Source organism: Lampris incognitus, chromosome 21, assembly GCF_029633865.1.
Source record: "Lampris incognitus isolate fLamInc1 chromosome 21, fLamInc1.hap2, whole genome shotgun sequence".
NCBI lineage: Eukaryota > Metazoa > Chordata > Actinopteri > Lampriformes > Lampridae > Lampris > Lampris incognitus.
The window spans coordinates 13,953,494-14,068,493 of NC_079231.1; the positions used below are offsets into that span (position 1 = coordinate 13,953,494).

General features: G+C 46.3%; 5 protein-coding genes across 6 annotated transcripts; 4 read left to right on the forward strand and 1 right to left on the reverse strand.

Annotated features, from left to right (window-relative positions):
* The first annotated feature begins 8,828 nt into the window (after positions 1 to 8,828).
* Positions 8,829 to 25,872, forward strand: LOC130131514 (calcipressin-1-like). Of its 2 annotated transcripts, XM_056301214.1 has the most exons (5): positions 8,829 to 9,272; positions 9,981 to 10,123; positions 23,799 to 23,972; positions 24,394 to 24,553; positions 24,641 to 25,872. In XM_056301214.1, the coding sequence occupies exons 2-5, from the start codon at positions 10,004 to 10,006 to the stop codon at positions 24,823 to 24,825; spliced, it is 639 nt and encodes a 212-aa protein (XP_056157189.1). In that variant the 5' UTR covers positions 8,829 to 9,272; positions 9,981 to 10,003; the 3' UTR covers positions 24,826 to 25,872. The 2 variants fall into 2 exon arrangements, with proteins under 2 accessions (XP_056157189.1, XP_056157190.1); XM_056301215.1 differs by lacking the exons at positions 8,829 to 9,272; positions 9,981 to 10,123 and adding an exon at positions 20,614 to 21,377.
* A 6,812-nt stretch (positions 25,873 to 32,684) lies between these two features.
* Positions 32,685 to 35,362, reverse strand: LOC130131684 (small integral membrane protein 11-like). Its single transcript, XM_056301464.1, has 3 exons — positions 35,316 to 35,362; positions 34,313 to 34,541; positions 32,685 to 33,299 (listed from the first exon to the last, which is right to left on the reverse strand). The coding sequence occupies exons 1-2, from the start codon at positions 35,328 to 35,330 to the stop codon at positions 34,353 to 34,355; spliced, it is 204 nt and encodes a 67-aa protein (XP_056157439.1). The 5' UTR covers positions 35,331 to 35,362; the 3' UTR covers positions 32,685 to 33,299; positions 34,313 to 34,352.
* A 1,198-nt stretch (positions 35,363 to 36,560) lies between these two features.
* On the forward strand, positions 36,561 to 40,205 carry cnot9 (CCR4-NOT transcription complex subunit 9). The gene is made up of 8 exons (XM_056301426.1): positions 36,561 to 36,706; positions 37,565 to 37,744; positions 38,036 to 38,151; positions 38,382 to 38,491; positions 38,856 to 38,965; positions 39,065 to 39,163; positions 39,245 to 39,336; positions 39,759 to 40,205. The coding sequence occupies exons 1-8, from the start codon at positions 36,689 to 36,691 to the stop codon at positions 39,925 to 39,927; spliced, it is 894 nt and encodes a 297-aa protein (XP_056157401.1). The 5' UTR covers positions 36,561 to 36,688; the 3' UTR covers positions 39,928 to 40,205.
* A 3,085-nt stretch (positions 40,206 to 43,290) lies between these two features.
* plcd4a (phospholipase C, delta 4a) lies at positions 43,291 to 69,180 on the forward strand. The gene is made up of 15 exons (XM_056301074.1): positions 43,291 to 43,315; positions 43,501 to 43,659; positions 44,779 to 45,007; positions 46,588 to 46,717; positions 49,801 to 50,032; positions 50,615 to 50,816; positions 51,543 to 51,687; positions 52,997 to 53,149; positions 55,551 to 55,718; positions 66,126 to 66,282; positions 67,612 to 67,728; positions 67,878 to 68,056; positions 68,185 to 68,317; positions 68,611 to 68,760; positions 69,083 to 69,180. The coding sequence occupies exons 1-15, from the start codon at positions 43,291 to 43,293 to the stop codon at positions 69,178 to 69,180; spliced, it is 2,277 nt and encodes a 758-aa protein (XP_056157049.1).
* Positions 69,181 to 72,817: 3,637 nt separating this feature from the next.
* On the forward strand, positions 72,818 to 92,935 carry slx9 (SLX9 ribosome biogenesis factor). The gene is made up of 6 exons (XM_056301462.1): positions 72,818 to 73,113; positions 73,231 to 73,345; positions 83,837 to 83,905; positions 85,963 to 86,137; positions 91,849 to 91,917; positions 92,435 to 92,935. Exons 1-6 carry the CDS (start codon positions 72,922 to 72,924, stop codon positions 92,565 to 92,567), a joined length of 753 nt encoding a protein of 250 aa, XP_056157437.1. The 5' UTR covers positions 72,818 to 72,921; the 3' UTR covers positions 92,568 to 92,935.
* The last annotated feature ends 22,065 nt before the right edge of the window (positions 92,936 to 115,000 follow it).

Consider the following 115,000-nt stretch of genomic DNA (forward strand, 5'->3'; position numbering starts at 1 on the left):
GCCCTTAAAATGACAAATGAAAGTGCATGTGCTTTAGCAGACTATACTTGTCCAGTCAGAGAAGTATTTAGGATGCAGATTGCTGCAGGGTAAGTGCTGCTGTGGAAGCGAGATGTTCTGGTCCTAATACTGCGAAGTCTTTTACCCAATGGGAGATGATTGAATAGGGGGTTGGCTGGCAGCGAGGAGTACTTTAACAATTTAAAACCTTTCCGCTGAATGCGGCTATGGTATAATTCAGAAATAGTGGGGAGTTTGCAGACAATTATTTTTGCAGCTGTGCGTACGACTCTGTCCAACAGTGTTTTCTTGTGGACTGTAGAATTGCCATACCATACAGTTATTGAGAAAGTGAGCACACTTTCTATTACGGCTCTGCAGAAGTTGTAACTTTGTAACCCCTAAGCTGCCTTATCCAGACAGCATCCGGATATGGGCCACTTCAGGCAATGATGCGGCACTGATGGCCTTCTTCTGGCCCTGACAAAATGGATATGAGCCTGCCTTGAAGTGGCCCACCTGCGTAATAGCAAATATGCCCAAATATGCCAAATCAAATGTGGGCCTTTTTTTGGCAAAGATGCGGTGCTCTCAGCAACATGTAATCTGGATGTGACTCTGAAGTGGCCCGTGTGATAAATGGTGAATATGGCCCAAATATCACTAAACAAATACGGGCCACCTTTGGCAAATACGTGGCATGTGCGGCATTGCTATGGCTTGGTTCTGGCCCAGATGTGGCAAACAGGAGCGGACCACCTAAGTGACATCATTCCACGCAGTATGTGGGCCAGATGAACATGTCGGTGTGGGACGGGTCCGGGCCACAGCAATTTTGCTATCTGGGAGAGACCCTGCTTAACATGCCCCATACCAACATGTACCTTTATTCTGCTGCATGACAGAAGCTAAGCAGGTTTGAGCTTGGCTAGTACTTGGATGAGAGACTTCCCGGCAAATGGTGTTGGTGGGCCAGTAGGGGGCAGTCTTCCCTCTGGCCCTAATAAACAACAAAAATCCCAGTGCAGTGACCAGGACACTGTGCTGTAGGAGATACAAACTGAGGGTCCGACTCACTGTGGTCATTAAAGATCCCATGGCACTTACCACAAAGAGCAATTGGCTCAGTGATTCTTCCCTCTCCACCTCACACTGATGTGTGGTGAGCGTCCTGGCACAAAATGGCTGCCATGCATCACCCTACACCTTGGTGGCGGTGGAGGTGAGTCCCCCCCCCTTCCCTGTGAACTTTGGGTCTAGATAGAGTGCCATATAAATATAATCTGTGATTATTATTATTAAAAACCCAATTAACCCAGCTGTATGAGTATGAGTGGTTGCACTGGACTATAACACAGGGATTATTACGACTGTTGTGTCTGCAAACACAACATCGCATGCCATTGGTGTGACTACTGACCAGTCTCAGTATTTATTCCCAGACGGATAAAGTGAAAGTCTCGCTACAGAAAAATAACGTCTCATTGGCATGCAGTAAGAAACACCTAGTTTACAATTTCCATTGTGTGACTAAGCTGTTGTCGGTCGGACAAACAACAGCTCTCTGAGAAAAATTCACAGAAATTATGTCACGGGGGACATTTCTAACAGCGTTATTGTGTCAGTTGACTTTTTAAAAACTTTTTTATTGTTCAAAACCTATTAAAAATGTTTAAACTGCTGCAATCTCAGTCTTTTATTACTGACATTTTCACTGACCAGGTTCACGAGAGGTGGAAGTGACATTAATCAAACAGATGTGACGGAAATGAATGAAAAATAATGGAGATTGACAGATTTTCAAGTGACTTGACGAATATATATATATATATACACACACACACACACACACACACACACAATGTAATGTAACACACATTTTTTTTTCTTGAGTGATTTCCGATCATTTGTCCACTAATGGTACTTTTAATCATCATTGTCGGCTATACTGTACCAAGGTTTAGTTTACAGAACACACTAAAGGGAGATAAAATAACTTTTTCCATTTACAATTTGGTCCTGTGGACACAAAAGGACTTTTGCACCCTGCCGTGTTTTGTTTTACCTCAGTCGGTATTACCAGCAGAGTCTAACACAAAGGAGGCCCTTGTTTGAATCGTTTCCCACAGAGAACCACCTTGTGTGTGTGTGTGTGTGTGTGTGTGTGTATGTGTGATATTAATGCGTTTTTCCTGGGTCTTAAACCCCCTCAGCTGGCCCTCTGTGTGTGGTGCTCTCATTATTTTCCTTCTCAGAGGAATGTGGTCTTGAACCAGAGGGAAATTGACTTTTGAAGGCTTGTTTTGCTGATTGTGTCCAAACTGGACCCACTCACAATTATTGAAAAAAACAAAACAAAAACAAAAAAGAACGTTTAAACCATTTAACCATGAGGCTCCAATAAAGGTTTATATGCACATGGAGTGTGTAGGTATAAGCATAAGTGCATGTGTGTATATTCGATGTGTGTGTGTGTGTGTAATGTCTTTGTTCAGGGAAATGATTCATCTAGTTGTGGGGAACTTGACACGCTCGCGCCGTTGCATTGACGGAGCAATGTAGGCCACCATGATTGTTGGATTAGGATATCACTGTCTTAAGAGGATGAGGTAAGCAGATCAAGATGGCATCATGCACGCACATGTGCACACACGCACACACACACATATGAATTGACGACAGCCTGCACAGAACTGTGTGCAAAAATTAAAAGTGCACTTGTCGTCCTTCAACATGTTCTTTTTTTACGATGTATTTGTTTGGACCACCGTGGTTAGTGCAAACAAGGGTCAAATGATCTCAGCTTGCATAACAGACTAGCGAGGACCAGGACTCCCACAACAGACCAGTCATTAGGACAATTTATGGAAGCCAATTTCTGCCAGAAAAAAAAAGAAGCTCACGGTAAATCAAAATTATGAGATAAAAGTCATAATTATTGTCCAATTTTTATCTCATATGACTTTCTATCTCATAATTTCGACTTTTATCTCATAATTTTGACTTTTTATCTCATAATTTTGACTTTATCTCATAATTTCGACTTTCTATCTCATAATTTTGACTTTTTGTGAGCAATTTTTTATGCTTGTTTTTTACTGGCGGGAATGTGCTTCAATAACAATTAGCCCGCTGAGAAGCACAAAGAAAAACTAAACTAGCAACCGAGTCAAGTAAATGCTAACTATAGCCTGCTAGGCAACATAGCCGACTGTATTTCTGCAGTCACGTGGTGCGGCTAGCAGTATGGCAGCATAGCCTCCCCTGTGCCCTTTAAACTCGGAAAACGGCTAACGCGTTAAATGAAACAGATAATGAGCCATGAATGCTTCAAAGTTGCCTATGTGTTTCCAACAATGTGCCCAGAGGCCCTGAGGACAAAAGGGATGTAAGTGGAAATCAGCTTGGCCAGGCTGTAGTAAGGCGAAGCTATCTCCTTTGAGGCAGTGGCGGAGTGATTTTTTGACTGTTCAGCCCTCTTATGTATGGTGTGCAGGGTTTGAGTCAAAATTGGCGCATAAATGGAAGACATTCAATAGTGGGATTCAGGGTGAAATGGTGTACAGAACAAATCCTCCAATCATGGGTTTTATTCAATGTCGTAAATCTGTGGCATTCAAAACACTGTTGACATCTCCCTGCCAATAAGGGTAATCTCATTTAATGGATTACAGTGCAGAGAGAGAGCGAGAGAGAGAGAGAGAGAGAGAGAGAGAGAGAGAGAGAGAGAGAGAGAGAAAGCAGTAGAGAGCGAGGATTAGAAGCATGTGTGTGTGTGTGTGTGTGTGTGTGTGTGTGTGTGTGTGTGTGTGTGTGTGTGTGTGTGTGTGTGTGTTGCTCTGTAACTTGAAGAGTTCAAGCCAATGTGCTCAGGCAGGCCTTATGTTACATTTAAAGACCTCGCCGCCCAACCAGACGTCCACATCAATTACAGCTGCTAAAATTGCAACACAAAGTGCCCTGTTAGCAACACTATCTATGTAAACCAGTGTTCACATTCAAGGGTACATGTAGCGTCCTCTTGAAATTGACTTGGGGAAATTTAGGAGTTGACGCGGTGCAATTCATTTGCGATGGATGCAAATGTTGTCCAAACTTATTAGGGAAAATTGAATTTCTCTTGCAACCTCACTGCCCTGCCACAGATCTTATAGAAGAAGAAACCAGAGGGTGTGTGTGTGTGTGTGTGTGTGTGTTTGTGTGTGACTGTTACTTTGACGTAGAGCGAGATCTCGTACTCCTGGTCCTCGAGGCTTGCGCTGCTGCTCCTCCGGGGCGGTGCAGGACTCTCCACCTTCCTGTGGGAGAGCAGTTTCACCTCCTCCCTGCCATCTTCCTCCTTCAGTTCCTCCCTCTGCGGGAAGTACGACCGGCCGTCCTCGAGCAGCACCACTCGTTTCTTCTTCACCTGATCGCTCCGCTTCCTCGGCTGGGACTCATCTCTTATGACCGACTTCAGTTCTTTGATCCAGTCCTCCTCCTTCACTGGACTACTCTCCACCGTCGGTGCCTCTCTCTTCGGCTCCTTCCTCTCTCCCTCGGCGTCTCGGGAGTTCTTTCTGATACTCCTCACCTTCGTCATCCAGTCTGTCTTCTCCGGGGTGCTTTCTTCTCCGGGTTTGTCTCTCTTTATCCAGTCTGTCTTCTCCAGAGTGCTTTCTTCCCCGGGTTTGTCTCTCTTTATCCAGTCTGTCTTCTCTGGGGTTCTTTCTTCCCCGGGTTTGTCTCTCTTTATCCAGTCTGTCTTCTCTGGGGTTCTTTCTTCCCCGGGTTTGTCTCTCTTTATCCAGTCTGTCTTCTCTGGGGTTCTTTCTTCCCCGGGTTTGTCTCTCTTTATCCAGTCATTGTCTTTTCTCCTGTGGGACGTCACCCTCGCCGCCGCCCATCTCTCTTTCCTATAGGGGGAAAATGGCTGCCGGTCGAGACCCAGGATTCCATTCTCCATCACCTCTCTCAGTCCTTTGACCTTGCTGTTTGGTTCCTTCTCTTCCTCCATCTTTTCTTGAATATGTTCCCCATCCTTCTTTGGAGTCCCTTCAACCAGGCTTTGGTTTTCAACAGCAGCTGGGGTGACATCAGCTGTTGGCCATTCCAGTTCTTTGCTCTCCACCTCGATCTCGTCGTCTAAAACAGTTACTGGCTCCTCTGCCATCTCCACATCTCCTTCATCTGGCTCTTCATCAGCACCTCCTCCAACTGTCTCATCCACATCAGCCTTTTCCAGCTGTTGGTCTTCCAGTTCATTGTTGACTTCTGTTAATACTCCTTGAAGCAACTGAGGAGACTGATCTTGTAATTCACTTCTGTCCTCTGTTGTGGATTCGGTCTCGTTTAAAGTCACATCCTCCTCCGGTTCTCCGGGTTCAGCATCACCTCCTTCCTCCATCTCAATGGCTTCTTCCACCTGGCCCAAATCCATGGTGCCATCGCGTTGTGCATTGATTGTTAAGTCATCTAAACTCAGATCTACTGATGGCGGGGGACTGACTCTGGCTGTGTTTTCAATTAGGTCTTCCTCAATGAAGGTTTCAGGTTTAGCAGACTTCTCTTCCTCCATTTCTATGACTCCCATTCGTTGTTCGTCCTCATCTTTGGCCTCTCTTACGACATTATCCCCTTCGACTCTCCTGCTTTCTTCCCCTTCCAGCACGGTAAGGGTATTAACCCCAACCTGTTGCTGTCGCTCCTCCCCCCCCTCTTCCTCCATCTGTCTGGCCCCTACCGCTCCTCCTCCTGCTCCTTTTGCCATTTGTGGCTGCTCCTGGCCGCTCTTCTCTTCTGTGGTACAACCATTGATCGACTCATCCTCTTCATTTTTTGTCCGAGTCACTTCTGTAGTTTCCCTGACCGCCTCTTCTGGTACAACAGGTGCTGAGACCAAATCGTCCGGCTCTGTCTCTCGGCACGTTTCACCGCCTATGTCTGTGATGTAATCAGGAATGGACGAGGAATTTCTTTCTGTATCATCCACTACATTTTCTTCACCATCATGTTCCACTTGCTTTGTGATTTCGTTGTTCATTGACTCGAATTGGTAGTTTAGCGGAGAGTTGTCCTTCTTTTCATCTTCCACACCCCCTTCTTTCCTATTGGTTGATTGGCTGTCGGGATTGGCCACCGCCTCTTCCTGCGCAGTACTTGTATTATCTTCACTCATGAAGGCAATTTGGCAAGGATCATCTTGAATTTTGGCCTCTTCTATTGTGCTGATGGTAACAGGGGTTAACAATGTTAACGTTGCTTCAGTCTCCATTCTTTCAGTGCTTCCAGTGTCTGTTTTGCTAATGTTTTCAATGGGCAAATTGATGCACTCCGTCTTTTCTGCCTCATCCTGCCTCCTCTCATCATCATTACTGGTTGAATCTACCTGATACGGATTTGACACTTCATCTTCCCTCTCTGCCTCCACCTCGCTTGTCTCTTCTCCCACCTCCTTTTCAGCACTTACCATCGCTGGCTCTGGCATATATTCTCCTTTTCCACAATCATCTTCACTAACTGTATCTCTATGTGATAATGACTGATCAGCCTGCTCCACTTCTGGTGATACTGGTGAACCAGACTCTTGATTCTGAATCGTTTTGGGCATTTCCTCTGATTCTCCCTCTCCCTCCCCAGTGCTCGCTCTGTCATTTGGTTCCTCCTCTCCCACCTCTCCATTTTCTAACGGGACCACTCGGATACTCCCCTCTGCCTCTGTCCCTCCACTCTCTCCTTCCCTCTCTATCTCTGCTACTCCCTCTTCTTCCTCGCCCATCATCGAAGCATCCTCCCCTACCTCTTCAGCCAGTTCCACCTCCTCATTCTCCTCTTGTCCTCCATCCATATCTTCTATCTCTCTTTGCATGACAAGCTCCAAACAAGGACCCATGGGGCTGTGGATTACTGAGCCATTTGACAGGTCCAGGGTGGGCCGGGAGTCCGACTGAGCCATTCAGGGAGTTTTGAGAAGTGTCGGGACTTACAGGGAAAAAGAAAGGATGTCCTAGAGTCCAGAACTGAATTGAGAGAAAGGTATTCCAGACTCGGCCCAATGTTTCACAGGGAGAATACGAATCGGGAATGGATCCGGGTACGATTTCACAATGGGTCCAAAAAGTGCTCCCGAGTTTCCAGAATATGAGGCCTGAGATTGTGAAATGGTGCCAAGATTCGCAAAACCCCCCCCCAAAAAACAAAGATTTCAAATCCTTTACTGTAGTCGGAGATTTAAAGAAGCGGAGGAGAATCTTGAACCCAACCGATATGAGGTCCAAAGGTCCAAGGAGAACGTATATTGTCCAGTGGTTGAGGCTTAGAGTCTGTACGAAACTTGGAGAGAGCGTGAATACACATCCACACGCTACTGTTAGCCTTGCTGGCGGAAATAAGCGTCCCTGTATATGTACTGTACCTTAAGCACAGTTGGTCAACAGTAAGTAAGTACAATCTACCTCTGTTTATTGCTTTCTTACCCCCACCTCCTCTCTCTCGCTCTCTCTCGTTCTCTTTCCCTCTCTCTCTCTAGAGGATTAGATGGAGGCTGATCCCCACATGACCAGGAGCTTAAACCCCTCTGCCACCCAGGGACCAGCACCACAAGAGTCAAAGTTCCTTATACACACACACACACACGCACGCACGCACATATTCGTGCACTCGACTATGTTTGTGTGAAAATGTTTTATACTTATAAAAATTTTCAATTTACACCTCCCGCTGTTTTTTGTTGATGATGACATAATAGAATATAATTTTATCCATTCATCTTGAATATATGCTTCAGAAAATAATGTTTTTGCTTGTTTTGCATGTGTGTGTGCGTGTGCGCACGCACGTGTCAGCCATAAAGCATATAGCGCAGGCTGTTGCACTGACACGTTCATATTCTAATAGATGTAACAATAAAAACCGTCAATCAAATTGTTAAAAGGTAATTTATGTAATATTTTGTCTTTTCAAAAACATAATATAACCAGTAAATATCGGCAGGGGATGTTCAGCAGCACTGTCTGAAACAGAATGCCCCCTCCCACCCCGCGCCCCCCCCCACCAAAAAAAAAGCCTTGGCTTGCACTCATAGTCCTCAATCCTCAACTATGAAGTGACACAGTGAATAATATCTCCCGAAGGCGAGTAATATCAGCCAGTGCATTGTATATCTTCTCCCTTTCTATTTGAATTTGCTTGCCTTGTTTTCTCGGATTTGTTGTTGATATTCACATACATCGTCACATGCATCAGTAGTGTTAAGGTTCTTGCTGTTTATTGTCTGTTCCAATGAACGATTAAAAACCTCGGGACACATCTGTGGATGTCATTATGTGAATATGGACTTTTGAATAAAGTGGTTCTTTTCTTTTATATGCATCCGTGTAATGCAAATGAATTTCCCAATAACCCATCGTAGCTGCATGTAAAACACATCTGACAAGCACTGTGACATAGGAACCTGCCACAAGAGGACAGCGCAAGATTGAATAAAAAACAAGAGTCCACTTGCGACACCTTTCTGACTACAGCTTGTTTCCCCCTGGTTTACTCTTTTGGTTTTACACGAATTGCCATCGATCAAGGATTTCTACTTATCCCCAGGAGATCGTTTCAAATGAGCGGATGAAATGGGTGCCGTTTCTCATAAATCAAATAGGACACGTCGGTTAAAATGGAGAGGGGGCTGACATTTATCGCGTCCATTTTTTTATTTTTTTGACGGAGTGGATGGACCCGCTCAGCTTTCAATCAACGTGCGTAACTAGTGACATGTTTTATTCATCCGCGAAAATGTGCTGAACCGGAACCTCCCATCAGCTGTTGGGCTGACGTCATCTCCGCCTTCCTCCGGGCCCTGGCTGATAACGTTATATCCGTTTGTTCGGCTTCTGTGTTTTTTTGTTTTGTTTTGTGACTCTTTATTTTGGGACATCGTCCGATCCGAACGAGGAGAGCGTCTCCCTCCGAAGCGATGGGCTTCAACCGTGACGGGTGCAGCGGCAACATTTGCGGGACACCGTTCGTTTCGTTGGTTCGCGGCAGCGTTTGAGATCCCAGATTAGCATAATTTGCTAGGCGTCCCAGGTGAGGCTGGGCTAGCGGTGTAGCGGCGCCTCTGACAGGGTGTTTTATAAGAAAGCAGGTTTGACCGGTGAAACCCCTTAACTTGGACCTTGTAATGAATTAACGTTTACCGCCTTCGCCGAATTGAAGCTACCGGTATGAGTGATGGCAAAATAACGCTGAAGATCAACGCTGCTAGATACACCCATCAGCCGACACATTAAACCCACTGACAGGTGAAGTGAATAACGTTGGTTATATCGTTACGGTGGCAAGGGGTGAGACAGGTTAGGCAGCAAGGGGTGAGACAGGCTAGGCAGCAAGGGGTGAGACAGGTCAGGCAGCAAGGGGTGAGACAGGCTAGGCAGCAAGGGGTGAGACAGGTTAGGCAGCAAGGGGTGAGACAGGTTAGGCAGCAAGGGAACAGTCAGTTCTTGAAACTGATGTGTTCGAAGCAGAAAAAACGTGCAAGCGTTAAGACTCTGAGCGACTTTGACGAGGGGGCCAGATTGTGATGGCTAGACAACTGGGTTCATACGGTCGTGTTAAAACATAGAAACATAGAAAATGCAAGTAACAGGCTCTGGAAAAGTTGTGGAAAATTGTAATTCCTAAGAAGAAAGAAGAAATTTGGAACAGTCATGGAAATCTGACTAAATGTACATCCATTCTGTTAAGGATTGACTGGCCAATTAAAAAAAAAGAAAGAAAAAGGAACAGCAGGAGTAAGAGTTGTGCCAATGGTTTAGAATTTCTTGTGTGTGTACATGCAATAGTTTATCTCGCTGTGCTTACATGTGTTGACTATATACCAGGCAATTGCAGTGTCAACAGTCTGGTTTCAAATGGAAGTGCAAAATGTGGCTTGCAAAAAATGAGAGTAAACTGGTATGTATGTACTTTTTAAATTTTTTTTAAATGTAGTCTTATTCTCCTGTTTGCAGAAAACAACCGGATCTTAGTGGTGATGCAGCAGTCTGAGAATAGCGGTGAGGAGGCGACGGTAGACGTCCAGTTTACCGATCTACCCAACGCCTTAATCGCTTGCAAAGTCCCAGAGGATCTGTTCAATGTCAGCAGCTTGAAGGTAAGGATTAAGTCGCACATGTATGTGCAATGCAGCTGTCAGCCAAAAAAAAAAAGTGCTTTTGTTTATGCACATACCTATCTGTTGTTTCTAAATAGAACATGCCATAGCACAGCTGACAAAAGTGAAACTCAGGCTTGGTCAGTAATGCCATCACCCCTCTCTCTCACTCACTCACACCTTCCTCGTTCCTCACTCATTCCTGACTTAATTTTTAAACATATCCAAGATCATCTCTAGGAAAGCTGACTGGCAGCAGTTTCATTTAACTGCCCATTGAATCTGGTCCAGGAATGACATTAGACTTTGGGCTGCACCAAGAGAGACTGTCAAAGCCCATGTACTAACCTTTTAGTTAACTGTTGAGGACACCAACCCCATTTATTATTGTTACAAAGCAATAAGCGGACTTTACATTCAAGTCATTGGATGAAAATAGTTTCAGCTCGTCTTTTTTTTTTTTCCTCCTTGAGGGATCTAAATTCTCTCTGTGTAAGAACTAGGAAATCTAGTCACGGTTTTTATCTTCTCATTTGTTACAACCGGCTTTTGGGATTATATGTTTGCTGTGAACAATCAGTATTCATACATTAATAAAGCATGCTATTAATGTACTATCTGTAGGGCTGGGCAACAATTCAGTATTGTCGTTTATCATCTTTTGTTGGTTTCATATCGGGATGAAATTTGGATATAGTCATATTGTGATACACAATTTATCCTCTCAGGGGAGCAAGAGTTTATTTTCTCAAATTTCTCTCAAAATAAGGTGTGTAATATTTGAAGTATTATTTCAAAGCTAGTTTTGGTTTAATATCATGCTTGACCAAACAGTTCCACATGATGAACCTTTGATGGAATCTTGAATATATGGTACTTTTGCACATCTAAGCAAATATTGTGATGGATTTGGTGCAAAGTTCACTATGGTTAGCCGATCATGATAATAGTTTCCATATCGCCCAGCACTAACTACCCAATACGTATGAGAATCGGTGTTCGTAAACAATAGCGAGGAAACGGTCAGATCAGTCGCTTGGAGCAGTTTGTGCAGTTGGTTACAAAGGTTATTTCCAAGTCACTTTTCCCCAGACTCATTATAGTCCTCAACATGATTCAGCAGCCTTGACTGACCCTGTTTGGAACAGCTGTCAGTGATCATGAAATACATAAAACATTTTCAATTTGCCTGACAAAAAGTGTTAGCTGGTGTTGAACCAGCGCTTATATGATGCTATTTTTATATTTAAAAGAATCCGAGTGTCAAGTGTTTTAGTTATACAGCCTGTACTCTGTCCAATAGTGGAACCAAAACATTTACAGTCGTGAAACTAAATCCAAAATTACTCCCAGCTGTCACTGGTACCAAATGTTGTGGAAATGCTACTGGAAGGGCAGGGTAGCGACTTGTTCTCATAAGGGCTTGAACCTGGATCCTCTGGTAGGAGGGTGGTCTCATCACCATCACTTGGTATGCCACCCCACACGGTCTCCTGTGATCGCGCATGTACCGGGGTGGTCTGTGTGGATGTGTAGTTAACAAAATTACACGCTGCACCCTTTCGTGCCCTAATAAATTCTATTACTGTGACCAGAGTTCCAGTAGGATTCCCACGCAATGTGCTGAAGTTGAGTCACTATCCCCCCAAGCTAGAAGCTGTGTCAGAGTTGGAATGATGTTTGAGCAATGATGGAAGTGTCATGAATGTGTGTGGTTGTGGTGATGGCCCTGGCAGGTGTCTGGGGCAGTTGTCTGTCTCAAGAAAACAGGCGGTGGATAGACACTTGGAATACGTCTACTGGGGTGGCGCCTCTGTAACCAAAGGGTTACAGCGCATGCCATGTGTTTGTTGCATGTGATATCTAGGGATGGGTATCATTAAGATTTTAACAGTAATACTGCTCTTATACTGCTTGTCGATCAGGTACTTTTTTTTTCTCCCCAATTGTGTCTGGCCAATTACCCCACTCTTCCGGTCACTGCGCCACCCCCTCTGCCGATCCAGGGAGGGCTGCAGAGTACCACATGCCTCCTTCGATACATGTGGAGTCGCCAGCCGCTTTTCACCTGACAGTGAGGCGTTTCACCAGGGGGACGTAGCGCATGGGAGGATCACACTATTCCCCCCAGTTCCCCGTGCATCCTGAACAGGCACCCCGACCGACCAGAGGAGGCGCTAAGTGCAGCGACCAGGACACATACCCACATCCGGCTTCCCACCTGCAGACAAGACCAATTGTGTCTGTAGGGACGCCCAACCAAGCTAGAGGTAACACAGGGACTTGAACCGGCGATCCCTGTGTTACCAGGCAACGGAATAGACCGTCATGCCACCTGGACGCCCCTCGATCAGATACTTTAACGGTACTCTTATCGGTTCTTTTTGAGGTTTTTTTTTTGTTTGTTTTTTTAAGAGATAAAAATCAAAAACAAATTGAGAACAGAATTAACATTGCTTTATTTTCTCATGTCTGGACAGAGCGTTAGTTTTAATCATCAACCCATATTTGTGTAGTTTAGTTAACTCGGAGTGGGCTCTGGGCTGCTAGCGTTACATAACATAACTGAGGTGGCTGGGGGAACGAGAGATGAACTATGAGCTAGGCAGTCAAACTGCATTCCTCCGCCTGTGTTTGATGCACTTTCACTTGATGTTTCGAAAGATCACTTGTGTTTCCGCCCTTACATGCAAAGGACTTGTTGCACTTGTGGCAACTAGCATTGTCAGCATCGACTCTAGTGAAGTATAACCAGACTTGTGTGTGTGTATTTGTGTCGCTGTGTGTGTCTCTGGGAGAGAGGCAGAGAGCTGGCCTCGCCCTTTGGCTCTAATATATGACAGGCTCTGTGAGAGATCTCCTGGATTGGGAATTGTGAAAATACATGATAGCAAACTTCTTAATCTTATTACAAAATTTGAAACGGAGTTGGTGAGATAAAAGGTGCAAGGCAACGTTTTTGTAGCCTAAATATAGGACATTTATTTTCCTAATTTCTCCAGTACCAGTAGCAGAACCGTTAACATTGGAGCTTCTCTTTAATAATTTAGCACCGGTGCCTGTTTAATACCGGGTTTTGGTACCCACCCCTAGTCAAACCCCTTTTTCACGCTCCCATTTCCTGTCTGTTTTTCACTGTCGCTGTCTAATAAAGGTAAAAAGTAAACTTTATAAAAAGAAAAAACGGCCACTGGTATTGAGGCTGACTTCACGTCTCAGGGTAATGTGGTTCATCTGGGGTAAACTTGATGTTTGACACCTTATGTGTGATTTTGATATGTCTGCTCTGTTATGTGACGGGCATACATTTTTCTCACCACAGAACACAACCACTGATTTTGAGTGATTTGGCCACTTCACAGTTTAAGCCACCATCTCTTCAGACCAATCAAGCCCTGTGTTGTGGTAAAGACAAGTGCACTGTTTTTTGTTAAGTGCACCTATTTTGATCAGTTTGAACAGACATGCAATTGCCTAGCAAGACTTTGCATAATAATGCTTGAAGAAATATTTATACACCACTAATAAGGCTACCTGTTTCTATGGAGTTCGAGTTCAGCTTGGTCTGAGTGCTCCTTTTTGTCCTGCTTCAGTAATGACTGACATGTTGATTTTTGAGAAATACTGCCATTAGGCCATAACTTCTGCTTCCGGTGTGGGAAGATAATAATAAATATTATTACATTTATATAGTGCTGTTCTAGACACCCAAAGTGCTTCACATTTGAAGGGGGTAACTCACATCAACCACCACCAATGTGTAGCACCCACCTGGGTGATGCACGGCAGCCATTTTGCGCCAGAACGCTCACCACACATCAGCTTAAGGTGGAGAAGATGGCAGCGTGAACTCAGTTTGCAGCGGCCTCACACAGTACGGTCCATGCAGTGTCTTTGTCCACGTCTGTATATAAGTTTGTGTCTTCGTTTGATGGCTGGGAGAGCTGGCGCTGGATTGACTGGGAGAGCTTGGTCTGCTGCATCCTGTGGGCCCGGGGGCCACAGCATTGCTTGGAGCTGTGCCCGAGGAGGAAACACCGAGGGCGGTCTGACAGGACGCGGAAGCGGGGCAGGCTAAGCTAACTGCTAGCCCATGCAGACTGGCAGTTCCGATAACACTGTGGGTGGTCTAGTGGTGGCCTTGCCTAGCGTTGCCTGTTGTCGTGTGGCGTGCGGGGAGGTGTGTCGAAGGTGTCTGGCTGGGAGAGCTGGCGTTGGATCAGCTGGGGGAGCCTGGTCTGCTGCATCCGGTGGGCCCAGGGACCACGGCCCTGCCAGAACTGCAGCCGAGGAGGAAACACCAAGGGCGGTCTGACGGGACATGGAACCAGGGCTGGCTATGCTAATTGCTAGCCCATGCAGACTGGCAGTTCCGACTGTCATCCTGGCTGGCGTTCGTTCTCTTGGACAGTTGTTTTTTTTTTTTTTTAGTTGTTTAGTTTGGATATATGTGTTCTTAATTTGGACATATGTGTTAGTTTGGATATACTATGTGTTCTTAGTTTGGGTATGTGTTCTTAGTTTGGACATATGTGTTAGTTTGGATATATGTGTTCTTAGTTTGGATATATGTGTTAGTTTGGACATATGTGTTAGTTTGGACATACGTGTTAGTTTGGATATGTGTTCTTAGTTTGGGTATGTGTTCTTAGTTTGGACATATGTGTTAGTTTGGATATATATATATATATATATATAAGATGATGCTGGTCGCATGGCTTGGGTCCTGGACTGCTCCGTTGGCATGTGGACACTGCTTGGCATCCTGTGCATCACGTTCTTCATATATTTTATGTCCATTATAAATCTGTTATCCTCTTTCAATGTTGTATTATGTAAATTGCATGAACACAACATCCATTGCACGCTGTCCGTCTTGGGAGAGAGATCCCTCCGCTGTTGCTCTCCCTGAGGTTTCTTCCTATTTTTTCTCCCTGTTAAAGGTCTTTTTTTAGGGAGTTGTTCCTTATCCGATGAGAAGGTCTAAGGACAGGATGTTGTGTTGCTGTTAAGCCCACTGAGGCAAATTTGTAATTTGTGATATTGGGCTATACAAATAAAATTGATTTGATTTTGATTTGATATATGTGTTCTAAGTTTGGATATATATGTTCTTAGTTTGGACACGTGTTAGTTTGGATATATGTGTTAGTTTGGATATATGTGTTCTTAGTTGGGATATATGTGTTCTTAGTTGGGTTATGTGGGTTGGGCAAAACTAAATTTCGTCTCTTTTGTGTACACAAGTACATGAATGAGATGACAATAAATTGTTCCTGATTCCTGGTTGTAGTTCTTAGATATGTGTTTTTATCTTTGTGTTGTGCTGCTGTGGGCTTGGAGGGGAAAAGATCATTTGGTTTCATTTCATGTACATGAAGTGAAATGACGAAGTGTTCCTGATTCCTGACTTTTTGCCTTGCAGCATTTAAATGCTGCCAGAGGAAGCGACTTGGCTGTGATGTGATGTCAGTCATGCGTGGCAACATGGCAAGAATACTTGCACCACCGGTGCATCATTCCATTGCATTGCTGAGTGATTGGTCAGCTTCGCTAACTCTCCTTACATGGTTGTAAATCACATTCAGGACATAACACCTGTTCATCCTCGGGTCGGCTTGTCTGACGGAAATGAAAAATGACCTCAGATGCCCCAAAAAATTCCTAAAGCCATTGGAAAAAAAAAAAAGAAGCCGCATAAATCTCTTCCTTGCCAGCTTGTGTCACGTTTTCTGCTCAAATAACTGCATGTTTAATACTATCATACCAGGGAAAACGAAGGTCACTGTGCCTGTTTTTGCCACCTCATCATGCTCAATTGTTGTGTTAGTCAGCATTGAAAGTGTTGAAATTCAGGTATCTTTCCATTCGTGGCGTTATTTCTCATTACAATATTTGGTCTCTTGAGCCATTGGTAAGATGGGAGCCAGGCTTTAGGACGGAGGAGGAGAAACTATGAAACACTGGGGTGGGTGGAGGCCTTGACAGCATGTGCTCTTTAGCCATCAAAATTCAAAACCCTAAAACAACACACATATGACTAAACAGAAACAAATGATCAGGCCTGGCAAAATCGCCGCAAATGCACGCACAAGACATCAAATTGAGTAATACAAAGGAAGTTTGGGGGGGAAAACCCTGTTAACACACACACAAACGCATAATTGTATAAACTGACTCGGCCATTCATTTGGAAATCCATAGTGTCTTGCTGACATTGTTGGAAAAAGGAAAATCTGAAGCGGTTGAAGGCTGGATGGCACACAATAAAAAGGCAACTCGTGTTTTTCCACTGGTTCAGAGGAAACCTGGGTCAGCTGATGGATCGTATGACAGAATCTTCCACTGTGGCGAGTGTGTGTGTTCTCACACTTGGGGTCCTTGTGAAAATGTACTTGTTTCTGGTTCTGGTACCGGGCCGGTGAAGGAGCGAATGTGGGTCAATAGTACGTCCTCGGTGTGGTAACACAAACTGAATGAAGGTCCACATTATCGTCCCCTGTAAGGTGTTTGGCGTTTTGATAATGTGGCTCTTGGGTCAGGATCCGCATCATGGTGACACGTGCCCATTTAATCTTGTACAATTCGTATGCAGTTAATTCTGTTTAATTGTGTGTTGTAACTTTATGTTCCGCAGTCAACAAATGTCGAATCTGGCCAAAACGAAATATGTTTGTACTTATTACTCTGAAGAATTGATACTTTAAACCAACATTATGGCTGTTTTCAAACATGTATAAAAAAAAGTTAACTTTGAAAAGATGAGATTTAGGACGTTATGACAAGGCCATTGGCCCAACACCAACATGTTTTTTTTGGGGGGGGGGGGTTCCCTCCTTTTTCTACCTAATTGTACTTGGCCAATTACCCCACTCTTCCGAGCCCCCTCTGCTGATCCGGGGAGGCCTGCAGACTACCACATGCCTCCTCCGATACATGTGGAGTCGCCAGCCGCTTCTTTTCACCTGACAGTGAGGAGTTTCGCCAGGGGGACGTAGCGCGTGGGAGGATCACGCTATTCCCCCCCAGTTCTCCCTACCCCCCGAACAGGCGCCCTGACCGACCAGAGGAGGCGCTACTGCAGTGACCAGGACACATATCCACATCCGGCTTCCCACCTGCATACACGGCCAGTTGTGTCTGTAGGGACGCCCGACCAAGCCGGAGGTAACACGGGGATTCGAACCGGCGATCCCCGTGTTGGTAGGCAACGGAATAGACCGCTATGCTACCCAGATGCTTTAAACTGACATTTTGACCATTTAAAGGTCAACTTTAGTTGAAAAGGACTTTGAAAAGATGAGATTTAGGCCATTATGTCAAGGCCGTCAACCCAACACCAACTTGTTAAACTGATGCTGATGAGGAAACTGTCTGTCACTGTACCCACTGACTCAGAACTGACCCATTTGACGGCGTTGATATCCTGACATTGTCCATTAAAAGTTAGCTGTTCACAGGGAAAACGGCTTCCTGGAACAGACCTGAACGCTTTGCATGGAAAACAGAGGGATATAATGCACCGGGACCACGGCGTGGTTGCCAAGTTCATACCAAGGCTCGGAAAGAAGAGCCTGCTGCAATAAACTCTAAGTGGCAATAAAAGCAGTTTGGTTTAAGACGAGCGGTCGCACAACACAAATCCGTGGCGTCTGTTTGTTATGCAAGCCAAACCAAACCGTTAATGAAGAGCCAAGACGGAGCTGAAAACATTTTCCCCTGCTACTTCGTTATGTACTTCAAGTTTGTCCCTAAGGTGCCGGGCTGTTAAGGTGTGTGTACGTGTTTTTTTTTTGGGGGGGGGCAGTCTAGTGAGGGAATGGAAAAAATGGGAAGATGAAACCAAAACATAGTGATGGAAAAAATGCAAGGCTGAGTGCTCTCTCTCTCTCTCCCTCTCCATCTGTCTCTCTCTCTCTCACTCACACACAGACCGCAGTAGGGTGAAACTGAAGCCTGGAGATGATTAGCACCTACATACACACATTCACACGGTAATGTTTAACATCAACAAACAACACTTAGATGAGAGCATCGGCTTCACCGTAGGGAGGGTCGCTGCTATTACAGCGCTCGGTTTTCCATACACGCGCGTTCATTTTCCACCCGACACACACACACACACACACACGCACACACATGACATGATACCATTACTCATTCCGCTGTGCAGAAACACCTGCGTTCTCCGTGCCGCAGAAATCATGGATGCCCATATGTTGGGCTAATAGTTAAGACGGGCATGTTTCGAATGGGTCCTGGTTGCAGCCAGCTGCCGGGGCTGACGGTGCCAAGAGACATGTCTGACATTTGGTCGCTAAGTAAAGTGCATATGCCACCCCAAGGCCCTCGCTATGACGCGAAACGGAGTTGGCTAGCATGGGTTGAGTGTCGGAGTTGGCTGTTCTGTGTGTGTGTGTGTGTGTGTGTGTGTGTGTCAGTTTTTCCCTTGAATAGGTGACATGGGCCACTCTTCCTCGAAGAGGGAGTCAAGACGTTTATATATATATATATTATTTATTTTATTTTACTACTTTATTAATCCCCGCAGGGAAGTTCTTTCTCGGCATTTAACCCATCCTACCTGTGTGGCTAGTAGCAGTGGGCAGCCGCCGTGCAGCGCCTGGGGATCAACTCCAGTTCGTCTCACCATGCCTTGCTCAAGGGCACAGACAGGAGTATTAAACCCTAACATGCATGTCTTTTTGATGGTGGGGGGGGAAACCGGATCGCCCAGAGAAAACCCACTGCAGACACAGGTAGAACATGCAAACACCACACAGACGATGACCTCCTGGGATGACCCCCCCCCCCCCAGGTTGGACAACCCGGGGTTCGAACCCAGGACCTTCTTGCTGCAACGGTGCGACCCACTGGGCCACCATGCCGCCCATAAGTGTCGGCGTAAAGTTAAGTTTAACGAGCTTTAAAGCAGCCCAAGGGGTGGGGAGTCGGATGTTATCTCTCATAAGATGGCGTAGGCTGAATGATATGACACAGTCCTGTGCGAATGCTTAGCACGTGTCTTTTTCAGCAACGTGAAACGAGGGGTGTCACACTGCCATTACAGACTGCGGTTTTATCAGGAAACTTCTGCAACCACGGTGACCTTATCAACGAACCACAATACATGACTGTGACTTACAATGGCGACGCAATGACTGTTTCCAACTAAAAGGCAGCTTAAGTTTTGCAGGCGTGCAGGCCAATGGTTTCCAATCCCGGTCCTCGGGGGCGCCCTGAACCGAGGACCAGGCCCAGAGGATCGTGATTGGAAACCGTTGATGTATAGACAAGATACAAAAATGACATTTGTCTCGCTGGTCCACAGCCTGGTCTTTAAATAGAGCATGCAGACAGCAGTACAGACAATGGAACATTGTTTCTGTCAGTGTCTCAGCGTGATTACCGGCTGCCGGCTATAAATGAAAACCCCGTGTCGCTACCCCCCTCTCAGGAAGACTGTCGATGCAGGAACCTGGCTGTGGGTTAACGCAGTAAAAAGTAGACGGATGCAAAGGGTGTCTGTTTGTGCGCTCGATTCTCAATTGTTCGTGCAGCCAGGCATGTGTGCACACACCTGTCACATGCACACACACACACACACACACACACACACACACACGGGTGTCATTAAGTGTTTGGGAATTGGCCGTACAGTCTGGTCTTGTTTTTCCCAACTGTAGACACCACACACACTCACACACACACACACACACACACCCACTCACACACACACACAGTCTCACACACACTCTTTGCTCCCTGCACTCGGCTATTAATACCTCATAAAAGCCTGTTATCAAACTGCATACTTTCCATGAGCACCACATCTCGCTCTCACCTCTCTCCCATTCCATCCTTTTCTCCCTCCTCTCTTTCTGTCTGTCCTTGGTCTAACTCTCCCCGCGTCTCTCCGCCTCTCAGTATTTCCATCTCCTGCCTAGTCCTTGGTTCTCAGCGCCTCTCTTTTCTCTCTCTATCTGTGTATCCCCTCTCTGCATGGCTCAGAATGACGTGTGTTCCCCAAGACTTGTTCCGTACTCTTGATGGTCAAGTGTCCTGATAAACCTGCTCACTCTGTGTGTGTGTGTGTGTTTAATCAAGGGCAAGAGGCTTATTGCCACATATTTTCCATTTGGAAAAGAAAATAGCAGAGATGGTTGTGGTCACAGTGTTTAAATGAGTGAAACAAAGGGAGGGTAGATTAACGCGTCCGTTTGCTTGGCAGTGATGTCATTTTTTTCCAATCTCAACCCCCCCCCCCCCCCGTGATTAGTCAGCAGTGGAGTGGAGCAGGCAATGAGAGAGAGAGACAGTGAGAGAGGGAAGTGCTTGCTGGACGGGAGAGGAATAGAAAGGAGGAGGAGGGGGGAAAAATCCCCACATGATCCCGCCCCCTTTTGTGGCCGATTGGCTGCGAGTGAATGAACCGATGAATGAGACGAGGAAGAGAAGGACGGCAAGGGAGGAGACGGGGGTAATGCGTCAGTAGCTGGCACAAGCTCATATAATAAGCGGTTGTAGGGCAGGAGAAAGAGAGAGGGGACTAGAGAACCGGCTCAGCTCTTACGCACACACCCAAATCTCTGGAAAATTCTGTCATTTTGCAGAGCTTAGCAGAACACAGTGCACAAGCCTTAAAAAAGGGAAGGGAAGGAACGAATACCGCCTGGAGAAAAACACAGTCAGTCTGTCTCAGAAGAGACACGAGAAGAGAATTTGGACAGCAGATATTGAAGACTGGCAGTCGATTGCATCGGTCCTGTCATCTGAAGGCTGCTGAGCCAAGCTAACGCCAGCTAGCCAGGCAAACCTTGGGATCTATGCTTTGAAGGCTTGAGGTCTATTTAAGTAACTTAAACAGAGCGAGAGAGACTTAAGGGAGCTTGACTGAGATTGAGAAACCAGGAAAAGGAGTGGAAGTAAATTGACCTGGAAACCGGGGTGCTAAAACACCAGGTATCCTATTTGGAAGCAGCCATTATCCCCCCGGTTCTCTGTCACCCTGGGGAAGGCAACACCACTCCGATCCCCCCGATTCCCCCCTTCCTCTTCATCATCACTAACGCCGTCCTCGCCTTTGAACTCCGTCTCAACCCCCCTTCGCCCTTTGACCTCGCACACCGTCGGGTGGAAAAAGCTTCACCTCCCTGGATTACCCATCATGCACATCAAGACCACTAAATGTAATCACTACTGTCTGGTCGCCTCTGTGACCAGCCAGGAAGTGTTTGACCACCTGGAGCCACGGGTAAGCAGAGATACAGGCTTCTTATGTCACCTGTCAACCGCATTGAGGTGTTGTAGAGTAATGCTGGCTGGCTTGAGAAATGAATGATTAAACAATTTGAACAAAATTAATTCATTGACAAACTCGTTGTATTCCATTCATATTTTGGGTCTTAGGATGACACGCTCCTTTTTCAAGGTTTAGACAAAAAACTGGTTGAGCGTGCGGGCCGAGCCTCAATTGTCCACTGTGTGTGTTTTTTTCGGCTGGTGTGTAGCTATGTGGACACACCTGTAATTTCAGAAACTCGTATTTTCAGGTCTGGAAAAACTGCCAGTTTAGTGTGCTGTTTATGACATTGTGGGTGGGGATGTGGGTCATGGGGTGTGCGTGTGTGTGTGTGTGTGTGTGTGTGTGTGTGTGTGTGTGTGTGCAGGCATGCCCTTACTTGTGTTAACAGCTGTAGAGTTGCAACCACATTTCTGAGCATTTTTCACCAGCGTGTCTCTAGTATGACTACAATTTATCTGTCAACACGTTTTACTTTTCAAACGCAAAGCACTAAATCCCACAAAAGTCAACTATCAGCAACTAAATCATAACAGGGAAGGAAAAAAATGGTGGTTACATAATGTAGTAGTTGAGAAAAACTTATTCTGTTGGGAGAGATTTTTTTGCCCAAGTGGAGAAAAATGTCTGCAGTGCCCCCAGGTGGTCGGGGATTGTGTTGCACCCAGTAGAGTCGTACCGCAGACATCCACTGTCAGCTTGGTGGAAGGAAGTCATGACAAAGTATGTCATTTCCTGTAATGAGTGGAGGCCTGCCTTCAGACCTCTGTAGACTCGTTAATGTGACAATTGAAGACACGTCCTTGTTGTGTCTTAACAGAAATTCTGCCCCCCCCCCCCCACTAAGCCACCTGGACGCCCATTTTAGAAACGATTTTGCGCAAACAAATCATTCTTATATATTCTGTCATTGGCTTTCAAAAGGTAGGACCTCCTAATTTCACAAATTTTGAAGATGAGGAGGTGGTGACCAGGGTCATTTTTCCTTACTCTTGACTTTCCCGTGGATAATCGCTCCAAGCCCAGTGGATGCCTGCTGCAGTTTCATTTGGACACATTCAAAAGGCGTCACAGACGAGCTATTCAGCAATGTGACTGGTCGTGATCACAGTGTCCTGTCCTTGTTTTACTCCTTTACTATTGTGCATCTGGGAGAAAAGCTGGCCTGCAGAAGACTTTGTTGCCATAGTGATCCACTGGAACCAAGCGCCATTTTCTGTGGGTTTTAGTAGCTGTTGTGGCGTGATTGCATGTATGCACAGGTGCCAGTCTGCTTATTTCCAAAGGCTTTTTCTGCCATCTTTGTGTGTATGTGTATGTGTGTGTGTACTGGGGGATGGCAGGGGGAGGGGGTCGGCAGCCGTCTGGATCATTTTCATCTCCTAATTGGGTTCTCAAATAATAATTAGTCGTCTTAAATTAAGGCCATTGCTCTCCCTCTTTGACAAAAGCAAAACACACACACACACACACACACAGGCAGCAGATTCTTTTTAGGTGAGCAGTGGGACAGATATAGTGTCTGGTAATGGGTGCTATTTTTATTAATTTTATTCATGGCACCTCCAAGCTCATAACTTTATTCATAGCAGCCCCCGGCTCACAGGTCTTAGTATTTTTAGCTAAGAAGAAGTGACAACAGACTAATGGGGTCAAATGGTGTGCGACTGAAGAAATTCTGTCAAGATATCACTTCAGATGGTCAACAGTCAAAGTCGCAAATAGCAGAACGGCGAGCTAAAGCAGGTCTTTTCTTCCCCGTGTGTTATCTCGTCGTCAAACAAGACGGCGATTAAAGTCCTGAATTCAAACAAGTCTGAAACACCCCGACTCAGACTCGAACCAGGCTGCCTGACTGGTTGTTTACCTTACTGATCTTTTCACAAATGAAATATCAGACCACTAACGCACTTGAGATGAGCCATCAGGTGACATTTACAATCACATTCTGTCCAATTAAGTCGTGTAAATTGAGGCTGTTGACTACATATTTGAATTTAGGGAAATAGAAGTGTTTTGTTTTTAATATTAAAAAGTAAAATGGTAGGCCTGCATATTGGCTGCTGCTACTCTGATGAAGCACTCTCAAGACCAAGGGTAACAACACGTTTGTGACCTTTCTTACTGTTCTTGGTGACAAAATGTTCCATACTAATCCAGACAAGTGATTGATTCACAGTGTGCCAAATCCTTAGTATGCTTAATTTTCTCTTCTTCTTTTCTCTCAACACCGTCCTTCATCTCTCCCCTCTCCTACGGCCCTCCTCTCCTTCGATACCCTTTTTCAATCTCTCTCCCTTCCCATCTTCTTCTCTTGTCTCCATCTTTTCCCTCATCTCTTCCTACGTTGCATCCCCCCCTCCCCCTTTCCAGGCCAGCTTTGAGGCGCTGTTCCGGTCCTTTGACCCGGAGGTCCAGTTCCAGTACTTCAAGTCGTTCCGCCGGGTCAGGATCAGTTTCCATGATGCTCTGGCGGCGGCCGAGGCAAGGCTCCGACTGCACAAGAGTGACTTCAACGGCAAAGAGATGAGACTCTATTTTGCCCAGGTCCGCTTTTATTTCCTGTTGGTTTCTCCTTTCTTTTCGTTTTGTATTTTTCTTCCCAGAATAGGCATTAGTCATAAGATGGATAGGTTGTCTGGAATTGATGAATTATCCTTTTCCACTCAGCTATTACACCGTGTTACCAAATCTGGTGTTGGTATGGCAAAACAAAAAAAACACACTTTTATGTCAGCACAGGTTACTCATCTGGCTGAAGCACAGAAGATAACAGTCCAAAGCTATTTTGGTCTACTGAATGCTGGCAAAACTGAATAAATTGATCTTAACTCATGACTGCGACCAGTAGACTACCAACTGTCGTTTTCATTATGGCAATAGGGGGGAAAAAAAAGGCTTTTTGAGCCAGCGAATATGAGTCCCAAAACTCATGTGCTCTGTTCTATTCCTTCCCTTTCCCATGCAGTCCGTCCACATTGGAAGTCCCCGACTGGAGCCTCCCAAGCCTGACAAACAGTTCCTAATCTCCCCACCTGCCTCTCCTCCAGTCGGGTGGGAGCAGTCTCAAGACGCGACTCCTGTTATCAACTACGACCTTCTCTGTGCCATCTCCAAACTGGGACCAGGTAAAGCCCCTGCACCCACACTGACACAAACTTCTATTACAATATCTGAGGACATTCTGGTGATTTGCTTGTATGTGTCCTTTCCAGGTGACAAGTACGAGCTTCACACAGCCACCCCGACAACCCCTAGTGTGGTTGTACACGTGTGCGAGGATGAGCAGGGCGACAGCTCGGGTCCCGACGATAGCGACCACGATGATAAGCCCCGCCCACCGCGCCCAAAAATCATCCAGACACGACGCCCGGACTACACTCCCAGCGTCAAGCAGTGAGCGGTAGCAGGCGGGCGCGATTTAAACGGCTTTAACATTCATTCTGAAGTGATTCATCAAGAGCAAAATTCTCTTGGAGCTTGGAAGGTGGTTCGGGACTTGTAATGCACTCTCCCAAACATTAAGGGGAGATGTGTTGTCCCGTACTTTCGTAAAAGAGAACAGGACGGAGAGTGTGTGTGAGAGAGAGAGAGAGAACATAGCATCCCATTATGTCCAGTCATGTTTGTTTTCCTCTCATCTACGGGTTTGGACTCAACTGAAAGACTCGGTTATTTAGAAAGAAGGAAAACCAGATCAGAGTTAAGAGGGAAGATATTTTGTTGAACGGATTTGTTCTGGTGGCTTTTTTTTTTCTTCTTCACTGTTTTTCTCGGAATCTCACCGGTTTTGCTGGTGGCTATTTAAATAGTGACTGTTTATAGAGGCTTCTGTAATGAATTTAAGTGAAACGTAAGACGGGGGGGGGGTGTAGGTTGTTTTGTTTTTCCCATCAGAACTGCAGGCATTGTACACACAACACCTTTTTCACCTGTTGAAAAGAGTCCTTAACAGGACCTTCTGTCACAGCTTCCTGCAAGTCAGCGTTTTTTTAAAAAAATTTTTATTTGATGCCACAGTGCTGCCCCCTGCAGCCGTTCTGTGGAGGCCATTTGGGGTCCCACTTATTACGACGTCTGAAGTTAACCCCTGTCCAGGTTTTGGTAGGCAGTTCCTTGTTATGTACTGCTTAGAAGGCGACAGCGCTACTCCTGTAACGGTTGGTACAAGTCTGGGGTCATTTTGGTTGGAGTTTTCATATCTTGATCCCAGTTGTGATTGCAAAACAGGTCGTTGTTCTTGAACGTATCTCGATAATTTACTTTATTATGTAATTTGAGCTATGTCATATTCTTTTTTTTGTTGCTGCTGTTGTTCTTTATCAAGCAGTGTTTGTACTGTTTTGAATGTGGGACCCTCCCTAGCCCTAGGCAACATGAGGGATTATGGGTTTAATTTGGTAATTAAGAAAATAAATTTGGTTTACACTTTGAACGATGGTAAAAAGACATGGTAAAGTCTATTCTTAAAGCCATGACAGATGTTTAGTCCCTCAGCAGACATAAGGCTTAATTCTTGTAATAGAAGTTATTCCTAGTACGTGGGTGTGTTGTGGGTGGAGGGCTTGAAGCATTATGCTCGTACTATACCCTTGTTTTGACTGGGATTAGTTATACACGGGAGAACCTGTTCTTTTTACAAACACCAGCTGCAATTTTCATTTATTGAGAACAAATCTACCAGTCTGTCTAGACTGTTGGAGGGGGAAAAAAAATTCCATAGCTAGTTAACCACAAACTCAGTGCTTGTCTGCTGATGGCAACCTAGATCTGTGTAATCTCTGTAATGTAACAGTTGGAGGTAGTAATAATAATAATGAATACATAACGCATAGTATTTTTTGGCAGCCAGCAAATTGCCATAACTCATAATGTGAGCTTCTGGATCAGATAGCAGTAATGGAGGTTGTAGACAATGGAGTCAAATACTTCTTCTTTCGGCTGCTCCCGTTAGGAGTCACCACAGCGGATCATCCATTTCCATCTCTTCCGGTCCTCTGCTAGTCCTCTGTCACGCCAGCCACCCACATGTCCTCCCTCACCATATCCATAAACCTCCTCTTTGGCCTTCCTCTTTTCCTCTTGACTGGCAGCTCCATATTCAGCATCCTTCTCCCAATATACCCAGCATCTCTCCTCCACACACGTCCAAACCATCTCAGTCTCGCCTCTCTTGTGACCAAGCCGGTATGGAAATCTGATTTATGATCCGCATATTTGATCTGGCAAAGGTTTTAAGCTGGATGCCCTTCCTGATGCAACCCTCCCCATTTATCTGGGCTTGGGACTGGCACTAAGAATACACTGGCGTGCGCATCCTCAGTGGCTGAATTCCATAAACTTTATTAGTGCATTTATATGAAAATATAATAAAATAATATAAGATAAAGATTATAACATAGAATATTGTATAGTCAATTTTAAAATAAATTAGTTTATCTGTTGCAGGGTAGCAATTCTACAGCTGTTGACCTTGCTGGCAAAGAGAGAAAGAAGAAAAGGCCACTTTATTTTGACATTGTATTCTCACAATGAAGTTGTTCTCTGCATTTAACCCATCCTATTGTATAGGGGCAGTGGGCAGCTGCAGCGCCCAGGGACCGACTCCAGTAATTCTTTCCATTGCCTTGCTCAGGGGAGGGGGCAGGAGTATGAACCCTAACGGAGTAAATGATAAATACTTTGAGAGCAAATCTTGCAAGATGACACAAGTGTTCTCTGTTATTTCATGAAGCTTGTTTAACTCCAGCCAAGCTCAACTTCAAGCACAACAGCCAATGCAGCATCTAGTCCTTCAAAGGAAAAAAATTTTTTTGGACATAGTAAAAAAAAAAAGAAGAAGAAGCCTGTTTTACTAACCGGCGCCCATAATGTAGAATGGATCAAAAATGTCTGTCAACTGTGCCCAAAATGTAAATTACTGGAGAGCCTCCAGTAATCTAGTTCAAATAGCACACAAAACTCGGGAGGCAAAATTTGATCACTTACCTTTTTGTGGTGGCTTCCTGTGTGATAAATACTACCAGTATGTTTGAAGGAAAACTACGTTCTAGGACACAACTTAGGTCATCGGTTTTGATTGTGAAAAATGAAGTAAATATAAAGGAGGGGAAGGCCTTGAAGTAAATGAGGGAGGATTTTGCCTGTGGCTTTTCTGTTCAGATAACTGTATATTGTCTGTATTTATACTGGGCGTTGGTGTACGACCACTATGTGTAGAGAAACATGCGCTATTACTGTGCATAGTGTGTGTGTGTGCGCATCTTTGTATGCATGCTGTTCGTATTGATGTTCAGACAGGTTTGTCAAATGGTGTATTACGCCGGGTGTGCCACCTTGAACCAGTTTCACTAGCCATGCTTTCGAACTGAATGTTACATGATCTAAGTGCTATACCGCCTACTACAATTTCTTGGGGAAACAGTGGTGTAAACAGATATAGTATGTATATGTTGTTACTGCGTTCAATGTATTTCTGCCATTACTGTGTTGGGTAGTCTACATGTTCCACCAATGTACTGCTCTGTCATTAGCTCTGAGCTAAATGCTAACTCTATGTACTGCTCTGTCATTAGCTCCGAGCTAAATGCTAGCTCAATGTACTGCTCTGTCATTAGCTCTGAGTTAAATGCTAACTCGATGTACTGCTCTGTCATTAGCTCCGAGCTAAACGCTAACTCAATGTACTGCTCTGTCATTAGCTCCAAGCTAAACGCTAACTCAAAGTGGCTGGTTGTCACGCAGAGTGCTAACCGAAGACCTGGCCTAGCCAAATTCTCACTTCATCTCACAACTCATCCGAGCAAAGCTAGCTAGCTTCTTTCAAAATGTAACTCTCCCCTTAATCAAATGACAATGTAAATTGAATGTAAAAAATATCAGGACCACCTTTTTGGATAGCATAACATTGTGTTGCGCTCATTTGGTGACAATCCTCTTCTCGCTTGCCTTAGCGCTTACAACGTATGTCTGCTCCCCATCAACTGCACGCTTGCTCTGTTGGCTAAATGGATTACATTGGTGGAATCAATATGGCGTCGTTACTATCGCACGTCACCTGGTAAATCTATTTCATGAAGAAGCACAGGTGGTCCTCATGTTTTATATAGTCAATAGAACAAGCCTAGCTATCTAGCTGACCTCCACTCCATCACCAGTAGACCCAAATTTCCACTGTGAATAGCAAAAACAGAACTCACATTTTGCATGTCAATTTACAATCACTCTCTGCCTCTTCTCCTCTTTGGCCATTTATTGTGTTTACTTGAAAAACTACAATATTGACCAGTTTGGGCACTCACCGGGACTACTGTTGTGGTCCTGATGCTTGAAGAAAAGTCCAGTCATAACTGTGATTTTTTTTTTTTTTTTTTTGGTCTCCTTGGGGAATCTTGTTCCGGGTGTGTTAATTGTGAAGGCTTTAGAGAAGGGTGGCAGACTCCTCAGCATGAGAGCTTGTGTCAGCAGCACTGTGAAATGCATGCACCGCCAGCACATGAAAAACAGCTCATCAGTCCCAGAAAAGAGGATTTGGTTGCATTAGGCTTAGTCAATTTAGCTACTTTTTTACTACTGTCATTCTAGGTTCATATATCTTTGAATAGCAATTAACTTTTTTTTTTGATTTGCCATTGAATAAAGACTTGACCATCTACTAAATCACGTGTCACCTTGTGAATTGTTTCAAGTAAAGAACAAAGACTAGAACCAAGACATTGCTGTAATGCCCCAAACAGTGTTTATGTTCACCAAGACTAACTGGGTAAATTGCCATGACTCAGACCTCATGGAAATAGATGGAAACATGGAACAGCATGATGGAAATGAACACCTCTGGGAGAATAACAGCAAAGTTGTTTTCTTACATATTTTATTTCTGACCTGGTTAGATGTGTGATTTAGGCTCTATTTGTAGACCAACACTTTTTTTAAGTCTTCATGGTTTCCTTCAAACCCCCGAGGCCGCATATGAATATTTCCATTACATGTGTTCTGTCCCGATTACATAAGTGTACATCTAGAAAGTGTAGTTTGTTTTACTGTCCTATGCTACCTGTGTGCTTTATGGCAGAATTGGATTCCTTTTATTATTTTTTCATGCATCACAAAATGTGGTTTTATAACACACAATCCACTTCATTACGAAACGATTAAATGCATCCCCCTTTTGTAACACCAGGTTTTACTGCAAAATGTAACAGCTGAGTTTATCTTTACTTGCTTACGTACTCCCATTCACAACCACTGCATTAAAGCCTTACCACACGAGGCCTGAAGTTTGGTAACTGTCGTCCTTGGAGGTAGTTCACTTGTGAGGGGGTATAACAAGCATTTTGCCCTGTAGAAACCTAAGCACCAAAAAGCCACTTCCCCATCTTTACATGCATCTTAACCTACATATAGTTAGAATAATGCCAAACAATGTTTCTCTGATTAGTTTGGCTTGGAGCCAAATATGAGAACAAGTGTCTTCAGTCTAAGGCTCACATCTTTATAACCATTCAACATTATACAAATCCCTTTTATAATACATAGTGTGAGTACCTGTGAACGACACGTGGGGCCCAATTAATCCCAATTCCCCCCACTTGGCCCTACCCCTAATTTTAGAGTGCCCTCAGTTGGGTAGTGACCCTTCAGAACGGAGCAATAAGGGGCAGGGTTTGAAGTATCTACAGAGGGAAATGTGACGTCACTCGTTACGCCATCGCCACCGTCTCTACGTCTGATGCCCAGAACTTTATTGGTTGCCTGGTTTGCTCGGGACATGGTCAAACATTATATATAGTACTCAGTAGCGGGCCGTGCATGTCAGACCTAGGCCTTCGGTGAGACGTCACCTCCTCATAATTACCCAAAGACAGCCGTCATATCGCCATGCTACAATGTTTTAGTCGCAAAAGTGGTTATCGTCACAATCGTCGTTATTTGACATTTTTCACTTTCACAACGGCGACATCGTGTGGCGACATGGTGTAACGTACAGCCTTACTGGGAGTAATCCCGCTGGGCATATAAATATGCTATCAAGAAACTCAACAAACACATCCCAGCCGGGTCGCTGGGCATAAAAAAAAAATAAAAATTAAGCAAATCAACTAGCTGTACAACCCCCCCCCAAAAAAAACATTTGACTCACCAGTGTCGTCTATTTGAAGACAAAATCCATTCTCCTTTCTTTCTGGGTGAAAAGGTGGCTCACACGGCCATAGAGCACCCCTTTGGCTTTTAAATAAGACAAGCCAGGTTTTGGAAGCCTGTGTAGTTACACGAGCCCTTCTCTGACGAGAAAAGCAAGCCCGCCCAGCAGTAAAGGTTCCCGCTTTGCTCGGATCCAGTGAGCCGCGGGTACCTTTCGTGGGCGCTTCCCTGGAAATGCCGGTTGGGTCAGAGCCGCTAACTGTGGGGTTCGTCAGCCCATCTACACCATCTTTTGCTTTTCCCCAAACGATCGTCTTGAAAATGGTGTGACTAATGAATCTGCCACCGTCACTCGCGGGTTCTCCTTGAGACATTATGCTCATTCACGGCTAGCTAGCTTAGCTAACTACATCGAAAACACAAACGCTAGCTAACATTAGCCACCAACTACCACGACGCGCCGCGGAACGGTTTCGACGACAGACCAAGGCGCTGCTGCTGATTGGCTGAACAATCGGTCACGTAGGCTGTATGCAGCGAAGGCCCTATGACGCTGTGCAAATATAAAAGAATACGCCCATCCGCTACACATCAAAAATCTGATTGGTTGAGTAATCTACCAATCCGGTATTAACGCCTAACTTGTTTAGATAGCTGAGACCGAAGGCGCTGGCAGGAGAAGTCTTCTCACACGGTTACAAGAGGGAAAAAACTGATTGGGTGATTTTTTTTTGGCCGAGAGACTGAAAGCAGAGCCTCCAGAATTCGTAAGTGTAGTCGAAATCGAAATGTAATGCGATATTAACAGATTGATTAGAAGACTGTATTCCTGTGGGAGTCTTAGGCCAAGGCCCTGACGGTTCGCCGCAAATAGTACTGTAAACTACTAATAAGACACGTTAGCCCCTAGCTAATTGGTCTGACCATTTAGTCGAGCGGTTAGTGACGTCGCCTTATGGTGCAGTACACACCGTATCGCATCCCGCACCGGGCAAGAAAATAACCGGTTTCAGTATTACACATTTGATATTAAGGCCCATTGCTTGCTACCACTATCAACTATTAAAATGGCAAACCGGACGAAATGTACAGGACAAAACAAGACAGATTAATTTATTGACAATAGCCAGGGAGCATGTTTACACATCGGCTACACCAGTGGTCTTGCCCAATCTTTATGAATGTTATGACTGTTGTCATTAAGTGTCATTCGGTCAACTGTGTACATTTAATGCAAAGTTGACATTGTCTGAGATGTCTTTGTTGTAGCAACCCGAGTGGGACCGAGCCACTCGATTTGATATATTTCGTGCGTCTGTAGCTCGAAAACAGACATCTCAAAAAATGTAAACTTTGCATTAAAAACGACATCACTGATGACAGGTAGCGACAACAGCCATAAACATTCACAAAGACTCCTTCATGTTCATTACAGGTTTCATGTCATGATTATGAGGGTGTCATGTTGGTCTTATGCACACTCCCATTCAAATAAAGTGTTACCCTGCCATGCACTATTTTTGTATGCATGCATTTTATTTTTTTTTTTTTACTGGCGTAAATGGGCTTCCATAACTATCAGATGAGGAAGTGCACAAAATTTGGGGCTGGATCATTTTTCAAGCTTCATACACGGGGCTATACTGTCGCTCACAAATCAAATCGTTTACACGAAGGTGTAGACATCATGAATAGCGATTTTTCCCCCCTGAAATGCTTGTTAGAAAGATCCTATTACAGATTCCTTTGCATCTACATATGCCAACGGATTTTAACTTTTTTTTGGTACGATTACTTGCAAAGATATACACATTTATATGCTTCTTTCCCTGCACCGGTAGCCATGTTGCCTATTACAATGCCTGTTCGCAAAGCATTCTGGGAATTTCCTTCTACCACTCCGTCTCGACTTCGCGTCTTCACGACCCTTGTTGCCTTAGGGGGCCCTCTGCTGACGAAAATCACAATGACCGAGTCAACGTTTCTGCTCCTCTCAAGGGGACTTCTCCCTTGATGTGGGAACTGTTGACAATATTGACATTATAGAGGCTCATGACCAGAGCCCTTAACTGTACATATTAATAGACCAATAGTGACCGAGATTATATTAACAAATCTTTATTCTTTTCCTATATTTACAAACATACGAAGTCATCTTCAGCATCTTAAGTTAAAATGTATGAAAAAATTAAATGTGAAACATCAGAAAAGCGATTTACATCACTGAGTGGACGTGAGCCTTGATTTCCTGATTTTGGAAACAAAGACTTTGTGTGCATCGCACTGGATGAGCATCGGCTAAATGTCTATGATGTGAAACAAAAGCAGGGCATGAGATGTTTTGCAAATAATGCCCAGCCCAGCCATTGACCTGTTTTGCATGGTGGATGAGGAATAATTTAGGCAAGCCTGACTGAGAGACTGCTGATTATTTGGCACTGGAAATAACAACTGTTCGTCTCTATAGCAAAAAGGATCACCCCCCCCCCCCAGCAGTCACCTCAGCTCGCTTGCCAGATTGATTTGGGTGCTTATAGGTAGAAGCACTTAAAACATTTTATAAAAACACATTTTGCCTACAACTATACATCCAAAACTGTGTCAACTAGCCGCCCCGATAGGTAGCAGTCATCAAAGTGGAGCTTCCAACTTCCTCCCAAGATGGCCAGCGAAGCACTCCGGTTCATCTTTATGGGGTTTTGGCTTTATGTTCAGCTCAGAAACCATGGCACCCTAGAGAGAGGAGAGCATCAGATCAGACTATATACGTAGATGACATCAGTCGAAAGGTTACAGAGATGGTTTGCTGCTGTTGCAGGTAGAAACCACAGGAAATCATTCAATCTTGATATACCTCTTAGTAGCTGTTTGTTATCTTTATTAGTTAAAAACAATTTGTGCATGACAGGAAATTGTCCTAGAACATCTGACATTTGCAGAAGCCCTCTGCTTCTTAACATGAAAGTCGTACCATGTTCAAGCAATGATCACAATATGATCACCCGCAAACAAAACTTTTTAATTGTCACTGACAGACTCAGACATTCAGAATAATTCTGAATCTTCGGATGTCTCAAAACTAAGGTCTGGTTTTCTAGTACCTAATAGATCTTTGTTTACCTGCCAAGTAATCATAAATAAGCCAAACTATTCAAAATAAACTGACCTCTTATCAATGCTTAAATGAGCCTACAGTAATCTTGCTATATGTACATCCATCCAATATCCAAACCGCTGATCCCTCTCAGGGTCGCAGGGATGCTGGAGCCTATCCCAGCGGTCATTGGGCAGCAGGCGGGGAGACACCCTGGACAGGCCGCCGGTCCATCACAGGGCCCACACACACAAACACACACACACCTAGGGACAATTTAGTACAGCCAATTCACCTGACCTACATCTCTTTGGACTGTGGGACAAAACTGGAGCACCCAGAGGAAACCCGCGCAGACACGGGGAGAACATGCAAACTCCACACAGAGGACGACCCGGGACGACCCCCAAGGTTGGCTGGCTATATATATGCACATGCCACCTCATTTTCTGTTAACAGGACTCATTTTCATTGTAAGATGGCTTCGTATGAGCAGTTTTTCTGACAAGCATAATGTGAGAAGCCCAAACAATTTATCCAAAGTAAAACTGACCGTGATCATCAACATCGTTACCATTAACTACCTCATGTTCAAATCAAACTCTGTTGACAGTTGTTCAGAGCAAATCCTTTGCAGCTCGCAGACTCTCACCTCCTGCCTCCTCTGCTCCTCCAGAGGCGTGAGCTCCTTCTCAGTCCTCCTTCTTGCCGTCTATGAGCTCCTGCGCCTGCTGGGCCAGTCTTCTCTTTTCGGCCTGTTGTCTCTTCAGTGCTTCCTCCTGTTTTTTGGTCTGGTAGATCTTCACCCCGGCAAAAGCGAGACACAGCAGCAGCGTCTTCAGGGCCAGGATATACAAGAGCACCGGGACGTTGTCCAAAGCCTTGAGACGGACAGAGCACAAGCACACAACAAATGATGGTGTGTGTGTGTGTGTGTGTGTGTGTGTGTGGTTAAATTAGTGTAACTTGGATTTAAGAGCAAATAACTTAGTTGAATTCATGTACAAGAGGAGGGAGTCAATTCAGTGACAGACCCCCCCCCCCCCCACTCACCCCACCTCACACACGTGTCTGTGACAGCTGCGTAGACAGTGAGAGGTGGGAGTTAATTTTGTACATACGAGAAAGAACCAGAAAGGGAGAGAGAGAGAGAGAGAGAGAGAGAGAGAGAGAGAGAGAGAGAGAGAGAGAGAGAGAGAGAGAGAGAGCGAGAGAGAGAAGCAGCTGCAAGCCATGCGTATCCGAGTCTAGTTCCTGTGTCATGCACACACAGAATAAAAGTTTTTCACTCTTTATTTAACACGCCAACCTGAATCCAGAATGAAAATGTGGATTTTTAAAGCAACATTAATGTGACAACCGTCTTGGGTCACTATAGCTGACTACTGGTACAGCCTTCCGTCTTTCATAGTCTTGACAGTACCGACGAGAAACTAAGCAACAGGACTAACAGACATTTTAATAATAGTTCTTATTTGTCAAACGATGGAACACAGGTTAGTTAGCGGCTTCATGTGCATGCAAATAGTATCTTCCTCAGACGCCTTGCCGGCGAACAAAAACTAGACGCGACAGAGAAAACCTACGAAAAGTCCATTACGTATAAATGAGAAAATATGGGATAGCGGATTTAACTTTTATTTTAGCTCAGCTACCTTCCAGTTGACCATCGCTGCAGTGTGGGGACGTCTTCAGCTCCTCGCAGAGCGACTAAAGACAGTAAGAGCGACACGGTTCTCAAAGAGGCGGGACTTGTCAGAGCCGCGACCAATAGAGACGCACGCTTTTGTTAACGACTTAAAGTGTAGCCAACCAGAAGCAGCATAGGGGGGGTGGGTCTTGGAAGGGGGAAAAAAACGAGTTTGGTGAAGCCACGAACGGAAGTGAAATGTAGAGGGCCGTAATTCCTGTTTCTCCCAAATGTAAAAATGTTTTCTTAAAACATACCTGATCATCAGCATATTAAACTTAGATGTAAATTAGCCCATTAAAGTGTCATAACTGTACATATCAAATTATGAGCCTAATGCTGTTAAGCCATGCTCAGCAAAAAAACAAAATCAAACAAAAAACATTTTGATTAACCAACAGTTAATCAAAAATAGTAATGAGATTATGTTGGTACAAAAAATAAACTTTTAAGCGTTTGCCGAACATGCTAACTTTTTGTGGCACAACAAAAAATGAAAAATATATACTGGCAACTGTAGGTGAGAGATGTGGGTCAGATTTGTGTAATATACAGACTGAGGCAAATAAATCAATTGCAAACTGTATAGATGTGATATATAAAATGTGACAGATTTTATCAAGGTAACCTTTGCCCACTAAAGAGGAAAAGCATGCATACATTAAGCATCACTAATCCTTTCAATCTCTTATAATATACATGTCAAGGTTTTTTTTTAATTGTGTATCTTTTATTCCTTCGCTTTTTTGCTAGTTTATCCTGATTCCTGTCTAATCTCGCATGTTTAGCCCTCCTTTTAGCTATTTTGTGATCTTTGGTCACTTTGGACATTTATAAAAGCACTTTGTGAACTTGTTTTGACAAGTCCCAAACAAATAAAGGGGTGTTATTATTTATTATCGTGGAAGTGATTCTAAAATAAAGATGTAAAACAAGTGGTGTCCAACCCTGCTCCTGGAGAGCTAGCTACCCTCCAGCTGGTTTTCACTCCAACCCTGATTTCACACATCTAATTCAATTAATGAAGGTTTTGGTCAGCAGGTAATTTGGAGAACCGGGTGTGTTAAATTGGGGTTGGGGTGAAAAACGGTGGGACGGTCGCTCCCCGGGAGCAGCGTTGGGCACCCCTGATGTAAAACCACGATCCGTGAGTACGCAGTCCTCCTGTCCGCTGGGAGGCGCTCCAATCTTTCACGAATCAAAAGTGTAAAAACTGTGTTCGCTATCGACTCTGGTGCATCACTGGGTAGCCCGTCTTTTCTCAAAAGCCGCCCTGAATTTTATATTTTAAGAGAATAAAGAGAGCAAGGTGGGGAGTGTATCGCAGCGTTTCAGAGGATGTTGGCTACCGGAGCAGTAAGTGGACGAGCTTGTTAACCTTTACCGCAACATTTTCTTGCAGGTAGTAACTATAGCGTAGCTAGTAAGCTAATAGCGTTAGCCATTGCGACGCTAATAACAGCCTTAAGTTGCGGTGTTATGTGAGACGGTAAACCGTTTTCAGTTCCGCCCATTGAGGTAACTTAACTTTTGTTTTGTAGTCACAGGATAATTTCTTATGTGGTGGTGAAATTGATTGAAGCCAACGCTGCAAGGCTAACTTTATGCTAAACATACGACCCGAATTCGCTACAATACTAAACGTAAATGGAATTATTTACGATAACGCTTCACCAAGGCCGGAAACTTATCTCCGTAATTCATCTAGGCAGTTCCCACAGTCGGAATTTCCTTTTTGTTTTATGAGCAACCGTATTCTGTATGATGGGTGTGTGTGTGTCTGTCTGTCTTGTGACTGACTGATTCATTGTGCTGCTTGCTGTAACACGGGTGTTTATGGGATGCATTTTGTCGGGTGCTATGCTGAACTGTGTCTCCATCTGTTGCTATGTCTGGAATTATTGGTGGATAGGTACATACAAATTGTGCATACCGCATTGCTGTGACTGTTTCCTGTGGTATGCTGCCTGGAGACTGCCACTTTTCAAACCCCCTGAGGGTTTTTAGGCAATTACCTATCGCATTCTGTTGCCCATTATATTGTATCTTTTTTTTTTAATTTTTCATATGTAAATAATCAATCAATCATAGGAAAAGCCTGCCCTCTTCCCTGACTAACGGTGATCATTGCAAAAGCTGCAGCATGAGACACATCAACACAAACGTGAGATGTTGATTATATGATTTGAGATCACATATTTCCATTGTTTTTAGGCTGTAACAACGGCGCTGGCACAAGTCGACAGGGAAAAGATCTACCAGTGGATCAATGAGCTGTCCAGTCCCGAAACAAGGGAGAATGCCCTCTTGGAGCTCAGCAAGAAACGGGAGTCAGTACCAGACCTGGCCCCTATGCTCTGGCACTCCTGTGGCACCATAGCTGCCCTCCTGCAGGTAAGCAGTAGAATTTGATAGCAAAAGTGTGTGAATGCAACAGAACAAGTAATCTTAAAGTCGTCTATTTTTGCAGCCACGAGAAGGGGGTAACAAGGGAGTTTTGGGTTGAACCTATGTGCAACTGCGAGACTCTGCTGAACCAGTTGGTTTAACAATCGAAAAATCCAGCACCAGCCACTAATATGTAGCTGTCATATGAATGTGTCAAATTAAAGGGAGCAAATGAAAAAGACAGCGTGATGATGTTGATTGCACTGACTCACTGGCTTGCCGCTCTTTCAAAACCAGGAAATCGTCAACATCTACCCATCGATCAACCCTCCCACCCTGACTGCTCACCAGTCCAACAGAGTATGCAATGCACTTGCCCTACTCCAGTGTGTGGCCTCCCATCCAGAGACCAGGTAGCCAAACCACAACCACAGTCATGCACATCCTGTTATGTCTTGGGTCAGTCATGTGGGAATTTACAACCTGGGGCTTTAAGGTCATCAAGGAAATGCATTAGGACACTGGCAAATATTGATCACAGAAATTTCACTCGCACAGAAATCACAAAGTCTTTATTTCTCATGAACACCAGTGTTTTGGAACCATGGTTATATTTCTGACATTGCACTGTTCCATCATTTAGATCTGCTTTCCTGGCTGCACACATCCCACTCTTCTTGTATCCCTTCTTGCATACTGTGAGCAAAACGCGGCCCTTTGAATACCTCCGACTCACCAGTTTAGGAGTCATAGGTAAGGAAAGCCAACTCCATGGTTCATTTTTAACAGTAGATAAGAGTAAAAATGTAGCTTGCACACTGATTCTGGTTGTGCTGCCGCTATTTTTATTTATTTTGCCTTGAATGCTGTTAACCACCGTTTGGTCCGCCTCTACTGTATGCTATTTGCGACCTGGCGCAACCTTTCACTGTTAAGCTTTGTATGTGTACAATCATTGGAGGCCTGCCCATTAGCAATCAGCCTTAATACCCCACTAAATTTACTTTTTTCTTCATTGTTGCAATTTATATCACAGAAATTAAGCATCAAGTACACAGCCCCAAGTATTTTAATGATTTTGTTTATGTTCTGATTGATTTTGTGTGTATACATGTAGGTGCTTTGGTGAAAACGGATGAGCAAGAAGTGATCAACTTCCTGTTGACAACAGAGATAATTCCCCTGTGCCTTCGCATCATGGAGTCTGGCAGTGAACTCTCTAAAACGGTACAGTCCCATGTTTATTCCTCATCACAAAAGATGATAAATGGAGGAATGTTTTGAAAGGGTTTGTGATGAGAAATTTTGTTTTTTTTTCTTTTCCAGGTTGCAACTTTCATTTTGCAGAAAATTCTGCTTGACGATACAGGGCTGGCATACATCTGCCAGACCTATGAACGCTTCTCTCATGTTGCCATGATTCTTGTAAGTCCTTAACTTAATGCAAATGTAGTGGCTTTACATCTATTTCTTTCATCCCGGTCTCACACGTTTCCCCTGTTGCAGGGAAAAATGGTTCTTCAGCTCTCCAAAGAGCCTTCGGCCCGCCTGCTGAAGCACGTTGTGCGCTGTTATCTGCGCCTGTCAGACAACTCTAGGTATTCTAACACATTTAACTTTCAGCTATCCCCGTTGATTTCATATCACTGTAAATGCAAATGTAGGAATAAATGTATAGGACATGTTTTATGCATGCTTCAATAGTCCAGGTAAGAAAATCACAGTTGAATCAGTTCATCTGGACACATTTATTGAGAGAAATGTTTCATCACTCATCTAAGTGACCTCTTCAGTCTCAAATGACTGCAGGTATCATTCAGTTTATAAAGATGGGGGGTACCTGCAGTCAGTTGAAACTGAGGAGGTCACTTAGATGAGTGATGAAACATTTTTCTCTCAATAAATGTTGTCCAGATGAACTGATTCAACTTGCTGTGATATAGGAAAATGTATCGAATTGCATTTTGTCCAAAGCAGTGAGATGTCACTGATGTCGCCTTTTTCTCTCATGCCGGCTCAGAGCCAGAGAAGCCCTCCGCCAGTGCCTCCCAGACCAATTGAAAGACACCACCTTTGCCCAGGTTCTGAAGGATGACACCACCACCAAACGCTGGCTGGCCCAGCTGGTGAAGAACCTGCAGGAGGGGCAGGTGACGGACCCCCGTGGCATCCCCCTCCCCCCTCAGTGACCACTCCTGATAGCTCAATGGGCGACACAGGCAAAGACCTGCTGAGCAGATCTCTGCTCATATGTTTAATCATGAGCACCCACAAAAGACTTGTTTTTGAAAGGATTTTTTTTTTGAAGGAAATTTTTTGCTTTGTTCTGTTCACGTTCACAGGTAAAATGTTTTGGGATTAGCCATTCACAAAGTTTTGTCCTAAGGACATTTGCTGCTTGGCCTCACTGTTTGTTCTGCAATTTTCCAAGAATGTTAAGTTGTGTTAAATAAATTGTTCTACAACATCTAGCAAAATCAGGATACTCATTTTGTTGCTGCAACACTTAATTTTACATTGGCTAATAGACTGGTAGTGTATCATGCCATTTTAAGAAACTTGATATAAAGGGGTGTTCCATTGAAAACCAATGTATTTACATTAGTAACACAAAAAAAAGCAAACATGAATGGAATTTCTCTTAACCCCCATAGGTGAGCATAGATGAACTGACTTTGAGCCATGCATTGTGGAGGCTGCTGATGGGTACTGTAGTAGATTTCACAGCGGAGGCCATTGGAAAGACCCCCCCCCCTACATTTTACTTATTGCTCCGTCTGTGAAATCTGAGCCAGTTAACTGAGCCGCTGCCGTGGATTATTAATGCCTGAGAACACGAGCAGGGAACACACACTTAAGCACAAAAAGGAATATTAATGTTCGAAAACTGCACACGAGCTCATCCTCTGTCTCTCTCTGCAAAGCTCTCGAGACTAATTTATTTCAATAATGGCTGTAGTCATAAGCTGTGACCATTTTCTTTTAATTAATTTGATAGCCAAGCCCTCACCTGGACCTGTTTTCAAACCCTGCAGCAGGCAGCTAAACTGGCCCGATTAAAGTTTCATGATCACGGCTTAGTAACGTAAGACGGGAACAGTCTTCAGGCGAGCAGGGCAGCCTGCTGTGGTGTCCCTTCACTGCGACTTTGACCAGAGGTTTTAGGCCTATGCTGATCCTCGGCCAGGCATTGGGCGAACAAGCTGCTCTTACCCACAGCCATTAACTGCGCATTTTGTGCACATTTTGAGCATGCATTCGAGCACACGGGTTGTATTTGACCAAAACCGTGGCTGTACTCAGTTGTTGATATATCACATCATCTCAGATTCTAGCCGCACCACTTGGTTTTGATCACAACAGGTTTAGTTGTCATTTGTATGCGTCTCTGATGTGTATTCTTTTGTGCATGGTACAAGAGAAACCTCACTCCTGTCCAACATAGTGTACCGCTTCATGATCCAACTGACACAGAAGAAAAAAAGTGGTGAAATGAAGTACCAGAAGTAGCTGTACCACAGTCATACCATTAAAGTTTTTCTTCCGAAGGTAAAATTTACCTGTTAACTACTGCTACCTTTGAGAGCTATTCCAGGGCATTTACCCAAGCAACAATTACACTTATCTTACTGCAATACTTAGGATTTCTTCATTAGTGTCAGGATGCTAAAACAGCCGGAGGGGCGAACGAGCAGTCAGACAAACTAGAGAGAGGGAGGGAGGGATCAGGAGGGAGGGGCAGATCAGTGTCGGTGTGTTGACTCTGGGTCACTCTTACCACTGCAGCAGGACATATAGAGGGCCAGCGGTTCATTGAGACAGACAGGAGCGGATCCGCGGGTGTGCAGACGGCTTAAGGGGGACTCGAGGATGGTTCTGCAACAGGTAGGAGACGGAAAGCATTGATTTTTGTTTTCCTCCGCCTTCCGCGAACCGCTAATTTCCAAGAGATGCTTTGGGATTAACCAAGGGATCTCAGTGTTTTACTTCAGGTTTTTGAAAATGACATTTTTGGTTATGTCCTTCCCATAGGCCAGTTTAATCTTGCATGTGATGTTCATAAGAATTTCAATTCAAAACATGATCATTTCAAAGTGAAGCTGTTATAAAAGGCGAGTTAGTTTGATATTCAGTGTTTTGTGGTGTGTGTTTGTGGACAGCTTGACCATGCACATGCATGGAGAAAGGGTTTCACAAAAAGGCGGAATTCAGTTTGTTCCTGCAAAACTATCAGATCACAATGATTTTATCCAGAGGTTAGCAAGGCAAATGACTCCGCTCAACATAGGGTGAGCTTTCTCGAAGGGCTATCGTGATGCTTGTTCAGTGTTATAGCTATCTTGTCCTTAAAATGGTCTCATTCATATTGCAGGTGATAGAATATGGAAATGTTGTGGAGAAAAGCTTTATTGTTGGCTTAGCACGCAGAAAAACACATCCCCTTCTAGCACACAGTATACTGCAAACTGTAGAGTTTTGACTGCTCCACGCTGTATATTTTAACAAAAAGAAAAAAAACATTATTTAAGTATTTATTTGAAGGGTGTCAAGGTTCCAGTGACTTTGCAGCATTGTGTTTCATCAAACTGTACAATGCAAAGGTTATTATTTTGCATTGCACGGTTTATTGTTGAAAAGTGGTTTCTAAAAACTGCTAGTTCCACAGTTTCTCTGTTAGGCTGCAGTTTCATTACCTTTTCCAAGGCTAGCTGATGACAGCAAGAGAAACACATGCAGACACAACATGGTTTTGTGTCATAATTTACAATCCAGGTTCTCCACACAGGAACCCCGCCGAGGGTATCGGCACCGTGATCAGAATCGCTCATTCCAACATGAATCGGGTCAAGCACGCTTCGGCGAGTGGGTTTGGGTTATATGAATGAAAGGAATGTGGGGCCATCGCAGAGATTTGCAGAGCTTAGTCGGCTTAAGTGCGTTCAACATCGGCACACATCACAACAACAGACGGACGGAGCAGAAAAAATAATAATAATGCAGTGAAAACACCGTGTCCTGCACAGGAGCATCCAGACGGCCTCTATATCCCACACGGCTCCACCGTGAACAGGAAAAGGAGGATGAAGGCTGAACAAAAAGACTGCTGATGCCTCGTGGAGCAGTCGTCAGCATAGATAGATGCATGATAAGCGTACCGGTAGTGTGTGCGACTTCTTCATGTTCGGGGTTTTCCATATCTATCGAAGATGCAATGGATGAGGCCTCTTTCTTTGAGTAAACTGAGAGCAGAGTTCAACTGCCTGACCTCTTATTGTGTATTCAACACCTCGCTGAAGGCATAAGCCAGTACATATACTGTACTGGGCCCTGGTAATATATCCTCCAGGTCACAAGGAGACATTTGTGGTAATTTTTAAATTTTTTGCCCATGCAACTGCCATAATAATGTCTTTACTCATTCTTTAAGCTTTACCCGAATGCTTGAAAACTGCAACTTTCATGGTGAAACGGGCGACCTATTGAAACTGTTCCACGAGTGACCGCCCCTGTTGCTATTCTTTGCAGATGGCAGAAGCCTGAGTAAACCCCAAATGGCTTCCACAGGGAGTGGCCTCCGTAAGTTAATTGTTGTCTGCTGCAGTGGGATTGTGGGTCGTTTTAATCAAACAAATAATCATACTTTGGGACATGCAGTACACGTTTTCTGTTGATACCAAAATCCTCCATGCCTGCTAATGGCTGGTTCAATCTAGACCAGCTGATAGCCATCTCTCTCTCTCGCTCCCCCCCCCCTCTCAAAGGTGTCCAGGGGGATGATAACCTCCAGTCCATGCTGGTGGGGGCGGTGATGAGGAAAATCAAGTCACGCACATGGAAAAAGCAACGTTACTTCAAACTGCAGGAAGACTGCATGACCATCTGGTACAAGTCCAAGAAGGCCGGGAACACCCACTCCACATGTGAGTAAATGGACATCATATACCGAGCCCCGGGTGCCCAGTCAAACTCAAAATACCACGCATACAGATAATGAAAGGGAAACGGAGGTCGAGGGACCGAGACTGACATTCAAGGAGGGACTCTGATCGAGACCCTGAGAAAATATTTCTGGGGAATTTGCTTCAGAATGTCACCGTGGTGAATGTGGTCTACTTGGGTAGATGTGGAGCTATTTTGAGAATTCGGTTATTATCATCAGCTTAGTCGAGCCCCCATTAAAATGATCCTGATTCATGTTGTCATACGACCAAATTAACTGCCTCATTAGACTGAGTGAGATGGCTGACTACTCTGCATGCTGGAGGAATACTGAAGAAGAAGAAGTGTATTCATATTTGTATGGAGTATTTCATGGCTGAAGTAAGGAGCGGGTAGGGAGAGCATTTCCCTATGTGTATGGCAGTAGGATAAACAATGGGGGGGGGGGGGGCGTCCAGGTGGCATGGTGGTCTATTCCATTGCCTACCAACACGGGGATTGTTACCTCTGGCTTGGTCGGGCGTCCCTACAGACACAATTTGCCGTGTCTGCAGGTGGGAAGCCGGATGTGGGTATGTGTCCTTGTCGCTGCACTAGCGCCTCCTCTGGTTGGTCGAGGCACCTGTTCAGGGGGGAGGGGGAACTTGGGGGCATACATAGCGTGATCCTTCCACGTGCTACATCCTCCTGGTGTAACTCCTCACTGTCAGGTGAAAAGGAGCGGCTGGCGATGCCACATGTATCAGAGGAGGCATGTGGTAGTCTGCAGCCCTCCCCGGATCAGCAGAGGGGGTGGGGCAGCGACTAGGATGGCTCAGAAGAGTGGGGTAATTGGTCAAGTACCATTGGGGATGAAAAAAAAAGGGGGGATCCAAAAAAAGAAAAGAAAAAAGAAACAACCAGCCAATCAGTAAAAATGTTGTTTACGTCGCACATTTCATCCATTGAAACACAATGCAATGTGAACAAAAAGAGAACATCTGGCTAGAGCGGATATAAACCAGATGTTCTCAGGAGGTAGACGTCTCACTAATCTATGCTTTTAAGATCACTGTCTACTGCGGGGCCACTCTGAACATCGTCTCTGTCTCGGCATCCAGTTTCAGTGAGCGACGTGGAGGCGGTGAGGGAGGGCCACCAGTCGGAGATCCTGCTCAGTATCGCTGATGAGTTCCCACCGAACCGCTGCTTCACGCTGGTGTTCCGCGGGCGCCGCGGCAACCTGGACCTGGTGGCCGAGTCTGCTGACGAGGCCCAGTCCTGGATCCAGGGAATGAGGAAGCTGATCGAGAACCTGGAGAACATGGGCGAGAGGGAGAAACTGGACCAGTATCCCTTAGACAATGACCTTTGGGGTGTAGACGGGTGGGTTAAGGTTAGAAAGGATGCTGATCCGCTGTAGTGTTACTCCACCTTCCCCAGTCAATTCAACCCTTTGGTTTTATGATGTGATTAAAGGGCCATACCAGTGTTTTTTGCATGTTTTAGTAGGAGCTGTGTGTACTTTGTCGTAGGTTTTGGGATTTTTGAATGTGTTTTTTCTGTCTTGCAGGCAACCATCGGTTTCCATTCATTTCAGTATGTCATGAAAAATTAACTTGCAGAGACTTGAACTTAGATAATCCATCCAAGTGAACATATTTTGCTATCTTTGTTTTTCGTCAGTTACGTTGCGGTTGCTGGATGATAAAGTTGAGAACGTTGACTGTTTTGAGAAATTCAAACTTCAGTGACTTCTTCATGGTGTCAGAAATGGTAGCTGGAGAATCAGAACATCGTAAGGTGGCTTTATCACCTCAATGTTTGAAATCAAAGAAAACTGGGAAGGCCGGAACTTATTCAACAAGCTAAAAAAAACTATGGTATGCTTTGGAAAATGGTCAGGAGCAATGTAATATGTAGTAAATGGGCTAAAACAAGCAAAAAACAGCGGTATGGTCCTTTAAAGGCTTTATTGATATGCAAGGGAAAGGGGCGACTGTGGTAAAGTGAGTTAATGTGCAGGGTGATTGCTGTACATTTGGAGCTGGGCAATAATTCATCTTCTAATGGTATTTGAATGAGATGCTGTGGCATCCAGGTAGCGTGGCGGTCTATTTCGTTGCCTACGAACACGGGGGTCGGCGGTTCGAATCCCCGTGTTACCTCCGGCTTGGTCAGGTGTCCCTACAGACACAATTGGCCGTGTCTGCGGGTGGGAAGCCGGATGTGGGTATGTGTCCTGGTCGCTGCACTAGCGCCTCCTCTGGTCGTTCGGGGCACCAGTTAAAGGGAGGAGGGGGGATTGTGGGAATAGCGTGATCCTTCCACTACGTCCCCCTGGTGAAATTCCTCACTGTCAGGTGAAAAGAAGTGGCTGGCGACATGTATCGGAGGAGGCACGTGGTAGTCTACAGCCCTCCCCGGATCGGCAGAGGGGGTGGAACAGCCACCAGGGCAGCTCAGAAGAGTGGGGATGATTGGCTGGATGAAGTTGGGGAGAGAAAAAAAAAGAAAAGAAAGAAGAAAAAAAAGGGGGGGGGGGGTCAAAAAGAAAAAAGAATGAGATGCTGATGTTGTCATCATATAGTCATACACAATTTTGTCATCGGAATTAATGACAAAGAGAATCTGTTACCTAAAATTTCTCATAAAATGAAGTATTTAAGTATTTGAGGGAGTATTGTTTGAAAACTAGAATTGGTTTGATATTATATTTTACATTACCAAACGGTTCAATGAGAAATCTTTACATATGTAAGCAGATATTGTGATATACGTATATAGATCAATAATTGTGTAAAATTCCCTAAAATTATCATGACGATATTTTCCATATTGCCCAGCAGGCTACACATGAGAAGTCAGCCTGTTGCTCTTCACGGAGTCTTTTTGTCCTTGCATGGTAGTCTCCTTAATAGGGCTCCCAGATGGATCGGTGACTGGTTCAAGAAGGCGGATAAGAACAATGATGGCCGGATGAACTTCAAAGAAGTGCAGGACCTGCTCAAGATGATGAACGTGGACATGAACGAACACCATGCTCACCGTCTCTTCACGGTGAGAGCCTGAGCGCTGAAGGGCCACAGCCAGCCCCAAGTGAAATGAAAGGACCGTGGAAATATCCTAGTTCATGTTTTATATGTTGTATAAATTAAGTAAATCAGGGCTGGGCAAGAATTAAATATTATTGTTTATGTCATTGTTCAGTGGTATTATCTTAAGGTGAAATTCAGATGCAGTCATGTGATGCTGTCATATGACCGCGTCACATGATGAAGTCAGAATCATGTTTATTGGCCATGTAGATTTGCACATACATGGAATTTGACTCCGGTTTCGTGGCTCTCTCAGTGTACTTAACATAGAATAACACCACTACAACACAACAATCTTCAGATATATACACAAGGATTGACTATACACAGGCAAAATAAGAGGCAATAAAGTGCAATGGTGCAGAGAATATATCAGAGATGCTGAAATAGATGTTAGCAGGTTACTTACATACATGCCTGAGGTAGATGACATGACAGAGTGTACCAGTATACGTACAATGTACAGTGCAGTATATACAAAATTGTCGGATTTATTTGACAGTGTTAAGCATTCATTAGAAAGACAGCCCGTGGAAAGAAACTGATTTTATATCTGGTTGTTTTGGGGTGCAATGCTCTGTAGCACCTACCAGAGAGGAGGAGTTGGAACAGGTTGTGACCAGGGTGTGATGGGTCTGCAGTGACGTTGCCTGCCCGTTTCTTGAGTCTGGAGATGTATAAGTCCTGAATGGAGGGCAGGTCGGCAACCATGATTTTCTCTGCAGACTTAACTGTCAGTTGTAGTCTGTCCCTGTCCTATTTGGTGGCAGATCCAAACCAGACAGTGATGGATGTGCAGAGGACAGACTGGATTATTGCAGTGTAGAACTGAATCACCAGTTCCTGAGGCAGGTTGAACTTCCTGAGCCGGTGGAGAAAGCACATCTTCTGCTGGGCTTTTTTGATGATTGTATCTATGTTGGATGCCTACCTTAGGTCCTGGGAGATTGTGGAACCCAGAAATCTGTAGGTTTTCACCGCAGACACCATGCTGTTGAGTATGGTGGGGGGGGGGGGCTCCTCCTGAGGTCCACTGTCATCTCTACTGTTTTGAGCATGTTCAGGTCCAGCTTGTTATGGCCACACCAGAGGGCCAGCTGTTCGACATCCCATCTATATGCAGACTCGTCACCATCCTGGATAAGGCCAATGATGGTTGCGTCATCCGCAAACTTCAGGAGTTTAACAGACGGGTCACCTGAGGTGCAGTCATTTGTGTAGAGGCAGAATAGTAGAGGGGAGAGCACACATCCCTGGGGGGTGCCAGTGCTGATTGTCCAGGTTCTGGATGTGATTTTCCCCAGCTGCCTCCTGCCTGTCAGGGAGTTTTTAATCCACTGGCAGATGGGCGCTGATACAGTGAGCCGGGTGAGTTTGGATTGGAGGATATCTGGGACAATGGCGTTGAACACCGAGCTGAAGTCCACAAACAGGACCCTTGTGTATGTCCCTGGGGAGTCGAGGTATTGGAAGATGTAGTGCAATCCCATGTTGACTGCATCATCCACTGACCTGTTTGCTCGGTAGGCAAACTGCAGGGGGTCGAGCAGGGGGCCTGTGAGCTCCTTCGGGTGGGCCAACAGCAGTTTCTTGAAGGATTTCATGACCACAGACATTAGAGCAATGGGTCTGTAGTAATTTAATCCTGCTATATGGGGTTTCTTGGGGACAGGGATGATAGTGGAGCTCTTGAAGCAGGAGGGGACTTCACACAGCTCCAGTGATCTGTTGAAGATCAGTGTGAAAATAGGGGCCAGCTGGTCAGCACAAACTTTCAGACAGGAGAGTGACACACCATCCGGGCCCGGTGCCTTCCTGGTCTTCTGTCTCTGGAAGAGCTGGTGCATGTCCTCAACACATCCTGAGTGTGGGTGGGGGTTCGGTGGGGAAGGGAGAGTGGCTAGCAGGGAGTGTAGTTGGTTGTGTGTTGTGGCTGGAGAGGGTGAGCGGTGTGAAAGTTTGCTTTTCAAACCTGCAGTAAAACCCATTTAGCTTGTCAGCCAGTTGATGGTTCCCTGCAGTGTGGGGGGTGGTCTCCTGTAGTTGGTAATGTCTTTCAAACCTCTCCAGACCGACGATGTGTCATTGACAGAAAACCTGTTTTTCAACTTGTCAGAGTTGTACCTTTATGCCACTCTGGTCTCCTTTGTGAGGGTATTTCTGGCTTTGTTATACCGCATCTGATCTCCACACCTGTAGGCTTCCTTTGGCCTGATGAAGCTGCCTGAGTTTTGCTGTGAACCAGGGCTTATTGTTGTTGAAGATACAGAAAGTTTTGGTAGGCACACACGTCCTCACAAAAGCTGATGTAAGATGTCACAGTGTCAGTAAGTTCATCCAGGTCTGTAGATGCAGCCTCAAAAACACTCCAGTCAGTGCAGTCGATGCAGGCCTGGAGCTCCAGTTTTGACACATTGGTCCATTTCCTCACAGTTTTAACTACAGGCTTTGCAGATTTTAGTTTCTGCCTGTAGGTTGGGATAAGATGAATCAGAGAGTCCCAGGGCTGCACGGGGGACAGCGCGATAGGCATCCTTTCAAATCCACTATAAAATTTCTCACAAAATGAGGTCTGCAATATTGGAGGGAGTATTACTTGAAAACTAGTCTTGATTTCATTTTATACTTTACATTACCAAACAGCTCAATGGCATCAACCTTGGTTGGATGCTTATGGTATGTTTGGATTTGTATATTTGTATATTGATATCATATAAAATTCCCTATGATTAATATGATAGTATTTTCCATAATGCCCAGCACTAGGGAAAATGCATGTAAGGTCTTGCCTTCTCCAAAGAAGGCGATAGACTGCTGTTTTCCCTCATATAATCTGTGTCCATTTTCCTCAGTACCCAAACGAAGAAAATCTAACTGAACTGCACTAAACTAACCTGGACACTTATTTAATAGATATGATAGACTATTTTACATTTGCATCAATGAATGAAAATAAGGCCCAGCATTCCCACCTCGCTCTGAGGAGCCTTGGAATTTCATTCCAACCGTCCATCAACCCGCATTCCTCTCTCTTTCTTTTCCAAGATGGCCGACAAGTCACAGTCGGGGACGCTGGAGGATGATGAGTTTGTGCTGTTCTACAAGATGCTGACCCAGCGGGAAGATGTGCTGAGGGTCTTCCAGGACTACTCTGGCGACGGCCAAAAGCTCTCCCAGAGCAACCTGGAGGAATTCCTGAGAGAGGAGCAGCTGGAAGGAGGCAATGTTCAGCAGTATGCCGAACGGCTCATTGATCTCTACGAGCCCTCTGACACAGGTGCATGATGGGTATTAATGTCGCATTCAAGCTAATGATACCAGCTATGATACCTCAAGTTAAATACTGTTTCAATCATGCTTTTTGGGTACCTTTGGTGAAAACAAAGTTATTTCCAGCACCTTGTTGAATAAATGCCAAATAATTTACATACAAGATACATGCACACTTTTGATTTCCAGACCATGTTAACTTCTTCATCTTGAAAACATAAGATTACATAGTAATAATTCAACTAGAATACAAAGTGTCTCAGTACAATTATTTGCCATTTGAAATCTTCAGTTATATTGATCCCTAACAGTGGCACTGGACACACAGTATTCACTTTTTTGTTACAGTTTGCAGTAACTTGACTAGATGCTGAATTCATCATTGCTCATGATCTTTGTAAGTCCCCCTCCCCCATTGACCCACAGGTCAGATGTCAAAATGATCCCAGATCTGATTCATAATTAATACAAAACATGACAAAAATCTTGTTCAGCCAGATTTTGGTAATGTAAAGACAATGTAGGGAAAAAAAAATCAGTATTGGGGTGGGCTCTGACCTTTTGCTTTCTTTATTTTTTTTTTCTTTAGCCAAGATGATGAACGCTATGACATTTGATGGCTTCCTGATGTACCTGGGCTCGGCTGAAGGCTCCATCTTCAACCCCCGGCAGCGGGGCATCTTCCAGGACATGAGCCAGCCGCTGTGCCATTATATTATATCCTCTTCCCACAACACTTATCTGATGGAAGACCAGCTCCGAGGACAAAGCAGCGTGGAGGGGTACATCAGGTAGCAGGACACTGTCTTTCTATCCAACACTGATTGGCCCAACAGCCAAACCTCAGATAGTCTTTTTCACTTACTTGGGCCTGGTCTATTAGAAATGGATCGAATAGCTCTGATGTTCCAGTGTAAACAAATGGGATGCTAGTGACACTGCTTTGGGTCTTTAAACACAGTCTATGATGATTATTATTATTTAATCATCATTATTATCTATTATTTATAATTACCATTGCATTTAAAATGTTATTTGACACAGTTATAGGTACTGCAAAATTGGTGCAGTATCGCTATCGCTAACAGAAATATTAATTTTTCCAGTACTTTATTGCTGTGGTTTTCAATACAGTATCTGAGAATGTGGGGCTCCTTGATGCTCGATGGATTTTTGGGCTGAACAGTATTAAAAAAAACAAAAAAACAAAACAACTTTACATAATATTGCACCCTTGGCAATGTGGCTATTGCATATATGTATATTGCGGTCGTTCAGCCCTCATGGATATCAAACATTCAAAGTCGTGCTGCACTTCTGTCTAATGGTTGGTCCAACATGGTCCATTGAGCAGGACCAACACAGGTTAACATCACATTAACTGAGTCTTTATGACTTTGCATGAGTTAAAACTAATTAAATCCATTTCATTTGGTCATTACCGCATGGTTAAATGTGCTAAACTATAGCATTAGCGACAGACAGAGTCCTCCTATGAACTTATGTTTGCTGCTCAGGGCTCTGAAGCGCGGCTGCCGCTGTGTGGAGGTGGACTGCTGGGATGGTGCCAACGGAGAGCCCATCGTCTACCACGGACACACCTTCACCTCCAAGATCCTCTTCAAAGATGTGGTCAACGTGCTCAACAACTACGCCTTCAAGGTACAGCGTCGGCCATCTTGTAAATGCACCGCTGATTTTTACAAAAACCACACCACACCTGAGGGGGTTCCGTTCCTTAACAAGACATATATCATTTTAAAATACTCCATGAGTGTGGCTGACAGTATGAGATGGAAGGAATATCTGGTGCAATTTAGAGGATATTAGGTGGCTAATGGACAATATAATAACAGTTAAATTTAATTTTTCCTCAAAAATGGGTATGTTGGGGGCATCCGGGTAGTGTAGTGGTCTATTCCATTGCCTACCAACACGGGGACCGCCGGTTCGAATCCCCGTGTTACCTCCAGCTTGGTTGGGCGTCCCTACAGACACAATTGACTATCTGCGGGTGGGAAGCCGGATGTGGGTATGTGTCCTGGTCGCTGCACTAGTGCCTCCTCTGGTCGGTTGGTCGGTCAGTCGGGGCGCCTGTTCAGGGTTGGGGGGGGGGGGATAGCGTGATCCTCCCATGTGCTATGCATCCCCCCCCTCAGGGAAACTCCTCACTGTCAGGTGAAAAGAAGCGGCTGGCAACTCCTCGTGTATTGGAGGAAGCATGTGGTAGTCTGCAGCCCTCCCCGGATCGGCCGGGGGGGGTGGGGCAGGGACCGGGACGGCTCAGAGAGTGGGGTGATTGGCCAAATACAATTGGGCAGAAAAAGGGGGAAAAATCCCCTCCCCCCCAAAAAAGGGTATGTGGTGTTTTGAAACTCAGTGCTTTCAACTTGTGGTCTGTGAGGCCGAAGTGGTCAACTCACACAGGGTTGATGATCAAACCGATCTCGGCAGAGGCTTTTGAAATGACAGCTCACGCAGACTAAGAACCTTTTGTGAACCTGTCATGTTAGCATCGCCATCCATTCTGCTTTCATTGTTGTGCTGTAATGCTGTATCAACAAACAGCTCAGCACTTCATTGGATATTCATGAGTGGGACTACAACCCTGTCACGATATCCAAAGGCATATCTGAGAACGTAACCACGTGAAGCGAACTCGCCAGGCATCTGCCACAGAGGACAAGTCCCGTGTCAAGCTGCCAGGTTCGCTGATGTACCTGTCAAAGGTTTGTCGGTGTGTATGAGCGTCTGTCCACAACTGAAATTTGTGGCCTCGCTCACGAACCCTTGTCCAGGCGCCAGTCGGGCTATCAGGCCTGTTGATCCCAGCTATGCAGAACCTATAGGTGAAGGGCAGCGGGAGTATTAGCTTCCCCCCCCCCATGATAATGAGCAGCGGTGTTAGGTTACACCCTCCCTCCTGCACTTACCCTACCCCCATCCCTCCCTCTTCCCCTGTCCCATCCAGGTATCAGAGTACCCGGTCATCCTGTCCATGGAGAACCACTGCAGCGTTGAGCAGCAGAGAGTCATGGCCCAACACCTGAACAGCATCCTCGGCAACAAGCTGCTGAAGAACACGCTGGACGGCAAGGTCCCCATCAGCCTGCCGTCTCCTCAGGTGAGGGTTGGCGGTCTCACCTGCCGTCCAGACTGTCTCTCATATTCAATGAGAAACTTGCTTTGACAATGTTAAGGTTTGTACAGCTGTTTTGTGCTCTCTGCACTAGGGGTGAACAATATAACATTTCATAATCAACATTGCAGTGTATGGAATTAGAGGAGCCGCACTGCAAAGCAATGTAGGGCACATTCGGCAAATTAGGCTAATCATAAGACCAGGCATATTATGACATTTACTCGTCATATCATGGTATTTACGCCTCAGGAAGGCTGAAATAGGCTGACTACACACAGCACCTTTCATGACATACCAGACCTGTTTTATGAAGTCTCTGTGAGACTGACAACCCGACAGGTTCCTTACAAGATTTCTGCACAAAATGGTTACCTTAAGTCAAGGCAAGTTAAAACTGATTAACCAGGGGACTATTTTAGAGTATGCCAATTTCATTTCAGCCCATTTACAAAAAAAAAGTTGCACCACAACCGCTGTCATCGATGCTAAGAAAAGTCAATATCAATATATCAGTTTTTGCTTCTTTTTTTATGTTGTTATTCATCGCAGATCTGCTTCTTCAATGGGTAGTGAAGTAACGCGAGTCGTTGTCTTTACCGTAATAGGTAATGGTACCGGTATCATTATGCCGTTATCACTATATGTGACGGTAGCGGTATCGTTGTGCTGTTAATGGAGGCTATCCCCTGCTTGGCTGGGCAGTCTGATCCCTGAATAGACAGACAGAATATAGGACGCTGAGCTAGAGTGCACCCTCACTTTCTCCACCAGCCCACGCAGCCATATGATCTGTGTGCACATGCCGCGGCTGCACTCTGAATTATTAAAAGCCACAATATTGTTCCTCTTTCCTCCTGTGGGACAGAATATAACGGGCATTTTTTTGTGTGTGATATGCGTCGTCTGAGCCCAATACTGGGTTTGCTGGCACATTTTCACCTGTACTCAACAGCAATAAATAAATAAATAAATAAATAAATATCAGCGTAACGTAATGACGTTGGACGCAATCTGCTTCTCTTTTACGTCGGTCGACGCGTCTGACTCCACTCGTCGTTTCCTCTAGTCGTCTGTCTTTCATCATAAGAGAAAGGAAATTTGATAATAAATGGCAATTTTGGGGCGTCATGATAGCGTAGCGGTCAATTCTGTTGCCTCCCCACACGGGGACCGCCGGTTCGAATCCCCGTGTTACCTCAGGCTTGGTCGGGCGTCGCTACAGACACAATGGGCCGTGTCTGCGGGTGGGAAGCTTGATGTGGGTACGTGTTACGGACTACTCGGGTCTAGGGGTTAAGGGTTAAACACGCAATACTAATCCTAACCTGGATTGCGTAGAAAAGATGGAAACGGAGGGGAAAAAACAAGAAGGAGGACTGATTTCCAAGACGAGAGAAATAGCGGAGGTGGGCTAGCTTACCGTGGTAGCAGGCTAGCAGTTAGCAGTTCCCTCCGACAAGGCCTCGGCCGCGGGGGTCTCGGCTTCCGTAAGCAGCGGACACTGTCTTGGTAGTTTTAGTTCAGTTTAGGTTGATGGTGGATGGAGCCTCGAAAATAAAATAAACTCGGTCTTCTTCAAAGTCATTCAAAGCTGGAATGGCGTGAACCTGTACCGCGTTTTCCAAGCGGCGTATCCTGAGGCGTTTATGCAACCTCCCGCCATTAACAGACTCCAGGAGACGCACCCGCGCCTCACAGTGGCGTCCTGTTATAAAACCTGCTTAACCACGCCTCCAATCCCTTCTCAGGGAAAACCAGCCCAAGTAAGTAAGGAAAGACAAGGGAAAAAGGCAGCTATAACCACTATCACTTCTGACAGTATGTGTCCTGGTCGCTGCACTAGTGCCTCCTCTGGTCGGTCGGGGCGTCTGTTTAGGGGGGAGGGGGAAGTGGGGGGGGATAGCGTGATCCTCCCACGTGCTACGTCCCCCTGGTGAAGCTCCTCATTGTCAGGTGAAAAGAAGCGGCTGGTGACTCCCATAGTCTGCAGCCCTCCCCAGATTGGCAGAATGGGTGGAGCAGAGATCAGGATGGCTTGGAAGAGGGGGGTAATTGGCTGAATACAATTGGGGAGAAAGGGGGGGGGGAAATCCTCCCCAAAAAGAAATTTTTTTGAAATTTTTAAAAAAAAAAAAAAAAACTGTCTCAATGCTGGACACACAACCTTACATATTTGTTTCCAGTTCCAGCATTAAATCAGCAGTGCAGGTATCCACTATAAGGAATAGGAGCCACTTTTGTTTTCCTTCTGGTGCTGTGGAGAAAACATTAATGCGTTGCATCGGTTTTGGTTTAATAAAATTCATTTAAAACCAAAATTCATTTCAGATGAAGCTGTTAATCGAAGGTGACGCTGATAAAATTTCCTCCACCTTCCTGTCAGGATCTAAAGGGCAAGATTCTGCTGAAGGCAAAGAAGATCGGAGGCCTTGAGGAGAGTCTCAACGAAGTGTCAGAGGACTCCCTCACTGCGGAGGTCAGCGACGAAGAGGACGTGGCTGACATCGACGAGGACAACCTCCACCGCGAAAGCATACGCCGCAAGGCAAAGGTGGGCTAGTTGGTTAGTTGGCAAGTGAACAGGTACACCGGAAGGCCTTGTTTACCCGGGCCCCAGACAACTTGTTATAAATGGTCTGGTGCGCCGGACTAAAATTGGGCGCAGGATCCAGATTGTGGATCAGTTCCACTCTATTTGAATTATCTCTAGCCCGCTGATATGTCCTCAACACCGAGCCATTACAGGAAGTGGATTTGAATTTGTGGTTGAAACGCCTCTTAGAATAAGCTGATTGACGGCGTGGCTGGAAATGAATGTGCTCTTCCGCAGCCCTGAAATGAATGGCACTCCGTTTAATTAAAGGCAAACGATTTGAAACTTAATTTGCTGAATTAGTGTTTTCTAGTTCAAAATCCTCACTGACTGTCTGGCCCAGGTGACTCCTGTGCATGTTCCACTGTTTCAACAGCCAAAAGGTGGATGGGTATTAAGGACAGCACAGCATAGTAGTGGGTTACAAAAAGCTGCTATGAGGACTTTTTCCAGTTTATTTATCAGTCTCAATTTAATTTTTGTGCCTCTATATGACCAACATATGCAAATGAGCTCATCAGTGAGACAATTAGATATCACTATACCTATAATGACTCCAAATGCTGGTGACTCCAAATGTTTGTCTCCGGGTGGGATTCCCTGCAAAATCTGACAAAACGATTTACGGCACACAGGCGGTGTACATCTTCACAGTATATCTTGCAAACAGCTGTGTTTTTAAAACACAAGCACATCTCTCGTTCTTCTCTTAGAAGCAAATAGGTGAGCTACAAGAGGGTGAATGGAGATCTTTGCGACATCGATGCCGTTCTTCGGTGAAACACGACCGCTTTTGTCCACAGGGGCACCTCCATCCATCCATTATCCAAACTGTTTATCCGGCTCTCAGGGCCCTATCCCAGCAGTCATTGGGTGGCAAGCGGAGAAGCACCCTGGACAGGCTGCCAGGCCATAAAACACCACACACACACACACACACACACACACACACACACACACACACACACACACACACACACACACACTCACACTCACACTCACACACTCACACACCTAGGGACAATTCGGTATGGCTGATTCACCTGACCTACATGTCTTTGGACTGTGGGAGGAAACCGGAGCACCCACAGGAAACCCACGCAGACACGGGGAGAACATGCAAACTCCACACAGAGGACGACCCCCAAGGTTGGACTACCCCGGGGCTCAAACCCAGAACTTTCTTGCTGTGAGGCGACCACACTAACCCCTGTGCCACCGTGCAGCTGCACATCCATGCATCAATCCATCCATCCATTATCCAAACCGCTTATCCTGCTCTCAGGGTCTAAGGGATGCTGGAGCATTCCTAACAGTCATTGGTTGGCAGGCAGGGAGACATCCTGGACAGGCCACCAAACCATCACAGAGCCGACACACACACACACACACACACATATTCACACATATTCACACCTAGGCACAATTTAGTACGGCTGATTCACCTGACCTACATGTCTTTGGACTGCGGGAGGAAACTGGAGCACCTTGAGGAAACCCATGCAGACACGGGGAGAACATGCAAACTCCACACAGAGGACAAACTGGGATGACCTCCAAGGTTGGACTACCCCAGGGCTGGAACCCAGGACCTTCTTGCCGTGAGGTGACCGCGCTAATCGCTGCGCCACAGTGCGGCCCACAGGGGCACAAAGCCCACAAAAATACAAAACACCTCATAGCAGCTTTAAATCCAGAAGCAACAGCTACCTCAGCTACTGGCAGTTATTGTTTTTTGTTTTGTTTTTTTATTTCCATCCCAATTCCTATTTTTGCCTTTCATTTCAAAATACATATCTTAACGTAAAACATACTGAACCATAACGAAGTGCAACAAAACCTATTTTCTTCACTGAAAAGAGAGTGCTGCCATGACTCTTAATCCCACTGAATCAGTTTTAAAGATTAACTAAACCCCCAGACCATTTTAGTAAGTTTAGTGACATCTACAGGTTAAAAACTATGTAAAGGTTAAAAGCTAGAGGTCTTTAAGCCCATTGGGGCCTGACAGGTCCTGGCATGCTGAGTCGATTCGGGGTTGGCCCTGGCCTCTTTTTTTTTTCTTTTTTTTTATAGATCAGGCTTGGGTTGGACTCTGGCTCATTTAACCTCCCATATGTATATGTGCAGAGCACACTGTATGAAATATTGATGTATTGATTATATTATAATGTATGCGTGCATTACACGTGACAGTTGACCATGCCGTGTGTGTGTGTTTGCATGTATCAGAGAGAGCTTAAATTCATATTGGTGCTGGTGTCGAGCTGAAAAATGGCAGGCTTTGTTGGGCTGGGGCTCGGCTAGGGCTTGGACACCACAAGCCAGGCCGGGCTGGCCAGGCCTGGAGTTTTTGTCCCATGCAGGACTCTTATTAAAAACATGGCAGGCTAGTCTTGGTACTGCGTGATGTTAGCATTGCAGGATAAACACAGCTGCAGATAAGAACACTAATAATGGCTCTGATGGATGAACCAGCACTGACAGTACTATTGAAAATTGTTAGTGCTGGCTCTGTCGGTCTGTCTGTCAATGCTGATAGATCTGCAGCTATGTTTATCCTGCTATGCTAACATCACAGAGTACCAAGACCAGCTGCCATGTTTTTAACCTTTACATGTAGATGTCAGCAGAATCCCTAAAATGGTCCAGGGTTTTAGTTACTCCTTAACCTCTGAGGTGTTGTATTATCCTAATGTATGTCATGTAAGAGCGGGTTTCTGTGCTGCACTTTCTCCATTTCTCTCCATTTTGCTCTTCCCAGCTGTCATCTTTCTCCCCCCGTCTTTCATATAATGCCTCCCAGTCTGCCGCACTCTGTACTCTATAATCTCTAATGCTTTCCGTGGAAAATTCCACCACGGCTGAGGTACGTCTTTTTTTAATCTTAATCCCCGGCTGCCTTTTGAACGCACGATAAAAGGCAACCCTTCAGGAGCCAGACAATGAAGCTTTATTTAGAATTATTCACATGACAAAAAAATTGTTCTCTGCAACATTGCATAGGAAAATGACACTTGAATTATAAAGCCACAACACAGCGTTGTAGTTTGGATATTTCAGTGCCATCTCTGCATTTCCTCTCCTCAGTACCAAAAAAACCAAAGGTTTTCTAGTGTAATTGCTTGTTAGGTTTTCTTTTTTTAAAATATGAACCCCTTGCTGCCTTTTGAACGCACGATAAAACACAACCCCTCAGGCACCTGACAACGTAACTTTATTCAAAATTATTCACTCGACGAAAAATGGTTCTCTGTGTAGGACCTGCAAAATATTGAAATGTCACATTATATACTATTACTATGCAGTGCATGCTATTCACCTGCAGCACTACTGCATTCATTCATTTTTTCTTTAACTAAATTTACATGCAGTTGGCCAGTGGGGGCAGTCAGGCGCACTTGAATGAAGAATAATATTAGTAGTAGAGATGAAATTTGTGATAAGTGCTAAGTGATAAGTCATACATCTCTGATTGAGAAATTTCAGTACAAAAATAGCCTCCTTCTTGTAAAAGAACAGCGTCAAAGTAGTGAACTGTATGTTGACCTGAAGACTGCTGCCCCACTGATCAATCAAGAGTGAGACGTTTCAGCTTGTGGTGAAGTTCACGCATGTCTGAACCTTACATAAGAATAAAGCAATGAACTCTTTCCGCACCGGTGTCCTTGTCAAGTCAAGTCAAGTCAACTTTATTTGTATAGCCCAATATCACAAATCACAAATCTGCCTCAGAGAGCTTTACAGCGACACAACATCTTGCCATTAGACCCTCGCATCAGATAAGGAACAACTCCCTAAAAAATAACCTTTAACAGGGAGAAAAAAATGGGACGAACCCTCTGGGAGAACATCAGAGGAGGGATCTCACTCCCAAGACGGACAGATGTGCAATGGATGTTGTGTGTTCAGGATAAAACACAATTTACAGAATACAACATTGAAAGAGGACAACAGAATGATGATGGAATTATAAGATGGGCTACAGAATGGATGACAAAGAAATTGCAGTCGTGCAAGTATTAAAAAACAAGACACCTAAAAATGTCAAGGAATTGAGGAAACTCCTAGGCTTCCTGGGATACTTCAGGGGCAATGAGCGTGACTTCTCTCGCCATGCAAGATGCCTGTATGACCAACCTGCTGACTGAGGAGTCAGTCCCAAATCATGAGGGCAAGGATGTCAGGGAAAACAACAACAAAAAGAGCAGGATAAGCACCACCACATCAAAAGGTCAATTGGAAACCTGTCCACCATCGTGCTTTAGAGTAAGTATCTCACCAGGGTACTTACTAACCCCCCTGTAATGGATTACCAGACTTCGAGGACCCATTCATTCTGCACATTGATGCTCCAGAGGAGGGATGAGGAGCTGTGCAGTATCGAAGGCAGGAAGGGATATGGTTCACGTACATTGACACTTGCAGAGAAAAATTACAGGCAGCATTCAGGAAAGCTCGAGTCTCTAGCCCAGGAGTGGGCAGTTACAGAACGTTTCAGGGACTACCTGTTTCATGCACCTGCAGTAGCTATTTACAGTGACATTAATCCACTTATGTGATGATGACAGTCAAGCTGAATGCAACTGGGCATCGGTGGGTTTCGGAGCTGACAGACTTCAACATCATTTTGCAGTACCAGCCTGGAAACTTCAACATTGACCCAGACTTCCTGTCTCGTACACCTCTGAACATAGAAGACTACATGGGTTAATGTACTGAACAAGCCGCTACCTTGAACTCTGCAGTCCAGGGTGTAGCTGGGGAGGGAGAACACGGAACAGATGTGTGTATGTGTGTGAATGAATTGTTACAAGCTCGGCTGCGAGATCCAGTCATAGCTAGGGTATTGCAACTGAAAAAGGGGGGTGCAAAACAAGACAGTAAAACAATGAGTCAAGAGCCAGTGAAAGTCAGACAGCTGTTGCACGCATGGAAAAAGCTTATTGTGTCCAAAGAAGGCCTATTAAAATGAAACACAGAAACTCGTACTCTAATAGTACTTCCAGAACATTACGAAGAACTAGTTTACAAGCATCTGCATGCTGAGACGGGTCACTTAGGGGTAGAGAGAGTTGTGAATCTGGCTAGAAATAGATTCTGTTGGCCTGGGGTGCAAGATGACATTGAACATTTCATAACTAAAGTCTGCAAATGAAGAAACCAAACACTGTTGGCAGAGATCCCATGTGTCATGTGTCTGCAGCAGCGCCATTTGAAATGGTTTCAATTGATTACCTTAATCTTGAAAAGCACGGGGGGGAGGATGTATATTTTAGTGATTATTGACAATTTCATCAAGTTTGCACAGGCCTACCCACCACACCACAAATCTGGCAAGACCGCTGCTGACAAAATCCTCAATGATTTCATTCAGAGATTTGTCTTCCCTGCAAAAATACATCATGGTCAAGGTAAAGAATTTGAAAACCAGTGGTTCGGAAAGCTGCAAATGTACACTGGCATCATAAATTCAAAAAGTACACCATACCACTCTCAGGGAAACCTGGCCCAAAGATTTACTCAAACACTGTTGCCCATGTTAAGAACCCTGGATGAGGAAAAGGAAGCAAAACTGGGCTCAGTATTTGAATAAAGTCATTCATGCCCACGGCTGCACGACAAGTGAGGCTACCGGTTATTCTCCTTCTCATTTGCTATTTGGGAGAACACCTCGCTTACCAGTTGATCTCATTGGTATGCACCGAACTGGCAGCGGCAGATGAAGGAGGCAGATGACATCGCATCCAGGACGATCCAGAAAACTGCAGGAAGAGGTAAAGCATATTGCGCCGTACTTGTGGCTGCAGACAGGGTCCTTGTTAGGAATATGCCAGATCGGGCAGGGCCTGGAAATTGTGAGCGTATTGGCAGGATCAGGTATACATCACCCAAAAGGGAAAAGATAGTCCAGTGCTTTACCACTGGGAGATCCAGTCCCAAATGCAGTACAAAAACAGAAACACTGTGGTCAGAGAAAACTGATTGGAGAACTGGAATCAGTAGAGACATCTGAGGATTCGGAGAGCTCGGATGAGGAGAAGTACTACGGGGTCCACAGACACAGGCATCAGAACAGGGACCTGAACCAGTTGTCTGCCCTGAAACTGTGAGACAGCCTGCACTTAATCCTGATGTAGTGGAATTCAGACCTGAGCGTCCAGCAGAGGAGCTTGCCATTGAGGAGAGGGCAGAAGATCCAGAGACTGTGTATCAAACAGGGACAGCAGGTTTGAGTGACCAGCATGACAGCCAAGGGTCACCCTGGCCTGAAACACGGGGATGGAGGTCACAAAGAGAGAGGCGACCCATAGAGATTCTAACGTGTGACAGCTTGGGTTAACCCAGTCATCGCTTTGTTTTTTTAAAATTTTTTTTATTTTTCCCCCCTTTTCCCCCCTATTGTACTTGGCCAATTACCCCTTTCTTCTGAGCCGTCCCGATTTCTGCTCCACCCCCTCTGCCGAGCCGGGGAGGGTTGCAGACTACCACATGCCTCCTCTGATACATCGCCAGCCACTTCTTTTCACCTGACAGTGAGGAGTTTCGCCAGAGGAACATAGCGCGTGGGAGGATCACTCTATTCCCCCCAGTTCCCCCTCCCCCCCGAACAGGCGCCCCGACCGACCAGAGGAGGCGCTAGTGCAGCGACCAGGACACATACCCACATCTGACTTCCCATCTGCAGACACAGCCAATTGTGTCTGTAGGGACGCCCGACCAAGCCGGAGATAATTTGGGGCTTCAAACCGGTGATCTGTAGGCAACAGAATAGACCACCACGCCACTCGGACGCCCCAGTCGTTGCTTTGTTGAACTTCACAACAACCCAGTGTATGTAAATACGCTGAGTACATTGAATGAACAGTACAGAGGACCATGGCTATCTTCATTCTGTCAGGGACCGACAGTGATGTACTCAAGTCATGCATCAGCTGGATGTTACTGATGGACTGCTTGAACTGTTCTGACAATATGGACTCCATGGACTGTGAACTTTGAACTGTTGACTGTTGTCAATGACCTTTGACTTTGGAAAAAAAAAGCTTTGTGAATTTAGCTTGTGATAGTGATGGTTGAGTGTTTAAGAAAGAAATGTTTCAGTTAAGCTAACGTAAAGGTTGAAGCATGCAGGTATCCACAAATGGACAAAGGAAAGGGTCTCCAGAGAAGTGCTGTGTAAGGGTTGTATAGTAGGTGTTTTCAGTGAAATACATTATGCACACAATACAATAGTCAGAATGGATCAGAGGTTGTGATGATGACGAGAGGGATGATGAAATCAGACCGTGTGTAGAATAATGTGAACTGATAACCTGTGGAGAAGCTGATCTAGTTAGATGACCCAAAATGGTCTCAAAATTGCCAAACCGGTGTCCTTGTCAAATGGATGCCGTGTGTAATATCTGCAACATTGCATGGGTGTAAATCCACAACACAGCCTTGTAGTCTGGATATTTTAATGCTGTCTCTGCATTTCCTCTCCTCAGTACCAAAAAACACAAAGGTTTTCTTGCAGGAATGGATTTCGTCAGGGTTTCGTTGCTTGTTTGAAATGAAGCCACCCAAAGTGGGCGGAATAGCGCTAACTTGTTATCCAGTGGAAAAGGATTGCATTAACCCTTCTCATCGCCCATCAAAGATACATGGGACTAAAGGCCATGCTGGGTGATCTACTTACAGCATCATGCTGAGCGAGAGAGAAAGAGAGAGAGAGCGAGATAGACGGGCATGTGTGCAGAGAGGTAGATGGGTACAGATGAACATTTCAAGAGAGAAAGATGAAGAAAGATGGAAGGAAAGAAAGAACGGCAAGCAGAAAGATGGAAAAAGATAAGAGGAAACAGAGATAAGAGACAGATGTTGTATGAACACAGCCTTTAAGAGACAATCTGCAATTAGATGAGAGGGGAATGCGTGAGATAGATAGATAGATAGATAGATAGATAGATAGATAGATAGATAGATAGATAGATAGATAGATAGATAGATAGATAGATAGATAGATAGATAGATAGATAGATAGATAGATAGAAATTGGGGAAACGAGGGCAACGAGAGAGAGAGAGCAGTAGAGGACAGTAGGCATCACCGCGTCTTGTCTTCCAGCAGTGTGACAGGCCGGGCTAGGTGATGTGAAGGTTGTGGGGCACAGTTTCTTCTAAAACAGGACACTTGATCTTCTAAACAGGGTTAACTGTGGTCATGAGTCACTTGTGTTCGCTAAACAGTGTAGCGCCTCTTACTCTGTCTTTGTCTTCCTAATAGCAGAGGTCCCCGTGGACATGGGAAGGGCAGGACTGATAATATCAGTGGTGACATGGATTTGGGTTACATATCTCTTTACTGTATGGTGTTGCCACATGGCAGCAATTTACTCAGAACCTCCCCGGGGGGGAAAAATTGGTTTAAATGTTCTCTTTAAATTACTACATTAAGTGAGAATACCTTTCGATATTTTTCCCATGCATAAATCATAATTCATTGAGGGCAAGGATATCTATGAATATCTCACAGGTATGAGTCCATTACTAGGCAGTGAAAACATCCAAAGTGGTAGGACCAAAGTTGCTGTGTAAACGAGTCAGTTGGCGGTCACGGCCATGTTTATTGATAAGCATCTGAGAAGCATGAAATGCCACACTGGGACCTCAGTCAAACACGGTCATCGAGGTGAGGTGGCTGTCGGCCCAAGCAGTGATGTGAGCTCCGGTGGCGCCCTCGACGCAGGCTTATCTGACTTCAGAGATAGGCCGTCTGGTGGACGCGGGACCTGCGAGGAGCAGCCGGATCGCGTTTCACGGCGACTCAGGCAGGCGTGCATTGGAGAAACCCCGGAGGGCCTCGGTACCGTCCTGGTGTTTTACCCCACACACACCTCTTCAAACTCAGGAGTGACGGAAGCCAACCTGGCAGCAGAGCTGTTCTCGGCTGGCATGGAGGACGAGTATCGCTTACACCATCCACGGGGTGTCTCAGACTGTCTGTGTACTCAGCGCTTTCATCCATGGAGGGATACCTTTGCATCAGCTGGGTTTGCCCCAGCAGGTGTCAGATATTGGGCCAATCGCCTCAAGTACCTCAAGGTCAGCGATTTGAAGCTAAAGTAGGGGACAAGAATGGCTGACATTGTGTATAAGGTTTGAGACTAATGAAACAGCTCCTGTGGATTCACACAGATACAGAATTTCACAAGTGAATTTGATTTCTTAGCAGACAGTTTTTGGAAAAGGATATAGTGAATCAACATTACTGGTGAAAATGGCTAAAAGTGATAGACCGACCGTTCCCAGTAAGGAATTACCAGTACTCGGCTAGTGCCGAGTGTTTTGCATGAAATGAGACGTCATGTGAAATTTCTCAAAGTAGGATCACTGCATCGGCCTCTCATTGGACCTCTCGCCATCCGAAAGGTTGAATGGATTTTAGATAGAGATGGGTAATGAGTACCGATACTTTTAAGGTTACCGGTATCAAAGTTGGAAGCACCGACCGGACCGATAAGGTCTGTACTAACGATGCTTGCTACCTGTTAGCAATTTTCAATAGCGGGTTTTGCAATCAGCAAAGAAACAGCGTATCTGCCCTCTCTGGTGGAGAGGGCAGATACGCTGATTTTTCTACAGAAAATCTGTTTAAAGGTGACGAGAACTGATACACTCTTGAGTCTTGCAGCTACCAATGCAGCATAGTTGCTGCTTTCTTTCATAGAATTCAGAGCTACCACCAAAGTCAGAGAATAATTACACAATAAGAAGAACATCCGTTAGCATTTAGCGTGAAATGACAATAAATAAGGCCCTGTGATGGCCTGGCAGCCTGTCCAGGGTGTCTCCCTGCCTGCCACCCAATGACTGCTGGGATAGGCTCCAGCATCTCTCATGACTCTGAGAGCAGGATAAGTGGTTTGGTTAATGGATGGATGGAGTACTGATACATTTAAGGTACCAATATCAAAATTGGAAGTACTGACCGGACTGATAAGGTCTGTACTAACAATGCTTGCTAAATGTTAGCAATGTTCCACAGCGGGTTGTGCAGTCAGCCAAGAAACATCACACAGTCCACCAGAGAGGGTCAATATATTGCTTTTTCTACAGAAAATGTGTTTGAAGTCTGTGTCTCAACTAGTATTGCAACCAGTAATGCAGCAAAGCTTTTAGTATCTGTGCATGTTCCAGTGCATTATTCGGTATGCTGCTGTTATACATATGTTGATGTCTAGTTGTTACAAGCGAGCCCCGGTATCGATAAGAGGTACCAGAATCAGCATCAATATCGCTAAATTTCCAACGATACCCAACACTAATGTTAGATCTGTTCTGCTTTTTTTTTTGTCGTCCACCCCCCCACACCCCCCTTTAGAAATCCAAGCAGCGTCTGTCTAAGGAGCTCTCAGACTGTGTGGTGTACTGCAAGAGTGTCCGCTTCAACAGTTTCAAGCACTCCCGCATCCACTCCAAGTTTTATGAGGTCTCCTCTTTCACCGAATCCAAAGCTCGCAAACACTTGAGAGACGCCGGTGGGTCACTTACATTAAAAAGTCATCCATCCACTATCAATTTTTTTCTATTCCCTTCTCGGGTAATCCTCATGAAATATGTATTTTATAGTTAATGTAGCAAATTCTGTAATGCTCACCGACTCAGACCAGGTAAGAACCCACAGGCGCGACACAGAAACGATCAGGTAAGAAATCAAAGATCACAAGGTTTCTTCCAATGAACAGGTAAGGGTCAGGACCAGGAGAGCCATCAGAGAGGGCAAACTTTTTTTTGGAGGGGGGGATTCCCCCCCTTTTTTCCCACCTTAATTGTATCCGGCCAATTACCCCACTCCTCCGAGCCGTCCCGGTCTCTGCTCCACCCTCTCTGCTGATCCGAGGAGGGATGCAGACTACCACATACCTCCTCCGATACATGTGGAGTTACCAGTCGCTTCTTTTCACCTGACCGTGAGGAATTTCACCAGGGGGACGTAGCGTGTGGGAGGATCACGCTATTCCCCCCAGTTCCTCCTCCCCCCCCCCGAACAGGTGCCCCGACTGACCAGAGGAGGCGCTAGTGCAGCGACCAGGACACATACCCACATCCAGCTTCACACCCACAAACACAGCAAATTGTTTCTGTAGGGATGCCTGACCAAGCTGGAGGTAACACAGGGATTCGAACTGGTGATCCCCATGTTAGTTAGGCAACAGAATAAACCGCCATGCCACCCGGACACTCCAGAGAAGGCAAACTTAACCGGCAGGGATCAGGCAGAGAATCGGAGTCCAGGGAATCAGGCTGAAATTCAGACGGGACGTTCAGGAATCGGCTAGTCAGTGCTGGAAGGCTTAGCGTAATGCAAAAGACTATCCGGCGAGGAGCTAGTGGAGATGGACCGGTATATATATACTGAGGGGCTATTGAGGGAATGAGCTGCAGGTGGGGAAAACCAGATGAAGGGAAGGAGGTGATGGTATGGCATGCGGGAATGGCAGGATCTGAAATGACAGGAGAATTAGTAACCATGCAAACAAATGAACGAAGTAGGAATAGAGGGAGATCAGGAAGGATTCACGACAAGTTCAGTTCAGCGGCCCTCGTCTCATGGGGTTCCAGCTTAGTCACACACTGATGGATTAGCACTGATTTTAAATCCCTCATAATACATGCCTAATGTATTTCACTTGTAATTAATTCAAATGAGATGTTTGTTCATCCCCAGAGGGATAGGAGGATATCCTTGTTTGTGCAGAGATACGTTAGACTTATACACCGTCAGTCATCGTCTGACGATATTGATGCATAACAAAGTATCTCTGACATATTTTCTTTAACTGACTTTGTTTGCTGTGATCTTCCAGGCACAGAATTTGTGCATCACAATTCCCGGCAGCTGACAAGGGTGTATCCCAGCGGCTTCAGGACGGATTCCTCCAACTTTAACCCTCAGGAAATGTGGAACGCTGGGTGCCAATTTGGTGGGTGCACGTCCGAGGTGCTGAAAGTCATGCAACTGTGTCTGAAGCGAGCGTCGGCACATGCACCCTTGCATTGCACAGAGGATTGCATGAACAACAGTATTTCCTTGGGGTTAAAATAAATGTCGTTTCTTCTTCTTTGTGCTCAGTTGCATTGAATTTCCAAACTGCTGGGGAAGGAATGGATCTCAACGATGGTCTGTTCAGTCAAAATGGCCACTGTGGCTACATCTTAAAACCCGACTTTATGAGACAGGGCGAGAGAAGATTTGACCCCGAGGCACCCCAAGACCGGGACAACTACCAACCTCTGAGTCTCACCATTCAGGTAAAAAAAAAAAAGAAGAAAAGGAATACTATTGGAAAAAAGAAAAGGAAAACATCCACCAAGTCGTTTATCTACCTTCCAGTCCATCCGTTGTGACACTGCTTGTGGTTGTTTTATGTGTTGTCAAGGTTATCAGCGGCCAGCAGCTGCCCAAAGTGAACATCAAAGAGGGCTCCATAGTGGACCCGCTGGTTAGGGTGGAGATCCATGGTGTTCCCCTGGACCAAGCCAAGCAGGAGACCAGATACATTGAGAACAATGGTAATGTCACCTCCCATGTAGTTACAGTCACATGAATGAATGAATGAAGTAATGAACTAATGAATGAATGGAGAGTTGAGCATATGCAAAATCTGATAGATGGTTGTATGTATGGATGGATGTATGTCTGCATGGATGGATGGATTAGTTATTTCATATCTAGTGTGGTTTCCACATAAAACTAGGACACAATACTCGTCACCATTTATGCATATTTTGCAACAATTCAGCATTTGGGGGGGGGTCACATAAGTGCTCACATTGTGTACAAGACATATTTGTCATATTAACAGGGTTTAACCCTGTGTGGTATGACACCCTGCGTTTCACCATCCACACCCCTGAACTGGCCTTGGTGCGCTTTGTGGTGGAGGACTATGACAAGACATCCAAAAACGACTTTATTGGGCAGTATACACTGCCTTTCAGCTGTATTCAGCAAGGTAAGGTTGAGAAAGCTGAACTAATCTGACCGAATGTGACATATGAGGCCTGTTCTTTGTCTGACTGTATAAAAACCACTTGTGTGTTTTGATTTGATTTGATTTGATTTGATTTGATTGAGATAGTACACATCCCAAAGCCTAGAGAAGTGTATTAGGAGCTCTGTGAGGACTTCTGAAGTACTGCATAAATTTAGCGGCCTACTCGTGTGTCTGGGTGTGTGCACTGAGATATGTATGCAGAAAGACAGAGTTCATCTACCTTGTTAAAATTGGACAGCATTTTTTTTCATGATCATTACTTTTCTTCTCTTTTCGTCAGGTTTTCGTCACATTCACCTTTTGTCCAAAGATGGAACCAGCATCCATCCTTCCTCTTTATTTGTGCACATCAAAATCACCGAGCTGGACGGAAGTTAACCTTTCAACCCGTGTCGGCATTGAAGGAACATGAGTTACCGCTTAGCATTTAGTGACATCAACTTCGAGTAGTAAAAGAGCTAGAAGAAAAAAAAGGAATACACATAGTTTCTCAGAGTAGTATTAAATGTTCTCATTTGATGTGAAGAAATACTAAGCCAAATGTTTTTTGTAGGATATAGGCATTAGTAGTGTATGGATACCGAGTGATTTCAATTATGTTCACCATAGAGTGTGTTCAACCTGTTCCCATGCTTATATACTGCTGGTGAACTTGCGTGATTAACATTACTTGAATTTTGCTGCTCATGTTTGATGTACTTTCAATATGTAGAAGAAATGGTTTTTTTTCTGCTGTCGTGCAACTGTGTTGTTTAGTGGAGAAGAACGTGCCACCAACATATTTAATTCAGGCATTATGCCCAATCAGTATTTGTCATAAACAGGGCATAGCAATTCACAGATAATCCTCAGAAGACATTATCTGGCCATTGTATAGATTTATCTTCGGGCTATACACACATACATCCTCAGTTGTCAGCTCATGGATTTCGTTTTTTGAAACGTTGTTTTTTTTCTCAGGGCGGCATGGCTCAGGAGGTAGAGCGGGTCGTCTAGTAATCGGAAGGTCGCTGGTTCGATCCCCGGCTCCTCCAGAGAGCGTGTCGAAGTGTTCTTGAGCAAGACACTGATTCCCCTAACTGCTCCTGATGAGCAGGTTGGTGCCCTGCAAGGCAGCCTCCACCATCAGTGGATGAATGTGTGTTGTGAATGTGAGGCAAACACTGTAAAGTGCTTTGAGTGGTCGGTAGACTAGAAAATTATTATATAAATGCAGTCCCCTTACAATTCATGCAGATATAGTTGCTCAGGTGTGCTCCCCCCCCCCCCCAGTAAAACTGTGCTACACATGCATGCAATGCATCACACAGATTTGTGCAGGATAGCTGCCAAGTCCAACCACAGACTTCACTCATTCACTTCCTATCAGGCACTGGCCACAAGTCTATCTTTCTAACTTTGACATTAAAACTGGTTCCTAGTGCAAGTAGTAAAACCTGGACCACATCGATTTAATTTGCATTTCTTCCATTTTCTTTCCATGTGAATCAAAGTAGAGAGCAACGTGGTGAATTCAGAAATAGTACTGATAACCTCGTGTACTCTGTTGATCTTGTTTTACCGTATGTAAATATTCCCGCTTGTGTACACGTTGTGTTTAATAGTCTATTTTTGTACACAGTTACTGATTCATATTTGTTATCACTCGTGGTAGTATTATAACAAATTTTTCTTGTTTTTATATTGTTGTGGAAAGCTCATGTTCATTACTGCAGCTGTTTGCAAATAAATATGACTGTCACGTAAGACTTGTGCTATTTTATTTAACGTCTTGTTAAATTGGAGAGTTGATCCCCATACATGTCAGACATACACTACCGTTCAAAAGTTTGGGATCACCCAAACAATTTCGTGTTTTCCATGAAAAGTCACACTTATTCACCACCATATGTTGTGAAATGAATAGAAAATAGAGTCAAGACATTGACAAGGTTAGAAATAATGATTTGTATTTGAAATAAGATTTTTTTTACATCAAACTTTGCTTTCGTCAAAGAATCCTCCATTTGCAGCAATTACAGCATTGCAGACCTTTGGCATTCTAGCTGTTAATTTGTTGAGGTAATCTGGAGAAATTGCACCCCACGCTTCCAGAAGCAGCTCCCACAAGTTGGATTGGTTGGATGGGCACTTCTTTGAGCAGATTGAGTTTCTGGAGCATCACATTTGTGGGGTCAATTAAACGCTCAAAATGGCCAGAAAAAGAGAACTTTCATCTGAAACTCGACAGTCTATTCTTGTTCTTAGAAATGAAGGCTATTCCATTCGAGAAATTGCTAAGAAATTGAAGATTTCCTACACCAGTGTGTACTACTCCCTTCAGAGGACAGCACAAACAGGCTCTAACAGGTACTATTTAATGAAGATGCCAGTTGGGGACCTGTGAGGCGTCTGTTTCTCAAACTAGAGACTCTAATGTACTTATCTTCTTGCTCAGTTGTGCAACGCGGCCTCCCACTTCTTTTTCTACTCTGGTTAGAGCCTGTTTGTGCTGTCCTCTGAAGGGAGTAGTACACACCGGTGTAGGAAATCTTCAATTTCTTAGCAATTTCTCGCATGGAATAGCCTTCATTTCTAAGAACAAGAATAGACTGTCGAGTTTCAGATGAAAGTTCTCTTTTTCTGGCCATTTTGAGCGTTTAATTGACCCCACAAATGTGATGCTCCTGAAACTCAATCTGCTCAAAGAAGTGCCCATCCAACCAATCCAACTTGTGGGAGCTGCTTCTGGAAGCGTGGGGTGCAATTTCTCCAGATTACCTCAACAAATTAACAGCTAGAATGCCAAAGGTCTGCAATGCTGTAATTGCTGCAAATGGAGGATTCTTTGACGAAAGCAAAGTTTGATGTAAAAAAAATCTTATTTCAAATACAAATCATTATTTCTAACCTTGTCAATGTCTTGACTCTATTTTCTATTCATTTCACAACATATGGTGGTGAATAAGTGTGACTTTTCATGGAAAACACAAAATTGTTTGGGTGATCCCAAACTTTTGAACGGTAGTGTAGTTCCAAGTCAAAATCTTTAAGGTTGTTATTTGTAAAGTATATTAAAGTTACATCAATACCTGACATGTTTTAATAAAGGCTATAAAGTCATCATGGTTATCATTAATGCAATGTTAATGATGTCACTGTGGAACCTGCCAAATGTCTAATGGAGAGACAAAGTATAATAAATTGGCAAAATGGATGGGATAAGGAAGTGAAAGTTTATGTTAATGTTCTGCATTCATTCATCGGTGCTCAGGTGGATTTTCTTTTTTTTTGAAATATTGATCAAAAAGATTGACACTAATATTTTTGAAGAGGAAGAAGACTTAAAATCCTAAATAAAAATCCTGTTGAATTTCCATATCAAATAAGAACTTAAAGCATACATCCTTTTACCCCAAATTTCTTTTAAACTCATTTGCACACCTTCATTGCTCATAAGAGAAGGGTGGCATTGTTAAAGATTAAAGTTAAATAAAAAAAGAAAGAAAATGAATGAAATAACACAAGCAAAGAAGACAAACAGCTATCAGGGAATCTTATATCAGGTCATAATTTGCAAGAATGTCTCGATTTTAATCCACTTTTCTTCATATGAGTTTATAAAGATTTAACTATTTAAACAAAAGGGGAACAGTTTCCATAAACTTGGCTTTGTACTGGGAATTTGTCCAGTAATATAATAATACTGGTGAGAGATTCTTACTTAGCGTCATTGAGTCAAGTCAATTTTATTTGTATAGCCCAATATAACATATTTCAAATTTGCCAGGAATAACTCCCTAACAAAAAACCTTTAACAGGGAGAAAAAAATAGGAATATATATATATATATATATATATATATATATATATATATATATATATATATGAATAAGAAGAAGAAAAAGAAGAAGAAGAAGAGCAAGAATAGGAAGAGGGGGAGTGCGGAACCATTAAGGCGGTAGGAAGCAGGCGGAACCCTACATTATCAACCACCGATTTTCCACGGTCGGTTATAACCCGAACACCAGTCACGTTTGTTGTCAAAAATCCCCATGCTGGAAGGAGAGCAAATGTGGCCATTTGGAGTCAAAATCCTACAAAACAATTAGTCACTTTGGTTAACGTTAGCGCGTAGACATGGTCGGAAAGATAAAGCACGTTCGCCAGAAGCTTCATCAGGAGGCGGTGAAACTTAACGCGCCCGTTACAAGTCTGGAAAAGGCACCTGAACCTGCTCCGGAGATCCGAAGCGGCTCACTTTTGTGTTGGAGCAAAACCAGCCGCCTGCATCAGGGAGTCGGGGACGACAGCTCGAAGGACAGCAGGCAGGTACGTGGCTTCCATTAGTTCCGGCACACTGCCGCGTAAACCGTCTCCTTGTGTGTTTTGTGAGGCTTTTAACGACAGGAAACGTGTGTGTGTGTGTGCGTGTGCGTGTGCACACAGGCAACGAGTTCCTTCCCGACTGCAGTCTTCGCTGGCACCAAGATCCCCCCCGAGGCTCTGGTGCAAACGCTGAAGTTTGAGGACACGTCCGATGTCGTGACCCGTGCAAAGAAAGGTAACGGCGGCCACCAAAAACTGACTTGTTGTGCACATCGACACGCTGTTGTTTAACTCCGATGATCATTGTGAGTCATCTTCTGGCGCTGTCACGACCAAAGAACCGTGTTTTACTCGTTATAGTCCGTTTACTACAAATGACATGTACTTTACAGCACTCCCGAGCCCTTAACAAAAGCATGCCGTTTGGTTTTTAAAAAATTTTAATGCATTTTTGCCACCTTCCGGGCAGCCATAGCCCCCCCCCCTTCATTTCAGTGTGGTGCGCAAATCGACTTACAGAGACTTGAAACTTGCTGGAGATAGTTAACCCATCCCAGTAAACACCCTGGAAAACTTAAGGTTAATTCTTGGTTTCGATTAGAGGTCCATCCCAGTGTTTGCTCAGCAGTGTGCATGATTTTTTAAATGCTGCATATTGTGCACATTGTGTTTGCGTTATAAACTAAACAAATAATTAAGTTTACTTGGGCGAGGGCATGAAACACGAAAAAAAAAGTTAGCGCCAAGCAGATGACGACCATAACTAACTATTTTGATCAATCTGCATTTAATGAAAGCTGCTCTCTTCTCACTGTATGACAATGCCAGTCATCCAAGCGTTCCATCCAAGTTGCGCTGTCTTGTTGCAATACCCGTTGCAGCCACTAGATGACGTATCAGACTAATGAATCCCCCCCCTCTCAACAGCAGCATCTTTTTGCTCTTTTAATTATGGCATCTGCAGCATCTCATTACCGCTTTGAAATGACTGCTCTAAATATCGACACTGAAATATTACTGGACTGTAAGCTGAAGGGACCCCAATGAATGAATAAACACCATCTGTATTGTCTCTCCTGTGACCGGCTGTCTGCACAAGGAGTGATTGAGCTGGGCCTAGTTGCTAAGTGCGTTGTGGTGCATGAAGCGCTGCCAGACAAGGGATTGGTGCTATTTATAGACTAGGTGCGATGTAAATTTAGCTCATGCATGAAATCAAGGTTTAGCTGCATCAGTGTTTCCTCGCTTTGACTTGCCCGGCATCGAGCCTTGTGCTGGTACTCTGTGTGTGTGGTCTGGAGTGCTTGACCTCACATGACACCCACCCTGCTGGCACTGTTGTCAGCTTATGGGCAGCAAGGAATCAATTACTCCCTAGCCCCTAGTGGGGAGTTGTCAGTCCAAAACACAGAATATTGGAGAGGATCCTTTTTCTACATACTCCTTTGTTGGTGATGCTCAATTTGGAATGGCAATCATCTGACATAATAGTTATGATAGAGCGAGTGCCAGTCATCACTATCTCTCCCTGCCTGTCTGCCTGACTCACAATCTGCAGATGCTGGCTTCTGACGTTGGCTTCTATGCAAGCCATAAGTAGCTGCACTGAGTCTTCCTTTCGGGCCCATGTCTCCTTGACTGTCTCTCTCCTTTTCAGTCACAGGCCTACATATACTTAATTTGTATGCACATAAATTCACACACCAATGAGCCGATTTGGTTTTATTTATATTTTTACCCATAGCTTATACATGCATACCTTGAGCACTTGTAAATGAGGTCCTGAAATAAACCACTGTTGCTGGTGTCCAGTGGCTGCAAACCGTCTGGGGAAAAAAAGGGGGGGGGGAATTCTCGGCGCAATTAAGACTAATCTATCCAGCTCAAGATTAGAGCTACGGCCTTCATCCCAGAATCATTCATTGTGCGCAGTGAAGTATGAATGCTTTAAAGCCTCAGCAAACATGCCATGGGGAAGCGCTGCACATATCTGGAGAGAGAGCGAGAGGGAGAGCGACAGATCCTTTTAAGAGGGGCTGTTACCTAAGGCCTTTGACTCATTCGCTGTGCCATCTTTAACCTTTTATGTTGTTGTCATGAGGATGCTACTAGCATGGCATGCTTTGAATCACGCTGAAACATTGTTCACGCGATGATGTCATCGGTTCCCAGAAATAGAAGTACAGCAGAGACAGGGCATAGGCCACTGATCAGCATTCAGTGTATCTCTTATAAATAGATGTTTGGTTTGGTTGTGGTAGGCGGTAGTGGTGGGTGGGTGGGCAACATGGAAAATATTATGATCACAATAGACATAGGAAATTTTACACAATATCTTTGTATCGTGATCGCTGCTTTTTCTTCTGCAAAGTTTCTGCATACTTAAGAATGCAACTGAGATTTATCACATTGAATTGTTTGATGATGTGAAGTAGAAATTCAAACTAAAACTGGTTTTCAAACAATACTCCTCTCAAATATTTCAGACCTCATTTTGTTTGAAATCTCATTCTGACACAACACCAGTGAAAGGAGACAAATGATAGTATTGAATTAATGCCCAGTCCTAGTAGGCTGTTGATGCTAACATCTGCCAGATTCTTTTTTTTTTTTCAGTACAAATACCAAAATGTCTCTAGTTGAAATCTAATCACAGAATTCAAATCACCAGTACAGTAGCCAGTAATCCCTGACAAGCATTGGTCTTGATGAGTGGGTATGGATTAGGCTGGGGTTCTGTCAGATCTGGTTCCTCCAGGTGTTGATTTAAGTGTTCCTATGTAATATGATATGTGTGTGTGTGTGTGTGTGTGTGTGTGTGTGTGTGTGTGTGTGTGTGTGTGTGTGTGTGTTCATTTGTTGAGCACTTTCCCTACCATTGAGTGTTTCTTTTAACAAAGTTTTTTATACATATATATATAAAATCCAGTGAGTCAAGTATATCGGGGGAACCAAACAGACGAACAGATGACACAACACAGGAGAGCTAACACGTCAGGCCAGGGCTCCACAGTCTACACCCTTTTGTAGGCCAGTGGCCACTCTTTCAAGGATGAGGATGTGCACATCTTTGATAGGGAGGAACACTGGTTTGAATGGGGAGTCAAAAAGGCCATCTATGTGAAGAGGGAACGGCCATCCCTGAACCGGGGGGGGGGGATTATAGTACATCTGTCGCCATTTTACAATGCTGTGATTGCAACCATTCCCAAATCCTCTGTGAATAGTACACATGGCCGTTGAAAGTCTAGTTAATGGTCTCGCCTATTTGCATATGAAATCGATCATTGGTTTCGGTCGTTATGTTTATAAGAGTGGGGATATCTGCACTCAGTTGAGACTGAAGAGGCCACTCGGATGAGTGATGAAATATTTCTGTCAATAAACATGTCCATACTGTACTATACTATACTATACCGCTATGCAGTGCCCATGTCCAGTTAACATAACGGCACTTGACTGGTCAGGGTTGAATAAAAGCCGTACACTTCCTGTGATACTGTGGAGAAGTATCGGTAGGGACACAGAACCAATTGTGTCGGCCGCCGGCTTCACCAAGTTGAGCATCCATCTAAAGCCAACTGTGAAAAGTGAGGAGTCTGTGGGTGGATCAGAGCCCCCACCTCTCCAATGGCCTTTTGACAGAAAGCTCTGTCGACACTCCAATTAGAGGTATCCGTATCACCACTGGACCCCAGGGAGCAGCCCCCCATCTCCTGCTCACCTTAAGGTTAGCTCTCTGAGACCCCCCCCTTCCCCAGCCGCCCTCCACCCTCTGCTCCGCCTCGCTCAGCCTCACACCGCATCTCCTCCCCTCCCTCCACCTCCACCTCCTACCCCGTCCCCTCCAACTCACCTCCTCCGCTCACCCAAACCCCTCCTCCCACAGGACCGGTCATTGCACAGAATTCAACGTTCATTTGGAGATCATCAGTTGATATTAAAAGCATATATTTTTTAAAACCTAGAAGCGTCACTTTGCCGTTCAACTTCGCTGTTCACCTTCACCATGTTTTTATTGTCTCCTACCCCAATTTTTTTTTTTTTTTATGCTCCCTTGCCTTTCTGGGTACGAAGGCTGATTGGCTAATTTGCCCGCGCAGTGCTGTCATGCTTGCTCACATCATTATAATGCGGCTGCATGAGTGCATTGGAGTGTGCAGCAGCATCCCAATAAAAAACGCCGCCATCAGTGATGCAAAAATGAGACTGTGATTAGGGCGGCAGTGTGCAAAAAAAATAAAAACAACAACTGAGCAAACCCAACGTTCATAGGGGCTGAACAGAAAAGGTCAGCAATGGCGTCTTTGGTCGACGGGTGATGTCGGGCACGTGCCCAGTGGCCGCACTTCCGTGTGTGTGCGTGTGTGTGTGAAGTCGGTCAAAATGTCATGACATAGATTCTACTTATGACTCTCCCCTCCTCTCTTCACCCAGGCCATTCTTCTGTCTTCACCCCCACCCCCCCGAAACATACACACAACCCCCTTGATGGGTGAACTGTGGCTGGGGTTTAGGCCAGGCAGGATGCGGTGAGGGAGGGAGGGAGGGCTGGCGTTTGGCGGTAGCCTCCAAGACGAGCGTAATCACAGCTCGCCATCTCGCCCAACGCCCGAGAAGACGATGCTCCCGGTGGGAGCAGAGTGGTGGTAAACCCCCACCCTCCCACCCCCCGCCTTCCTGCATTTGGGGACGATCAGGTTCCCAACCTCCTCTCCCCCCCAGATCCTCACTCAGCAGCAGCCGCAGAGATGCCTATCTTACCTGTTCCTCTCATCGCGAAACAGCAGCACAAACACATCTTTTGTTTTTAGCGCTGCGGTGGCAGATAACGGCCTCGCCAGGATCTCTTCCCGCTGCTCGCCCGCTTGGTCGCCGCGGGACAGCCTTGTGCGTCTGTGAAGCTGACTGACTCTTCCTGGAGATATGCCTGTCTGAACAACACACCGCGGTAGATGCAAACAGATGGGACATGCATGGGCAGAGGCGAAGCGTTTGCCATACGCCGTGCTGTGATGATCACCTGTCAGATCTCCTGTCAGATCTCAGAACACACACACACACACACACACACACACACACACACACACACACACACACACACACACACACAGGGAGTGGTGGAGAGACAGATGAAGTGAAGATACTATTACTCGAGTTGACGACAGCTACACCCGTTACGTGACTGTCAGTGCAATAAAAGCTCCGCACCACCCCAAAGCAAATTCTCCGGCGTGACGTTAATGCGCGAGCTTGCTAGCAACAACACACATAATAGAAAACGTTACACTTCATAACGTATTGCATTCATAACACGAGGTATGGGCTGGGTCCGGATTGACTCGCTGTTAGGTCCAGCTGCAGACCGAGGTCCAGACTTTGAGAATCCCTGGTGTAGATAGACAAGAAAGACGGGGGGGGGGGGGGGGTGACATGCAACTAAGGTCACCAGCTGGATTCGAACCAGCGACTGTGTGGTATGTGCTCTAACCATTCAGCTACTGTCCTTGTTAGGGCATTTGGTCCTCGCTAGGCTAGATAAACACACACACACACCGCTCCCAACCCCCCGGTGTGCTGCAGTGAAGTGTTCATCTCGTTGAGGAGGTAGGTGCTCATTATCAAAGTTGTCTGGAGGTGATGGGGCCTTGAGGGTCCCCGCGCACCGCGGCTCTTCTACGGCTGATCGTTGTTGTTGAGACACGCCTGCAGTCATGGTAACCGCCTCCAAGCAGAGCCATCGCTTCAGGGAGGGAGTGCTAATTGATATATAAGGCTAATAGCTCTTGATAGGTGTAAGTGAACAGCCTAATGGGCCCTTAAGCCTCGTGAGCCTGCATCTGAGTTCGGTGTGCCTGCAAGAGCTCCTCTTATTTTCCCCTCCTCACCCGGTCGGCATAGAGAAAGTTGTTTTGGGTCTGATCACAAACATAATAATAACAATAATAATAATAATGATGATGATAATAATGATGATGATCATAATAATAATAATTAATAATGATGATTATAGTAATAGTAATAATAATAATAACTGAATTAACTAATTAATAGGAGCCAAATTAACCAATCTCCAAAAAAAGGTGTGAATGAGAATTTGTGTACTGGACATGTGGCAGCCATTATCAATTTCAGTGGTTCACTCAAAATCTATTCCTGAAGGTAACATTCATCAAAACACCTGTCATATATTATATACATTGTATACTTTTCGCATGGGGAGTTGTAGTCGGAGCCCGCCGAGGAAACGCCTAACGTTTGGCGTACACCCTGCCGTCACTGAGCAGTAAACAAAGATCTTCAGAGTCCTATTTATTTAAGGTCTTGTTGTTCAAATTCTACACGTGCAACCAGGTCTGAAATGATGTCTGTTATCAACAGGATAAAAGATCCCGTTTTGAAATTGTGCAGTCCAGCGGTATTTTCATTTTGTTTTATTTTCCCAAGCTTTGGCGCAGTTGCTGTGAATGGGTACAAGACCTTGCAGAGATATCTTGCTCAGATGACCATAATTGCTCCAATTACTCTAGGAATGCAAAAAGCCCCTGAAAAATAAATCAGGGAGTGTGATGTGTAAAAATAAACTGGACTGCCTATTCTGAATTTTGAGGGGTGTTTTTTTGTTGCTCACATTACCATTTTCAAGTGTGGAGATGGAGAGCTGGTGTAATTCTGTTATTCCTTTCCAGCCTATTGGAGACGGATGGAAAGGGTGTAAATGACGGAGAGCATATCAGCCAGCGGCCTCCTCATTCGCTGTCTGCATCGGTCCCTATCCCGCCCGCCTCGATGCGATCAATGCGGCGTCATACAGTCACCTTGCAAGCGCGGCCGCCGCGGGGGGAGAGCCACACCAGGGTGGTCCACATCAGCTTCTGCTGTGCTCATTGAAATGACTTGCGGACGATCTGTCGGCGGCGACCTTTCAACCCTACAGCGCCACAGCTGCCACAGATCAATGCGAGCCAGCACACGCTAATGTATATTCATTTGGTTTACTTGGCGCCGTGCATACCGGGTTTTTTTTAATTTATTTTAGGACAGACGTTTGCAGCACTGGATTACGTCGACTTCATACAAAATATTATGCTATATCCCCCCCCCCTTTTTTTTTTTTTTCCTCTCTCTCCAGTTGTATTTGGCCAATTACCCTGTTTTCCGAGCTGTCCCAGTCACTGCTCTGATCTGGGGAGGGCTGCAGACTACCACATGCCTCCTCCGATACACATGGAGTCACCAGCTGCTTCTTTTCACCTGACAGTGAGGAGTTTCGCCAAGGGGGTGTAGCACGTGGGAGGATCATGTTATTCCCCCCTGTTCCCCCTCCCCCGTGGACAGGTGCCCCGACCAACCAGGGGAGGCGCTATTGCAGCAACCAGGACGCATACCCACATCCAGCTTCGTGCCCGCAGGCACAGCCAATTGTGTCTGTAGTGACGCCCGACCAAGCTGGAGGCAACACGGGGATTTGAACCGGAGATCCCCGTGTTGGTAGGCAACGGAATAGACCGCTATGCCACCCGGACGCCCCCCGTTATGTTATATCTTAACGCCAAATGCTTGTTGACTTGGATTCCTATAGGCCTCTGCAGAGTTCACTGGTCTATAGGACTCAGAGATTACATCATGGTGTATTTTGTGGCTGTTTTCTTTGCAGTAACATTGAACGTGATTGGCCAACTTGTTAGGAGGTAAGAAATAAGCATGAAAGCCTCGGCGGAGAGAGAGAATTAGGAGAAGGTATTGTAATGACACGGTGTCCTGAAGTCACATAGGCGCCCCGAGAAATGGTAGTCAAGGTCTGCTGCATCGCTAATTACAAAAGCAATGCTGTCGGGCCACTAAAAATAGACCTCTGCAATACTGACACTTCATTTAGGGAGGAGCCCATCGACCCGGCTCCTGTCCACCGCTGCACGGAGCCAGAGGCTGGCGGCGTTCATCCCTTCCTCTGTGTTTCGCCTGGTGCCTTCAGGCTTTCGGACGAGATGGTTTTGAATTGTTTCGGGCGGATAGATGTACCTATTGACAGACCGTCCCCATCGTGTGGAGGACCTCACCCCAAACCTCTTCTTCATTTTGCTGTGAATGAAGAGAAAAAGGAAACGTGGGGTGTTAAAGTGACCACATTTGAGCATATCAGTCATCTTAACAACTGGCGGAGGTCATTTGTTGTTGTTGTTTTTGTCTGCAAAATTCAAATAAGGCTACTTGTGAATCTATAAGATGGAGGCGCGACCTTTTTTTTTTTTTTTTTTTCGGTCATCAACAGCCGGGTTCGACTTTAATGTGCATTGTGTGATATAACGCTGCAGGGCTGTGCAGCGCGGCCGGCTTGCTGCCTGGGCGCCTATGGAAGGTCCTTATGGTTATTGTCACGGCGGGTCAACCAAACGTCAGTTTGCTTGATGACCTCAGGCATTATCTGTTCATGTCAGCATCGACTCTGCTGTGTGTCAGGAAGGGCGGCGATGGGAACGGACAGAAGCTGGGGTTCACACACACACACGCACACACACACACACACTTGCCCCTGAGGCAGTCCTGACTGTAGGGGTCCTCAGGGTGGCTGCTCTGATAAAACAACATTTATTAAAAAAAGGAGGGGGGGTGGGATTCCTTCCCCAGCTCAGGATGTTGTTCCCAGTAGGGGGAAAATGGAAAGTGAGAACTGATGTCCCGTCCCCCCCCCTTTCCATTCTGTCCCCAGTGTTCGTCCCTCATGTCTTTCCGTGTAGATTATCCAAAGGCCTTATCTGGGAAAGCAGTCTGTTAGACTGCTGTCATCCGATGACGTGATTCATTTTGTTTTTACAGAGTTATTAGTTGGACTGAATACATTTTTGGCTGGACTGCAACAGTGGGGCCCACACATGCGGTTGTCTGTGAGTGAGCGATGGAGTTTCCCCATTGGACAGCTGAGTTGGAGTTTCCCCATTGGTTGGACGGCCAAGTTGGAGTTTCCCCATTGGTCGGACAGCTAAGTAGGAGCTTCCCCATTGGTCGGACGGCCGAGTTGGAGCTTCCCCATTGGTCGGACGGCCGAGTTGGAGCTTCCCCATTGGTTGAACAGCTGTGTTGGAGCTTCCCCATTGGTCGGACGGCCGAGTTGGAGCTTCCCTGTTGGTCGGATGGCCGAGTTGGAGCTTCCCCATTGGTCGGACGGCCGAGTTGGAGCTTCCGCATTGGCCGTTGCACTTTCAAAAGGAAACGGCGCGAAGTTTTCTATTATGTCATCAGCTGTTCACGGAACCAATGTCAAAACGGCTGCTCCCCCCCCCCTTTTTTTTTTTCTCCTTAATTGTACTTGGCCAATTACCCCACTCTTCTGAGCCGTCCCGGTCACTGCTCCACCCCCTCTGCCGATCCGGGGAGGGCTGCAGACTACCACATGTCTTCTCCGATACATGTGGAGTCGCCAGCAGCTTCTTTTCACCTGACAGTGAGGAGTTTCACCTGGGGGACGTAGCGCGTGGGGGATCACGCTAGTCCCACCAGTTCCCCCTCCTCCCCTGAACAGGCGCCCCGATCAACCAGAGGAGGTGCTAGTGCAGCTACCAGGACACATACCCACATCCGGCTTCCCACCCGCAGGCACAGCCAATTGTGTCTGTAGGGACGCCCGACCACGCCAGAGGTGACACGGGGACTCGAACCTGCAATCCCCATGTTGGTAGGCAACGCTACCTGGACGCCCAAAACAGCTGCTTTTTAGCCGTAGTCACGCAAAAACGGCTGTTCAATAAATGTAGTCGCGGTTGTGAGGCAGAGTGCGGAAAAAAGAATGAGACACTACACACATATCCATACATACATACATCACCAACATCTCACAAACAAACGCACACACGCCTTAATTTTTCATTACAACAGGTGGAGAATGTTCCACAAAAGCACATTTTTCACACTTTCCAAGTCCCATTCCCATTAGAATCTACTACTACTACTACTACTGTTGGCTGCTCCCGTTAGGGGTCGCCACAGCGGATCATCCATTTCCGTCTCTTCCTGTCCTCTGCATCTTCCTCTGTCACACCAGCCACCTGCATGTCCTCCCTCACCACATCCATGAACATCCTCTTTGGCCTTCCACTTTTCCTCTTCCCTGGCAGCTCCATATTCAGCATCCTTCTCCCAATATACCCATCATCTCTCCTCCACACATGTCCAAACCATCTCAGTCTCACCTGTCTTGCTTTGTCTCCAAACCGTCCAACCTGAGCTGTCCCTCTAATATACTTGTTCCTAATCCTGTCCTTCTTCATCACTCCCAATGAAAATATTAGCATCTTCAACTCAGCTCCACCTCCTGTCTTTACCTCAGTGCCACCGTCTCCAAACCATGCAACATAGCTGATCTCACAGCTAAAAAACAGACACACACCGAAAAAAAAGTAATTAGAATAATCCCCCAAATTAACACAACTTCTGATTGTATCTTGAAAGGGTCCGTCATGCCTTGTAATGCTCCTTAGGATCATCTGCAGGGCTGGTGTGTGTGTGTGTGGGGGGGGGTGTGTAGTTGTGTGGGTGTGGGGGGGTGTTATAGTAGCCTGCAGGCAAGTCATTCCCTTATCACTTATGATGCATCTTTTAATGCATTAATGAATTTACCCCCCTTCATGTTGAGTTCACGGGCTTCTCTCGTTCGTTGAATGAAGCCATGACATGGTAGATGTGTGCCATCGCTAAACTCCGCCTGTGTGTGTGTGTGTGTTTGAAACAGGCCAAGAGGAGAAGAAGCTCAAGTCAAAGAAGGAAAAGATGAAGGAGAGGAGAGAGCGCTGGCTCAACAGTAAGTACCCCCCCTTTCTGTGCTCTCCATCACAACTAACACTGGTTTCACATATCACGCTGATAGTCGGTCAGCGTCAGGACTTCCTGCTTATCACACACACACACACACACACACACGTGACGCTGGCTATCGCTAATGGAGAGAATGGACTGTATCTGAATCAACACCTGTCCAGTGACCGTAAACTAATGGTTTAAGTCTTTACGGTTCATAAAAGTTAACAGATTGAAATCCAGCACTCGATATTATTGGCCGGCCCTCGTGGGTGAGTATAGTCGATCCGCATTGGCTGTAAAAAAGGGCTAATGTGACCTTGTTGCCTCTTAGATGGAGAGTGCTGCTGGCCAGAAGCTCTCATAAGGTACCTGATGATAAAGTAAAAAAGGCTTAAAGCTCGTAGAGTCGGATGATATTAATTCTGCCTCTGATATTATTCACGGGACAGACCCAACCTGCATGGACTCCGAGTCCGATTCTGAAAACACAAAACAGGTGAATCCATTATCAGGGCTGCAGTCAAATGTGCTTAAATTGTGATTATTTTCAGAATTTTTGCATCTTTTTTCCCAAATGATCCATAATCACCAGGTTGGCTTCAGGATGCTTTTCTGGTTGAGGCAAGAATGCGACAGTGAGGTTTCGGCTCTTGAGATGAAGGGTCATCTTCGTGTCTCTCTGTAATTACAAGTCCTTCCTGCAACAACCCCCCCCCCCCCCCACTAATTGCGACCTGGCTTGTAACTCTATCTGTCCGCCGGGCCAATCAATTCCTCGGTAACACAAAACCCATCCTCTTTATGCATATAATTAGGCACTAATGGCTGTACATTTCTCTCCCGTTGAAACCCAAGACGGGCCTTGTAGACAGTTTTTCAGAAAGTATAGCGAGGAAGGCGTACCAGAAGATTCGGAAATCTCTTTTTCTTTTTTTTGCACGCTGTCGTGGGCCCGCACCATTCTGGGAATGGCCAGGGAAGACGAAACCGGGCATGAACTGGCTGAATAATAACAGACGGTTCGAGAATATTTCATAGGTCACACCTGAGAGATGCTCTTCATACAGTAAGGTTTGAAAGCTGGTGTTTTCCAGAACTCTCTGAGACGCCAATGTCAAGTTACATTACAGACAGTAAGAGGATAGACCCTTAGTTTGGGCTCACTGGACTAGATTTACAGATTCGGTCTTTTTTTCTTGTCTGGAAATACATTTTCTACACGCATGCCTTAGTAAGCAGCACCCTGGCACAATGGTTAGCGCGGTCACCTCACAGCAAGAAGGTCCTGGGTTCGAGCCCCGGGGTAGTCCAACCTCAGGGGGTCGTCCCGGGTCATCCTGTGTGGAGTTTGCATATTCTCCCCATGTCTGTGTGGGTTTCCTCCGAGAGCTCCGGTTTCCTCCCACAGTCCAAAGACATGTAGCCCAAGTGAATCGGCCACACTAAATTGTCCCTAGGTGTGAATGTGTGTGTGTGTGTGTGTGTGTGTGTGTGTGTGTGTGTGTGTGTGTGTGTGTGTGTGTGTGTGTGTGTGTGTCGGCCCTATGATGGACTGGCGGCCTGTCCAGGATGTCTCCCCGCCTACCGCCCAATGACTGCTGGGATAGGCTCCAGCATCCCCGCGACCCTGAGTAGGATAAGCAGTTTGGGTGATTGATGGATGGATGGACGGACGCCTTAGTAACAGATTGCAGTGCAGACCTAGTTGCACCGGTACTGGTTGCCTTTGTAGCGTGGTTCGATGTCTCTCCTCAGAACCAGTTCTGGGCAACAACAAAAAAAAAAGAAAAAAAAGGGGGGGGGCTAATCTTCATAATTCACTCTTTGTCACATGAAATGCATTAGCCTCTACTTTTTCTCCAAAATATTGCTGGAGCTGAATTAAAAAGTCCAGCTGTTTTCCCCCGCTGTAAATGCAGCGCTGCTTGCACCAGTTGATCTTTATAGATGATGTTTATCTCCCTTAATCCCATTTAGTCATCATCGGCACGGCACTCTGCGTGATTCTATTGTTCTTTAATGGTGTGTGTGTGTGTCTGTCTCTCTTGCGGCCCTCAGAGATCAGCTCCATCAAGCAGGCGCGGGAGCAGCAGGTGGCCCAGGCCCGGCGGCAGGCCATGCCCGTGGTTGGCGACATGAGGCCCCTGGCCGATGCCCTACCAGAGCTCTCCCAGCTCATCACTCCGACTGCCACCGCCTCCGCTGCCCGCCGCAAGAACCGAAAAAACAAAGCGTAAGTGCCAAGGTGACCTTGTGTACAGGCGTCGGGTGTCAGCGTGACCGTTGTTATCCGTTTACAGCTTTTGACCATATTTATCAAGTTTCTCCGGGAAGGAGGGCTGATTGCCCTTCAAACTGTAACGAGCTCTTCTCCGTTATCCGAAATCAGCAAATGTGGAAACAAGGGCAGATGCTTCCAGTTCCATCTTGTGTTGCACGGTTTGTAGTTTTGTTTTTTTGCCGCAAAGTGACGTCGCCAAAATCGGCACCGATCGTACTTGTCCTCACTTCCGCTGGCTGAAAGGTTCAGTGAGGTGGAGGCGAGGACGACGGGTGCCATTGTTACACTTATAAGGCAGTGGATTTGAGTCGAGAAGCAACCTTGTCTCCCACACTCACGCTATCTGGCTCTGTTTATGTTTGTATAAATGAATCCATTCCCAGTCGGAGGCCGTTCTCAGGCCTTCGGTCGAGGGAATGTGTGATATCATGTGTCTGATATTATATGGATGCACTGTCTGCATCAGCCAGCCTGGACTCCATGCATGGATACCGTAGGTGTAGCATGCATCCTGCCCTTTTTGATGCGATTCCTGGTGTGTGCAGATGTAGACCCTGTACATAACTGTCACGGGTCGGCTGGCAGATCGGTGATTTAATATCCCCTTTCAAAAGACGGGCTTGAAGAGACAGCTGCGTTTTCATCACTGGAATGGTGCCCGAGGAGGTAAAACATGTCAGGGACCGTGTGCATGTTGCACCATTGTATTTGTCTTTTCTCTTAGACTTGGCAATCCTCAATACAGGGTATTTTCAAGAATACCATTTTTTACTCATTCGTTATCACTGGATAGATACTGTAGGTTTTTTTTAGGTGCATTTGCAGCTCCCAATCTGGGGAAATGGCCTTCCTTCTGCAAACTCAGTTTGAATTTTTAAACAGCAACGTTAAAACCCACTTTTTAACCATGCCTTTTTGTTTTATAGATTTTTCTTGATCTATGTATTCTATGTGAAGGCTTTCTCAAAATTATCTTATTTATTTGTTTGTTTGTTTGTTATCTTATTTATTGTATTATCTTATTTCTCCCACTTTATCAGTCTTGTTTCTGAAGCATCTTGTATATAGACCGGTGGCTGAAAGACTGATTTACAGTCTGTGCAGATGATATTATGTTAAAAAGGGGACAGGGCCTCACATGTCTGGAGGACGGGTCGGCAAAAATGAGGCTGCTCATTTGATGTGAACGGCAAAAGTAAAAGAGAGAGCCATCTATTCCCTCTAAATCATGTCAGGGTTAGACTTATCCTGTGGAATTTTAAAATGACCCCCCCCCACCCCACCCTTTGGGGCTGCGAATGCCTCCGAGCCCGTTTTCAAGCGCTCCTCCGTCCCGGCTATTTGACGCAGTAACCCCGCCGGCGGGGCAGGGCCACTGCACGCCGCATTTAAATATGATGGAGCCATTACTCAGTCGCTCGTAAATGTCCGGCTGACTTCACAGCTCGGAGCAAAATGCCCGATTTCCCCGAGCTGCAGTTTTATGCTGATGAGAGATAAGTTGGGGGGACAACATGGCTGTGGATGCGGTCTCGCCTGTCAACTCAACGGGATCTTCAGTTTTGAATTTTTTTCGAGGTCTCGTTGTAGGATCCCATGGCTTTGTGTACACATTTGGCCTGAAAAATGTCCACAATGTGACATCCCTGACTGTGTTGAGTTAAATTTGTATTTGCATTATGTTAATTTTCCCTGTCATTTTCTATGGGGAAAGGGAGGCACGGCTCTATAGTGTTTAAGAACGCCTTCCGTTTCCATTGTCTTGAGTGATTAATTGCTGTCATTGAATATAGAAAAAAAAGTTGTGTTGACAAAAAAAATGTTGACAACATTGCACATTTTCATGAATGGATTGAGCCCAGTTTGCTAGAATGGTTCCTCTCCTCTGCATCCACATTTCCATCCATTCCATTCCATCCATCCATTATCCAAGCCGCTTATCCTAATCGGGGTTGCGGGATGCTGGAGCCTATCCCAGCAGTCATTGGCGGCAGGCAGGAAGACACCCTGGACAGGCCGCCATGCCATCACAGGGCCGACACACACACACACACACACACATTCACAACTAGGGACAACTTAGTACGGCCGATTCACCTGACCTACATGTCTTTGGACTATGGGAGGAAACCGGAGCCCCCGGAGGAAACCCACGCAGACACGGGGAGAACATTGAAACTCCACACAGAGGATGACCCGGGATGACCCCCAAGGTTGGACAACCGCGGGGTTCAAACCCAGGACCCTCTTGCTGTGAGGCAACTGCACTAACCACTGCACCACTGTGCCACCCTATGTTATAAAGTCCACATTTGAAATGGAAAAGCATCAATTCAACCATGTGTATAAAGGCTGTCACCAAGTCAGTTTTTCCACCGTTCAGCAAATTCTGCAAATGTAAAATTGCTCACCAAAAAGTTGGCCCACATTATGGGCCAGATATTCAAAAAGTGAATGGTAGATATGATCAGACCAGACCTGGTGTTCAACTGGAGGGATATAATTTCAATTCTTGATGTTTTATGCAGAGAAGCTGAAACTGTTGTTTTGCAGATTTGTTTTTTCTTTTCCCCAGATGATGATTTCTGCAGTTTGATGCTGCGGTTGGTAGGAATCGGAGCAATTGCTCGTGAAATTCATCCCTTTTAGATTTTTTTCCCCCCATGTAGTTGACAGATGGGCATTGTTAAGCATGGGGGGTTCACGTGATGAGCCGGCTACAGTACCACCGAGGCTCTGTCAGGACTTTTGAGTTGTACACAAAATGACATCCAGCGCACACCGACGGAGAGGCGGGCACAACTGAGTCGTGAAGAGAGGATCATCGTAATCGCTGCAGGCCAGAGATGTCGGGTCGGGAGGTGTGCGGCTGTTCAGCGCACGCACGTGTACACATGCACTCACGGGTCGGAAAGATAATTTGGAACAGCTGTGATGTCGGAGTTTCTTCATCCGGCAGGGGATGGAGGGAAATCTCTGAAGCGCCGAGAGGACGCCGGTGCATCACCAATGTGTCAGTTATGCAAGCCGAACTTATGAAGGTCATCCATCAGTTCTGATTTACTGCACTGTGGAGATGAAGTCGAGCCGTCACCGGTGAAATATTGCTTGTACGCCTTCAGATGTTGGCACTTGAGCCAGTCCTCCAGATTTCCTCATCAGGAATATTTATTTGTCATTTCATTCCACGCACATGAAATGAAATATCATTTCCCCCCAGCCCAAAGCAGTGCAACACAATGACAAAAACACATTTCCAGACTACAAGAACACACATATCTCATCTCATCTTATCATCAGCCGCTTCTCCGGGGTTGCGGTGGCAGCAAGCTAAGTAGGGCACTCTAGACATCCCATGGACACATATATCCAAAAAAAATAATTCACTGTCCAAGAGAGCGAACTCCGGGATGACTGTCGGAACTGCTGGTCTGCACGGGCTGGTCTGCACCGCCCTCGGTGTTTCTTCCTTGGGGCAGATCGGGGCAGGGCTGCGGTCCTTGGGCCCACCGGACGCAGCAGACCAGGCTCCCCCAGCCGATCCAACGCCAGCTCTCCCAGTCCCAGCCAGACACCTCCAGCACACCTCCCCGCACACCACACGATGACACCAAAAACACAGTCAACGCCAGGCAAGGCCGCCGCCAGACCGCCCTCGGTGTTATCGGAACTGCCGGTCTGCATGGGCTAGCAGTTAGCTTAGCCTGCCCCGCTTCCGTGTCCTGTCAGACCACCCTCGGTGTTTCTCCCCCAACACATATCTGTGATGTGTGTGTGTGCATGTGCATGTGTGCTTTGGCCGGCTCGCCATCTCAGAAAACTCTTGGTCTTGTTATTAGTGGGAGACGGAGCTGTTTGTCTTTCACGAGAAGGATATCGTTTCTCTTTTCCTCGTCCTTCCAGGTAACCAGAGAAAGAAACCCTATTTGAGATCCTGTGAACAAGCCAATACAGACAATTCCCCTTTCGCTTGCCAGCATCGGGGTCCTCGTCCGCATGTCCTTTCTCACCGTTGCGATGGAAAACATTGATATTAACAGTGTTATTTCCAGAGTCGTTTAATCGGCCGAGCTCCCAAGGCTCCCCCTGTCCTCCGTGAACCCCCTGAAATGTGTTTACAGGCCTGACTCGATGTTCCTGGTTCACCCTGGCGGCCGTTCCCATGACTTTTACCAGACACACACACCGTCGCTCACAGGCATGCAGAGGGAAAAACTGCACACTTACCCAACAGGACACGGAAGTGCATCTCCAGGTGTGTTGATGTTCAGAAGCTGTTGTGCTGAGGATACTGATTTGTAAGTGGGTTTGTTTTCGTTATGGTCAAAATGGTTGGGTCTTCAAACAGGGGTGGCTTATCATATCTGGGCGGTTGCCATTTTAGGTTCAATGTCGCCGTCATGCTCGTCTCCTGCTAAAGACCTCCACACTGAAGCACAGCTCCCAGTGGTCACAGCCGGGGCTGAGGACCTTTTAATCACAGGAAGTTGAGTCGGTTCATCTGGGCGCAGCGTTTATTGAGAGAAACGTTTCAACACTCATCTGAGGGACCTCTTCAGTCTTAACTGACTGCAGGTACCCCCACCCTTATAAACAGTACGGTGGTATAATGACCGACGGGTGTGCTCTTAGGCCTCCCCCTCGGTTCAGAGATGGTCGTTCCCTCATCACATAGTACATCTGTCGCCATCTTGCAATGCCATGATTGCAACTATTCCCCAATCCTCTGTGACTAGTACACATGTCCATAGTTAATGGTCACGGCAATTTGCATATGAAACTGATCGTTGGTTTCGGTCATCATGCAGCTGTATTGTTTATGAGGGTTTCTTACCTGGGTTATGATTATCATCATGCATCGAGACCTTTTTTGGCTTTTCTTCTGTTTTTATTTTGTTTGGAGGATTTGCGTCGGTGTAGGTGTGAGTCTTAAATTCAGAGCTGTGTCTCTGTTTACCATGAAGGAGTTTGTGTAAAGTACTGACAGTAGGTTTGCTGTTGCTTCTCTCTCTTTTCTCGGTGCTATAGGTAGAGCGCCACCAGTTCACACCAGTGTTTATTTAGTTGATACATGCAATGAGAAATATTCATGTATTCTTTGTTTATGATGAAAACAAGACGACCACAACATTAAAAAAAAATCGCCATTGGTTCTAACTGGGATTCGTTGAGAGGTTTTTGTACGAAGCGTGAATTTTGTTTTATTACTTAATTGTTATCATGGATAAAACGTCCTCGGTGAACATCTTTCATCGTAGTTTCCAACAACGAAATGAGTGAAATTAATTAAAAGTGGGTGTCCCATACATTGTATTTTGGGGGGGATTTTCCCCCCTTTTTCCAGGGGGATGTAGTGCGTGGGAGGATCATGCTGTTCCCCCCGCCGAATAGGCATCCCGACCGACCAAAGAAGGCGCTTGTGCAGCGACCAGGACATACACTCACGTCCAGCTTCCCACCCACAGACTCAGCCAATTATGTCTGTAGGGACGCCTGACCCAAGCCAGAGGTAACATGGGGATTCGAACCGGCGATCCCCATGTTGGTAGGCAATGGAATAGACCGGTACACTACCTGGACGCCCCAAAGGGTGTCCCATACATTTTTGCTTGGCCTGTGTCTAACCTGCCTTTTGCATCTCTCTCCTCCTTCCTCCCTCTCAGGCCGGTGAAGAAGAAGCCCGAGCCGACTGACTTCAGCCTGATGAAACAGTCACAGAAACGCAAGTTCTTGTAAGATGCTTTGTCTTCTTCCCCACATGAATGGCTGAGTCTTATCACAGCACATTTATTTCAGTTAATCAGAGGCAGCCAGGAATATTTACTTAATTCATTACCGTTCATATACGTTGTTATCATGGGCTTTTTAATTCGGGGAGCTTTACAAACAGTAGAGTACAAGACTGTTCATTTATCACAATTATTTAAAGTTTCCCGATATTTTCTTTATCCCTGTTATCCAAAGGAGTTGAATCAAGTGCAACTGGACTGATTCAACTCCTTTGGATAACTATGACCTGGATGAATGAGAACATTCACAGACATCTTTATCCCTGTAATTATCATGGTAAACTGGTTCAAGTTTGCAACTGAGAATGCAGTATTTTCCTATCTCGTTGCCATGGTAACAAAGATACAATCCCACATCAGTAGCCTGCACAATTGGCGGCAAATTGCTTTTAAAATAACAAATAATCTCAGGTTTTGTTTTCTTTTTGTTTTCTATTTTTTTCTTTCTTCGTGATTCCAGGGAAACGGAGACCAGCCGGTTCAGCGAGGCAGCAAAGAGCCTCGCCTCCAAGACCAACCCGCTGGCGGACATCGGCGAGCAGCTGAGGAAGAGGATGAAGCAGGAGGAGGAGGAGCAGAACGACCCCAGCTAGCCCCACGGCGCCAGGCATAAGTTACAAAAGAAACTTTACCAGCCCCTCCCCCCACTGCTTCTCCACTATATTTCAAAGGAGAAACTGTGATACCAGATACCCCCCCTTCACACCTCTCAACCCTCCAAAACGGCCATCTGTTGAAAGGTACTGTGCACTGGAGCTGTGTCATTTGTTAAAGGCGTAACAGGCGGCCACGTTTCTGTACAGCTGATGAGCAAAAACTGTTTTCCTGTGCGTGTGTGCGTGTGTGTGTGTGTGTGTGTGTGTGTGCATGGTACAACAAATTACAAACGAAGAACTCTTATCATGTGGATTATTTCACTTTTCAGTTATCTTATTCACATTTCGTAGGTAATAATAAATTGTGCTACACCCAACCTTTCATGCTCTTTTTCTTTTGTCGTCTTTCTGTTTCTTTCTCCTTAATCAATCACAGCGACTACGTACACAAAAATTCTATCATTTGCGCACAACTATTGTGATGGATGGCTATGAGTAAGTTTGACGTCACGTACAATTACAAACAAACAGCAGTGCTCGCTTGTCGCACCATCTCCTCATGGCCGATTCTGCTCTTCTATTTCTAGATGGCTTCTTACTTGTGGGTTTTTTTTTTTTTTTTTTGATTAAGATTGGCCCATAACCCAAAGTGGCTAATCGGTATTCACCATGGAAACCCAGCTCATTCATGTGAATGAGCAGTCTTGGAGCCCCACGAGCACCAAATCAAAGAGAAACGCTACAGACTCTCAACAAACAGTTTAGGGACGAGATTGCTCTTGAGAACTGATCGGGGATCAGCTTAATTGCACCCTTCCCCCAGCCATAACCACTGGGGGGGGATAGCGTGATCTTCCCATGCACTACGTCCCCCTGGTGAAACTCCTCACTGTCAGGCGAAAAGAAGCGGCTGGCGACTCCACATGTATGGGAGGAGGCATGTGGTAGTCTGCAGCCCTCCCTGGCTCGGCGGAGGGGGTGGAGTAATTGGCCGGGTACAGTTGGGGAGAAAAGGGGGGGGGGTCCAAAAAAAATGAACCAGTGTGTCCTAGCATGTTGTTTGAATGGGAATAAAGTGAAGGCAAAACTTAGCTGAACCTGCCTGTGCACATGTGCATACACACACACACACACACACACACACACACACACACACACACACACACACACACACACACACACACAGACACGTGCATACATGCACACTGGCAGGCATCTCCGCGAATAGTTTGGAGGTAAGAAAAAGCTAATCAATAGGAGATTCAGTGTGGCTCAGGCCATTAAGACTTATTAATAATGTATAATAGGCCAAGAGCGCAGTGTCAAATTAAAAGTATCAGATCTTGTTGTTTGCTGTCTTCTCTATAAATACACTACGCAGACAAGCACGTGTATTTTGTATCAATCCGGTTTTTTCCATAAGTGACGCAGCCCCCAAGCCTAATCCCTTATAACCAGAGATGCAGATGACCCAATAGGTGTAGAATGTGACTGGGGTGGAGACGGTTTAACCTCTTGAAAACTGAGTGGGGGGGGGGTCTGCCAGGAATAAATATTGTTTTGGGTTTTTTGTTTTGTGAAGGAATTGCAGATGATTGTTCCCCGAGCTTTAGTTTATTCAGCCGCAAAACAAAGCGGCTCTGCGTGCGTCAGCCGGGGGGATTAGTCACCAAAGAGGGTTTTACTTCCATCCACGACCAGGGCGCCTGTCCGCACGGGCAGCGGTGTGTTCACGTTCCCCTCTCCTGCGCTAAACGTCAAGAGGAGGGGCTTTTTAAGTTGACCGCCATGGCGGCGCCGAGGCCGGGCAACGAGGGCCGTGATGGAAGACGCACAATGACCCCAAAGCAAACACGGCAGAGACGGGAAGCGACCGGGTGAAAGGGCCGTGTCGTGACGAGTCCCCAGACAGGAAGAAGGCCGGCTGGAACTCGCGTTGCCACCTGGGATGTTTTTTTAGGGGGGGGGGTTTAAGCAGAATTAAAAACATACTGAATGACGTCGTTTCCCTCACGCGGTGTCAGTCGGTGCAGCGCCTCACACCTGGAGTCGGCCCCGCTGTCAGTCCAGCGGGGCTCGTCTGGCACGTTTCATGCGGGCGGTTCAGGTCTGCCTGCTTTGAATTGGGTCGAGGGGATAAGAGAAGAAAACGTGTATCTGAAGTGTGATTATAATCCCTGTCGAGGGACAGGAGTCGCATGCGTGCATGATGGATGGATGAATGGACGGAGGGATGTACACAGTGTATGTATACTCGCATGTGTGAGTGTGCTGACAAGTGGGTGTTGGGTTTAGGATATATGGAAATGCCCCCCCCCCACCACCACCTCCTCTCTCCCCACCTCTCCCCCTTTCTCTCTCACTATCTCAGTCTTTCTCTGGTTCTCTTAGTCTCAGCCTGTTTCTTCGGCACCGTCTGTCTCTGTCTCTCTCTTGGTCTCTGTCTCTCTTGGTTTCTGTCTCTCTTGGCTCAGTCTCTCTCTCTCTCTCTCTCTCTCTCTCTCTCTCTCTCTCTCTCTCTCTCTCTCTCTCAATTCAATTCAATTCAGTTCAATTCAAAGGGCTTTAGTGGCATGAAAGTTTTACAACAATGTTGCCAAAGCATCAAAAATACAGTTTGAACGGTACACAATAACACTAATAACTCACTCTCTCTCTCTCTCACACACACACACAATAACTCTCTCTCTCTCTCTCTCTCTCTCTCTCTCTCTCTCTCTCTCACACACACACACACACAACAACTCTCTCTCTCTCTCTCTCTCTCTCTCTCTCTCTCTGTCTCTCTCTGTCTCTGTCTCTCTGTCTCTGTCTCTCTCTGTCTCTCTCTCTGTGTGTGTATCTCATGAAGTGAGCAGTGATCTTGTGCTGTGAGTAAGTTGTTGTCAAAGTGGTGAACGCACGGGTCAGAGCATCACTCAGCTTTCCCTAATTTGCTACCACTTCTGACCCGGCCTCCAGTCAAAACTCAGTGAGCCGGGCTGCCACTCCACTTCCTCTCCCCCCTCGCTGATGAGATTCAACAGAAGAGGGGTTTCCTTTACGCCGCTAAGCCTCACTGAAAGGAATAAAAAGGAAAAAGTCTACCTATCCCCCCCCCCATTTTTCAAAAGATCTTAATTGTGTAACGAGAGAGCGATGAGCTGAAAGGGCAGGCGAGCAGCATCTTGTGTCCGTGGCCTTGGGTGTGTGTCGGTACTTTTCTACGCTAAGCTGGCCCTGCTCTACTTAAATGGCTGTTGATACTCCTCATTTGTACACTGGCTGTCTGATTGGGTCTGTCACGAGATGGGGTGGGGGGCTGGGGGATGGGGGGGGGCTGTTCCCCCTCGAGCTTGATTGCTTGTTTTCTCCATTTCTCATCCATGAGTCATTCATGTCTGTGGTGGGCTGCTGGCAAAGGAGACCGAACCCAGTGATTGACTTGCATTATGGCTTGTGTACAACGGAAGATTCTGCGGGCTTGTAAAATACTTGTTTTGGAGCTCTGTGCATGTTTGTTTTTTTTTAAATGCATGTTTTTAAGTCGATCCTTATTCAACAAGGTGGTCTCTCTGAGATCAGATTTTTGAGTGGGATCATGACACGCAGCGCAGGCTGCAACAACAGACAAATACACAAGTCTGAATTAAATATCCACTAGCATATCGCTTGCAAAAACAAAACGGTGCGTAGCTTTAAACAGCGCGGATGCATTGAATTGCATGCGTTGTGTTGTGCGCAATATTTGCCGCTACAATACAACCTTTGTCTTTTGTGAGAAAAGTGAACGAATTAGCTGGAAAAATCCAACGATGCGACGTTAGCAGTTGATTTTTAATAACGTTTGCTATTTCTGTGAGAGACCCAAGTGGAGGTTGGTGACTGAGCAGATGTAAGGCGGCGCCTTTAGGGCTTCCTCTCGTTCGTGACGGCCTCGTGTAAAAGAGTTATTATGGGCTGCGATTTACGTTCGCCTGTGCAGATTTTCACTCTGAAGGGGGGGGGGAGACCACCCCGCAACACAAATAAGACGGTATTAGTATGAGCGTGAGACCATTTGGTGTGTCTCGCTGGGCCCGTGGGCCAACTGTGTATCGAAACTCACGGCATCCGGAGACCAGTCCTGGTACAGTGGCAGAAGAAGGATTAGTGAACGCGGGGAAATGACCCAAGCGACTGTGGGCAAATCTGCAAGCCACCCCCACAATGCAGCCGCACACTTGACTGTGAAAGATAAGCCTGCTGGTGCAGTCACGGAGGCCCTAATCACAGCGTCCACCCCGCCAGTTATCTCTTGTTTGACATTGCTGATCAGAAACGCTGTTTTCCGGCGTCCAGTTTACGGACGATTCTTGTTCGTGTTCTCAAATGCTGATTTAGCCGCCTGGGGTTTTGGATGGGCTTGTTTGGTTAATGCAAGCTTCCACATTTTGAAAGGCGAGACTCGAAGGGGTAGGGGGAAAAAAAAGCCTGTTATGTTCCAGACGCCCTCATAAAAAATTAATTTCATAATGAGACGCCAATAAAAACGCAAGTTTCACCCGTTCAGGTGCCACTGAAGGGAAGGAGCATGTTGATTCATGCCGTTTTTTATGTTACTCGGGTCGACAACCGACTGTAAGTCTGCACCTTTAGGCGCTGTAGCAACCAAAGATGAAAACTGATGGGGGGAAAAAACCAGACATCGTAATCAGTCAGGAACGTTTTACCATCCACCAGTTAACTCCTGGGCCCCCACCCATGATGATGATGATGCTCTGCGTACACGCTGCATCATGTGACGTGCACACCTGGAAGGTGAAGCGGATCAGGTTGCAGGCTGTGGTCACCGGGAGGCCATCAGGCGCTACAGACTCAAGAGACGTTTGGCTCTGGCACACACATGGGATGTTGCAGCTCCTCCTCCGACTGCCTTGTTTTGTTTTACAGCTTCCACTGCAGAGCCCAGACCTCATCTCAGCGCCCGTGTAGTCTGGCATCTAAAGCGCCCCCCCCCCACTCATCCCCTACCTTGCGCCCCCCCCCCCACCAGACTTCAGAAATGATGTTTATGTGGAATTTCTGAACTATTAAAATCTAATGAGTTTCCTCAAAGTCCTCATAGGAATGTCAATAACTGGTAGTCCAGATGTTTTGGAGGGATCTCCAGACGGATGTTCTGGTTCACAGGTTTCGCCAAGCGGTGTGAATTCGGGGCCACCGTGTCACGTCAAGTCATCTCACATCAGAACCGGTCATTTAAAAGACTGCATTGTTTTAGTTCGTGGCTGCAAAGCAGCAAAGCACACACTACTACCGCTGCGGCCGATAAGACTCCATAGAAGGAGCCTTTTGTGTAGCATCGTAGGTGAGCTGCAGGCTACGTTTAAAGGCCAGGCCTTCCTCCTCTTCAGACAATCCTTTTTCTTGTTGTTTTGGAAATAAGTCGAGTAACCGACTTGATAGTGTATATATGATTATTAAGATATATATTAAGATTCTTAATATTCCACTCATTTGTTGAGCACTTTTATCTACGCCACTGAGATATATATATACACACACACACACACACACACACACACACACACACACACACACACACATGTGTGTGTGTGTGTGTGTGTGTGTGTGTGTGTGTGTGTGTGTGTGTGAACAGATGGAGAGAGAGAATATATTGTTTTGTGGTGGGACTAGTCTCATCTTTTCAATTATGTCCCGAGGAGGACGTGCTATCCCTGACATCAGTTTGGGTAGGTCTTCATTGTCATTGCAGTGTAGTCTTTCCCCACACATGGCCATCAAAACAAGTCTCCTTCCCAAACAGAAAGAGCCATGCCCAGTCGTCCAATCGCGGTGCCCGTCAGCGCTTTAATGCGCCAATCTGACCTCTTTTTTTTCTTCTTTTTTTTTGGTGCCCACCTCCCCCCTCCCCACCTCCCCCTCCCCCTCCCCTCCCCCCCGTCCAATAAGACAAGGGCGGCGTCAGACCAGCCAGGAAAGACCTGGCCAACATGATGATATTGCCCGGTGATTTCTGCGCCGCCTTCATCTCGCCCGAGCGCCGCCGCCGCTCTCCACCATTGTGCTCCAGCCGCGCCGCGCCGTCCTGCGCAGTCGCAGCGCAGTCGCGTCGCCCGTCCTCCCCCAGCCGCGGCGCCTCTCCGTCCGCCAACCGCCGGGACAGACTCGGCTCCATTCAGCAAGCTGTGGTCTTAACAAAAGCGCCGTGTGAGTCGCAGGAGCGGAGCCGACGGTGAGTACCGCACCATGCCTTCGCTTTCTGGACTAGATTTCACGCTCGCCGATGCGTGATGCGCGACTGTGGCGCGGCGCGGCGCGCACGACTCGTGGAAAACAAGCTATTGTCATTAAAGGGACATTCCGCGTTATTTAACAAGTCCTATTAAATCCGTTATGGTGTGTGTGTGTGGGGGGGGGTTACAGCTAATAAGACTTAACGTGAACCACTCTGTCCCAAAACCAGACCGCAGAGCTTTTGGCCATAGAGCACCGTAGTGTGCTGAATCTCTCGCCAGCAAGACGTGAGATGTGGCTGGATAAGCCTCTACAGAGGAGAGGGCATAGAGATGACTGGGAGAGAATCCTTTCAGGACTGTGTGGAAATAAGAGTACTCCTTATCCATCCTTCTGAACGGATAACACTACCAAGGCTGTAGGATGATGTGAGCGTGCAGCATCAACAGTTCCAGCCATTTGTTTGTGGGATACGGCAGCAAATCTCTCGAGTTTGGCATCTGACAGGGTCGAGTCTCGGACCCCAGGCTTTGACCGAGTAATGTGACATGTTTTGCATGCACGTGTGCAGGGAAATAAGCATTATGTGACATGCTCTGGGTGCGTATGTTCACACTGTTGTATTGAGAGTAGTTTGCTGCACATTTGTACCGTTGTGGTCTTCAATCTTTTGTGAACGTGCTTCAACATCATCCAGGCTCGTTGGTATCTCCCTGAGAAATATTAGCCGGGCCTTTGTTTGTGCATCTTTTAAGTGTGAAATATTCATGGCATCACATGCAGTGGTTTGTCTACATTCCGCAGCAGTTGTGATGATATAATCTCCCCCTTCGGATAATTTAGGACCATTGCGGCCTTTACAAATGGAGCACTTTAAACAACCGGAGCCAGTTTTTTTTAATGACCTTTGAACTCTTGGACACTGATCATTTTAACCTCCCACTAGGTGAGGTCAATTTTATTATTGATTATTTAATCATTTCACTTTTTGTGTAGCAATGTTCATCTAAAAAAAAAACAACCAACAACAGTCAACTCATTCCCACGATGGATACAATGTATAATATACAGTGTTTGTTTATTGTTTTATTATGCAGCATATATGGGACATATATATTCATCAATTTTAAAAAATTACACTGTACCATTTTTGACAAGAATAATCATATTGAACCAATCACTAAAATTTTTTTACCATAACCTCGTCTGTGAAACGGGAAAGCCAAGCCCACCTCCCCAACGCAACATGAAAAGCCAAGCATCATACATTCAAGACTTTGTGATTGCACATTTTTCATGTATTACGAGCGCCAAATTAACTGACTACCCTTGTGCATAGACGGAGTCCATATCGCCGTCCTGCGGTGGGCTCCGTCAGAGGGCCTGTTTGGCGAAATCATTTGTGCTGCAAATTACTTGTAGCCTCTGCTAGGCTACGCTCCACTCGCCGCAGGCTTTTGCTCTTGTCCTCCATTTAGCCTACATGCACCAAAATAGCACTCAAAAGGCAGATGACGCACGCTCAACTTGCATGTGTGTGTGTGTGTGTGCATGCGTGTGTGTGTGTGTGTGTGTGGACTGGAAATTTGTTTTGCCTGACCTCCATCAGCACGCGTCACCAAAGGGACTCGAATTGTGTCTGTGCAGGGCAGCATGTAGAGGGTTAGTGTTGTTCTCTATGGAGGACGCCGCCGGCAGATGCTGCAGCACCGATGCCGTGGGTGCCCTGACCATAGAGGGTAGCCCACATGGACTCCTGGATCTGATAAAACGCAAGAGCTACATCCCCCTTTAATCATACAGAGCGGGAAAACGAGAGGTAAAAAGAGAGAGAAGGGGGGGAAGAAATGCAGCACGGGCCCCGAGTCACATTTGAACCCAGGACGCCGCAAACAGGCCTGACGCGCCATGGCGCACACACCCCATCTTGCTGACCTTTCCGTGTTAAATGTACTCATTTAGCGGGCGCTTTTATCCGAAGCGGCTTACACGCAAGTCGGCAAATTAGCAGATGAGTTTGAGTGTTGCCAACAGGCATCATCGAGCGCACGTGCACCCCGAGTCGAGTGCATTTAATGTGAGTGGGCCTTTCGCCGTCAGGAGGCAGCGATAGTAAATTCAAGTTGTGACGTACATGGACAATGTCACACACATATCAGTATGACAGGTGTGTCATAGAGCCGTGAGTGCATGTCATGTCAAGTGCAGGTCGTGGCAGGAAACAGTATCAGACATTATTAGCAGTACCGGTGTCTAAGTAAGGGCACATCAGTAGTAGCATGTTACCTGGGACATGCTGCTAGCCGTGCATCACTGTTAAGCCACCAGGATGTCCAAAGAGCTCTTGTTATGACTTATTTCTGTCCTTACAGGACATTTTGAGCTGTAGTTTGGGCATCTTTTTAGCCAGGCATGTGTCACACTGGTAGAACCCTCCTCCTTTAGCTCCAAGTCCTATGCTAGGTAGCATGGTTAGCCTGTGTACTGCTATAGAACACGAGTGCAGCAAGCCCACGACCCCCTTCACGTCATTTACTTGGGGGAAAGAAACGCGTATTTAATTTCATCTCGGCCCCCCCCCCCCACTCAAATGGTCGCGCTACTTTGTCGCAGCCTGTATTATACCCCTCCGTGTGGTATCTTGGTGTACATCCTGCCCCAGGCGAAGGGGATGCTGCAAGGCCCCGGGCGCGGGGATTAGCTGGGGAGAGACTGGGTGGTCGGGGGGGGGGGCTCGCAGAGATCGGCGAATCCCCTTTTAAGACAATTGATGTGGCCGCGGCTTAGCCCCCCCCCCGGTAAGCCATTTTCACTTCGCCGTGCAGCCGCCGCCCCCCGTCAAGACGGAGCCCTCGGACACACGGGCGACACGCGGCCTCGCCTGTTGGCGGGTGGCGCCTTCGTCTTAACGCGTGTCGAGGTGCGAGGGACGATGATGTTTGGTCACTCACCGCATCACCTCAGGCTCGGTCTGAACGCACCCGCACTACCTGGGACCCCCCCCCCCCCAAAACACCACAACAGGGCGAATGCGAAAGGAGGCTGGAATCACACCTGAACGTATCTGGAGGATTGTTTGTGTTTTGAATGTTGCTGCTTTGCACTCGCCTCCTGTTGTTGCAAGTCTTGTGTGTGTGTGTGTGTGTGTGTGTGTGTGTGTGTGTGTGTGTGTGTGTGTGTGTGTGTGTGTGTGTGTGTGTGTGTGTGTCCTGGCTGCTGTAGAAACCGCACCACAAACCAGGCAGTCTTGACTCTCCTAATCCGCCTCTGAATTTGAGACAAGAGAGAGGGAAAGAGGGGGAAAGGGAGCGCGCCGACCCGCGCGCGCGGAGATATAAAGAACATCTCTTTTATCTTGGCGGCAGACTGCTTCCCGGCTGGGAGGGGGCCCCCGGGACACGCGCGCGCACGCACGCACACACAAAGGAAGTGCCCTTATCTCAGAGTGAGCGCGCCCCGAGTGTGACAGAGGACAAGAGACGGCACGCCGGGGAGCTCCGGCCGCCCGCCGCGCGCTCCTTCACAGAGCGAAGCCGAGCGCGCTCTGCTCCTCGCGCCGCTATCCCATGCTTCCGCCGCTCAGTGTTTCCAGGTCTTTCCTTTTGCTTCTTTTCCCCCCGTTTTTTCCTTTTTTTTTCTGCACGACGAACGGAAATGAGAACGTCCGAGTCAGATCGGTCTGTACAAAACACACCTGGTGGGGCTTGTCAGCGGAATACAAAGACGGAAAGTTACATCAACTTCACTTGAGAGATGGGGACAGACAAACAGACAGACAGACTGACAGACAGACAGAGAGAGACAGACAGAGAGAGAGCAACAGGGACAGACAGACAGACACAGAGAGAGAGAGACAGGCACAGAGAGCGAGAGACAGACAGACAGAGAGCAAGAGGGGGACAGACAGACACAGAGAGAGAGGGGGACAGACAGAGAGAGAGAGAGGCAGACAGGCACAGAGAGACAGAGAGAGAGACAGAGAGCGACAGGGAGAGACAGACAGACAGACAGCGAGAGAGAGAGACAGGCACAGAGAGCGAGAGAGAGACAGACAGACAGGCAGAGAGAGAGAGGGAGACAGACAGACACAGAGAGAGAGGCAGACAGGCACAGAGAGACAGAGGCAGAGAGAGACAGACAGACAAAGAGAGAGAGACGGACACAGAGCGAGAGAGAGACAGACACAGAGAGCGAGAGAGAGACAGACAGACACATACACACACACACACACACACACACACACACACACACACACACACAGAGACAGAGAGACAGAGACTCACTCAGAGATTCACTGGCGGCGTGGCAAAGGCTTTACTTTCACATCCTCAGAGGAGGGAAAGGAGGGATGCTGTGTGCTTTGCAGATGCTCTAAGCTGTTTAGACGAGACGCAATTAAGCTGCAGGTAGCATTTGTGTCAAGAGGAGAGCCCATATCACACGGGATTATGAAACACTATCAGCATGTTAAGTAAGTTAATAACCATCAGGCTGGCATGGCTGGAGCAGCAGGTTTTGGTCCTGAGTGCACCAGAAACTAAGACTTGCCAGCAGATAGACTTAACAAAAACCTTGCACATGGGGGGGGGGGGCATTCTCAGCTAAACTGAAGATATGCAGATTACACATGTGATGAGAAGGGTCTGCACCAGTCATCTCTGGTGCAGACTGGTGCAGAGACTGGTGCAGACTGGTGATGATGGTCCGCTGCCAGAAACACTCGAATCCTACCCAGCGCTAATTTGACCAGCAAATATGATCGTTTTGCACATGAAAGATGGCTGGGCTGAGTGGGCATTAGCTGAAATGTAGTGAGATACGCTCATATACATTTCACTATATATATATAATGTACATTACTGACTTTTCCCATTCCTACCACGTCAGCAAAGAGTCAAGATGGCATGCCCCATGACTGATGCAGCACAATGCCTCTTATTGTTTTTATTTGTATCTCTTCCATCGCTTATTCACTGCAGTCCAGTCAAGTCCAGTCCCCGGAGTGACTCGGGGCCTAAAGCGGGACCAAAATAGCAAAAGACCTTTAAATCCTACCTACTTTAACGGAATACACCGGATGCTGTTGGAAGTTAGCAAACTTTAGTCCCGTCCTCTTGAGGATAGCTGGTACGTACCGTCTTTTTCTGGGGGGGTGTTGTTCCTTCTCTGCAGACGTGCCTGACACAACGGTGGCCTCCTCACCCCGCTTTTGCTGCCTCAGTTTCTTAGTCGCCAGCGGGGCGGGAGTGTTCTCCGAGTCATGGCTGAAATCAGCGCTTTTCTCCCTTCCCATTTCCCATCCGGTTGTGCGTGTGTGTGTGTGTGCGCGTGTGTGCGCGTGTGTGCGCGTGTGTGCGCGTGTGTGCGCATAAGGTCTTGCCCAGCCTCCGTAGCGTCGTGTTGTGCTGCTGTTGAGCTCGCTTTAATATTTCATAAGACGTCCCTTTGATGAAGTGCAGGGAAACGCCAGCACTCATTAATTCGAACCGGGCTATCGGTGCTCAGATCTTTGTGTGCTGGTTCATTCATCACACACTGTGATTTCCTCCCCTCGGGCTGTGTGCTATCTGCCAGCTCCGACACACACACGCACGCACACGCACACACAAACAGATCCCCCCCAAAAAAGCCACTTTTGCATCCTTGCGTGTTGACATCAGCACAACAGACTATGGGGTGTGTCGTCAGAGGATGCTCATACCGGCTGCTGTTGGTGTGGTGATAAGGATGTCATGACACACACACACACACACACACACACACACACACACACACACACACACACACACACTCACACGCACACACGCACTCACTCACGCGCGCGCACACACACACACACATTGTGAAAAAAAATCCAGACAAAATGTGTCTTTCTGTGTGTGTGTGTGATGGAGAACACACGCATCGGTGTGCAGTGTGGATCTCAGCAGCAGCGTGTGCACCGCTGGGTGATTTCCTTGCAGACTGTTTTGCATCGCTACCGTCTGTCACTGCTGCTGCCGTGCTCGAAGTGTTGTGGTGATTTTGCGCCGCTTGAAAAGAAAATTGGGCAGTGTAAACATCCGGGTCTTTTTACGTTCGCCCCAACGCTGCGGCTTTATTATCCGTCACACCTTCAGTCGCCCCTTTTTAGTCTCGGTACGGGGCTCGTCCAGAGTCCCGAGACTGAAGTGGAAGTGTGTGTGCATGAGCGTCTTCTTCGCGGCTTGCTTCTTCTTTCGCCAAAATCACTCAGTAGAATGTTGCTTTATTAAATGACGCCTGGTTTCAGCCCAACGCACGGCTTGTGCTCGCGACTGGCGGTAGCCCATCGCTTCTTGAAAGACGTTTGACCTCAATCTTCACTCACTTTCAACACAGTCGCGAAATATGGCAATCTGTGTCACACAAATGATCTAAAGTCCTCCTAAAATAGAATCCGCGTGTGTGTGTGTGTGTGTGCGTGCGTGTATGCACGTGCGCGTATGCATGTGCGTTTGCGAGCAGGCGTGTGGGCATGCATGTGTGCGTGTGCGTGCGTGCGTGTGTGCATGGATGTGTGTGTGTGCATGCATGCGTGTGTGTGTGTGTGTGTGTGTGTGTGTAAGGGGTGTCTTTGGAAAAATAGATTTAGATTAAGTTATCTCTCACTCGAGATAAGTTACTTTGCTTGTTATATTTAGTTGGTTGTCTTCCACACCTCAGTTTGAACAAGAACATAACAACCAGAGTACTGATGTGAGTCTGAGATCCAAATGTACGATACAACTATATATATATCTTGAAAGTTTTACCTTTCTCTTAAAAAAGAAATGTTGAGCAAACAACCCGATAGCCCTACATGCACTGTAGGTGCGGAAAGGTTGAAAGAGCTTTGAAAGGCCTTTAACTTTTTACTGCCGTCCATTCGTGGGAAATCAATAGAACGCAGTTTGTCAAATTGCCCCCGACATCACGCTGTTCAATTGAGAGATGTGACGGTATTGAACTGTGACCCGGTGAAAAGGTGATATGGATCAATGGCTCTTACATTCCCCAATAAAGACGTGGCTATTAGATATGATGCACGTGCCAATCTACATTAGGCTCTCTGTATCGGACACATTCCTCGGGGGCTGAAATCACATCCCGGGAGCCACTTCGCCAGAGCAAAGACACGACTTCTGCACTTTCCCCACACATACGAGGATGCTGGATTTCACTAAACGAGAGTAATGAATTAATCCCATTATTGCATTGTGCAGTTACTCTAGTCTCGTGGCCGAGGCCTAAAATTGATCCGTAAAAAGCAATCATTGGATCACATTAACGTGTAATTCCCTGAATCCACACCTGCTGTGTGGAAGTGCCTGACGTCCCCATTAACGCTTCCACCTGTAGTAATACGTTCTGTGAGCAGTCATTAGTATATCCGCTCATTAATTTATCATCTGTGTAGATGTCGTGTCGATGGCAGCCCCGAATTGAAGCTCGTTGGTGTGAAAAGATTAAGATCTTTAATGCATGAGCCTGTCTGTATTTGCTGGCCTGGCTTTCTTTTTTTCTTCTTCTTCTGCATAATGTCTAGTTTCTCTGCTTCAAGCTTCCTGCACCCCCCCCCTCTCTCCTGATGCTCCGCAGTTGGTTTATTAATAGACATTGGGAGCTGGCCTGTTCTGACAATGCTGCTGTATCTTCTCTGTTTTGGTGAAATGGATTAATGGGTTCTGCAGAGCACCACGCATACATGCATTCACCTCCGTGCCATTGGCCATGATAGATGTTTATATGCATGTACACTGGTGAGCGAAAACACGATGACGCAAAGGTGAACCGAGTAATGTTGCTCATCTCCAAACAAGGGCACATGTCAAGGTCTGGGTAGATTAGATGATAAGCGAACAATCAGTTCGCCTAGTCAACGTGTTGGATGCAGGAGAAATGGGCAGGAGTAAAGACCCCAGTGACTTTTGACAGACCAAATTGTTATGGCCAGACCACTGGGTCAGAGCATCTCTGAAACAGCAAGGCTTGCGGGGTGCTCCTGGTCAGCAGTGGTGAGTATTTACCGACAGTGGTCCCAGGAGGGACAAACCACAGAGGGTGTTGGGCACCCAAGGCTCATCGATGCGTGAGGGCAACTCATCTGGTCCGAGCCGACAGAATGTCTACTGTGGCACAAGTCACAGAAAATGTTAATGATGGTTACGGGAGGAGTGTGTAACAACACACAGTGCATTGCGCCCTGCTGTGTATGGGCCTGCGTAGCTGCAGACTGGTCAGAGTGCCCATAATGACCCCTGTCCACCGTCGAAAGAGCCTACAATGGGCACGCGAGCGGAGGAACTGGGCCTTGGAGCAGTGGAAGAAGGTCGCCTGGTCTGATGAGTCCCGTTTTCTATTAGCTCACGAGGATGGCCGGATATGTGTGCACCATTTACCTGGGGATGTGATGGTACCAGGATGCACTGTGGGAAGACAACAAACCAGTGGAGGGAGTAGTGTGCTGCTCTGGGCAATGTTCTGCTGGGAAACCCTGGGTCAGGCCATTCATGTGGATGTCAATTTGACACGTACCACCTTCCTAAACACCCAGCTGTACGTTTCTAGTCACCATAAAAGTTGGATGATTTCAGTGTTTAGTTTATTAAAGTTGAATTTAATTTTTCCAATCTCGCCATTGTGTTGGGGGGTTTCAATTTTTTTCGGGTCCTTTCGCTGAGATAAGTTCACAGGTCTTTCAAGATCGAACCGGAGAAGAAGAAAAGGGACTCCCATGAGGGGGGGGGGGTCAAACAGAAATCCGTCACCTCAACCACAAAGACCTCAGCCGTGTGCCCGCTGATCTCTGCTCTATCCCCGCTACTCTCGCTGCTGCGATTCCCAACGTGTGAACTCAAGTCCTGCCTGTCTGCTTGTTTGATCAGCGGATTAAGGCAGGAGTGAAAACACTGCGAGGAGGCTCTCCGCGGCGGTGGGGGATTTGGAGAAAAGCATTGTGTTGTCTTTGTGTGAGGTTCGAGGCAGTAGGGTTTTGAGGCACAGTGAGCCGATGCCAAAGCCCAGCGCTGGAAATCCAAAGTAAAAAAGCTGACGTCACACTTGACGTCGCTTATTCAGATTTCTTGTCCTTTTGCCACAGGTTGTGACGATTGATTTTTTTTTCACCTCATAAAGTTTAACCTAGTTTTTTTCCTTCCTTTGTTTTGCTGGAGCGGCCAGCGGGGCAAACCCTACGAACGGTAACGTCCCTGTGCGACCCACTGAGTGATCAGTTTGACACGATTGGGCTGCCGGATCAGGTGACCAACGACGGTTGCCGCTAGAGGTGACCAATGGCGTCACCGACGTTACATGATTGGTCAGCCGACCAACGACGTCACTGGTAAACACGGAAGTGGATTTTTCACTATGGCCGTGAATCAGCTCAGCGGTTCGCGCACTAAGGAACGTAATAAATTGCTGCTCATGAAAAAAAAAGGTCCAATTCACAAACACCAGCGCCAACAGCCACGCAAGAGTTCGAGTGAAAACGATTAGCGTCTTCTTCAGAGAGCTGGTGGTAACTGAAGTGCTTTTATAAAGGGGTGTCCTGCCCAGACTTTCCAGTGATCATGGCAGCAGTGACCGTAGCCAGGTAATTATCCATCCATCCATTATTCAAACCGCTTATCCTGCTCTCCGGGTCGCGAGGATTCTGGAGCCTGTCCCAGCAGTCACTGGGCAGCAGGCGGGGAGACACCCTGGACGGGCCGGCTGTCCATCACAGGGCCCCGGGTAATTAGGTAATTATTTCATATACCAAACGAATTCGCGCTATTTAACTGTTTAAATAATTGGGGTTTGAAAACTGTTGCCCAGTACAGCCACTGTTCACGGAACCGATGTCAGAAGAGCCGCGGTCCAGCCATGTACTAGGTTTTAATCTCGTCTTGCTTTGTCACAAATCCTCCATCCTTCTGTGAATCAGACAGAAGAGCGACAGACAGAGAAGTGAGAAGCCCTCGTCCTTCCCATGCGGCCTCTCCTTCCTTCGATGGTCTTTGAACGGCCATTTGATGAGAGGAGATTTGCCTGTCTGTGGTGAATGTGGTGAGTAACGGAAAATACACGACTCTGCAGCGGCTTTGGTGCACCCTAGCGCCTCACACGTTTGGGAGAACGGACGTGTTTGGGTCTTATAAAAAAAGAAAAAGAAAAGCAGAACCGGTCGTGTCAGGTTGGCTTGATAGTCATAATTTTGGCGGTGGACCGTGTCTGCCTGGATAGGACGTTACGTGACAACTTTTGGGGTGCACGGCTGGGCTCCTTCCTGTCAAAGGGGATGATTGACGCGCGCTGGCTGACGGACCCGTGGGGTGTGTGTGTGTGTGTGTGTGTGGGGGGGGGGGTTAGTGCCAGCAGATAAAGCGCAGTTGTTTTTCCACCATGTGAGCACGTTTCGCCCTGTTTCACAGACCCGAAGCCACTGGACCAGATCTGTACAGGGGAAATAGATGACACATCTCACTGGAGATATCAGACATTTGAATGAGACTGTACATGAAATGACACGACCCTTTGAGTTTATGCTGTATAGTATGGACATGGTCTTCACGGGTGACTTGGATATTCTCCAACTTATTTAAGGCAAGTGGCAGTGACAGTTGTAAGCTGATTTGTGTGGCTTGACGTCTTTTTTTTAAAAACATTTTTATTATACTAACACAGCCCAAGTCCATTGGCTCTTTCAAAGAGCTGGTTGGGCCATGTTGTCTGAGGTTAGGATCTTATGAGGCCAGAGGTTAGAGGAAGAGAAGAAGACACTTTATTTGTCATTGTACATACATACAGCGAAATTCGTTTTCTGCATTTAACCCATCCTATGCTGTAGGAGCAGTGGGCAGCCGCAGTGCACAGACAAGAGGGCAGCCTTGGTCAGGGGTACAGGCAGGAGTGTTAAGCCTAACATGCATGTCTTTGCTGGTTGGAGGAAACTGGAGCACCCGGTGGAAACCCACACAGACACAGGAGAACATGCAAACTCTGCACAGACAGGACCTAGCACGACTTGGGGTTCAAACCCAGGACCTTCAGTGGTGCTAACCACTGGGCCACCGTGCTTCCCCTTTTGGCACTGTTCAATTTTGATTGCCCTCTTCTGGCAAGCACAATGGTTGACTTGACAGTCTTGTATCCTCTACCACAAGGTAATCTACGTACATTTACTCATATGGCTTTCTGCAGTAGTAGTAGTAGTACATTTGCTACAGAGTAATCATATCATAGCCAAGACTGCATGTCAGGTTCAGTGTCAGCAGTCATACCGACATGTACCCTGGCTCTGCCAAGTGACAGAAGCTAAGCAGATGTGAGCTTGGCCAGTACTTGGATGGGAAACCTCCCAGGAAAACTTGAGTTGCTGCCGGAAATGGTGTTGGTGGGCCAGTAGGGGGCAGTCTTCCCTCTGGTCCTAATAAAAACAACAAATATCACATCCCAGTGCAGTGACGGAGACACTGTGCTGTAGGAGATGCCGTCCTTCGGATGAGACGTTAAACCGAGGTCCTGACTCACTGTGGTCATTAAAGATCCCATGGCACTTATCAAAGAGTAGGGGGTTTCCGGTGTGCTGGCAAAATCCCCAACCCGGCTCTCTCCATCTGGCCACCTAATCATCCCCCCGTGTAATTGGCTCAGTGATTCCTTCCTCTCCACCTCAAGCTGATGTGTGGTGAGCGTTCTGGCATAAAATGGCTGCCGTGCATCACCTGGGTGGGTGGTGGTTGAGGTGAGTCACCCCCTTCAATGTGAAGCGCTTTGGGTGTCTAGAAAAGCCCTATATAAATGTAATGATTATTATTATAAAAATGGTGAATTCAAGTTGAAAAGGGCTCAGCAGCGATCGGTGTTTAAGTAAGTAAGGGTGTAATAGTGATCGCTGGCACCAACCCATAGTCCTTCCTAATCCCTCCTGTGGACAAAGTCCATCTGAGCAGAAGGATTACATTTCTGAGTGTTTGACATTTACCTGGACGCTCATTCAGCGTGTTTCTCTTATTCAGTTAACGGGAAGATCGAGAGAGACTCGTGAAAACTTGAGGCGGCGACTCTCAAGCACGTTGCGACTGTTGAGTGCCGAGGAGTAAAATTGCCAATCAGCCACTCTGGGAATCGATCACCTCATCAAGATTATCCTTTGATGCCTATCGAGGCCACAGAAAACCCAACCACGGCCCAGCGGGCGGTAGAGGGCCTGCTGGGATTTGACCTCAGACGCGTTAAGGGGCACGCCGTGGTGGAGTAGCAGCAGAGTAATCCTGCCGGGCTATTGTCTGTCCGGCACGGCGCCGTCTGCCGCCGAGGCCTAAACGCCGAGTCCCCGACTTGACCCCGATCGTGTCCCCGCTCCATTTCTTAAGGAGGCCGGCGGAGTAGGGGTGGGGGTTAAAGCCGAGAGTCTGGCGATGGGATTTCAGGCCGCTACGCAGGTCGCGTGTGTTGCAGTGAGATATGGCTGTGAAGATGTCAAGGCTAACCTCACTGTCGCTGCTGCAAGCTCCTTATATAACAACTGCAGAGGGAGAAAGGGGAAGCAAGGGATTTTTTTTTTTGCAGAGCAGTCTCATTTTCATTATAACCGTTTTTGACAAGCAAACAGATACTGCCGTGAAGTGCTGTGTGTGTGTATGTGTGTGTGCGTGATGAGTCACACAGCATGGGGCAGTTCACCTGGGTATTAGAATTGGAGCCAGTGGCGGTTTTACACGTTTTGTGTTTACCTAAATAAGCTTGAGCTCACTGATTCATTGTTGAGAGGGATTTTTTCTCAGCCGGGAGGAAAAAAATGTGGAGGATCAGACAGATTTCAGATGCCCCCCCACCCCCCCTCACCCCCCCACCCCCACTGTAAAATGTCAAGCGAGGACAGTATGGAAATGAGTATGGCGAATGCAAATAAAAGCTCTCTCTTTTGATGCGCTCTCTTTTCACTGTGTACTTTTCGGCTAAAGGAATAATGAGCTGCTCTTGTATTATTTACAGCACTGGAAACTAGATTGCCCTCGACGCCAGACAAAAAAAAAAATTGCATGGCTTTATTAGAGTACTCTCATCAATAGTTTATTTGTGCGGCCCTCAATAGTAGTGTTACCTTGTAAACCCATCCTTTTATCTGGGAATTTACAATTGTAATGTCCGTATTTACGAGTTTTACCACTGCAAAAAATGAAATCTTAACAAGTGAAAATATCTTGTATTTGGTACAGCAAGTCCAATATTGAGTAGAATTATGTTGAATGATCTTATTCCACTGGCAGATCATTTTGCTTATTTCAAGTTTTTTTTCTTGATTTTGGTCAATTTAATGTTGTTTTAAGAAAACAAGATTACGATTTATTTAAAACAAGACTTAATTGACCAAAATCAAGAGAAAAAACTTGAAATAAGCAAAATTATCTGCCAGTGGAATAAGATAATTCAAGATAATTCTACTCAGTATTGGACTTACTGTACCAAATACAAGATATTTTCACTTGATAAGATTTTTATTTTTTGCAGTGACTTTGCAGAAACTTGCAGAATAATGTGCAAAACCCTACCGCCATTGTGTTAGTTGGATGGGAATATTTCCTTCTGCATGCCAGATATAAAAATGCACGTTAATGGAAACTACAGAGTGAATCAGCGAAGCAGCCGAGTGAGGCGCAGCACGTGTTTTTGGAAACATGGTGTGTGTCATGTGTGTGTGTCCCTTCCTCGTAGTATTCTGCAAGTTACTTGTCATTTTGCACGGGGATGTCGAAAACACACTGCAGATGTGACTCCAATTTATCGAATTTGTATTTAGAGGGCCGTGCGTGGTGCTGGGGGGGTCTTTAGGGGGGGCGGCTGGTGCAGTCCAGTATCACGGTGTCACTTCAGTGTTTTTCTGTCAGACAGGCCGGCGGAGGACAAATGTGACAGGACCGGGCCTCCCGGTGTTACTGCAGGAGACAAGGTGACTTTATCACTGCTGTATGACACAGCAGAGACTCTGTGGGTGTGTGTGTGCGTGTGTGTGGCAGTGAACAAGGAGAATGAGTATGGTTGAGTAGACTCGGCTGACTCACTGCCGCCACCCCATTTCCCTATGAACAACACACACACACACACACACACACACACACACACACACACGCATACACACACGTGCACGCACACATGCAGACCCCCTTGACCCTCCATATGGGAAGGAAGGAGAAGTATTTGGGTACACATGCATGACATTGTGTCTCTAAGTTTGTTTTTGGTCTGTGTGTGTGTGTGTTTGTATTAACAGTGTGTGTGTGTTTGTCCTCCAGCTTGGCTGAGTTATCTTGGCCGCACACCTCGGTACTTCCCAGCAGTCCTGCTGTGTGAGCTTTCAGAATCTCAACCTGGGGGTACGGCAGAACAGCCCGACTGTCGCTCCGGTGTCAGCAGTTCGACGCAGATGCAGAAAAATCCCGTCCTCCGTACGGTCCAGGGCACATTCACCCCCCCCCCCTGACCCTGTGACCCCCCTCTCATGCTACGAGTCAGCTGTCCGGCCAGACCCCCGACCGGCCAGGCCTGGACAGCCTTCCACCTCCTCCGACGCTAGCAGATGACACCACCTCAGGCCCTTGAAACCAGTCAAGCCTGGAGAGGTGGTGAAGGTGTGAGCCACCATATTTGTGGGTGTAGGTGTAGGTGGGGGTGGAGGGGGGCAGGATGGGCGGGCGAAGAAGGTGGTGGTCAGGGGTGTTAGTGAAGATGGACCTGTGATGGCACACGTGTGTGTGTGTGTGTGTTTGTGTGTAAAGTGATTTTGCTGTAATTGTAATAAGTGGTTTAGACAGCATCTCTCTCTCTCTCTCTCTCTCTCTCTCTCTGTGTCTGTCTCTGTCTCTCTGTGACTGTCTCTGTCTCTCTCTCCACCCCATCCTTACCTCACCTTTAAACAGAAGAGGTTTTCATTTATGGCAGTGGTTTTCTTCATGAAGTGCGGTTGAAAGTTTGTTCGAATGGAAGAAAGGGCAGCAGTGTTACACCTGTCCATTACGACTCCCTCTCTCTTCATTTTCTTGAACTCACAAAGCTCGACACCGTCTAACACCCACAGCTGAAAGAAAACAATTCACCCGAGTCTGTCAATTTGCACTCCTGCGTGTTACGCCTCTGTCAAACCCCCAAACTTGAGCGGCGCGCACTTTTCCATTGTGTGTGGAGGCGCTGCAGAGAAATTGGATTTTCTCATTTCTCGCCTCGACTTTTGTAATTTGAGAGTCAACATCCCCCCCCCCCCTCCGGGCTGTGTGAGGCCGCCATCTCTCGGCTTGGTTTGGTCTTCGGGGGTCTTTAGGAGTGATTCGTAATGAGTCGGCACGCGGTGCGGACTCCAGACAGACGTCACGGTGAAGGAGGTATCGTCGTCGCTCGGCCTCTCCCGGTATCCCCCCCCCCCCCGGCGTGTGGCCTTGCTTTCGGAGACGGGCGCGAGCCCTCCGTGTTTGCAGAGCTTTTATCTCGACAGCCACTCCAGTGAACGAGTCCCCAGAGTGCTGTCGAATTACGCGGACGCGGGGGGTGGGGGGTGGGGGGCTCGATGGGCCTGTCTCTTGCCGTATTGGAAAACGTCCGTCTTGGTGGAAGTGGCCCCGGGGCTGAGGGGACACTCTGCTGACAGTGTGCAACACGCCAACCACCCGTACGCTCGTGTGCGTACTCGGATACTGTGTACACAGAGACCCCCCCCCCCACTCCACCGTGTCCCCCCCCCCTCCCCGCCCCCGCTCTCATCCACTCACATGCGGCGTTGACACTTAGTAAATTATTTACCCCGAGGACACTCTGCTGCCTCCGCAATCTAGCAAACGGGGTCACCCCCTCGACCTTCAGCCTCGATACATGTCGGTCACGTGCCCTCGGCGCAGCGTCGGAAGGGGCCTCGTCTCGGGAAATTTCTGTCGTTTCAGGCGGTTCTCTCTGAACCGGCACGGCCGTCTCAGGAGAACAGGACTGCGGGTTCGCAGAATGCTTGGAAATGTCGCTCGGTGGGGTTTTTGGCTTCGATTCAGGAGACGTCGTCGTGATGGTGTGTGGTGTGTGATCAGACCTGCGTCTCGTGGAACACACGAGGAAACGTTTGAAGCAATTACTCTCCACCTTGTGCGTGGTGAATATTAATTTCCCTGAGAGAGGCACTCAGAAAACGTGTGTGTGTGTGTGTGTGTGTGTGTGTGCAGTCTTGCTCAGACACTTCAACATTGCCT

Excerpts from the sequence above, each read along its gene's own strand:
- LOC130131514 (XM_056301214.1), top strand. The coding sequence starts at position 10,004 with ATGCAGCAGTCTGAGAATAGCGGTGAGGAGGCGACGGTAGACGTCCAG. Across the intron at positions 10,124-23,798 it reads TCAATGTCAGCAGCTTGAAG|GCCAGCTTTGAGGCGCTGTT; the intron begins GTAAGGATTAAG and ends CCCCCTTTCCAG. Across the intron at positions 24,554-24,640 it reads CATCTCCAAACTGGGACCAG|GTGACAAGTACGAGCTTCAC; the intron begins GTAAAGCCCCTG and ends TGTCCTTTCCAG.
- cnot9 (XM_056301426.1), top strand. Across the intron at positions 37,745-38,035 it reads CCATAGCTGCCCTCCTGCAG|GAAATCGTCAACATCTACCC; the intron begins GTAAGCAGTAGA and ends TTTCAAAACCAG. Across the intron at positions 38,966-39,064 it reads GCAGTGAACTCTCTAAAACG|GTTGCAACTTTCATTTTGCA; the intron begins GTACAGTCCCAT and ends TTTCTTTTCCAG.
- plcd4a (XM_056301074.1), top strand. The coding sequence starts at position 43,291 with ATGGCTTCCACAGGGAGTGGCCTCC. Across the intron at positions 53,150-55,550 it reads TCAGCCTGCCGTCTCCTCAG|GATCTAAAGGGCAAGATTCT; the intron begins GTGAGGGTTGGC and ends CCTTCCTGTCAG. Across the intron at positions 68,761-69,082 it reads TTTCAGCTGTATTCAGCAAG|GTTTTCGTCACATTCACCTT; the intron begins GTAAGGTTGAGA and ends TCTTTTCGTCAG.
- slx9 (XM_056301462.1), top strand. The coding sequence starts at position 72,922 with ATGGTCGGAAAGATAAAGCACGTTCGCCAGAAGCTTCATCAGGAGGCG. Across the intron at positions 86,138-91,848 it reads AAGAACCGAAAAAACAAAGC|GCCGGTGAAGAAGAAGCCCG; the intron begins GTAAGTGCCAAG and ends CCTCCCTCTCAG. Across the intron at positions 91,918-92,434 it reads TCACAGAAACGCAAGTTCTT|GGAAACGGAGACCAGCCGGT; the intron begins GTAAGATGCTTT and ends TCGTGATTCCAG.